The following is a 144,179-nucleotide window of genomic DNA, read 5'->3' on the forward strand; positions in this document are numbered from 1 at the left end:
TTGAATTTAAATCGATATTGTATTTCATTGATTTTCTGTGATTCCGTCACGAAATAATTACAAAACTTTATTTTATTATTGGCAAACATCAAAGTAAATAACTACACATTATCTTAATATTTAAAATTTTGAATAAATTGTAGGAATATTGGATATATTGTTTATGCGAATAAATGTTTAATGTTGCGTGACGGAATCACACAATATCGTGACGGAATCACGCAATATCGTGACGGAATCACACACTTTTAATTTCAATTTTACATGCTTAATTTGTACGGAGTTTTCTAATATTTTACCTTTATATTATTTGCCAATAAATATATCTACTATTAGGATTGTTCTTTACAACTATGCTGCATCAATTTTCTATTGTAGATATAATTTATTAATTATTAATTAAAACATTATGCCACCAAAGAGTGCTGTCGAAAGACAGCGAATACACCGTGCAAAAGTTAAAGAAAACTCTGCTATGTTTGAAGCCGCTAGAGCAAAGGATTGTTTACGAAAGAAGAGACGGCGCTCAGAAATGGACGATGAAAAGGCAGCTGATTTTAAAAAGCGAGCAAAGCTGGCCACTCGTAAATGGCGTATTAATAAATCTCGTTCCTTAGCTACACCTTTTACTGCAATCGAAAATGAACTTCCTTACAAGTTGTTATCGTCCTTTGGAAAAGCAAGAAGGAGAGTGGAAAACGCTCTTCCCAAAAGTCCTCGAAAAAAAGCAGCCGTAGTTCGAAAATTGGCCAGTGATATTTTGAATATTGAAGTAAAGGGTCCTTCATTAGTGACAACAGCAGATTACTCATGCGTTACTAACTTTTTAATAATGATAGTATATCACGAGTCATGCCCGGAAAGGCAGACGTCGTTACAGTTTATTCAAATAGCGGCAAAATCAAAATGCAAAAACGTCATCTTGTAATGACTGTTGCTGAAGCATACCAGACTTTTAAGTCTGAATTTCCAAATTACATTATCAAAAAATCCAAGTTTGCCTCGATGCGTCCAAAGAACGTACTTTTAACCAGTGATATGCCACAAAACGTATGCGGATGCAAATACCATAGCAACATTATTTTGTTACTGGACTGTTTACATCGTCAATATCCACAAATATTTCCGACGTATTCAAATGAATTTGTATCAAATTGTGTATGTAATTCACAGCAAGAAGCTTGCATGTTTAACAAATTTCACCAGTAAACTTGAGAATACTGATGATTCAGTTACCTGGTATCAGTGGAATCAGGACAATGATAGTTATTTAGTAAAAGAGTTGCAGGAAGGTAGTGTTCAAGATGCAATTGATTTGATCTCATCTCAGCTTATTGCCTTTCTACAACATGTTTACATAAAACGTCAACAAGCGATATCTTACGAATCACAGAAAGCTGACGCACAGTTGCCTGACAGTACATCTTGTATCTTGCAGATGGATTTCGCAGAAAACTATACTGCGACTTTTCAGGACGAGATCCAGTCAGTACACTGGAAACAAAAACAAATAACTGTATACACGATTATGATTTGGCATCGCTCTGAAATAATTTCAAAAATATTTGTCTCAGACTGTCGTGATCATGAAAAACATTCCATCGCCGCATATACTGCGAAAATTCTCGAGTTTATCAAGCTGTCTTTACCCACAGTTGATACTGTGCAGATATGGACCGATGGACCAAGTAGTCAGTACAAAAGTAAATTTGTATTAATTCTGTCTATAAAATTGAAGGAAGTTTCTGATCTACAGCTACAGTGGAATTACTTTGCAACCAGTCATGGCAAAGGGCCAAATGATGCGCTAGGTGGCAATGCGAAGCGAATTGCCCATCGTCAAGTGTTATCCAGAAAGCTCGTAATACGAGATGCTTTATCATTTTCTGCTGCTGTTAACTCTGTACAGAGCAATATAAATGTTACTGTCATTTCACCTAATGAAATTGAAACCAAATGCAATGAGCTGAATGCTGATATTTTGTGGAGTGATGTACCGGCTGTTCCAGGTACACAAACTGTTCATTGTGTTATTCCGCAACAGAACAGCGTTAAGTGTAAGATGTACACAAATGCTGTGAATGTAAAACAGCATGTTATGATTAAAACTACAACAGAAACTATCACTCCAGCTTTAACTTCTATAACACCTAGCATGGATTCTATTTCTACGCCACCGACTGTGGATGCTGGTTCTACGCCACCGACTGTGGATGCTGTCAGTATTATTCCTAAAGCTTAAATAGTTAATAAATAAAATAGTTAATTAATTAATTGAATGAATGCTAATTGTCTAATTTGATTAAGAATGGTTATCTGTTCTGTAGTCATCCCAGTCGGCAAACAGCGTTGAAATAACGTTGAATTAACGTTGAAACCTAACGTTGAATTTACGTTTATGCAACGATTAGAATGAAAGTTTTTTTCAACGTTGTTTTATCAACGTTAAATCAACGTTCGGTTCAAACGTTAAATCAACGTTCAATCGACGCAAAATACGTTATAAGAACGTTGAATTTACGTTGAAACAACGTTTAGAATGACAGTTTTTTTCAACGTTGATTTATCAACGTAAAATCAACGTTAGATCCAAACGTTAAATCAATCTTCAATTGACTCAATTAATTGTGTCTATTGGACTATCAATGTATATTAAGCATATAAAATATACTCATAGTCTACAGTTAGACTATTTTTAGTTAAGTTTAGTTAGACATATATTAGTAAAGAAAAAGATAACATTTGTTTATGATATATATATTTAAATATTACATATATTTACATATATTTGAATAAAATCTACACAAATTTCTTTTCTTTACCGCCACCTTTTCGAAATGGAGCGTATTTTAGGAAGTCAGACAATAATCCATTAATCAAAGTTTCTTTCGCTCCCTCGTATTTAATAGTAGAAGATGTAAAAAAAAGAAAATATAAAGTAAAAATCAAAAAAGGAAGAATTGAAATAATATAATGAATGGAAAAGTTTCACATAACTTTTAAAGATATACCTTTAACAAGGCTATATAAATTAGTGTTCTTAAAACATATTTTTCCACCTTTGCCTTTCATATTCATGGAAGCCATAAAATTGTTTAAAAATATTCTAAATTTTTAAAAGATAATGTAACTGTGAAGTGATTATAAATAAATAATAATTTTTCAAATATTTAAATTGAATTCATTATGAAATAACTTTTTTCTAAAATTATTAAACAAATATTTTTTGCAAAAAGTAATTATTAATGAGATAAGAGCTATCAGTTAATTACCTCAGCATAATTTTGTGTATTCTATCTTTTGAAGATATTCCACCAATTAATTGTAGCTGATTTACCTACAAAAAACATAAAGTAAATCTAACATTATGGTTTGGGTAAAATATGATATCAAAAAATTGAATTATTTCAGATCTCCAAGACAAATTTTAATAAAGTGATCCAGGATTTTTCTAGGATAAATTCCAAATTCTAAGAATTTTCCAGGACAATTTTTTATTTATAAAATTCCAGAATTTTTTAATGTTTCAAGGACCGTTGTCCACCTTAATAATGTTTTTGTAACTAAAGGGTAATGTTCAATAACTAAATAATTATTTAATAAAATACTTATTATTACTCACCTGCAATGAGTGGACTTTTTCATCAAATAATGCTTTATCCACTTCAGTGAAGTCCACTTCTGATGAATTAACCCTTATTTGGCTTACAAATTCACTATTAGAAGCAGGCTCAGTCACTCTGTTTTGATTTCGCATCTCATTTCTTATATCGGTAAGTAGATACAACACTCTCTTTTGAAACTCTGCAAACTTTATTAAGTTTTACAAAAGAATTTTAGTACTTGAATAGTAAGGAAATTCCTCAGTTTTTAAAACTTTTAAATCTTATATAAATTTTAAATTTCTACAAAAAAAAAATAAATTTAAATAAAATTTTATTTTAAAATATAAAATATCATACATTTAGACATTTCATCTTATCAACGTTATCTAATTTCTGTAGTTTATTTCCATTTTTCTTAACTTCATTGTGTGCTAAATTGTTTTTAAGTAATTTCTTTATACAAATTGAACTTAAAACACATAGATTAAAAAAGCTCTTTGTCAACACTTTGTATCACTATCAGTTGAATATTACACTTTATATTATAATTGTATTATTTTTTTTTAAATAACACAATCTTATTTTAAATAAATTAAATAAATTTCATGAGACAATAACCAATATCTTGAGAAAACAAAAAAGAACTGATATCTTCTTGGGAAAACTTTTGGCAAGGTGAGTTTAGGTTCTTTCCATACACATTAACTTTTGGCTCTAAAATTATAAATTGAAAGTAAAATTAAGTTATGCAAACCATTAAAATATATATTTCATAAAAACAATGATATAATAACATGTCATTGTATTTATGAAATATATATTTTAACAATGTATGTATGTATGTATGTATGTATGTATGTATGTATGTATGTATGTATGTATGTATGTATGTATGTATGTATGTATGTATGTATGTATGTATGTATGTATGTATGTATGTATGTATGTATGTATGTATGTATGTATGTATGTATGTATGTATGTATGTATGTATGTATGTATGTATGTATGTATGTAAGTATGTATGTATGTATGTATGTATGTATGTATGTATGTATGTATGTATGTATGTATGTATGCATGCATGCATGCATGCATGCATGCATGCATGCATGCATGCATGCATGAATGTATGTATGTATGTATGTATGTATGTATGTATGTATGTATGTATGTATGTATGTATGTATGTATGTATGTATGTATGTATGTATGTATGCATGCATGCATGCATGCATGCATGAATGTATGTATGTATGTATGTATGTATGTATGTATGTATGTATGTATGTATGTATGTATGTATGTATGTATGTATGTATGTATGTATGTATGTATGTATGTATGTATGTATGTATGTATGTATGTATGTATGTATGTATGTATGTATGTATGTATGTATGTATGCATGCATGCATGCATGCATGCATGCATGCATGCATGCATGTATGTATGTATGTATGTATGTATGTATGTATGTATGTATGTATGTATGTATGTATGTATGTATGTATGTATGTATGTATGTATGTATGTATGTATGTATGTATGTATGTATGTATGTATGTATGTATGTATGTATGCATGTATGTATGCATATATTTATGTATGTATATATATAAATGTATATACATTTACCTCTAGTTTTAATCAATGAACTACTGGAAGTCAGGTGCATTGACACTTCATCCAAATCTTTAATAACTGAACCTGTAAAATACAGTTACTGTTTTGTAGTATAAATTATGATAGCTCATTTCAAAACTTTTTGAACCAAAGTTTGGACTTGCAAGAACAAAATGTGAGGCTATTATTCTTAATGTTATTCTACCAATGATTTCTGAAGAAATTAAGGAGGAGTTGAAGAAAGCTAATTTCATCACCCATTGCAACTGATACATCTAACCGAAATGAACTGAAACTTTTTCCTGTCCTTGTTAGATATTTTGTGCCTGATCAAGGAGTAAAAGTTAAATTACTGAAATTTCAAAATGTACCTGGTGAAACATCAGAAATTTTGTGCAATGCTCTGCAATCTGCCATCAATAGCCATGATTTATCAAGGAAAGTGATTGGATTCTGTGGTGACAACTGCAACACAAACTTTGGTGGAGTGAAAAGACGAGGACAAAGCAATGTTTACAGTCGGTTGAAAAAGTTTCTTAGTCGAGAGATTGTTGGGATTGGCTGTGGAGCTCACATAGTTCACAACTGCATTCAAACAGCTGTCGATGTTTTACCGATTGATGTTGAAGCTCTTGTGGTGAAAATTTACAAATATTTTCACATCTACACTCTCAGAGTTACTCAACTGCAAGAATTCTGCGAGTTTGCTGATGTTCACTACAAGAGAGTTTTGCAGAATGGAAGCACAAGATTCACTTCTTTACTACCTGCAATTCAGAGAATTTTGGAAATCTTTGCAGGACTAAAATCTTTCTTCTGTTCTAAAGAGCAATCTCCAGTGATAATTAGTAAGTTCTTTAGCGATGAACGTGGTGAAATGTATCTTTGGCTTGTTCATGGTCAGCTTCAGACATTCAACAAAACAATTCTGAGAATTGAAAAAACAAGAGCAAATGCATGTGATATTGTTAATGAGATAAAAGTATTGCAGAATAATCTGAAGGAGAGATTTGAGAATAAGTTGTCGAAATTGCTGTCAAAAAAGAATTTACTGGTTTTTACGAGAGATTTCTTTCTTATATTGACCTTTGGAAAGATAGCTTTGCTGATGCTGAAAAGTTCATGTGGATTCAAAACAGTGCAATAACATTTCTAGAGTTGAAAGAAGCTGCAGAAAGAATTAACCGAAAAATTGGACGTACAGCAATAAATACTGATGAACTATTTGAAGTTGTTTTGGTCAAGGCATACTTGTCAACTAATTCTGAAACTTGGAAATCTGATGATATGAGTTGTGAAGAAAAATGGGTCCTGATGATGAAAAATTTTGGAGAAAAGGCCATTTCAGTAGGAAATTATTCACTGGTGTTGGAATACATTTTCAGTCTTCCTGGAACTTCAGCTGCTGTGGAAAGGGTGCTTTCAATGATGAACAATATTTGGTCTCCTGAAAGAGGTTCTTTTCTAGTTTCTTCTGTGAAAAGTTTGCTTTTTTGTAAGTTAAATATTGATCTCAATTGCTCACAGTTTTATGAAAAGATAAAAAATGACCAGTTGTTCCTGAAAAAAGTACACTCCAGTGAAAAATATGACTGGTTTAAAAGCAAAGAAAAGAAATCATTCTTGTAGTCATTACAAAAATGTAAAATAAAGCTGGTTTTTAATGTTGTATTTTTTGTCATTTTCACTTTTAGTGTGACGAGCTTTTGTCCTGATTTAGACTTTCTGCTTATTTATATTTGTCCTGATTTGACAGGTTAAAAAAGACATGATGTCCTGATTTTTCCAAAATTTCATATGGTAGCCCTAAGTATTACTATTGTTAAATTTATGTTCTTCTTTAAAAGTTTTTTTTAAAAAGGTACATGTCTTATTAAATATTATGATCATAACTCATATCGTTATATTAATAGCTTTTTAAAAGTTTAGTGAAAATAGATATTCCAAATATTCTAGCTGCACATGATCAAGATCAACTTTGGCATGAGACTCAGCGAATTGCTTTTACCGATTACTCTGATGTGGAATGTTTTCAAAAGTTTTGTTTACCAAAAAGTAATATAAGAGATATTGTCAACACTTTACACAATCATCTGTCACTAATCACATTGAGAAGCAACCCAATTTCTTCAGAAGCAAGAGTACTGATAGTGCTAAGGCTTTTACCAACTTGGAGTTTTCAAGCAGTAATTAGTAAGAATTATTAGTCAATGCAAAAAAGATTAGCTATAATCTTATCATTCTTTACAATACTTGTGATTTACAACTATTGTAATTCTGTAATACAATAACAATAAATGTTGTATTGCAATTAAACAATAACAATATCTGAAAAAAACTGTATTGTAATGACCCACTACAATAACAATAAATATTGCATTGTAATTCGTCTTTGTAATACAATAGCAATGTACAGTATTGTGAAAAATTTAAGAACCACCAAAAAAACAAAATAATTTTTTTTTTAATTTTTATTTAACCGAATATATTTTTCTGGTAAAAAAATAATAATAATAAATTTTAGAAAATAGACAAATTAGATAAAAAAACAATAATAATGATAAAAACTTTTAAACAAATAAAAAAAAAATTGTATTTAAAGTTTTATAAGTAATTTTTATTTTAAAAAAATTATGAAAAAGTTAAGACCCAGCCGTTTCAACGTTAATATTTAGTTGAAGCGTTGCTTCAACGTTAGCTAACCAAATCGCAACGTTAAATTAACGCTGCTATTTAAACGTTGTTCAATAAACATTTTTTCAACGTTATTTCAACGTTGACAAAAAAATTCAGTTTTAAAATAACTTTGCGTTAATAGATGTTTAAAGTAAAATAAATAAAGGCCAGAAAGTATGTGAAATAATCTTTTAGTATGACACGGAATAGAAAAAGTTTCTATTAATAAAAGTTCAATTCTCTTAAGATATTTCATTTATTTCTTAAAGCTATTTTTTTTTAAATAATGGGCTAAGAAGAAAAGCTATTATAACTTTTTCATTTCCACATTTTGAGTTCACAACCACAGAATAAAAATGTGACATTGAGAATGTTGATTTTCTTCGAAAAGGAAAATATAACCAAAGAGAATTCAATGATTATTTTCCAAGTAGGCATTGGTTTATATGCTAGAATTATATAAATTTCAGTTTTTATACCTGAAAATAAATATATCTGAATTATCATGATTTCTGCTATAAAACACTGATTGTATTTTACAGGTTCAAAGATTCAGATGAAGTGTCAATGCACCTGACTTCCAGTAGTTCATTGATTAAAACTAGAGGTAAATGTATATACATTTATATATATACATACATAAATATATGCATACATACATGCATACATACATGCATACATACATACATACATACATACATACATACATACATACATACATACATACATACATACATACATACATACATACATACATACATACATACATACATACATACATACATACATACATACATACATACATACATACATACATACATACATACATACATACATACATACATACATACATACATACATACATACATACATACAAACATACATACATACATACATACATACATACATACATACATACATACATACATACATACATACATACATACATACATACATACATACATACATACATACATACATACATACATACATACATACATACATACATACATACATACATACATACATACATACATACATACATACTTACATAGATACATACATACATGCAAATCACATACATCACACATCTTTATAAACTTTATATATATATATATATTCAGTTTATAAAGAAATCATATATACATTTTATATATGATTTTATTTGTACAATGACATATTATCATGTTATTGTATTTATGAAATATATATTTTTATGGTTTGTGTTACTTATTTTACTTTCAATTTAAAATTTTAGAGCCAAAAGTTGATGTGTATGGAAAGAACATAAACTCACCTTGCCAAAAGTTTTTCCAAGAAGATATCAATTCTTCTTTGTTTTCTCAAGATATAGGTTATTGTCTCATGAAATTTGTTTAATTATTTTAAAATAACATTGTGTTATTTTTAAAAAAAGATACAATTGTAATATAAAGTGTAATATTCAGCTGATAGTGATACAAAGTGTTGACAAAGAGCTTTTTTAATCTATGTTTTAAGTTCATTTTGTATAAACAAATTACTTAAAAACAATTTAGCACACAATGAAGTTAAGAAAAATGGAAATAAACTACTGAAATTAGATAATGTTGATAAATTTCCAATTTCTGAAGGCACTATTATATTTTATATTTTAAAGTAAAGTTTTATTTAAATTTATTTTTTTTGGAGTAATGTAAATAGAATATAAATATAAAAATAAATAGAAATATAAATATAAGGTTTAAAAGTTTTAAAAACTGAGGAATTTCCTTACTATGCAATTACTAAAATTATTTTGTAAAACTTAATACAATTTGTAGAGTTTCAAAAGAGATTATTGTATCTACTTACCGATATAAGAAATGAGATGCGAAGTCAAAACAGAGTGACTGAGTCTGCTTCTAATAGTGAATTTTTAAGCCAAATAAGGGTTATTTTATCAGAAGTGGAGTTCACTGAAATGGATAAAGCATTAGATGACGAAAAAGTGTGCTCATTGTTTGTGAGTTATAATAAGTATTTTATTAAATAGTTATTTAGTTACTGAGCATTATCCTTTAGTTAAAAAAACATTATTAAGATGGACAACGGTCCTTGAAAATATTAAAAAATTCTGGAATTTTATAGGAAAAATATTGTTGTGGAAAATTCTGAATCACTATTAAAATTTGTCTTGGAGATCTGAAATAGTTCAATGTTTTGATATCGTATTTGACCAAAACCATAATGTTAGATTTACTTTATGTTTTTTTGTAAATAAATCAGCTACAATGAATTGGTGGAACATCTTCAAAAGATAGAATACACAAAATTATGCTGAGGTTGTTAACTGATAGCTTTTATCTTATTCATAATTACTTTTTACAAAAAATACTTGTTTAATAATTTTAGAAAAAAGTTATTTCATAATGAATTCAATTTAAATATTTAAAAAATTATTATTCATTTATAATCATTTCACAGTTACATTATCTTTTAAAAGTTTAGAATATTTTCAAACAATTTTATGGCCTCTATGAATATGAAAGGCAAAAGTGGAAAAATATGTTTAAAGAACACTAATTTATATAGCCTTGTTAAAGGTATATCTTTATAAGTCATGTGAAACTTTTCCATTCATTATATTATTTCAATTTTTCTTTTTTTGATTTTTACTTTATATATAAATTTTTTTTTTACAGCTTCTACTATTAAATACGATGGAGCAACAGAAACTTTGATTAATGAAATATTGTCTGACTTCCTAAAATACGCTCCATTTTGAAAAGGTGGTAAAGAAAAGAAATTTGTGTAGATTTTATTCAAATATATGTAAATATATGTAGTATTTAAATATACATATCATAAACAAATGTAATCTTTTTCTTTACTAATATATGTCTAACTAAACTTAACTAAAAATAGGCTAACTGTAGACAATGAGTATATTTTATACGCGTAATATATATTGATAGTCCAATAGACACAATTGAGTCAATTAAAGGTTGATTTAGCGTTTGGATCTAACGTTGATTTAACGTTAATAAATCAACGTTGAAAAAAACTGTCATTCTAAACGTTGTTTCAACGTAAATTCAACGTTCTTATAACGTATTTTGCGTCGATTGAACGTTGATTTAACGTTTGAACCGAACGTTGATTTAACGTTGATAAAACAACGTTGAAAAAAACTTTCATTCTAAACGTTGCATAAACGTAAATTCAACGTTAGGTTTCAACGTTAATTCAACGTTATTTCAACGCTGTTTGCCGACTGGGGAACCACAGAACAAAAAACCGTAATTTTTACCTAATACCTTGTGATTCTACCAAGAATTTTTAAGTATTCAATAATACGAGTTGGCATTGAGTCTGTTAAATTCTCTAAAATATGTTTGGGAATATTTCCAAGTATTGCTGGTAAAATATTGTGCAACTCCTCAAGGCTCCTTGGTGCTTTCTTGGCAATCTCTTTATCAAGCCAACTCCAAAAATTTTCAATGCGATATAGATCTGGGCTATTTGGTGGCCAAGTTAGATGCTCAATATTTTTGCTTTCCAACCATTCAGAGATAATTTTAGCCCAGTGACATGGTGCATTACCTTGCTGAAAAATAAACGGAACGCTTTGCTCAAATGCATTAATTGACGGTAACAAGTTGTTATTTAAAGTATCGACGTAATAAGTAGAGTTGAGTTGACCATCAAATAATTTAAACATACCGAGACCATAATATGTCATGCACACCATATTCTAACCAACCCGGTACCTTGTTTTGTTCTTTGAACTATACAATCGAGATTATATTTTTCTGAAGGCTGCCTGCGAATCAAAGTTCGGTTTTTTCGGTTATCAAACTCAATATTCATCTCATCAATGAATATTACTTTCCTCCATTTTTGTTTAGACCATTCTTTGACGCTTTGGCAAAATACTTTTCGCTCTTTTAAATGTTGTTTGGTAAGTCGGGGTTTTAGAACAGCTTTTTTCCATAACATATTGTTTGCTAATAGTTTCCAACGCACAAGTGATACCAATGCTTGACGTCCATTTGAAAGCTTCCATTCCCTTCTTAATTCATGCGACGGCATGGTTCGATGTTTTTTTGCCAACCTGATTAAAAGGCGATCATCATTGGGTGTCGTCAAACGCGGTCTTCCAGAGCGATGGCGATCAAGGTAAGATTTCGTCTCTTTGAATCTTTTGATGATTGTTAACACCGAACTATGTGATCGCTTTATTATTTTTCCAATTTCACGAGCGGATTTACCTTCATGGTGAAAACGCACCACTTTTACACGATCTTCATTGGTAATAGCTTTTCTACTCATTTTTTCAAAAGAAAAGAATTTTTTTTTGTTTGAAATTAAATTAAAAGTATTTTAAAAAAACTAATTTTTTTCAAACACTTTTATTGGTTTTTTAGTAATGACTCAGGTGATTAATAGAATATTTAAACAAAAAAGGTAAAAAATAAATTAAAAAAGACGTTTCTCCCGCATTTAGCACCAAAATTTCTTTGTGGTTCTTAACTTTTTCACAAAAAAAATGTTAAAAAAAAATTAACACATAATATTTAATCCTTATTTTTATAGGTTCTATCAACTATTTTCAAAAAAAAAAATTATTCTTTTTATCATGTTCTATTTAATGTTTAAAAAAAAAAACTATTTTATTATCTTTAGAATAAAAATTTGTTATTGTAATAAAAAAAATTATTTTATTGTCAAAATTTAATAAATGTTTTAATAGTCCAGTTGCCGACTATATACCCTTGTACCCTTGAAGTAGGGTATAACTAATATTTAATGATTGATTCTATTTTACTGAAACATAATGGGAGGGGGAAGGGGTGCCAGAATGGTAAATTGGGCAACTTGAAATAGTAAGGCTATCATCAGACAGGCAATATTTTGCGGCCATTTAGAACTTAGAAATACATAACAAAATAGGTGATGCGAAATCTAAATATGTAAAAAAAAAAATTTGCAATATATTTCAAATCTGTAAATAAAAAATAGCAAAAATAATAGTAAGTTCGTCGGAGATGAATATAAATAGTTTAAAATACGTTATTATTAGCTTTTCTACTTCAATGTAATGTAATACACTACAATAGTTATTGTAATTGTTTTCATCAAAACAATACAATAGTTATTGTAATTTTAATTCATTAAAACAAAACAATACAATAGTTCTCGAATTTTATTGCATTATTAGAAAAAAAAAAACAATACAATTCTTATTGTAATTGTTTTTCATCACAGCAATACAATACCAAAATAAAATTTTGTTATTGTTTCTGTAATATTACAATACAATATTATTGTATTGTAATGTGTAATTGTATTTAATTTTTACATTTACAATTACAATAGTCTTAACCCTATCCTTGATTAATAAGGTAACATTTAGTCCTTAACAAACTATAATTAAAAAAACGCAATTAAAACAGTCACAGTGTTTTGGTGTTTTAAGTCATTAAAAAATACTTTAGTACCTTTTTTTTTTCTTGAGGAACGTCATTTTTTATCGTTTCTATCTTGAGCTTTGCAAAATTGACAAAATAATATTAGTCTTCCAATAAGCTTGAATTATATTATAATACAAGCAATAAAAAACAAAGGATTCCATTTAATGTCACTTTTTTTGAAATGGAATATAAGAGAAAACCCAAGTTCTAAATCTTGTCTTAAAAACGTGCAAAAAAATAATTAACTTTTGTTATGAAATAACACAGGCAAACAAAAAATTTATTGCATTAATTTTGACACTTGTTCTTACCTGATTTTGATACGCTGAATTCAAATCTGACATTAGATTTTTTGATTAAAACTTTTTAATTTTTGCAAATTTTAGGTAATTTTTTTAGCTTGCAAAATTTAGGTTTTTTTTCGAAGTATTTCTGAAATGAAACTCATTTGGAACTTCCAGGGTATATTTTGAAAGATTTTATTTTTTACAAAATTAAAAGATGAAAAAAAGGGCCATAACACGTTTAAAATAAGCAATTCATAGCATAAACATCATCCTTTCAAAGCTAAACTTTTTACAAATTTATAAAAAAGTAACGTAAATTTTAATTTTGAAAAGGATTTCGAAAAAATTGTTTCCTCATAAATATTCAATCGGGAAGAAACTTTTGCTTTTAGCTCTTTTTTTTGTCAACTTGCTTGATGCTCCAACAGTTGTCTGCCATCATGTAATTTTCCAAACGTCCTTGATAACGATTATCAGTTTTCTTAAGATATTGGTGGAACCGCTCTCCTTTAAATGTTAAAGATGCCTATTTATAAAACGAAGTTTTATACTCATTTTGCATGGAAGAGCACAAACGACTTTCAACTTTTTAACAATTAAACAGCAGAGTTTTCTGCTTTCTCAATTTTAAGAGAGTTTTTTACGGTAGCCATAAACGACAACCAAGCTGTTTTTTCCTTGCTATCATTTGTTTCCTTGCTGTCAAATTCTTTTTCACTTTTAAAATAGTTTATGAGCAATCAAAAATTCCTGCTTCTTTTCCTCTATTGACAAACATTGCAACACCATTTGCTTTCATTTCTTTTGGCGGCGGGAGACTAAAATACCAACTTCAGTATGGTTTTTGTTGATAGTTAGGAGCCAGAAGACTATGGAGGCGGTCTCCAAACCATCATGCCTCCAAAACATCTTCTGACGGTGATCCGCCTCCCGATTGGCGGCGGCCTCAAAACATTTTGCCTCCGAAAATAAATTCTGGCAACTGCTACCCATTGGGAGGCGAAAGCCATTAAAGGTGGTCTCTAAATCAACTTGCCTCCAAAATATCTATTGACGGCGGAAGCCACTGTTACTCTACCGGCAGGAGGCGTAATCAACTTTGATTATTACATCAAAATTTGATTCTGTAAACTACTTAAAATTGATAGCAGGGCTAAAATGTACCATTTAGAATGTTTACTCTTCTTTATTACTTTGTGTATAAATATATGTATGTATATTAGGGGTAATCATTTTGAGGGAATTTTTGAAAACGAAGTACATACCCAGCTAAAGTTGGAGCAAATATGCTAAAACTTAGTCAAAACTTTTTTTAGGTCAATCGGGTAACTTTAAGTCCCCCTCAAGACTAAAGTTGTTAAGAAATTGTACTTCAAAAAAGGAAAAATAGGGTATGTTCAGAGTGTTTGAGGGGGATTTAACTGAAAAAGTTATTTCCATTTTTTTTTTCTTTTTCTATCTGTTATCTATATTTTCATTTTAAAAAGGTACGTTATCATATTTTTTACATATTCTTGGTTAAAACGATATTTACGAAAGGAAAAAATGAAAATTTTATGTTATGCAAGAGGTTATGAAATCAGCAAATTATGCATTTTCATACTTAAAGTTCATTCAGATCGACAGCCGGAAAAATTCCAGCTTAAATCAAGCAAAATAACAAACTACTTTGAACTAAACAAGTAATTTACCATTTAATAAAAATCTTTGCAACTACTATCAAGACAAAAATTATGCATAAATTGAATTAAGTATTTTTAAATGAACAACAATTTCCTAAGTCTACAATTTCCTTTTATTTAGTTTAGAGAGTGACATGAGGCTTTCTGATAGCTTTTTTTTGTAATATTACTTTTTCCCACACCAAAAACCTTGAAAGTTGACCTTACTTTGTCGACAGTTAAAAGTCTGTTCTGGTTGTCATCTTCATTTTCGTATCTTTGCGCAAACTGCTGCATCATTCCGATTGCTCGTTCAGAATGATCATTGACAACATTTAACATTTTGGAAAAGTTTTCAAAATTCATAAACGAGGACTGGGTGTGCCAATATTAGGGTGGAAGTGACAACCAGTCTCTCACATTCTGATTATCCAACCCTATCATTGAAAAACTTAAATATGAAAACTCATTAACCAAAAGAGAGAGGGTTGGTACCTTCATATTACTTATAATATTAATCTCGTCTATTCGATCTTTGCTTCTAGGTTTAAAAAAGTCTGGATCCGGCATTTGGAAGGAAAGCAAAGCATCTGCAATGGCTGTTTTTTTATCCATAGAAATATTTTTATTCAAAAGAGCCAAGGGAATAATCGTTGAATCAAGATACCATGTATGCTTATAAAGGGATGCTAACACAGCGTCTACTGCCTCCGGATTGGAGAAAACTTTCTTATACTCATTCATTTGAAAGATTGCATCAATATCAGACGCAGGAGATAGAATCGCTTCATGTACTTAAAGGTACTACCTTGTGGAAAAACAGACTATGAACTTGCAGATGAGTTTCAAATCTTCGCGTAGATTATCATTTTCGTGCACAAATGTCAGTTGCTTGCACAAAAGCTGAAGTTTAAGGTGGTATAAACTCTTGCCTAAAAACCTAATATGATGAACAGCTGCAGTTTTCTTTAATTTGAAATGTGCAGAAGGGGATAAATACTGCATGGCTAGTTCAGCCAACTCTCTTCAGTCATTCCTCATATTGCGTTTTTTAATAATATAGGTCTCACAGTAATCTAAAGTTTTTCTTGCAGTTTCCTTCATACCTGTTCCTTCAACGGTTTTCCAATCAAAAAAGGTCAGGTTATTTTTGTCGTATTTGAATTTAGGGTTCTCAAACATGTTTGAACTTTACGAATAAGGGATTTTCAGGCCCTACGCTATTCTCTTTTATCACTACTTCACAGAAATGAATCATTCTAAGCTCAATTATATGATGCCTACATGCTAGCAGAAGAAGGTATTTGTCTACCTCTCTTGCAATCCTTATAAGTGATCTTTTCTTAGAACCAATATTACTTGAAGTTGTATCAAAGCATACTGCGTATACTTTTGAAATGAGATCATATTCTTCTAGTATTTTCATGATTCCTATATACATATCTTCACCTGAAGAAGACGGCAAGGCAGGTACTCCAAGAAGATGCGACACCCCCTCAATATTAACGAGCACAGCTAATCTTTCATTCTTTAGTCTTTTTCCATGATTCATTTCAAACATAGTCTTTCCTTCAAAATGAATTATACAAGGATAAAAGCTTTTTTCCACGGCCTTCTTTATATCTAATTTAGCAATTTCTGCAGTATCCTTGGGAGTTTTTTCATCTTCCTAAATGCTGTTGAAGCACTGGCTTTGCATTTTGCATTATCAACTCCACAATCTTGAAGAATTGCTCCAGTTACTTTTTCTAAGACATTGGGGGAGATATCGTTTGCTATAGCTATGATAGATACATTTCCATCAAAAATATTCTTAGGGACTTTGGCAGTAATGTTACAATAATCTGCTCTTCTATGATTCCAAACTTCGGGTTCAAATTCTGAATCAGAATCAGCGCTAGTGTAAGTGAATCTCAAGTCTAATTCTGAGGTAGCGTCAATCTTAGTAGATTCGTCTTTTAGCCTTGTCCTCTTCCTCACACCTTCAGAAGCCTAAAATTTGTTTTAACATAGTGTATATGTATTAACAAATAATGTATGTTGAATTAGCAGATAAAAAAAGGTCAAATTAACCCACTAAAAACACCATAAAACTTTTTTGCTAAATTTTCTATCTTCTGATTCCAAACTAAAATGTCTCGGTCCTTCCTGATCTTCCACAAAAGTTAGATCCTGGTGCATATCTTTATCTGAGCGTTTTTTATCTTTCCTAATTTGGTTCTTTAAATCTGTAGAACCAATCCAAAACAGCTTTTTCAAAAATGAAATGAACTCCCCTTGATTAACCTTGTCTCTAGCTGTTCCTCTGTATTTATTTCTACTAAAATCTGAATACTCCTTGTCCATCTTCATTAGGTTCTTCATAATATTTTTATCTGACATTACTTGAAATCCCGCTTTCAGCCTTGGTCTTTTATTGATCTGAGAAACTTCCTCTTCCAAATATCTGTTACAATTTTTTTTTTCCATTTTTGTTATAATCTAAATAGATTTAATGGTTTGTACTTAGCTAGTTCAATTAATAGCAATCAAATAAATACGAAAGTTATTTACAAAAATAAAATAATGTCACGCAATTTCAGGTATAATTTGTTTATAAAAACTCTTAGTGACTTAAAAATACTGTGCAGGATCTTCAGCACATTTTCTTTTGCATTATTTTATAAGAATTTTTTTATCGTTGCTGATTTTCAAAAATTCCCTCAAAATGACTACCCCTAATGTATGTATGTATGTATGTATGTATGTATGTATGTATGTATGTATGTATGTATGTATGTATGTATGTATGTATGTATGTATGTATGTATGTATGTATGTATGTATGTATGTATGTATGTATGTATGTATGTATGTATGTATGTATGTATGTATGTATGTATGTATGTATGTATGTATGTATGTATGTATGTATGTATGTATGTATGTATGTATGTATGTATGTATGTATGTATGTATGTATGTATGTATGTATGTATGTATGTATGTATGTATGTATGTATGTATGTATGTATGTATGTATGTATGTATGTATGTATGTATGTATGTATGTATGTATGTATGTATGTATGTATGTATGTATGTATGTATGTATGTATGTATGTATGTATGTATGTATGTATGTATGTATGTATGTATGTATGTATGTATGTATGTATGTATGTATACATATACTTCCTGGGGAAGTTTTCTTAACGGGCCCTCATTGTGATTGATTATATACCCAGGACCACTAGAAGCTGGCTCTGGTCATTGAAATTTAAAAAAAAGAAAATTAATTAAATCTTTTAAAAGTCAAAACTATTTGAATCTTTTAATTGTTATTTTATAAAATTATTTGTACACGCACGGGGCCCCGGGAATCTTCCCCGTCTCTCCCCCCTCTCGGCGGCCACGTATATATATATATATATATATATATATATATATATATATATATATATATATATATATATATATATATATATTCTCTTGAGTTTCTATATGATATTAGAATCTAAATTTATCAGAGTCTATCAAAAACTAAAAGCTTTACTTGTAGGTCAAGTTTATTAGTTATGCAGTAGCAGCAAATATGATATAAGTGGTAAATCTTTAAGTGTTAATATTTTCCATCCATCGAGTAGCTAATGCTCTTGCTTTAAACTAGTAACACAATCAATAAGATCTGTTAAAAGAATATAATTTCTTCAAAGAAAACATTCAGACATGTCTTATATCAGTAAATGTCAAACAACAAATGAGTATCAGTTTGTAGATCTACCACTTTGAGTTTGAAACTTGAAACAATGTTTTTCATCTTGAAAAAACTACCGTTTTTCTTTGCGCAATAAGAGAATCATTCCAAACCGATTCTCCGGCTCATACGTTTTTCATCAATATACCTACAGGTTACACCATATTCTAAATATACCAGTTTTAGCATATTAGAGTTAAGCCTTTCGTTTTTTTTATCCGATTACAAGAGTACCATTTGATAAAAAGCCATCTAGTTTCAGCCAAGAACGATCGGCAATTTGTTCGTTATAACATTTATTGGGCCTAGCATATCTTCTCCGGCAGTAAAGTCGTCTATTCTAGAAGTATGGTCATGAATTACAATCTAAATCCGCAGATGGAAACATATATTGACACCTAAACCTTATCAGATTGAACTTAAAGAGAAAAAAAATACAAAAGAAATTTTTCGAATAGTCTTTCTTTGTTTTTAGTGAAAAAATTATACTACATAAAGTGCTCACATGAAAAAAATGCATTAAAAAAATATCGTTTAACAATTTACGATAAAACGGTGAAGTTTTATTACTTCGAGCGATTGAAGAAGAAATTCTTAAGCAAATTTAGTTCAAGATAAATGGTGCAAGAGTTATTATTTGGAACGAAACATGACAGTGTATTGCTGTAACGTGTTAGTTTCGAAAGCAATCAGTTTTCTTATAAGTGTTAGCAAAGAATTGATCGTTTCAATTTTAATGGTTGTTGGTGTTGCTGTGGTGGTCGGAGCTTGAATTCTTGATTGTGTCTTTGAGTTTGTCGTGGCTTGAGTGTCCTCCTGAAAAATAAATAATCTAGTTTATAACGAATAATAGAAAAAAACAATCAGCAAGCATAAGAAAATTATTTCAAAAAGCAGAACAACTGTTAATTTGGATCAAGTTGGGGTTTAAAGACTCTCACCTCGACATTTTAGGACACCATCACATCCTACTGTACAAGTTGAAGCTGAAATACGAAACAACAGATACTTAAAACAATGCGATGTACATTATCAAATGAAGTTTCAGCAGGAGAGTACCTCGGTATCTTTTACTTAAAAGATAAACAAAACACTCAAATTAGAAATTCAAAAACTCCAGACGACTCATTACAATCTTAAAGCTTCCTGTTTTTTAAGTATTTCAAGGTTAAGCAAAAAAGTTTATGTTTAAAAAATAAAATTCCATTTAATAAAATCTTTTTTTTTTCGTTGAATAGAGCATAAAACTTAAGATCTTGTAATGATCTGGTAACTGATTTTTTAAAAAAGCATTTTTTGAAATGGCAACCGCTCGTATAAGTTGACTTCGATCGCTCTTCTGAAATATAAACAAGCTCTTAGTCTTAAATAATTTAAATATTGTATGCGCTAGTAAAAAATATCTCAAAGATGTTAAAAAGGACGTACCTAAGCATCCATACATTATGCTAAGTTCCAACTTATCAGTATTGCTCAACGTAGGAGTTGCCGATTTTTTCTTCTTCGGCTTTTTTCAACTTTAAGAAATTCTTCCGCACTTTTATAGTTTTTGATTCCTCGTCCATGGTTTTCTTCGAGCTAAAAGCCCACAAGTCGTACTGCATGATTGACCATATATCGTATTTCTAAAGATTATGGTACCGAGTTTTTTAGTTCTTAACAATAGTAGTTCGCAAAGGGCTCATACATTTTAAAATTTTAAAGAAATTATTTTGAAGCATGCAATCATAATGAAACTTTTAGCAAATACGCTTTTAAAAAAACTTTTAGAATAATTTAATTTAATTTAATAAATTAATTTAATAAATAAAAAATTTAAATCAGAAAAGAAATACATATAATTGTTTATTTTTTGCATCAATTTTTATTATTTATTTCATTCTTTATTTGATTAAGAGTGCATTGATCAATAATATCTTTTTCATTTTTACAAATGACAAATTTTGGTTGAAAATCAAACATCAGTACAAATGTTACTGAACTTAATAACAATCATTAAAAATATATCGCAGACTTACCGAAGGATAGCTTTTCCTAGTCGAATCAATATCAAAATTATGCTCTTTCCCTTAAATTGATGAAAAATGACTTTAGCTTTACATTTGTATTGGGTTTTTATAAATACCAGTTGTATATATGTATAGTTGTTAATTTTAACAAAGTTGGTAAATTCATTAAATATAAATTAGCTTGCAAAATTAAAACAAAAAGTTGGAACAATAGCATAACCAGTATTAAAGTCAATTCAATTTTGTACTCTAACTTCTTATTACAACTTACTTATTCTTGATCATTTTACTCCAGCTAATATTTCATTCTAACAATTATCAGCAGAAGTACAATGCCAAGATGCATATGTTTACAAACTTCAACTCCCTCTATTATTTTTTAAAGCAACCAATAAATCTTTTGCCTACCTTTTCTAATGTTCTTATATACAATTTCTACTGCCTTGTCACGATCACATCGACTTTGCTCATGAATTAAACCCATCGCATGAAGCATTTCATGCAATACAGTATATGTGAGTTAATAAAATGAAAAAAATATAATTAAATAGAAAAGTATTAAAAAGCGTTTGTTCAAAAACTGGGAATTATAAATGTTTATAACTTGAAAACTATAACAACTAATACACTGGAAGAGCATAACCCATTATAGTATTCGCTTGCTCAAATATACGGAGCAGTAAGAAGATATAGGGAAAATGAAAATAAATTATCATGATAAACCTTTTGCTATTATCAATTTTTCCATTATTTTGTGCTGTAAATGATTTTAACAAAAGTTGTGTTTTTTTTTTTTTTTTTTGTTTTTTTGTTTTAAGGTAAATTGTATTGAATTTTCTATTTTTTGATGAGAAATAAAAAATTAAGGTCTTCTGATCAACTCCATTAAAATTAACCTAGACTACAAGAAAGACACAAAATTATACATAATGATAATACACCTTTATGATTGCAACCTTCCCCAAGATTTAGCTCTTGACGCCCACCAATTTTTCCCAAATCGCTCCAGCATCTATTAAGATAGTATTAGAATTGAAAAGAATTCACTAGAATGTTGAATGTTGAATGTCTTAAATTACTTAAACATTAGAATCTATAAAAAAATATTCAAACCTATAAAAACAACACTGGCATCTACTAACAGAATGTAAGAAAATATATAAAATTGACTCTCATACAATTATTGCCTAAAAAAAGCATTCTTAGCTCATTTAGAGAAGCTGATTAAGTGAATGTTTATTTGAAGCAAACTAATGTAAAAAATAATAGGAGCATGTTAGAGTGAGCATAAACTGGTGTAAGCGCACTGAACAGTTATATAAAAATTTCCTGCAAATATAAATCTGCAAGTGGGAAACATGATACACATACCAAGCAAGAAATGGGGAATAAACCAAGGTATTTAATCCTGGTAACACTCTTTGTTTTGCTACATACCTGTTAGTGATAGATTACAAATCAGCTAACAGTAGAGTACATAGTATGGCATTGATTGACAATTTTAAGTACTTTTCTATCTGAAAGTAAACTTTTTTCTAAATTAATTAGCACATCCTCATTAACTCTGCAATAATCTTACAACTTTAGGCTTAAAATAATTTAAATATTGGTTACTTATTACCTTTATTGATTACACACTTTTGACAATAGTGCAATGAGAGATCTCACACAAAAACTAAACTCTTTGTCTATAAATTGACTTTTGTCTACAAAACTAAAACTTTGTCTACAAAAACTAACTCTTTGGGTATATATTGTATATATGAAGTGTATATAGAAGTTCCGATGTGTTTAAGAATAATTCTCAAAATCTTTCATTCATAACAGTGACAATGATGAAGTTCACATAGCAGTTGAGAAAAATCAAGTGAATATAGTCATTCCAAATCAAATAAACCATTCATGAACCTGTGATTAGAGAATAACAGGCAGATTTTTGCATCTCTGATGACATCCAAAAAAGTAACTTGAGTTAAAAAACTTGAATTAGTAATTCCCTAAGGTTACAAAACTACAACAAAAGCCTTGTTTACACACCTAAGTCTGCAATTGTTTGAAAATGATTAACACAAATACAATCTGATTTTCTAGCAAGGTCATCCTAGAAAACTGGTTTCAAAATAAATAGTTGATGAACAATTGCTAAAAAAAACTGTAAAAAATTTCATAGAATCTCTTGATCACAGTTTAGGATCAGTGGCAACACAACTAATCCCAAACCATGATAGTTCCACTAGTTGTAAATTAAGCAATCATCAATCTTTGAGTTTTTTCATAGAATAATCACTGCTTCTATAGAAACTCGCAATCTAATTGTGCTTTTTAGTTTATCAGTCATTGCGCATAAGAATATTTGCTACTTCTATGTTTGGTTCAGGTTAACAAGAGCTGTGTTAAATCTCTAATCTCTAGTACTTAGAGCTTTATATGTAAAATAAAAGAATTTCAAAATAAAAAATTTTAGGGAAATTACGCAAATTATAACCTACCCATTTTCATCAGACTTAAAGGCAACATAATCTTCCTCATCAGTGCGAGGTACCCAAACAGGAGGATACGATGCACACGAGTAGCTTTTCATTATAGAGTTTAATTCTGTAATAGCTTCTTCAACAGTATCAATATAAACTGATAAAGAAAAAGAAGACTTTACAATCTTGTTAAAAATTAATCAATGCTTTTTTTGAAATGTCAAAAATATTTATGGTGGCATTTTAAACATGCTTTCAAGTTTAACCTAAATACCTAGAGTACAAAAACAGTCCCTATATGTATTACATTGTAGCAAATGATAAAAACATGCATCATGTAACATAATTCATCAAATATAAATACAAATAAAAGTTCCTTCGTTTTAAGTTTGTTCTTAGATAGAAATAAACTTTTAAGTATTAAGCTAAAACAATAGATGAACAAACTTATGTAGAATTTAAAGACATTTCATTTTGTAAGTTTTTTTGATACCAACAGGTTACTATTTGGTTCTCTTTTTCTTTTTACTAAAGAAAACTACACAAACCATTATGATTTAATTACTCAAATTGTTACAATCATGATTGCATTATAAAAAAATTGTTTGTACCTTCATCTAACATCTCTAAATCATAAGGAACAAGTGGATGTTTATTAGGTTCTATCCAAAGATCAGGCATTTTGTTCTTGTCACCTACAAAGTAACACAAATTGTTAAGTTTAGACATAATTTGTCAAGTTCTAGGAAACAAAATTCCACGATTCTCAAACATAAAGACATTAGCAGCAATACTGAATGTCTAAAACTACCATGGCTTCCTATATTATCTGGTCTGCATCCTATATTCATGCAATAATGGTTAATATATTGGTTATAATTAGTTCTGATTATGTCAAGACAGTGAACACATAAATCTGTAGAAAAAAAGTTTAACAGCTCAAAACACACAAAAAAGTATTTATATACCTAAAATTTATTTGAAAGAAAAAAATATTTATTTACAAGCAAAGAATATCTTAGATGCCTGCTTTAACTTTACATCTTACTTTAGTTATTGTAAAAGAACTTATTTTTAAAGCATATCTACTTTAGTCAGGAGCTTTGATCATTTTAGAACTTCAAATCTGTTATGAGTTCTAATTTCTTAATCCTTTCAATTACGGTAGCATCTATTGAAGTATTTAAGAACATACTTAAAAACATCTTAAATTTCTGTTGCCATTTCATGGTTTTTATTCAAAAACTTTTTTGAGTCATACTGTTCTAGCTTAGGATCATTCAAAACTAATTCCTGAAAAAACAATCATCATTTCTTACTTAAAAAGCTAGATGCTTTAAATTAAGAGTCTTATAAATTGACTGAAAATACTGGATTTAAGGTATTGTCAATGAAAGATCATTACAACCAGAAGATTGATGAAGATTTGATTATCTTTACAAACAACTGCTGTTGAAGAACTTACGTTAAAACATATTTAAAATTAATGGTTAAAAAGAAATAAAAACTTCCTAAATAAAATGATATGCTTTTCCCATTAAATGCACATACTGAACACTGCATGCATTACATTTTCCATAAATGCCTTGTATTACACAAACCGCATTTCTTAAATAATTCAAATATTAGCTAATAAAACTTAGACAGATTTTTACATTTAAATTATGACACTCCTAGCTCAACTATTTTTTATTCTAATGGATCTGCTCTGATGGGTGAAAGGCCACAGCTTATTATTATTCATTTCTGAAAGGTTTTAGATTTTGGATCAGGATGAGTATCTTAGCTAGATTGGCAACTGTTGTGAACTTGTTGTTTTGTTTAAAGTATGTAAATAAAATTAATGTCTGGTCAAAAAATTTCTTGTAAACTAATGCCATTCCATTATCAAATAAATTTCTTAAAAATACGCTTAAATGTGCAGACCAACTAGTATAGGAGACCATGAAGCATCGCTAAGAATTAGATTCGTTTTTCAGATCTAATACCTGTGGTAATTTCTCCTCTTTCCTCACACTAATATTACAAAATTAGAAGTGATCAGCCTAAAGAATGCTTTCTTACCATCTTTAAACTTCATATCAGAAAATATTCCTAATAAAAAAAAAACAAGACTTTTCATTCTGAAGGAAAATAGTTTAGTAATGAAAAAAAACATTTGAAACAATATAAAAACAGGACTACTTCTTCATATTTACTAAAAAGAATCAACAAAAAAATTAACATTCTTTAAACAAAATTGTTTCTTACCATGTCTCATATTTATGCTGCTTATAGATTCCCTCTTATCTGAAAGAATAAGAGTATATTTCTATATATTTGTGTGATAAATGTATTTGCCCCTTTGATTAATTTTAAAAAATTAAAGGGGCAAATACATTTATAACATAAATATATAGAAAACCTAATAATGCTTACATATTATTACATAACTTATATAAGGTGTATATTTAGAGACCTAAATCAGTTTAGAATGGATCAAATACACCAAGAAGACAAGAATATTTCTGCGGAATATACACCTTAACTGAAACATCCTTTACAAATCATTAGGCTTCTCTGATCAGTTGAGAACAGAAGGACATTGAACAGTAATGAGAAAACTTACTTCCAAATAGAGAAATAAAACATTCTAAAACAATAATCCCTTTCAATATTAACAACTACATTTGTGGAATAACCAAGGATTAAAATGGAATGTCTTAATTAAGAAATTCTTAAAGTCCGAAAAACATATAGCTGCTGTAACTTAAAAAAATTCATTACTTTATTTTTAAAAAAAAAAAATAAGGATATGGCTTTTAAAATGATTAATTCCATGTATGACAAGAATGCAAAGTTAACTTGTTTTTTATTAAACAAAAACATAAAGGAGAAACTGGCCCATAGAAATCTATCTGTTTTTTTTCTTATCTTTCTTTTTTCCTTTTTTACATTATTAGGTTTTCTTTGACTCATCACTTTAACAAGGACTTAACATAAATGAACATACAAGCTACTCAACTTATTTGTGCATTGCTATTTTTTAACTGTTATTTTGAAAATATTAGATAATGGTTAGCTGAAAAACATCGTTGCACAACTAAAAACATCAAGTGTAAGAATAATTTTTACTCACTTAATCTTTCTGGAGGAGAATTACCAGCAACTGATGGTTTGTCTAAAAACAAGACAGCTTAAAGTAGATTGCAAATAGTCACAGTAAACTCTCAAGAAATACTTCTTTTTTTAACCATTTGCTGGAATGTATGTGCATTTATAAACCGTTTGCGGATCTGCAACATGAACTAGCATCGCAGAAACGATTACTTTTAATCAACAAATGAAATCACCCAGAATGCTACTCATTAACTAACAAAAACTCTTACTTAATGATTGCATCAATCAGATTGCTTTCGAAGGGTGTTATTTAACGTTCAACCTGCGATTTCTTTGGACAGAGGCTAGAGTTCATGCAGTACGTTTTTCAACTTTTCATGTTAAATTACCGTAAGTTGTTTAAAAGAAATCAAACAGTGTTTATCTTTTTTCAAAAACTAATCATTTACACTATTTAATCTTCTCAAAGAAAACGGAAATATTCTTAAACTTTATTTTTTTTTTAAATTAAAATTATATTTTTTAACAAGTAGTGAACATATGTATACTTACAAGCAATTTAATTTACATTTTTCTGCTAGAATGTTTTACTCACGTTTTCATAATTATTTACCTAAGGGTATGAAGGTGTTATTTTCTTTTTGATGTTAGTTTTTATTAAAATATGAAGACTCCACGGGAAGAAACAGTAGGGTTTACATTTTTTCATTTTGAGATAAGTCATTATTAAACTTTTAAACCTATATAAGTTTCGAATCTTTAGGAAAATTTAGAAAGACTTTAAATATGTATAAAATCTTTTATTTGGTTTGAATTCAAATACAAAGTATGCTCTTATGGTTAGTTAAGCTAGAAAGTGTAAAAAGTCAAAATTTTCAAAATGTTACCCAGCCGTTTCATCCCGTGGAGTCTTCATATGCTTTCTTTATTTTGATTGCTACATTTTAGCTGTTTTATAACAACATTTGATTGATGTTCAGTTTTAATAGATTTTCAGCTTTAACTTATAAACTTGAGCTCTAAACAAAAAACGTCTCCTAAAATATTTTATGGATTCAATTTTTAAATTATATTTTTACGTTTTTCAATAGTTAAAAAAGTTGCAAGTTGTACAATAATAATTACCGTGTGCAGCTTGAGCTCAATTTTGTTAACTCTCTTTATAACGAAAAGAAATGAAAAAATGTTTTGGCCTGCAGAATATATGAATTGTTTTTCTTATTTTTTAAACTTGCTTTATTTTCTCCTTTTGATTAAATTTAGTGTGCGGCCTAACGTGAGCTTATCGTTTTATAAATCTATGTTTAATGAATTTCAAATCTTGTGAACCTTTTTTTAAAACAGCTTTAATTATTTTGTCTGGAATTTAAAAAAAAAAAAATGGTGGTATTTAATTACAAAAATGGTAGTAAAAAAGCTAACTTTACAAAATATTATTATAAAAGTTTATGGCACACATACCAATAAAGATATTCATTTAAATCCGAATCGAAAATAATTCTTTAAATACTTCGTTTTGAATTATGTAACATCGCCGTAGAACTTGATTTTGAGATATCATTGAAGGGATTGATCAGTTTTGAGTAAGCAAAGGTTGTAGGATAATAGCAATAACTTGCTGAAGTTTCATGTTCAAAAATTGTTTTCTCAAGGAAGAAGTGGGAGGGGCAAAAGGAGAGATTTGCATTGAAAAAGCGAAATTATTGCCAAATGGAAAAATTAATCAAATTACGTTGATAGTATTTTAGCATTAACAAAAGTTTTTGTAATTGCCAGATGTTGTCAAAGCGGACAATTCAAGATAATTCCAGATAACCTTATAGAAAATCCTCTTAAATTGCAACATTTCTCTCCGTATTAAATTGACTTTGAGTTCTTTATACTATATAGTTCTTTATAGAGTTATATATAGTCACGTTTTTTGATTTACATGTTTTACAGCTCTTTACTTTAAACTAATGTCGACAGCTTTTTATAATGTTTTAAACTTGTAGTTTATATGAATACTTAGAAAGAGTCAAAATATTTTTAAAAGTTAGTTTGATAAAAAATATTGACGTCGATCAGGGCTTTGCATCGCGCTTGAAAAATAGCCCAATTCTAAGGTATAAACAGCTATTCTATGAAGTTAAAAACCATTTTGTTTTGTGATTTAAAACAACAGGTATGAAAATCAACAGACATTAAACTAACTAACAAAAGACACTTAAATTTACAGATATAAAAAGCCACAGGGTTTAAATTAATAGAGTCATTTAAAACAACTGATACTATACATTGAACTGATAAAAATTACAAAACATTTTTAGGTCAACTAATTCGCTTAATTCCGAAAAGTTACTCACTGCATAGGGGTAAAGTAAAGAACAAACCAATAAAATCCAACCTGGATCGGCAAGGGGGTTTTAAAGTTTCCGTTTCTAAACGTACTTTTGAATGGCCCTGGAGACTTTTTTTCCACTTATTTTTTCAAACAGATTTTATGTTAAGCAGGGTTCAAATAGGTTTTATAGCAGGGTTCAAATGAATAGCAGGGTTAAAATGAGTTTTCAAAAAAGAATCTTAATACCGTTGTGTGACCTAACAAAGTCCTATGCTTGAAGAAAGTTCTGATTTAAGAAATGACAAAATTCGCATATATAAAATAAACATTTGGGGAAAATAACTTAGTCATTTTAACTAAATATCTAGTTAGTTAAAATAACTAAATTTTTTTTCTAGATTTTTTATTTTACATATACGAAGTTTGTCATTTTTTAAATTAGGACTTTCTTAAAGCATAGGAATTTGTTTGGTCACACCACGGTATTAAGATTAAGCAAAATTATGCACCCAGGACTCGATCAAAATTTCAGACAAGAATTATCGCCAATGCCTCCTTGAAATGCGTGTTTTTCATAAGCCTTTTGATTATTTTAAATGTTTCTTTTAAAAAGTCCTTATTTAGTTGCTAAGGTAGATTTTCTTATCTTCATTTTCGAACTACATTTATCTGAAGAGTTAATAGAAAAAAAAAAATCCTCGAGAGAAGAAATGTAACCTTTATCATTGAGTTTACTGTTCGGCTTCTTCGGAACACCACGTCCATAGACGCAACCAAACACTATCATTATTATTACAAATAGCTTCATTTCAACCTAAAAACGAAATCTTTAAATGAAAAAGTATTTAATTTAAAGTTGATTACAACATCTTTATAATAATTATAATAATCTCTTTGACAATAATTATAATAATATTTTTGATAATAATGTGGTGATGAATGTTTGTTTCGTGAAGAAAGAAATATATTTATACAGTGAATATACAAAATCAGTTCATTCAAGATAATTAAATAAATGACTTGATCACTTTAGTAGATAAATTTAACAAACTTTTCATAACGAATAATACCCCTGCTTTGAATACTTCGAAGTTGCAAAACTTGCTATCAATTTTTGTAAATGTACCACACATTTTTGCCAAAATTCATGTTAACGGACTTAAAGTTGATTTAATGATGATTGCAACTTACACCAAAGTATTCTTTACATGGGCATCAATTCTACAGACTTCTACAAATCAATTAATATAGTAAAAACTGCATGTAACAATACATAGTACACGTGTTTGGGCGTGGTTGCGTTAGTGTAGCTTCTTTCTGTCCCTCAGCTTGTTCAACTTTGAAAACGATTACCTTTTGCATTTTGAAGACGGACATTATATATAAAAAAATCAGAAAAAAAACTTAAAAGTCGCACGATTATATGATCCATGATAGTTTGCATTTCGCTCTAAAGCAAAATTTAGCTCAAACGTCTCAAAAGGTAAAGATAATGCTGCTTCAATTAGTTAACAAGTGCGCTTGAAAGTATTTAAGCTCTTTTTAGAATTCAGGAATGCATTATCTTTCAACAATATCTGGATTAATTCTATTTTTATCAAGATTCCTTTGTAAATGGCATTAACAACGTTTACGAAATAGGGTGGACGATCAAAGTTAATTTCTGGCACCGTTTACGGTTAAACAATTTACTTTTTAAGAATTCTACATTTAAGGATACGAGACAATAATTAAACTTTATCATCACTTCATGTATATTACAAGGCTAGCGATGCTGTTTTTTACATAAAGTGCTAATGATGCAGTTTTAAATGCTTTCGCTATGAATACCAAAAGTTTCAAAAAAAGTCTTCCAACTTAATAAAGATCTTCTGATTGTGCAAGAGCTTAGCGCAATGGATCAAGGACGTTGCACACTGGGTTTCATAAAAGAGATTACAAGGTGGATATTATAAATAATCACCAGTGTGCTAAATCATCAACGATGTTGTTTCTTTTCCCATTTCTATTCCGCAGAACCTAAGTTCGCCGTTTCTCGTTTTATCTTCCAATACATATTTGCTTAATAAATAATTGTTTTGTGATTTCTCGTTATACCGTGGCGTTTTTGGCAATATTACACTAAAGGTGATTATTTGGTTCTTTTGTGACCATTCGTTTACTTGGGTTTTGAAAGATGATCAGTTTGTCATATTTTGTTGTCATTGGTTATTTAAAATGTCTTTATGAACTTTCTATAAGTTTATTTAGTCGGGAATTCCTACTCCTTCTTTGGGAGTAGTCACGCTTCGTTGGTCATTTGTTTTAACAGCAATCGTTATTGAATACAATCTACTTTTACTTAATAAGCTGAACCATTTTAATCTTTCCAGCCAAAGTAACGATGTCATTTACATTTTTGAAAAAAAAACACAAAAAAAAAATGCATAAAATTAATGCATAAAACTTCTTTCTAAGAGAATTGATCTTAGTTTAACAAAAAGTATTTTTCTAATTTCAGGGTACGAGCAACCATGGGCATTACAGCGCTCATTTGGTATGCAACTGATATAGTTTTTCAAGCAAACGGAAAATGAAAATATAAAAGAAGTGTAACTATGTTCAAAAGACAAAAAAATAAATCAAGAATAATTCACAAATCTGAAAAAGGTTGATTTGAGCTATGAACTTTGCTGAATAAAAACTTAACTTTGTTTAAACTTTGATGTCTTAAATTAGGCTTTTGCAAAAAGGCTATGTATGGTTTACCAGAATGGATAGAGTAAAGTAAAACAAATTTTCTTTGTTAAGTTAAAATTGCTATGATTTAATTTAAAGGTCGAATAAGAGATTTTCAGTGTTCTCTTCACCCCACTCTCAGATTATGCTTCTCACTTTAAGGCTCAACTCAAAGAGTATTTCTTTTTTTTTGTTGGAAATGTCAAACTTATTTGCTTCGCTTTTTTTCTTGAATTTGTGATTTTTTTTCGCGAACAACCTTGTTACAAATTTTCTTATTTTCAATACCGAAGTTGCATTTTGTCAAAAGGTATTAAAACTAAAAGCATCTTAAAGTTCATAAAAAGCTATTGATTTCAGAAGTTGGAAAGAAATATGAAGTATGTATTTTTAATGAGCATTTTTGATAAAACATATTTTTAAAGTCAGTCATGTAAAGCTACTTTAACTAATAATGATCCTATTATTTTTATCAATATTGTTGTTACTAATTGGAACAACATATGATAATAAAAATAAAAAAACCAACCTTAAGTTAGATATTCTTGAGCCTTCTACAATAGATGTACAATCTTATTTTTAACCTTTTCTAGACATATCAAAAGAAGTAATCTTATATTCCTATCTATTATCTCATTACTGGATAAATAATGAGTCTTTTTAAGGAATATTTAAAACATTTATGTAGAAAGTGTGGCTGTTTAATAAAACAGGAAAGACACGGATAAAACCTGTCGTTAACTTTAAACAAGCAACTCTTAGTTTTAACAACCAGGATATAACCTCAGACAATCAAAACGTTCATCCTGTATATTTATGCAAACCTTATGCAGGTTAGATTTAAAATTAAAAAAAGGCTTTGAAGTAGAGAGGAGTGATAAATTCTTTACTTTCTCTGAACACCCAGAAACCTGTTATGTATGTAACACACTCACAAGATTTGGAAGAAAAAAAAAAGTACTTGTGATAAGTATTCATAAACAGTTAAAAGTAATTGCATCAAAACATGGTTTTGACTGTTACAATGAAAATAACAAAAATTAATTTGTATTAGTTAAATCAATAGATATCGCCAATCAAATGGTATGTGGAGACTAACTATTTTAAATCTTGAAGTGCCATTATCCATTAATATTAAAAAACTCTTCCAGATCAGTTATCTTCAATCTTAAATCTGTTTACATTATATTCTCCAACATTTCATGCATAAACATCTATAAAGGTAATAATGACTTTCATTATATTTTTTTCTAATCAGGGGCCAATTCTATAAACATAAAAAACGAAGTTTTTTCCGTAAAAAACGAAGTTTTTATGGTAAAAAGCGAAGAAAAAAAAACTTCAGATAGATTTTTGATCTCTATTTTAGATATTTTCTACGTGGTTTTTAGCGACCATTCTTGGAACAACGTTAGCGCTTCAAAACCATTGAACATTCTCTGTTTGTGTTTTTATGTAGATAATTTATAGATAAAACTGAAAAGGATTTTGGTGAATCCGTAATAAACTAATTACTTAAAATCTGCATTTATTCAGTTTTTTTAGTTCCTTGTTGTGTTTCGTTAACAGTGCATGCATGTATTACACATTCCATGCTTATTTATGTAGGTTTTAGATAGTAATTTTGATTAAAAAAATTTTTCATAATGTTTGACTAAAGAAAAGTATAAATAGTTGACAAATATGCCATATAATACATAAATACACAACAAAATTAAATGTTGTCTAGAGAACTTAAAATGTTACTTGCAACAAAGATCAGAAAAAACAAAGGTTCTTCTTGGGAAGCTTAGTATGTTTTAATTAGCAAAACTATTTAAATAAAAATATGTATAATTACATTATATTTTATAGATATATATGTATATATGTATTTATGTATGTATCATACATACATAAATATACATAATGTATGTGTGTCTGTGTATATATATATATATATATATATATATATATATATATATATATATATATATATATATATATATATATTTACATATGTTATATGTAATATGTATTTATGTTATATATATATACAGTGCTTCCAGAAAGTATTAGCGCACTCGTAATTTTTTATCATGGACAACTTCAAATCAATATAAATTGTAAAGTAATTTAAATTTTGAACTAATTTTTTTTTTAAATGAAAGGTAAAAGCAATGAAATTTAATTATAATGTCAAATATTGTCAACCTGCTTGTTTTTTTTATGAGTTAATTAGAAGTTTAATGACTACTCGGAAAAATGTCTGAAATTAAGCGTGCAAAAGTATTAGCGCACTCATTTAAAATGTATTAGCACACTTTTTTAATTCCTTTGAGAAAAACTTTTTTGGTTAATTTTTGTTAAAAACTCTCTGCTGATTAATAATAGTCAATAAAAAATATAAGAGGAATAAATTGAAGTGGCGGAAAATCATTTGAAATACAGTTAGTTAAAACTTTAAAATTGCAAGAACAAAAGTATGGGTTTAAGAAGCATATCAATTGAAACAAAGTGGCAAGTTGTTGGCCTGAACAAAAGTGGTCTCAGCAATCGAGAAATCGGACGTCAACTTGAAATCAGTGAATGCAGCGTTAGAACAACGCTCAAAAATTATAATGAGTTTGGAACAGTCAAAGACAAAAGTCGCTCTGGTCGTCCCAAAAAAAATGTCAGAAAGGGACAAAAATAAAGCAGTTATGCTCGCTAGACGCAACCCAAACATGAGCATAGCCGAAATCGCCTCAGACCTGAATACAGCGTTGGGTGCACATCAAGTTAGCCAATCAACAATTAGCAAGCTTATGAAGAAAAAACACATCAATTCATACCTTGCAACAAAGAAGCCACTATTAAGTATCAAAGACCGTCTCAAGCGTAGAAAATGGTGCAAAGAGAGAGCTGCATGGGCTGTAGAGCAATGGAGAAAAGTAATTTTCTCGGACGAGTCAAATTTTGAAATTATTAATCGCAAAAAAAGGGTTGTCGTGAGGAGATACAAAAACGAAAAATATAATCCTCGTTTTATCATGTCAAAAGTTCAAGGAGGAGGAGGTTCAATTGGCATTTGGGGCTGCATTGCTGGATCTAGCAATGGACTGGCGCATCTTTACACTGATCGCCTTAATCAACATCGATATAGAGAGATTTTAGAAGATTATTTAAAGCCATCAATGGACGTTTTCAAGGCTGACTCCACCTGGCAATTTCAACAAGATGACGCTCATTGCCACACAGCACGCTCAATAAAGCAATACATGGAAGAAAAACGGTTGAATCTAATGCCTTGACCCGCTCGCTTACCTGATTTAAATCCTATTGAAAATCTTTGGAGTTGGATGGACTGCAAATTACAAAAAAGCAAGCCCACTAACACCGTGCCACAAGAACTAATCAGAAAACTTATAGATTCTATGCCGCGTAGAGTCTTGGCATGCCTTAAAAACAAAGGTGGTCACATAAAATATTAAACTTCCTTAGAATCTTTGAAAAACTGTAAGTGCGCTAATACTTTTGCACGCTTAATTTCAGACATTTTTCCGAGTAGTCATTAAACTTCTAAGTAACTCATAAAAAAAACAACCAGGTTGACAATATTTGACATTATAATTAAATTTCATTGATTTTACCTTTCAAAATTTAAATTACTTTACAATTTATATTGATTTTAAGTAGTCCATAATAAAAAAAATTACGAGTGCGCTAATACTTTCTGGAAGCGTTGTATGTATTTACATATGTTATAGTAAAAGCATGTAATATATAGTATATATTAACATAATATAAGCATGTAATCAATCAATCATATATTTCGTAATAAAGATTTTACATTCAAGTTTATATACAAATAGTTATAAACTAATGTGAAGTAAACTACTAATAGTGCCAATCATATATGACAAGGGTAATAATAATGGCAATTTAATCATTATATTCAAAAACAGTAGCAGCAGCAGAGATATGTTACAATATATAAAATTAACAATGATAACATGATGTAATGTATAGTATATATCAATTTATTAAGAAGGCCTACTTAATAAAAATATTAAAAAAATTGTTGTTATCAATAACGCATAACGGATAAAAAAAAGTGCGCGAATTTTAGTGATGTATTAGCCAAATTCATATAACGCGGTTTGTAGGGAAAAAAATAAAAATGGTAGCGTTTTAAATAACAAAAAAATCGTGTGAAGTCTATTTTTGTATATAGATAGTTTTGTTTATATAAATTTCAAATCTTTTTCAATAAAAATAGCGACTTTAGTTTAAAGTCGTATTATGTCGAAAAGTATAGATTGATTCAAAAGTGAAGAAATGAATTTTCAAAAGTAAACGGTTTTTTTTATATTAATTGTGAAATCTACTTATGGTATTTTACTAAAAATGTTGTTTTCTGAAGCACATGTCCATCTCACCATTTTGAAATCTAGGATAGCTAAAGCTATTAATTTAAACTTTTTTTCTGAATAAAAAACACGAATAGAACAGCTTTAAAATGTGCTAAAAAAGTTTAAACAAAGCTATCATTTTTATTTTTTTCCCTACAAATAGACCCAGGCCTCTGACGTGATTTTGGCTTATACGTTTTATGCTTTATAGCAATGGCCGAAAAGAAAACAAACAGCGATTAATTCTTCGAGTTTACGCATTTTTTTTAATGTAAAAATAATTCACTTAAAAAATTGCGTTTTTATGAAAGATTTTTTTTCTCGATAGAAACTTCGAATTGTTTTTAGCATTGGCCCCAGACGCAATTTTTTTGATTTTAAAAATGTCCGAAGTAAATCAAATGAGAATGTTGGAATAGTTATATAGTTGGAATAATTAAATAGTTGGAATAAAGAAAGCAATACAGTTGAAAAATTTAAGCTATTAGACATAAAGATAGTTCATTAATATGTTCAGAAGTCTGGGGCTAATGCTATTAACAATGCGAAGTTTTTTTCGAGAAAAAAAATCTTTCGTTAAAACGCAATTTTTTATGTAAATTATTAAAAAAAATATGTAAACTCGAAGAATATATCGCTGTTTGTATTTTTTTCGGCCATTGCTGTAAAGCATAAAACGCATACGTCAATAAAATTCACGGACTTTTTTTTATCCATTATACGTCATTTATAACAAGAATTTTTTTAAAATTTTTATTAAATAGGCCTACTTAACAAATTTTATTAGTTATTAAGTAGGTTGTGCTGTCTATTATATTTTTATAAATAATTTTACATTCCAGTATTTGGTGTTTAAAAAAACTGTGTAAAATTAAAATAGGAACATGGATAGAATTTTTTCGGATGAAGACTTCGATTTCGAAGTTGCAGAAAAATGAGCTTCGCCACCGATTGCCTCGAGAGGTTGGTGTTTAAAACATTACTTAAAGTTACTAAATTTTGATGTTTTTTTAATGATTTTTTATTGAACAAAATCAGAAATCATACTAAATAGGCGCAGAAATTTTATTTTTGCTTTGTTTTTCAATTTCATTTTAGTTTAATGGTCGGTTTTTTAACAAAGATGATTCTGACAACGTTTTTCGAGAGCAGTATTGAGTCACAAGAGCTGTATTAGATTTTTTAGAAACAAGGCTTAAAGATGATTTACAACATACTAAGCGAAATAAAAGCATTTCAGTACGTTTTCAGATATTGGTATTTCTTCATTTTATTGGCACAAATGTTTTTTCATCTTCTCAGAGATTGTCATGGAATCTCTACCAACACAATTTATCGTATTATACACAGTGTAGGAGAAGCTATTTTCAATGTTAGTGTATTAAGTTAATAAAACAATTGAAAGTATATATACATACATACATACATATTAGGGTGTTCCAAAAAAATGACTTTTTTGAATTTCAACTAACATTGCTTTTCATAAGGTGCCCCAACCTTGATATTACTAATAAATTTTTTTTTTTTTTCATGATTAGATCACTCCATGACTTCTCTCAATGGGTCCAAAGGTCGTTTTTTGCACACACCCTTTTTATTACCAGTATTTACAGAAGTTGTATCAAAAGCACATCCTTGTAATTTATCAAAGATATCAAATTGATGAAGAAGTTTTATGATTGTATTCTTCTGTGTTTCTCCTGTACAAGAGTTCAGATGAGGAATCCCAAGAAGCTCACTCTGTCCATCTATTCTGATGGGAACGGCCAGTCTGTCAAGTTGATGTTCTATTCCGTTTGTAAACTCTTTAATTAGTTTTCCATCAAAATGGAGAATAATTGGTAATGATGAAGATTTAACAAGTTCAGTAATGTGTTTCTTAATCTTTTCTCCTTCTTTAGTTACAACTTCCTCTGCAACTCTAAACGCAGTTGAAGAAGATATTGCAAAATTAGTAACATCACCTGAATTTGCAATAACACTTGCCACTATTGCAGTGTGTTGTCTAACTGAAAGTCCCTCGCCTATTGCTGTGAGAGCTGTTTTTTTTTTAAATACTTTTTGGTAACAAAACAACAGAGGTAGATTGTTCTTTTTTTATATCTGCTACATATTCACAGTCAGAATTATTATCACTACTTGAAGAGTTTTCTAAAATATATGGATCGTTACCATTGTTTAGTTTAATTTCCATGTTTAACATGGAACACAATTTTTTGTAGGATCTCTTAATAGTGTACGTAAACCTTTTATCATTTGTTCCTATTCTTCCCACCCTATTTCCAAGTTGGTCCAAGATAAACGCAATATCTTGATTTTTGGCTTTGGATGTCCTTCTCCTGTCTTTCATAATATCTTCAATTAGTTCTTCCTTTTTTTTACTAATCCAAAGCATTTTAATATTTCTTCAAAAAACTCCTCATTCCTTTTTGTATCTGTTGGGTTGTTCCTTTTGCTATTCTTCTTTAACTTGTAATAGTTGTTCCCCATTTTATCAACCTTCTTTAAAATGCAAAATTTATTCAATGCTTAAAATAAAGATAAAAATAAATTTGTTGATAAATTTTGAATTCATAATTTACCTGATATTTTCTAAGGTTATGATAGGGAATCCTGCAAGATTCCATGGCCTTACCAACTTAGACATTACACAACAGTCAGCTTGTGGAGGGCATGTAAGCTCAAATGAATTAATTTCGAAATAACACCTAGTTAAAACCGTTTCTTTACTTTGGGATTCAAGTTTCTTAGATATAGGAAGTATTGCAAAACCTCTATGCCAGTAGGAAGTTTACAACATGAAAGATTTTATCTAAATTTCTTTACGAGAAATACTTCAGACTTATTTCGAGTAAGCTTCAACTTCTTTTTTGGAGGCATTTTACTATTAAGTAACTTTTTTTAAGTTAATTAGTTATTGAAAAAATAAATGATGACCAAAATATAAAATAAGTTAAAAATCAAATTACATACACAAGGTAAAATGGAATTGCTCAAAAAATGAAGCAAATATATGTGTATTTAAAATTTAACAAAAAACACATTAAAATGGTACATAGGACAAAGATAGTGAAATATTGTAAAATAAGTCAATATTTTTGAATTTTTTGTTCTTCATTGTTCAATTAAAAAAAAAAAAAATTAAGCTTAACATTATATTTTGATTTCTTTCAAAAAGATAAAACAAAAAAAAAAAGAAAGAAAAATCAATTTGGTTATTGTTAACACTCCCTTCAGTTAGTCAGAAATATGGGCAAAAAAAGGGCAAAAAATGACCTTTGGACCCATTTAGGGAAGTCATGGAGTGTCTAATCATGAAAAAAAAAAAAATTATTAGTAATATCAAGGTTGAGGCACCTTATAAAAAGCAATGTTAGTTGAAATTCAAAAAAGTCATTTTTTTTAAAACATTAATATATATATATATATATATATATATATATATATATATATATATATATATATACATATATTTATACATTTATATATAATATATATATTTTGTCCAATGCTATATATATATATATATATATATATATATATATATATATATATATATATATATATATATATATATATATATATATATATATATAGCATTGGACAAAACATTTTCAACCAACATCGAACAATGCTAAGAAGTGTTCCTAATTTAACATGTCTTAAAAACGAAACGAACTATACTACCACAGCAAACAATTCAGGAGTCTGGAGTCATAGCATGCAATGACATGAGCAATCAGTTGACAGCACACAGGCAGAATTTCGTTGACAAGTGCCATTTTGCAGCGGACAAAGCAAGTGCAACTTATTTGGTTTGTTTCATTTTCTTAAGTCTGGTCCGTGTCAACGTCACGGAAGTTTTTTAATAATTAAAGGAAGTGTTCAGAAGTTTCCAGAAGTTTCCAGAAGAAGCATCTGGAAGCATCCAGCATCATCCAGAAATATCCTCCAGAAATATCTATAAAAATTGCTCCCGACAGTCTTGGATTGGAATTAAGAAAGAAAGTTATTGGCGATTACGTAAATTGAATGTCATAAAGAAGTATTTGTGATAAATATCGCGTGAAAAAATGGACCGTATCAAGACTATATTCCAAATATTGTTCTACGGGGAACTTGGCAGCAGATAACAAAGGTGGAAGACCGCGTTCCACCACTTCTAGAGAGGATTCTATGATCGTCAGATCCTTCAAGAAGGATCCCTGGATATCATCAGTCAAAATATAAAAGCAGTTAAAGCTGCCTGTATCGGACGGAACAATCAGACAACGTGCTGTTGAAGCCGGATTGTTTTCTCGACGCCCTGCAAAGAAACTGCTGATTTCACTAAAAAACCAGAAGAAAAGACTCCTGTTTGCTACATCTCATATTGACTGGAATGTGCAGATAAGGGCGAACTGTCCTGTTCAGTGATGAATCGAAGTTCAACATCATTGGGAGCAATGGGATTTGCCGTGTACGTCTACCGGCAGGAAAACGCCTCAATTTACGTTACTGCCATAAGACCGTTAAGTATGGTGGAGGCAATTTAATGGTCTGGGGGTGTTTTTCTGCTAACGGTCTAGGTCCAATACATCGAAACAATGGAATAATGGACCGTTTCATGTATAAAAATATCCTGAAAGATGTTATGTCACCTCATGCTAAATGGATATATATATATAGCATTGCTATATATAGCTCATGCTAAATGCTATATATATATATATATATATATATATATATATATATAGCATTGGACAAAATATATATATTATATATAAATGTATATATTATATATAAATATGCCAATATAATGGGTTTTTCAGTAAGACAACGATCCGAAACACACTACGAAAGTAGTCAAGCAGTAGTTTCAAGACAACCACCTATCGGTGATGGATTGGCCGCCTCACTCTCCGGATCTCAACCCTATCGAGAACCTGTGGGAGATCGTGAACCGCAGAATTAATCGTGAAGGTGTTTGTTATAAGGATCATCTGTTTGAACAAATCCAAAAGGCCTGGGCAGCGATTCCAAAAAGTTTCGTTGATTACCTGATCGAATCTATGCCTCGAGATGCAAGGCTGTGGTCGACAACAAAGAATTCGCCACGAAATATTAATAGCGAAATACAGCTTGGTCAATATTTTGTCGAGTTGCACTTGTTTTGTCCAGAAGGAAATCAACTTTTTTTAATACTTTTGATTAATTTAACTACTATAAAAGGAGAGTTCTGGGACAAAACCATTTTTGATGCCCGTTTTGAGTTTTTTTGCTGATTGAGGGGTGTGAAAATGTTTTGATGCCCGTTTTGAGTTTTTTGCTGATTGAGGGGTGTGAAAATGTTTTGGTGCCCGTTTTGATTTTTTTTTGCGAATTGAGGGGTGTGAAAATGTTTTTCGTGTGTGAGTGTCTGTAAAAGGTTTTTTCATGAGAAAAGGATCCATGAAAAAAAATTAATGGGTGTAAAGGTGTTGAAATCGTTCGCGAAAAATTAATTTTTCTTTTTGTCTTTGTTCTTGTTCGTGTTTTTCTTCGAGAATGGACTTGAACAGTTCAATTTCGCGATGATCTAAACCTTTGTCCCTTAAGTATTCAATGAATTTAATGCTTCTGATTTTTCCGTCGTCGTTTCGCAAGATTCTCATTTTATTTGGCCAAGAAAAAATTTTTTCACAAAATTAAATTTAAAAAAGGGATGCTTGAGAATGGGGAGTTTGGTCCGAGAAGCAATCCGGATCCGATGGATTCGTAACCTTTTCCGCTTTTGATGTAAAGACCGTCTCTGACGGAGCTTCCTTTGATCCAGGGTGTTAAAAATAATCCGTTTCCTCTGTGAGTGCCCATTTTCATTCCGTGTCCATTTTTTTTGACGTAAACGACACCCCTTCCTGAAATTTTGTCGATCACAGTGGACCCAAGCGAAGAGGCAGCTCCGCCTAATAAATCAGTGGCAACAAAGGGAGCGGCTCGAGCAGCAAGCATTCCCAATAAAGGTAAAAGAGCTCCGATAAATCCTCCTTTGACATTTGCGTTGTGTTCCACTTGAGTCTTGCTCATTTTAATGGTGACTCCAACTCCTCGATGGAGAGCGTCCAAAATTTGTTGGTGTTGTGTGTGTGTCACAAGCAAAACGTCGTTTCCGTGGAAATCCTTTCTTGAAATCCGGATGCTAACGGGTTTTCCTTCCATCATGGATTTTTTTATTTTTTCGATCTGTCCCTGGGACACGTTTAATTTGACACTGATATATTTGCTCATTTTTTTAAACGAGGGAAAAAAATATTTATTTCACTTCTCGAATGTGATATCGGATGGTGATGTCCTCTCCGCGAAAGTCGATTAAATTTCCGTTTTGATCGACAACGCGTGTGATCATCGTGGAAATTTCAGGGACCTTGACAGGGAGGTAGACCAAATGGGTGGGTCTTTCGATGATTTTGAATCCAGGACCGACCGATGGGTAAAAGGAGTAAATGCAATTGAGTTGCGAGCCGTTGATGTAGGCTGATCCGATGACGTTGTTGACGATTCTGATCGTGTTGACGCTTGAAATCCTGACATTGTCGTCGGACTCGTACTCTGAATTGGAGTCCAATTGTCTTTTTGTGAATCCCAAAAGAGAGGCGATGCTGTTTTCGACGTTCAGGTCCATCAAATAATTTACTCCGAGTTTGACGGTTGATTTTAATGTGTTTGAGTTGGATCCGATTTTGATGTTTTCAGGTGAGTAGCTGATCTTATTCGCAGCGACGTAACTTGCGCTTTGTGACGCGTAATTTTTGATTGTGTTTGAGACGGTTTTTTGCAAATAATTGTTGATGTCGATGATGTCGTAGCTTCCGTCTGGGATGACGACGTTTTCCCAATTGGCTCCGTTGTTCATGCTGTACCGGAAAGAATTGTTTTTGCTTGTGATGTTTGGAAAGCTGTTGTACGTCTCCAGGCCGAGAAAAGCCATCTCGTAGGTTTTTTCTTTTTCAAAGACGATTTTGTCCAAAAATTCTGTTATGATTACGTTGGAATTTCCATCCACGTCGATGATGATGCCAGACATTTTTATTAATGGACAAAAATTTTTTTAAAAGGATTCTTTCGGAAAATAAAAATCGTCGAATCCGCTTCGATATTCTCCCTCGTATTTTTTTGAGGTTAAATCGATGACGGCAAATCCGTGGTGTTGAGACCAACAACGCTTGCAAAATTTTTTGAATTCTTCTTTTCCCATGTCGCTCGAAACGTGGTCTCGAAAAATGTGGTCCATATTTTTTGAATCTTGAGGAAACAGACAAATGAAATTGGTGTTTTCTCGGATGGTTTGTCGTGGGAGCATGAAGTAATTTTGAGCGAGGTAGAAGCAGTCGACGTTGGAGTGTCTTCCGCGGATGTAATATTTTTCGCACTTGTTTTGCTTGGTTAATTGAAGGTCGTCAAAGATCATCAAATTGTTTTTTGTTGAATCGAGGTCTTCAGCTTCAGGAACATCGTCAGCCGTTTCGAAAAATTGGCAATTCATGTCCTCGGTTTCGGAAAAATTTTTTGAAAGGTCGTTAATGACGCATTCTGGGTTTAAATTCAATTTTTCCATTTCGTTTTGCACCTTGAACAAATCGAGAATGATCTTTTTTGGCAAATTTTTTTCGAACGAGCTTTTGAGTATTTTGTACTCGGGCTGGAATAGAGATTTCCCAAAGACCTGCAAGTGGTTATAATCCAGCCATCCAGGCTTGAGCAGCAAATTGAGAAGCAGCGTTGTTTTTCCGCAACCGGACTTTCCAACGATGATTCCTCGAATGCTTCTCGGCAAAAGCGGGTTGTTGTCTCTTTTGCTTTTCCCAATATTCCATGACAAATCGGTTACTTCCATTTTTTAATTTAAAAATATTTTTTTTTAATAAAATGTACTGCGTCAAATGCAAAAGAGAAACCGAAACCATTCATTTGAGAAACGAGGTATCAAAAAACAACAGAAAAATGCTCAAAGGGACTTGCGACTCTTGCGGAACGACCAAATGCATGTTTGTTTCTTCGCATGTGCACACAAAAGGGGGTGACTTGGTTGAATCGATCAACAATTTTTCAAAAAAAAATAAAGGTTCCGTGGGCAAAATTTCCAGGAGAGATGCACATTCCAGGAATGAATTTTGCAGGACCTGGAACAAACCTGGAAAAAAGGCTGACATCCACAGACATGTACCAAGAGTGGAGCAAACCGGTGGATCGAGTGGACAATGCAGCATACCACCACAATTTGACTTATAAATATTTGACCGACGTTCAAAGCAGAAATTTGGCGGATCGAATGATGCTTGAAGAGATGAACTCCATTCCAAACCCCACTCAAAAAGAAATAAACGAAAGAAAGATCATCGAGCCCATTATCAAATCCAAAGCCAAATTCGGATTAGGCGTCTCTGCGAATCCAAAGGGCTCTAAAAAAAAAAATTTTTTTCAAGTTTGAAATGGACGGATCAGCTTGCAGAGGAGCTTCACAAACCGGTCATTCGTCATTTTAAAAAAAGAAAAGTGTTTGTGAACGACATCGACGAAATATGGGCTGCTGATTTGGTTGACATGCAATCGTTTTCAAAGTTCAACAATGGTGTCAAATATTTGCTCATGGTGATCGACGTGTTTTCAAAGTATGGGTGGATCGTTCCGTTGAAAAGTAAAACTGGACTTGAAGTGGCTGAAGCGTTTAAAAAGATTTTTGGTGAGAGAAAATGTGTCAAAATGTGGGTGGACAAAGGAAAAGAATTTCACAACAAGCACGTGAGATCGCTGGGTGTTCGATTATATTCCACTGAAAACAAGGAAAAAAGCTGTGTCGTCGAGCGATGGAACAGAACGATGAAAGAAAAAATGTTTAAATATTTTTCAGCCAACAGCACCAACCGATACATTGACGTTTTGGACGAAATGGTGAAAAATTACAACAGCACAAAGCACTCGTCAATCAAAATGACACCAATTGAAGCTAGCGAGGAAAAGAACAAAAATATTGTCTGGATGAACCTGAATGGAAAGATGTCAAAAGAAAGACCAGAGCCGAAATTTTCAATAGGAGATCAAGTGAGGATCACAAAAAAGAAGACTCATTTTGAAAAAGGATACACGCCGAGATGGACCGAGGAGGTTTTCACAGTGTCCAAAGTTCAGCGAACGGATCCACCCACATACAAAATCACTGACGCCAACGGTGAAGACATTCAAGGAACTTTTTACGAGCAGGAGATGCAAAAGACGTATCAAGAAATATTCAGGATTGAAAAAGTCATTCGCAGAACAAAAAGCAAATCACTGGTCAAATGGAAAGGATATCCAGACTCGTTCAACTCATGGGTGAGCAATGATGAACTGATCCGTTTGAAAAAAACGAGTTAAAAAAATTTTCTTTTCTTATTAAAAAGATGAATTTCGTGACGGTTGGAAATTTTGACGAGAGCAAATTGTCGGTTGGAGAGGTTTATTCCGCAACCAAGCCCATTCAGTTCCAAAAGATTCCGCTCTTTTATGAGTATTCCTCTGGGAAAGGTCCTTTTATTTTGAGGACACCCGTTTTGTTTTCTCTGGGTGTGTTTGAGAACTGCAACTTTGGAACGAAAGAACTGGAGGGTTATTCCATGTCCTTTCTTGGTTTCGACGAGAAAAAAGGGATGAGCGAAAAAGAGAAAAAGTTCATCGAGGTGGCTGAAAAGGTATCAAAATTTCTTCGCGAAAAAGTCAAAGAAACGACGCCATTGTTGAAGAAAGGAGGGAGAACAAAGAAAATAATTGCAGAGAACTTGTCCATTTTGAAAAAGAAATCCGAAAATCCGAATGCCTCGTCCATTTTTTTCGGAAAATTGTTCACAAAGAAAGACGAGAAAGGCATTGAAGTCTCTTCGTTGTTTTTCAAAAAGAAAGCGAAAGAGCTGTTGAAGATGTCTCCTTTGGAATATGTTAGACAAAAGTGCAACGTCGTTACCTCTTTGAGAATTGAAGGTGTTTTTGTTGGAACTCAGATCGAGTCCATTCAGGTTAGAGTTCCAGAAGTGATCATTGCGAAAAAGGTGTCTTCAGTTCAAAGCATCATGGGTGACGATTTGGATTTGGGTGAAATGGAGTCTGACGAAGAAATGTGAAAAACACGAAGAAAAACACGAAGAAAAAAATAAAATGAGTTAAAAAAAATTTTCTTTTCATATAAAAAAGATGACGACTGAAAACAAATGTACGTTTTTGCGAGGGAGTCAGGAATTTGATGGGGTTAACGTTGTCAAATATTTGTTGCGAAACGGAGTTGATGTAAATGCTCCAAGCGTTGCACAATGGATGGTGTTGCACACAACCTCTTGTAATGGTAAAACAAAAGCAGTCGAATTGTTGTTGCAAAACGGAGCAAATGTTAACGCTCAAAATGATGACAGAATGACGCCTCTTCATCTGGCGAGTCGGGAGGGTCATTTTAAAGTTGTTCAATTGCTCTTGCTAAACGGAGCCGATGTCAACGCGCGAGATAAAGACAACCGGACGCCGTTGTATTTAGCATCTCAAAACGGTCTCGCCAAATGGGTGGCTAAATTGCTTTTGCGACACGGAGCCAGCGAGTGAAAACACGAAAAAAAAAGAAAATAAAATGAGTTAAAACATTTTCTTTTCATATTAAAAATGCATGCCCCTCACAAGATGTACAAGAATGTCGCCTCAGCAGAAAAGCACGTTGACTCGAACCTAGACATCTCGAAAATGTATTTGGAGCACATGGATGGTAGAATCAAAGAGTTGGAAAAATTCAAAGAGTCGGATCGGACCAAAAATTTGGAAAATTTGGTGGAAAGGATCAAAGAGCTTGAAAACCTGGTGGAGACAATCAAAAACCTGCAAAAAAAGACATCGCAAAATATCATCGTCTCGAGAAAAGAGTTGGATCATCCCAACTGTTTTAACATAAACGGCCACCATGAGATTTTTGCTCAGAAGGACATTAAATTTGTTGCTCTTTCTCAAACTCCGATATCATTGTCCGTTGGACTGCAATTTGAAAAAGGGATTGCTGTCGTCACTCTGATGAACAAAATCAGCATCCGATTGAACTTTTACAAAAACGATGTCATTTTTTCAGAGTCTGTTGATGACGTCACTTTGGATGTGACCAACAACAGCATCAATGACGTCATTGTCAAAAAAGGAGAAATGCTTAGCAAAATAAATCACATCGATTCGAATTAAAAAAATATGCCTTTGTTAAAAAGATGGAGATAATCAAAAACACTGAAAAAATATATCCGACTCTTCCAACAGCTCCGACGGATGGAGGTCACATTTACCGTCTTCAAAAAATAAGCGAGATCCAAAAAGAAATGGAGGATGAAAAAGTGAAGAGAATGGCTTTGATTAAAAAGTACCATCGAGTGTCGAAAATTATTCGTTTTGCTTTGCTTTGGGGATTACAAGGATTGCCCTTTTGTCAACCGCCGTTGCCACCCCAGTTTCGATTGCGTGCGAGGGGATTGCGGTTGGAATGGGTGCACTGTCCATTTTCGGAAACCATCAAAACAAAAAAATGATGTTAAAGGCTGAAAAGCACGAAAAATTAAAGGTTCTTTCCGAGTCAAAATTGAACACGATTGGCGATCACATTTCAAAATCGCTCATGGACGGGTTTGTGAGCGATTCCGAATATGAATTAGTTCTCAGCGAGCTTCAAAAATTTAAGGTCATGGCTGAAGAAATCCGGACAAATGCAAAAAGCACCATTGACGAATTGATCAAAGAGTCGTTGATCCAAAAAGGAAGAGAAGAGGCCATTCAAGCGTTTAACAACATTTTCAAAAAGGGAAAATGAACGCAAACACGAACGAATTTTCGATTTTGTTTAATTTTTTTTTTCTCCGTATTTTAAAAAATGTCCTTCTTTAAAATACATGACCCGAAAAAGAGAGATGAGATTGTCAAAGAATACATGACCAACCGGGAAAAGCTTTACAATGAGAGCCTCAACGCGAACATTTCAGATGCAAATTATAAGACTGATTTGTCAAAGTTTTTCAAGCCTCTGATCGAGAGCAACGAAAAGGTGCAAAACGAGATAAAGAGCATTGCATTCAAAGAGGCGAACAACACTCCACTGGCTTTGACTTATCCAGAAAGTCCATCTGAAAGCTTAAAAGGTGCTGAAAAAACGTTTGGAAAAATGAACGTGGGAAACATTGCTTTGGATTATTTGTCGAAATATGCTACAAAAAAATTTTCTGCAGACAGAGTGTTTGGAATTCACGCAAAAGAACGAGGAAAAATATTCATCGGAAACAAAGAAGTTTTTATCGATGAAAACAACATCGTTATTGATGGAGAAAAGTTCAATGGGACATATGGTTTTTGGGAGCTGATCACAAGGTCCAGACCTGACATGACAAAGGTGACCAACGAGGACTTGGAGAATTACGAAAAAATACTGGTCGAAACGCATGCGATGGAGAGAGAAGGGAGACCCACCGCTCCAAAAGCTTCGAGAAGCGAAAAGTGGGACAAGATTGTTTCAAAAATTTGGGAGAAAAATTACACAAAAACGAGGGGAATAAAAGGTCGTGGAGTGATCATTCTTCCGAGCGATCCAAATGCTCTGGTGCAGCGACTCAGTTTGAGCATCGCCGCTGGTCATGCTGGAAATATTGCATCGAGAAACGAAGCTGTTGCCATTTGTGACGAGCTTTTGAGGCAGGGGGAAATCAACAAAGAGGAATATCGATCGATTCAAAAATACATCGAGTCGTGAAACACGAATTAAAAAAATATTTTCTCATTTTAAAATGCTCATTGTGAACAACAGATTGGAAGAGAGGCCATCACCGCAGCCAAATCTGCAGGAAAAGAATTGGCCACTTCAGCCATTTTGACCGCCAAAGACGTTGCCATCGACAAAGGAAAAAAAGCGATCGAAAAAGTTTACGCCAAGACAGGGACAGTGAATCCGAACCAATTGGTCAACACGATTGCAAAAGAAGTGGCAAAGGTTGATCCATACACATATATCAATCCAATGGAAGAGTTGCACAAAAAAATGTTTGGTTCGTCCATTCGTCCAAAAAGAAAAATGACGAAAAAGAATGCGACCAGAATTCAGGATCTCGTCAAAATGGGGAGCGGGCTTTTGATTGCGTGATTTTTTTTTGACGCAGGATTCGCAAACGAATTAAATTTTTTTTCCTCATTTAAAAAAATGATAAACACCGACAGATTGAGAGTTGACGAAATGCCCGAGAACGAGACCGGCATTGAAAAAGTTGATTTTTTCGAGTACCTTCCAACAAACCTCGACTTGAATTCTTCAGGATCAATTGTCTTTGAGATTGATTGTCAGTCTGTTCTGACAGTTCCATCTGATGCTTACATCCTCGTTGAAGGGGTTCTGAAAAAGCAGACGGAACCGCTTACGCAGCAGCAGACCAGATTGCTCTGGTGAACAACGCCATCATGTATTTGTTCAGCGACATCACTTACGACTTGTCAGGACAGCAAGTGGAAAGAGTCATGTATCCAGGTCAGGGAACAACCATGCTTGGATTGCTGAAATATCCTTTCGGTTTTCAGCTTGCCGATGGTTTGAAGCAAATGTGGTACAAAGACACTTCAAACGCCACCGGAAACTCTGGATTCATAGTCAGGCGAGACCACTTGTTTGCAGACACCACCTCCATTGGCGCATTTTCTTTCAGGATCCCTTTAAAGCACATTTTTGGTTTTTGCGAGACATACAACAAAGTCGTTTATGGATTCAGGCACACCATAACCTTCACAAAAAAAGAATACGAAGACGCCATTTACAGAGCTGGGACTGTTGGCGCAGGAGCGATCGACATCAAAAAGTTCAGGCTTTTCATGCCAAGGCTTGAGCTTGATGTTTTGAAAAAATCCGAGTTTTTGAATTTTATGACAAAGAAAATTTCCGTTCCAGCGGCATATAAGGCAAACAAAGTCGAAAGACAAGCCATTCCAGGTGGTCTCACAGAATTCACCTGGACCCTTGGAAGGATCACGGACAAAAGCGTTCCGAGATATATCGTGTTTGGTCTTCAAACAAACAGAGGGTCAAGTCAAACCGCAAATCCAGCCGTGTTCGATCATTGCGACATCAGCAATTTTTTCGTGACCGTCAATGGGATCAAATATCCGAATTACAATTACGACCTGAATTTTGGAGAAAAGAAAATTGTCATGGCCCATTCCGACGCGTTCTTGTTTGATGAAAAATATTATGGCACAAACGAGCTTGTTTGCCAATCCGGTTTGACTCTGCTTGAATATAAAAATTTGTTCCCGTTGTTTTTTGTCGACATCAGCAAGCAAAAGGAAAGAGTTGTTTCCGAAACGGCTGAATTGGTTGTCAACCTAAAGTTCAGAACGCCAGTGCAAGACAGCACCGTCATTTTCGCAGTGATCGTTTCCGACAAATTGACGCAATTTGTTTCAGACGGAACCAACATGAGCGCTGTTTATTAGATCAAAAAGACCGTCATGAGATTCTTGACAAAAAAAATTGATTTAAAAAATTTTTTCTTTTTAAAAATAAAACATGAGGATCACAAAAAATTATCTGAAAAATTTGCTGAGAGAAAATGGCGTCACGAAAGCCTCGAACAATTTGTTGACTTTGCTGATGATTGCGGTTGAGAACAATCTTGTGAGCAAAGATTTTCTTTTGGAAGGCGTTAAAGAGTACAGACCGGTGGGTCGACCAAAAAAATAAAATGCGACAACGGAGAGTGCGGAAAATGCGACAACGGAAAATGCGAAAAAACCGGTCGATCCAAAATACTAGAGGCTTGGTTCAATTCGGAAAAAACCTGTGTCTGTGAAAGCGACCAACATCGAAACCGGGGAGGTGGTTGAGTACGGATCCCTTTACAAAGCGATGAAAATGACAGGTCATGGTTGGAGGTATTTGGAGAGAAGAGATGGAAAAGTGGAGGATGGGATCAAGATTGAGATTTTAAATTCGGAAAAACTCGAAAACAGAAAAAAAACTCCAAGTCCTAAAAAATGAAGTCTGAAAAAAAAAAAATTTTCAATTCTCGGAAAAAAGAATTAAAAAAATTCATTTTTGAAAAATTTTTTTCTTGGCGTAATAAAAATGGAAAACAAAATGCGAAAAACCAGCAAGTCCGAAAAAACCGGAAACGACAAATCATAAAAAACCGGCACTGAAAAAACCGGAAAAAAATTTCTTGACATAATAAAAATGGAAAAGCTCAAAAATGGAAAAGCTCAAAAAATTGATTTTGAGTTAAATAATTTTCTTGGCAAAGAAAAAATGGAAAACAAAACTGTCAAAGAATTGCGAGAAATTGCCAAAGCACAAAAATTGAAGAATTATTCAAAGATGCGAAAGGATGATCTCGTTGAAGCAATAAAAAACGCGAGGCCGGTTCCTGCTCCTCGTCCTGATCTTAGTTTGATTGCACCTCGTCAAACTGCAAAAAAGCCTGTCATCGCTCCGAAACCAACAACAATCCCACCGAGACCTCTCGTTTGGAAACCAGCTCTTCCTCAAAAACCAGCCCATTTGCAAAAGCCTGTCGTTGCAACTGTTCCAGAGCCATTACGTTACCTCATTGACGATCCTGTTCCAGATTCAACTCCTGCGATGACTCTAGGAATTTTTTCAAGTTTTTTGACAGCTGTGAAAAATGCTGCCGTCAACAGTTTCAACAGCCTGCTTGTGTTCATTGATCCTTACGTTCCAGAGGCGGTGAAGAAAACAGTGAGCAATGTGGGGAGCGAAGTGAAGAGAAAAATCGAGTCTATCAAAATAAGAGCCCTCAAAGCAATTGTTCAAGGAACAGTTTACAAGCCCGTCAAACCACTCATCGATTTTCATTTGACAAATCACGCACTGAGGCATGTGGTAAAACAGTTTTCGCATCAAGTCAAAGGAAAGCAAAAGGATGCTTCAGCCTTTTTGGATTTGGCGAAAGACGAAGCGATAAAAATTCTTCAAGAGAACAGAAACAAAAAAGCGAGCCTTGTTTTGACCGTCGATATGGAGAGCGTCAGCCTTACAACGGGAGAGGAGGTCCATCGAATTGTGCCTTTTTTGTCGAAATCGTCAATCATTTTGGAGTCGACGGACTTGGGAGAGCTTTACGACAAGGCGAAAGAGGAGATTTTGGAGAACATGGTCAAATACAACAAAATGGGCTCGAATTGCACCGTGTCCGCAATCTTGAAAATGGACATCAACTTTATTGAGTACAGACCCATCGGTGGTCGGTCGTACATTCCTCTCGACAACTTTCTGGCGAGCAAAAAAGCAATCATCAACATGGAGAACGAAGACAACGAATGTTTTAAGTGGTGCGTCACCAGAGCGTTGAACATGAAAGAAAAACACCATGAACGGATTGACAAAGACTTGATTGAAAAATCGAAAGCGTTGAATTGGGAAGGGATCGATTTTCCGGTCAAGCTCGACCAAATCAAAAAATTTGAAAAAAACAATCCAGAAATTAGCGTCAACGTTTTCGGTTGCGAAGAAAAAAACATCTACCCTTTGCGAATATCGAAGTACTTGAACAGAAAGCATGAAATCAGAAAATCGAAGACATGATTCGAATGGTGCAAAAAGGAACCCGTGGAGGAATCAGCATGATCTCAAACCGACATGGAAAATCAAACAACAAATACACGGGAGACTCGCACGATCCAAACCAGCCATCCAAATTTATTCAATACTTGGACGCCAACAACCTGTACGGATGGGCTATGTGCAAACCTCTTCCAACTCATGGCTTTGAATGGATGACAGAAGACGAACTGTCAGATTGGAGATCGACCCCGTGCATTTTGGAGGTTGATTTGGATTATCCGGAGAGCCTTCACGACGAACACAACGATTACCCTCTGGCTCCTGAGAGAATGAAAATTGAAAAAGTGGACAAGCTCGTTCCGAATTTGAACGACAAAAAAAATTACGTCCTCCACTGCGAAAACATGAAACTGTACGAACGATTGGGAATGAAAATTTCAAAGGTGCACAGAGGCATCAAATTTGAGCAACGGGATTGGATGAAACCGTACATTGACCTCTACACCGAATTGAGAACAAAAGCCACCAGCGAATTTGAGAAGGAATTTTTCAAGCTGATGAACAAATCGGTGTTTGGAAAAACCATGGAAAACATTGAAAAGCGAGTGGACGTGAGATTAGCCAAAAAAAGGGAAAAAGCCGTGAAATTGTCCTCCAAACCAAATTACGACAGACACACGATTTTCGACGAAAACTTGATCGCCGTTCACATGAAAAGAACAAAGCTTTTTTTCAACAAACCGGTTTATTTGGGGATGTCGATTTTGGATTTGAGCAAAACTTTGATGTTTGAGTTCCATTACGATTACATCAGAAAAAAATATCCCGGAAAAGCAAAGCTGTTAATGACGGACACGGACTCGCTTGTTTACGAAATCGAAACAGACGATTTTTACAAGGACATTGCTGACGATGTGAAAGGTAAATTCGACACGAGCGATTTTGACAAAAACCATCCTGCCATTCAAAACGCAGGGTTTCCTGTTGGATTAAACAAGAAGGTCATTGGGATGTTTAAAGACGAAACCGGGGGAAAACAGATTGAAGAGTTTGTCGGTCTCCGGCCAAAAGTTTACTTTTACAAAATCCATCAAGAAAAACAAGAAAAAAAACACAAAAAATGCAAAGGTGTCAAAACAAATGTCGTCGAAAAATACATCACCCACGACGATTACAAAAAATGTCTCGAAACCAAAAAAGAACAGTTGAACAAAATGAACGTCATCCGATCACGTTTGCATGATATTTACACGGAGGAAATCAACAAAGTCTCTCTCAGCGCTGCCGACGACAAAAGGATCATTTTGGAAGATGGAATCCACACGTTGGCTAATGGTCACCACAAATTAAAAGAAAAGGAACAAAAGGTAAGTGACAAAAATGGGGAAGCAAATTAAAAAAAGAAAAAAATGAACAAAATAAAAAAATGAACAACAAAATGATCAATGTGGAAGGAGTCACTTTGCCGAACGAGGCCTTGACCAATTTTCAATTGATGGAAGCAGCAAAAAAACTCAAAATAAAAAACTTTCGGGGAGTTTTTGTCAGAGACACATTGCCGAAAAAACCAAGAAAAAAAGAATGCGGCATTGTCAACACTGGGGATTCAAGCACAGAAGGGTTTCATTGGGTGTGCTGGTACAAAGACGGAGACGAAAAGTTCAGCTTTGACTCTTACGCTCAGCCCCCTCTCGTCGAGCTCGTCGACTATTTGAAAAGTCCAGTCTTTTACAATAGCGAAAGGGTTCAATTTGGAAACACTTCTTTTTGCTGTCACTTGTGTCTTTACGTCTTGAAAAAATGTGAAGAGGGAAACAGCTTTCAAGACGTTGTCATCACCCTTTGGTGAAGGCAATTTAAAAAAAAATTTCGCCCGATTAAAAAATGATTGACAAATTCAACAGAAACGAGTTCAGCGTTTATCTCCACAATCTCACATCAGACTCAGCAAGCAACGTTTACATCAAAACTGATGGATCCAGCACCATCACTGCAGATTTGGATTTCAATTCGAACAAAATCATCAACCTGGCAGAACCGACCAACTCACACGATGCCGCCAGGGTTGAGATTGTCGAGATAAACGCTGAACTCGTTTCTGTTGAATTTGTCAATCATTTTTTAATCGGGCGAAATTTTTTTTTAAATTGCCTTCACCAAAGGGTGTTGACGACGTCTTGAAAGCTGTCGACACGCATGCTGGTGGAGGAACTAGCACGGTGATTGGAATTGCAGACTTGGATTTGAATTTTCACAAGGCGATCAATTTGAACGAACCAACAGCTCTTCATGACGCCGCGACAAAAAATTACGTCGACGTCAGCTCAGTCATGAACGTCAAAACAGACGGATCGAGCACCATCACTGGAGCCTTGGATTTAAATTCCCACAAGTTAATCAACGTCTCTGATCCAACCGCTTTAAAAGACGCAGCGACAAAAAGCTACGTCGACACCAAAGTGTCATACAACAATATTTCATATGTCGACATCAATATGACGCAACACAAACTGACCAATTTAGACGAGCCTGTTTCCGCTTCCGATTCAGGCACCAAAAATTACGTCGACACGCATGCTTCGGCTGGGACTACTGTGGGAACGGCAGACTTGGATTTGAATTCTCACAAATTGATCAATGTGCTCGACCCGTCACGCGCACAAGACGGAGCGACCAAAAAGCTACGTGGACTTGTTGTTGCAAAAATCGAGTTTGACCAGCGTCGTTCCAGGATCCGGATTCACCAGTTTGGGGTTCAAGTCACAGACGGTGGCGGCATTAACCACTTCTCCCGTGTTTGCGTTTTCCGGAAAGTCAGGAGTGCTGAGAAGGCTGTGGCTGGCTTTATACAGCACCTCTGGCACAAATATTCCCGGTCAAGTTTTTATTCGAATCTTTACTGACGGCGAAATCAATGTTGGGAATTATGCAGAAACCACTGAAGGAATCGGCGTGGACGCAACAGGACTTGCTACCGATTTGCTTTTTTCACCATTGGGAGGAGCTTTTTACGTCAATTCTTTGCAAGGATGCAACTTGTTTAACACCACTTCCTTGGGAGGATATTTCACGTTGGACATGCCTTTCAGAAACGACGTCTCCATCCAACAAGTGAACAAAAATGCCACAGCCACCACATATTGGATCCAGCCGTTCATCTCCACACTTGCTTCCATTCCTGCCACCATTCCTCTTTTCAAGCTGTACTGCAAGTCGTTCCGATATTTGAACACCACTTACGGAAGCGAATACGTTTTGATGAACACCAACGGGAAAGGAAATGGCGTGTCATTAAAATACATCAGGGTGCACATCATTGGAGCTTCTGGAAACTGGTGGGAATCCAGTCAGAATGTATGACGGAAATTTGCCTCCTGGAAACGGAACCGTTCTCACTCCTTGGACTCCATACAACACCAACAATTACACATACATTCCCGGTTACGACGGTGACAGCACATGCTTCTTTTCCTCTTCAGGATTGGAAGATTTTTATTTTTCGTCATGGAACGGATCAAATTTGACTTCGTTCAACAACAAATCCACAGGCCTTCTTTACCAATCCACCGCATCCATCGGCTCCACCACCACCATCTCCTTTTACAGAAATTTCGGAGAAGCTGATTCCATGCCCAGCGTCGCACCCGGAAGAAGGCTTGTCGTCACTCTCAACTCCGGTGACGCGCAAGTCAGTCAATCCGGAAGCTTCTACCTTCTTCTCGGTCAAGTGTTTTATTACGCTTAATTTTTCGCGAACGATTTCAACACCTTTACACCCATTAATTTTTTTTCATGGATCCTTTTCTCATGAAAAAACCTTTTACAGACACTCACACACCAAAAACATTTTCACACCCCTCAATTCGCAAAAAAAAATCAAAACGGGCACTAAAACATTTTCACACCCCTCAATCAGCAAAAAAACTCAAAACGGGCATCAAAAATGGTTTAATCCCAGAACTCTCCTTTTATAGTAGTAATTTATTAATTTTCGTGTACAAATAATGAACTTTGTGATGAATAAAACTTGAAGAACTTTGTCTCTAAACAGTTACATAGTTATTTCTTTAAATTGAAAAAATGCAGCACTTTTATATAAAGAAACTAAATTAGCATTATTTGGTTGCAAATGATTTGTCCAGTACTATATATATATATATATATATATATATATATATATATATATATATATATATATATATATATATGTTTTTGAATATAATGATTAAATTGCCATTATTATTACCCTTTTTACATATCATTAACTCTATCTTTAGTTTACTTCACATAAGTTTCAAAATAATTGTGTGTAAACTTGAATGCAAAATTTTTATTTAAAATTATATGATTGATTTATTACATACTTATATTATGTTAATATATACTATATATTACGTACTTATATTATAACATTTGTAAATATATATATATATATATATATATATATATATAATTTTGAATAATGTGAGGAAGCTAAATCTAATTAACCAAGATGCTATTCATAACAATCAAAACACCCAAATCAACCATTAATATTTTAGACGCTATCTAACGAAAATGAAAAGACGCCAACGCCCAAAATCAAAGCAACAAATATAAAAACGAGAAACCCGAAAAGAGGGGAGTTGGCAAAGAGTTGCAAGGAAGTTGGCAAAGAGTGGGAAGAGAATTGGCAAGCGAAAGGGAAGAAGTGGAGAGAAGAGGAGAAAGAACCTAAGAGATAGGTTACGAGAAGGCTTTGAGAAAGTTACGAAAATTGTTTAAATTGGGGAAGACAAGTTATAGACATAAGGGATATACGGGTGGGCATTTAGGGTAGGGAGATTTATAGTTGGTTACATGATAAACGACCAAAGAAGGAACAGAAGAATTAGTAAGAAACATTTTTTTTATATATAGTTTAAAGTGGAGAATATATTATTTGTTAATAACAAAAAAAGATTTGTTATTCATAAAGAAAATAGGGAAGAAATATATCACGCGCCAAGAAAAATAAGCGCGCATTATAACACAAGTCAGAGTGCTACCATTACACAGAACCAAAGAGGCATCCCTACATCTATACAACCTATCCTCCTAAAATACAAACCATTAAACCCCAATCCATTCCTCGTAAAGAAACCCCGACTCACAATATTTACAATAAAATATAAATATACTTAAAAAAGACCCGCCTCACATTGGATGTCCTACCGAGATTAAATTCGTCTCTCTTCTTCTGCATAATTAGAGAGAACTTTGCTGCATTCAGGTGTGCACACAAAAAAAATATTTTTAAGAAGAAATTTATAGAAGTAATTTATAAGAAGAAGTTTATAAGAAGGAAATTTATAAGAAGAAATTTAAACGAGGAAGTTTATAAGAAGAAATTTAAACGATAAAATTTATAAGAAGAAATTTAAACGAGGAAGTTTATAAGAAGAAATTTAAACGATAAAATTTATAAGAAGAAATTTAAACGAGGAAGTTTATAAGAAGGAATTTAAACAATACAATTTATAAGAGGAAATTTAAACGAGGAAATTTTTATGAATAAAATTTAAACGAGAAATTTAAACGAGGAAGTTTATAAGGAAAAATTTAAACGAGGAAATTTATAAGAAGGAATTTAAACGATACAATTTATAAGAAGAAATTTAAACGAGGAAATTTTTATGAATAAAATTTAAACGAGAAATTTTACAAGAAATAATTAAGGTGAAATTGAAACGAGAAAATTTATAAGAAGGAAATTATAAAAGAAACAAGAGAAGATATTTATTAGAAATTCAAAAGAAGAAATTTATAAGAAGAGGTTTAAATACAATTAAAATGAATCACCACAATCCCAGCTCCGTGCCAATATCTTTCTCTACCGCACCGGCTGCTATAAATGTTAATACCCCCGAAGTACAAATACCCTCACAAGACAACTACGAGACTCTATAGGAAGTGACGATTTAAACAACAGACGGTTAGAAAGAATTTTAGAAAGGCTTACGGAAACAATTGACAGACAAGTAATAAATAATACCCCAGAGAAACGCAATGATGATATTCTTTTGACAACTCTGCTTGAAAAGTTGACACTCTCCGTGAGACCCTCAGTAGATAGATCCAACCTCCCGAAATTTAATGGAAGCCCCGAAGAAGACGTCAAAGAATTCCTTCTTCAGTTTAAAAGAGTAGCCACCTTTAATAACTGGAATAGCCACGATCAACTTTGCGCATTTCCCCTGTGCCTGAACCAGTCCGCTTCCACATACTACGAGTCCCTACCAGAAAAAAACAAACAGCACATTGACTCACTCATACAGGCTTTTCAAAATGAGTATGAACCCCCAGAGCGTGTGTGGATAAAGAAGACGCAGCTATACAGCCTTAAAGAAGGACATAGCGGTCTAGAGAAGTTCATAGCCAATCTCGAGAAATTGTGCCAAGAATTAAACGTTAGTGAAGAGACTAAATTAGACCTATTTATACAAGGCGTGAATCCTAACCTTAAACAGAGACTCCTTCTAAGTCAACCAGCAACTTACACGAAAGCAGTTAGGATAGCACGAGTCAACAATTCAGCTATCAGCGACGATGATGAAAGAATAGTTGCAACTATAGTGAAAGCGATGAACAAACTACAAACTAAACCCTCGAAAACAAACACAGTAACTTTTGCGGAAAATGATACACCCTCACTAAACTTATACAATACGACACCCGCAAACTTAGCGACCCCTGAAGGTGCAACCAGAGAAGTCGCTAGATTAAGACAAGAACTAAAAAAATTAAAATTACGGCTCTCAAAACAACAAACTGAAAACCTGGCAATGCCACAAAACCACTACTCACAACCACAAAATCAACCCACCTGCTACAAGTGTCACAATGTAGGTCATATAGCCAGATACTACGACCAAGTTTTCCGTGATCCCCGAATTCCTCTATCCAATAACCCACTGCGTGAATTTTTTAACCATGGGCCTTCTTGGAGAAACAGCGAAAATAACTATAATACCAAATGGTCCACACCTCAACAAAACTACGATAGAAACCCACGGAACCACCTAGCGGAAAATAGTGGGCAGTATGATGAAAGACGATATAATGATAGAAGACATGACCAGAACCCAAATAACAACATAGACAGATCCCAACAAAACCCCAGCAATTTAACGAAAATCCCAGAGACCACCCACCCTTAAACGTCTTAGAATCAAAGCTCAACCAAAACGCTTCAGGTGATGAAAATTTAAATGGTCAAAACATCATAAGTCCCAACAAACCTATGAATTTCAGCTGCCCTGATAGCACATATACCTTGAGAGAAAAGAATACTAACCCAATAACAAACTCACAAGTCGTTTCTATAACTGTCCACGATAACGATTGCAAGTTAACTAACGATATTCCGGTAAAAATTTCAAACCCAATCCAAGGACTTCTAGAGAATAAAACTAACCAAACTAGCCTCCCTGGAAATGATCAAAAAGATTCACAAATGGTTACAAACAGACACCCATTAGATCCTTAAAAGAATAATGTCTTAAATTGCAATAATAGTGAGCCTTCACCAACTACTATACAAATAGAAGGAAATGTTCAATTAAACCAAACTTATGAATCCCCATCTATTCCTATTCCAGTCAAGAGTATGATAGATAAACCCCTGGTTCCCATAGAATTGCCTCAAGCTCCAGCATCGAAGCAAATTATCAATCAGATACAAGACAACCAAGACATATCACAGCCATCTAATTTAAGTATATGGGGAAAAGTAGACGATCAGTGGAAGAAGTTACTAGTGGACACTGGCGCTGCAATAACGGCCACAAGCTACAACTTTTATTCCACACTACTCACTTCAAACAAGAAGAAACGTCGCACGTTACACCCAAGTGACCTACAACAAGTCACATCCGCGAACGGAGATGCACTATTAATACGAGGAATGCTGACGCTTAATTTTGAGATACGACAGATAGTTTACCCATTTAAAACATATGTTATAGACAACTTAAACTATGATGTAATCTTAGGCAAAGATTTTCTCACCGAATATAACGGGGTGATTGATTTTAAAAACAAAAATTTAACACTGGAACTAAACATAAGCTTGAATAAAGCAGATCAGATTCGTAATGAGGAAGAAATAGACAATAATGACACATTCTTATTTCCACTAAGCTATCATAATTCGGCGAAGAAAGAGCTGGATGTCAATCCCATATCACATAATAAACTCTCTAATGACGTCAGACTAATGGAATCTATAATTAAAGAAGACGTAATCGGAGGAACAAAACAATTTATAATAAAAAATGAAATAACATCAGAAAAAGAGGAAGTTAAACGCCAACAAAGATTAGACCTCGAATTATTGCACAAGATAAATTACTTAAAACAAAAGATTATCCCTGACAACAAAAAAGAAGCGCCGCGACTATTAGTTGACATCAACCAATATTTAATCGACGAACATGATATACTATATCACATATATGAACCAAGCAAGAAATCTACTGAAGGGATTTATAAACAGTTAGTAATACCACCGAAATTCAGAAACGACATTCTGTTCTGGGCTCATGATCACGCAATATCAGGACATTTTGGTTTAGTCAAAACGATTGACAAACTGAGGAAAAGGTATTTTTGGCCACTAATGTATTCAGAGACAGAAAAATGGATTCAAAGCTGTACAGAATGCTCTAAAAGGAAAGGAAGAACTCCTCAATATAAAGCCCCTCTGCAACCCATACCAGCAGGAGAACCTTGGGATCAAGTCGCTTGTGATGTTATAGGACCATTTCCAGTTACTATTTCCGGAAATAAGTATATAGTTGTTTTCCAAGATAGATTGACAGCCTGGCCAGAAGCTTTCGCAACAGCTACTACTGACGCTGTTATTATAGCGCAATTGTTACTAGATAATATTTTCCTGAGATATGGAGCTCCACGAACATTCTTAACGGATAGAGGTACCAACTTCCTCTCAAAATTGATTAGTGAACTATGCAGTATGATAAATACTAAGAAAATAAACACAGCTCCGTACCACCCCGAATGTGACGGAATGGTGGAAAGATTCAATGGAGCCTTAGTAAAAACACTTTCCATGTACGTTAGCGACCACCAAAAAGACTGTGACCTACACATCAATGCCGCTTTATTCGCATATAGAACTTCTATTAACAGCTCGCGTGCAGAATCGCCCTACTTTCTGCAATTCGGGAGAGAACCTAGATTACCAACCGATATAACATAATATACTAAAAAAGACCTTCCCCGCACGATAACAGAATTTAGAAACCTTTTAACAACCAGAATTCAATTAGCCCACGAAACTGCACGAAGAAATCTACAAAAAGCACAATTACAAAATAAGTCTTATTATGATAGATCGACAAAAGAAACCACATTCCAAAAAGGTGATAAGGTATGGGTTCACAATAAAGAAAGAAAAATGCGACTATCTCCTAAATTACAGAAACAGTGGCAAGGAGCATTTAAAATCTTAGAAAAACTTTCTCCAGTTAACTTTAGAATCCAAAAAATTGATGGTAGCAAGGGTCCAACCGTTATTCACTCAAATAGACTTAAAAAATTTCACGAATCGGCTAAGAAAAATACAGCAGACCAAAACCTTTCAGAACAGGAAAGTGTTCAAAAACCACAAACGGCTATCCAAAAATCGAACGAAGAACCTAGAAACACAGAAATATATGAAAATCAAAACAGCCAAAACGGTGAAGAAACAGACAAAACACTAACTCCCATTACAAAAGGAAAGAAGGATTCACCAGAACCAAATGAAGATAACATATTTCAAGTGGACGGAATACGAAACCACAGAAAACGAAGAGGGAAGAGAGAATTCCTCATAAAGTGGAAAGATTATGACGAAACAAACAATACTTGGGAGCCAGAATACAACCTCAGTCCAGAACTGGTACGAATTTATTCTGAACAGCTCCAGGTATCTCATAAAGACATTGGAACCTCAGCAGGCAGTTTACCTCGAAATTGTTTGTTAACAACTTTCAACCAAATCTCTCATAGACGAAGAAAATACAGTGTTAATCATTTACTAACGCAAATATTCCTGTTTTTCACATTAATAGCTCCACATATTCTAAGTATTGACATTGGGCCGGTATATGACTGCGCTAAAACCACGCATATGGGAATTTACGAATACCCCACAATAAAAAACTGCAAACATCAAATGAATAAAGAAGATTACGAATTAAAAACTTATACAGCAGAGGTGTTTCGTCGTTCCCCAACCGTTTCTGAGTTCCCTATCTACCTTTGTACCCATTATAAAGTAACTTTAACATGTAATCATGAAAATTAATTCGTTTCTAGTGTGAGATCTCGAAAAGATGATGAAATACGAGTCCCACATGAACTTTGCCTAGCCATGGTGTATAACGAAATTCTTAAAACTTCATTAATAAAGATAAGAGAACATTCGCCGATCGAAAGTGTAAGACACATTTTTCACGCATTGTACAACAGCAACAACAAAATAAAAGACGATCTACCCACTCCAACCGAAATCGTAAATATTGAACAACCGTTAATTTTTGAAATTGAAGAAGGTCAATGGAAAAATAACATTTCTGAGGAATACAATTGCCAAATATTTAAGACAAATATACTAACCCAAGATCTGTTTGAAATTCGCGGATTTCTCGCCCAATTAGTAGGTAATTCAAGCCACATTGAACAACATGTCACTGACACAGAATGCCCCTCCACCATAGATCAAACTTTCAAAGCAGGAATTTGCTACATCAAGAACTCCTTAAAAGTTATTGTGTGGGAAGACCCTCACCATGAATACAAAGAAATGCATTCCCTCGGAATGCATACCATACAACAAGCAGGCGAATACGTTTTAGTTTCAATTTTACAAGCTGGTGGGGCGATCCAACAATCACTTGATAGCCAAGATAAAACTATCCAACTAGATAACGGCCTTATCCTTCACAACAACAACGAAAATTCACAAGACCCTCTACAGTTCTTGAACGACGCAGCTAGAGAATACGCCAGGTCCGTCGCGGACACAGTTGTTGCTCCTCTTCTAGAGGCACACATAGCGCAGACAATTATTCATTAAAAACAAATCATGGTTAGGGAATGGGAAAGAATTTGCTTCTTACAAAAAGAAATATCTAAACTTCAACACTGGATGATCATTACATTCCCAAACACCGCGTCAAGGTGGATCCAACCAGAGGCTGGAGTTCTGGTACATACAGTAGGAGATGCCCTACAACTCGAGGAGTACCATAGAATATACAAATATAAACTGCATCTTGATCGAAAAATTAATGAAACTTGCTATGCTGATTTTCCTATATCGATAACTCATGACAACACCACTCGGTTTTTACGGGTAATCGACCGTCACGCGGTTAAATTCAGTCCGAATATACCATGTTAAAGTAGGCCTTCAATTACATACCTAAAAGATGTAAACAATAAATACCATGTCGTTACCGCAGACGGAACGGTTTCTGCTGTAACATTAAACTCAAACACTATCAATGAAACGAAAGAAATCCACTTAAAGAAAATTAAGGGATTTAACGAAAAGATGTTAACCAAATCGCCGCATGTGTTAGAACCATATACCATGCTAAACATTTTCACTTATGTTCATGATGCTATTCAAGAAATCAAAGGACTCCATGTAGAACAAGGTGATGGAAACGTTTTAGTTGGTATCGGAAGAGTATTAGGCTCTACAATTGAGTCTCTTGCAAAAGGGAGCAGTTCAATAATAAAGACTATAGGTTCTTCACTACACGATGTATTAAATGGAGTAGGAGATTTAGATGAGAAAATTGTTGGAAGTTTTAGTTCAGCAGCAACTAACATTATTCAAGCGTCTGGTATTGCCGTAAAAGATTCTACAACTGGCCTAGGCAATTTCTTTCATAACATATTGGGAGGAATAGGGGGTACAATAAAGTGGACATTGCTGTTAAGTTTAATATGTTTTATCATTTATACGAACAAAGCTAGTCTTATTAGACTTTGTATTCCCAAACCAGAATCGGACCCCATTCAGTCTTCACTTAATAACTCAGTAAATCAACATACACCCCAAACAGTTAATTCAATCAACCCAATTTCAATATCCCCCAAAGAAGAAACAGCCTTAAAGGAAACACGTAAAGTATGTTACGTGGACGTGGAACAAAAGGATGTAAAAGGTGGTAGATTAATGGCAATCTCAGAAATAAGTTTGAAGGATGGCAATCGCAATGACGCCTTACAGACGATTGTAACCATCCACATGACATCAACATCAGATAAAAGCCCTAATTGATACCGGCTCCATAGTGTCAGTTATTAATGCAGACCTATATTTGAAAATAAAGAATCAAGATTACCCTTTAAATTCTAAAAGTGACAACAGAACCCACCTCAAATCAGCATCTAACCACAAAATACCAATCACAAGAGAAGATAATATCACAGTTCAAATTGCTGATCAAGTATTCAATACGAAAGTTGTTATAGCACCAAATGTATTACATGATCTAATATTAGGACTACCAACACTGATACAAACGAAGGTAAAACTCGATTTAGGAGAAACTACTCTAACCATTCAAAACCAATCATGCGAATTGGAGGGTTTACCAAATACAATGCGATTTCCAAAACTCGCCACACTACAACAAAAATGGTTTGGTATCACAATAACAAAACGAAGGATCACATTGGCCCTAATCCTTATAGCTTTTGCTATTTTACTTCTAATATCTAGCTTTATACTATTCCACCACATGACAAAAGTGTCGCGACAATTTCAATTAGAAACACAAGTGCATTTGGACGGTAAAACGCACTATAAACTGAATACGAACTTATACATACATTTGCATGAAGAACACAACCATACAAAGGTGGTGACCCTTTTCCTGGAAATACCTACGTTGCTGCGCATGAAATCTGGACTACCAGCAAGATTGGTGTTGGGATATATTCCAAACAATATAACATACTTATCTTTTTCTGAAGAAAATATTCATGACGCCATACGACCGTGGCATTATGTAAAATGTTAATTGCTGCACAATACAACTATATGGAATTAAAAAAAAAAAAAAAAAACTTCAACTTCATGAACAACGTTTTTCGTTACACATCTGGAAAAAACAGCCATCTTGTTAACACTTTCAAATAGCATACCTACCAAGTAAACCAAAAGAAAGTATCCTTAACAAGTCCCTTTCCCAAACCGAGAAAACATTATGTAAAACAAAGACAATCGATAATTACTTTTCAACGTACTCCCATTTCCAAAATAACCCACTACCATCCCACTGTCCTACACAATCGTCAACTCACCACTAATGTGTCTTTAAGAAAGAGCACACAATACTATTACCCCAAACTCCCCTTCTTCCACCGAACTAAAAGAAAAATCAAGGAACGATTTTTGTCGAATAACGAAGCTATGTGAGGAAGCTAAATCTAATTAACCAAGATGCTATTCATAACAATCAAAACACCCAAAATCAACCATTAATATTTTAGACGCTATCTAACGAAAATGAAAAGACGCCAACGCCCAAAATCAAAGCAACAAATATAAAAACGAGGAACCCGAAAAGAGGGGAGTTGGCAAAGAGTTGCAAGGAAGTTGGCAAAGAGTGGGAAGAGAATTGGCAAGCGAAAGGGAAGAAGTGGAGAGAAGAGGAGAAAGAACCTAAGAGATAGGTTACGAGAAGGCTTTGAGAAAGTTACGAAAATTGTTTAAATTGGGGAAGACAAGTTATAGACATAAGGGATATACGGGTGGGCATTTAGGGTAGGGAGATTTATAGTTGGTTACATGATAAACGACCAAAGAAGGAACAGAAGAATTAGTAAGAAACATTTTTTTTATATATAGTTTAAAGTGGAGAATATATTATTTGTTAATAACAAAAAAAGATTTGTTATTCATAAAGAAAATAGGGAAGAAATATATCACGCGCCAAGAAAAATAAGCGCGCATTATAACACAAGTCAGAGTGCTACCATTACACAGAACCAAAGAGGCATCCCTACATCTATACAACCTATCCTCCTAAAATACAAACCATTAAACCCCAATCCATTCCTCGTAAAGAAACCCCGACTCACAATATTTACAATAAAATATAAATATACTCAAAAAAGACCCGCCTCACAATAATTTCTAAAATCAAAATTAAGAATTATTACAATATTTTCATAATCTGGGAGTATTTGAAAAATATAAAATAGCACTAGCTTAGACATTAAGTTCCACAACATAAGAGTATAAACACACCTTTAGTACCTATGTAATATTTCTTTTCATGCTTTTTAAAATTCGATTCTCTTAGATATTCATTGTGGCATTTCGGACAGGTAGATTTAGTTATTAAGCGTTCTTCTGATTTTTTCAGCTTTTTTTGTTTCTTCTTCTGCAATCGACTTCTCAGAAGAATTTGCTGATGGTATGAACTCTAATTCGAAATCCTCTGATAACAAGTCCGATAACCCTTCAAGATCTAGATCAATAAAATCATCCACAACTATTTCAATTTCGTTATCAACATTTTCTAGCAAAAAGTAGTCTTCTTGATTAATATTAAAGTTTTCTATCATACTCATTTTTTGTATCGCTGCTCAGAAAAATATTTTGAAATACTTTTATCGGTTAGTTGACATCATCTTTTTCCGACTTCGAATCAAATAAAAATACTCCTACGTTTTGCAATTATCACCTATTGTTTTGCAATGGTTATCTAAATGCGTTGAACATCTGTCTAAAAATACGTCCTTGGTTCAACCATGGACCTATAAGAAATGGATGTACAACCTATTTCTTTTTTTGCGAACCATGCTCGTTGCGTATTGTTACAAATCTTTTCTTTTAAACAATAGAAATTAAATTATATTAAAGTCTGTTGGATTCGTCGAAAATTTTTGGTCTCGTCTAACCAGCAACATCAATTTTCCTTTAGTTATTCAAGATAACAGCATTAGAATCAGGTTTTAAGCTTAATTTTATATAGCTAGATATTCTTAATATTTTAAGAAATAATGGTGCCCAGTGGGCACACGGGACGTCTTTAATTTGTTTGATTTGGAAATACAGAAAGACGTCCTGCGTGGAACGTCTTAAAGACATCCTTTGAGAAACGTAAAAAAGACGTCCCGATCGGACGTACAAAATTGGTTCAGTTTGGAAATACAGAAAAACCTTATAGATGGAACGCCGAAAAGACGTCTTATTCGTTTTTTTTTTAATTTAATTTTTAGTTTAAATATTAATTCTAAATTATTTTTTCTAAAAATATTTTTTCTTAATTATATAAATTAAACAAATTTAACTAAACTACCATATTCATTTTGAATAGAAGCAGAAAAATTCGAATTCAACACACAAATTAGTAAAGTAAAATTTATTTACAGACAACTATTTACAAAAAATGGTTTGATGCTACGAATGCTGTGAATCATCACTTCCACAAAAATCATTTACATCATCCTTGTTAGCAGACAAAACGGAAGAACAATTTCTTCCGCCACTATTTTTTCGATCTAGAGCACGTTTTAGAATGTTTCCAACAATCGAATGAACTTCATTCTCTGTTAAAGCATTTGGGGCACAGCCTAAGAAATGAGTTATATTAGTAAAATTGAATTTATGCAAAAAACTCTTTTTAATCTGTTAATGCATAACTCAGATGATTTTTGTGCGTATGTAGTATAAATAGAAAGAACAATCTGTATAAAGCACTTCAGAAATTATAAGCATAAAAAAATTTTATATAATAATAAAAATATTTTATATTAATGTAAAAATATATTATTATATAAAAATATATAATAACAAAAAAATATAATATATTAACAAAAAATACCTATAATTATCTTCATTAAATTTGTTTTTCGAAAACTCTCTTTTTTGGTACCAGCCAAGTTAAATAAACTCATCAGTTTATTTGACATCAATCTAAATAAATAAATGATAAAATAAAAACCAAACCCAATCATAAGCAGTTTAAAAATTATGGACACCACTTTTAAAATTACGTTCTACTAACATGCATGAAACATGCAATGATCTTAGAGATTAGGAATAGTTAGTGTATCTGATAGGGTGAGTCAGGGAGGGTGGTTTAGGGATGTAGAGCATAAAGATGCAGATAATTGGTAATCAGCATGTAGAGATTTAGCAGATTTAGGCGGTATAGAAGTGAAAACATGAAAAAAAAATGGAGAGATAATTCCAGCTATGCCATCGCTTTCACAGTGGCATAGCTGGAATTACCACCAACATTTGATAATTGACACTTCAAAAAATAATGAACAGTGCAAATAATTAACATTTTGTTCATAACTTATACATGATTTAATCATCATTTCTTGTTTAAGGCTTTTAATTTATTTTTTAGAAAAGTACTACTTCTTACTATATTCTTTTCTACTTCTTTATCTGATAAAGAGGAGTCAAATTTTTTGAACTCTTCTAGCGTATCAATCTGTGATACATCTAATGATGAACTCTGCTCTTAATATATTTTTAATGCCCTCCATTTCATCACGAATGTCTGTTAGTAGATAGAGTACTTTGTATTGAATTTCTAAAAATTAAATAAAAGTGGTTATGAAAAACTTTAAAAGTATAATAAAGACAATATACTTTGAAGATTTACATATTTACATACTTCCTTCTTCTAAAGGGAATTTTGCGTTATTCGACTTTTTTTTGAATTTTCTGTATGAGAACTATCTGATTTTAAACTAACATCAGTTGGACTTAATTTCCTCATGGGTGCTTTTTGGGATACTGAAAAAGTAAAGCAAATTGTGTGAATATAGCTATGATAAATTATAAAAGATGATTCTTCTCATAGTCAAAAAAAAAAAAAAAAAGAAAAAAAAGAAGCTGCATAAAACATATCAAGAAATTACAGTACAAAACAGATAAATTTGTAGATTATAAACAAGAGTTAAAAATATGAACATGTGTATGTTTACAAATGGTTATTAAATGACAACTATAACATAATTTATGACAAATATAGAATATGAACTTACTTATTTTAGCTAATGAAGACTTTAAAGGAACATTCATGTTTTCTAGTATTGTTTTTTTTGATGATAATTTTGAGGGTCTGTCTGGGGTCATTAACAGCCTTTTAACAGCATGTGACTTGGAGAAATTTGATAAGCATCTGAAGTTTGTTATGTCCTGACATATGTTACTAAAACAGAATTTAATCCAACAAAAATGCTAGTTTTAAAAGTTGACACAAAAATAACAATCAAGCTTCACATATATATATATATATATATATATATATATATATATATATATATATATATATATATATATATATATATATATATATATATATATATATATAATAACTTTGCAAACATATAATTTTTTTAACAATATACAGTTTAGATCAGGTCTTGGTATTAACATTTCCTTTTTTTTAGTCTTTTTTTGTTGGTATCTTTTTTTTCAAGCACCTCATTTTCAATTTCATTTGAAGTGGTAAACTCAAAATTTTCGCATAACTCTCTTTCATCTTTTAATAAAATTTTAAAAAGTATTAACACACCAAACAGAAGATGCCTATCAAAAAACTTTTAATTTAACTATACAAACACATACTACTTACCACCTCTAACTTTCTCTTTTAATTTAACAAACTTGTGCCACGGTGGATCAGGTGGTGTCAGTTCTTTGTATGCTCTGAGGACATTTCCTCCTGACGACCAATATATATAATCTTCATCTACCCAGACTGACGGTATAACACCTTACTCTTCCAAATTTTCTTCCACCCAAACTGCTCTGCACCAAGCCATTTTTATTAAATTTTTCAAGGTGTTTTCTAAAAAATATATTTTTGTGAAATAAACAAATGAAAAGAGCAAGACTATTTCTTTGAAATCGATAAAACAAATATCATAACATAGAATTTAGAAATATTATTATTTGACATTTATAATCAAATGAAACATTTAAAATGGGCTAAGTTCATTCATTGCTAATGACACCCTTGAATTAAAAAACAACACAGTAAAGACTTATTTGAGGAAAAATACCCTCTTTCTATTTCATGCAAAACAGGAAATATTGCTAATCCACGTTGTTCAGGTAGGCATACACCTTTCCTAATAAAACAAGCTCTATAAAGGATCTTACTCTTCAATTTTACATTGCTTCGATGTGGAAGTAACACTATGTTTAGATATGAAGACTGAATTGGCATATTTTACACATCTTCCAAGTGCCTAATTTTTACTACATCACATAAAAAAGAATCATCTGATATGATTTCTTTAACAAATGCAATGCTGTTGTTTTTAAGAAGAAAGCAATTATCTTTTCCTCCACTAGATATCGTGGTTGAGAGGTTTTTTTTTTGTTAGAAACCCAAATGAACTTTCCCATTGAGTTTGTCTTTTTACAATTTGTGCAATTGGATTAGAAAAACCTTTTACAGCTTTCTTTACACGCTGAAGAAAATTTTCATAAGGAAAACATGATACTGTATTTAATGAACTATTATAGTTCAAACAATCATCAGGCAGATTAATAGATTATGAATATTGTACACTGTAAATGTATTTCCATAGATATATTTGCAATTATAAACGAACTGTGTTATTAAACTCCTTGCATAACCAATATACTGCATGCGAAAGTTATCATCAGATTGTAACATAATACTTATTGCAATGCTTAATGCCAAGAAATGTTTGTATGAATCTTTAGATAAAATACATCGTAGAACAACTGGACTGGTATACAAAAGAAATTGACGAAACTCAGTTGCCTTCCATCGATCTAATTGAGACTCCATGGCTGACGTACAAATTCCCTTGGCATGTGACCATTTAATGATAGGAGACAGCTTGAAATTTCTTCAAATTGATGAGCAGCTATTTTACCACCAGGACCTATTTTCCAATAATTCAATAACCTACAAACAACACCTAAACATACAAGATGCATGTAGTCCAAAGGGAAATTGTTGATCATATCTAAATTAATCAAAACTAAAGGAGATATAGATGTTTGATGGTGATAATATCCAAAATTTTTAAATGTTATGTTCTCCCTTAGAGGATAATCAATCTCATCGTTAAAAACAACACGACCTTCATGCGTTCCATGAATACAACATCTTTCACAAGAGTCATAACCAGTGTGGGATATGATACATTTCAAAAACTCTCTGGCAGGGGCATCACACAAGAAACACTTAACCTTTACATCATATTGGTTACCATTGATTGATCACTATGTTCCAACAACTCTACTAACTCTGCAACAAAGTCCTCTAAATAATCATTAATTGAATCAGATTTTTTGTTTCCACAATACAATGCAACAAGAAATATATCAAAGTCACCAAAAGAAGCTAAAGTTGGCCACAACTGTGTACTGCTTGACTTATACAATGGCAAACCATCAATGCTAAAACACCATGCAATGCATCTTTCAGTGAAATTGTAATGCAAAAATATTGTTTTTAAACCTATTTTAATACCTAAATAGGTATATGTACCTCCACATTTTTGTATAATATTCACTTTCCTTGGAGTTTGCAAAAGTGTTCTGGCATCTTTTGGAAGTTCAAGCCCCTCTTCACGAAGTATATTAGGAAGCTCATTGACAGAAGCTCTAGTCCATCTGTTACGAATGGAGCAAGCAGTAAGTTTTTGGCTATAATTAGAATCATCAAATTTAGTATCATCATCATTATCAATGTGGCTCAAGACAGGTACATCAGGTTCATATGATTCATCAGCATCTGAAAGAGTACATGAATCATTATTACTGCTGCTATCAGATTCACGAAGAATGCAACTGCTATTTGAGATTTAATTCAGCACAGACTAGATTTTCATGTTTTTCAATCTCAAAAGTTTCATCATAATTAAAATCTAGTAATCCAAGCACTTTTTTATTTGTAGTTTTCCGTTTTTTTACATAAGCTGCCATTATCATAATATTAGTTGTGCTTTTTAAAAAAATGACTGACACTTTTGTAAAATAAATACTTTTATTAACTAAAAAACGCATAATACTTAATATATATTAATCAGTTACAGTCTTATTATTTACTATCCAAGATAGTTTTAGTTAATTCACTGTTCCATGTCGATCAAAGTAAATCAAATTAAATCAAATTATATTAGTTATTAAAATTAGTTATAGTAACTAATCTTGAGCTTGTTTTATAATATAAATAATATAAAAAACTTTACATGTAATTAAAAACTAAAATAAGAATCATATTGATATTAATAGTAATAACAATAACCATAATATAGTTCCAGTGTATAGGTTATACACTATTATTTTTTACAGTAAATAAAATTTAAGTGGTATGTTTTTTTATAATGTTATCTTTTTATGTTACCAAATAGTTACCTAAATAGTAATTGAAAAATTTTCGACGAGTTCACAATTACTATTTAGGTAACCGTTAGGAAACATAAAAAGACAGCATATAAATAAATAAAAAAATACTCGAATCCAAGTGTAAGAATCGCCATTTTTGAAATCCATGCTTTTTCGCGCTTACAGGCGTTTTATAAACGGCTTTTTCGCACCTGCAAGCGCAAAAAAGACGTTTATAAAACGCCTGCAAGCGCGAAAAGGCAAGTTCAAAGAAGGTCAAGAAAGGTAATAGCGATCAATTTATTTATTTCGTTACATTTTCGGGACAGACAAGAAAAAGACGTTCATAAGACGATTTGTTATGGTTCAGATTGTCTTTAAATCGAGAGGACGTGAAGTGAACGTACATAAGACGTCTTTATTCCGCCGTGTGCCCACTGGGTGATGATAATATAGAAATTGAGATCATTTACTTAACTACTTTAGTACATGTATAACTAGAGATATAATAAATAAAACAAAATATCAACTAGTTTTGTAGCTACCTAAAGCACAATGGTTTCATGTCCAGGGAACTATTCCATCTATCATATTGCTCTAGACTTCTAGTCTATGAAGATTATAGAATTTCATATTTTTATGTTTAACAACAGAAATGTATACAGTTAAGGATAAATAACTTATAATAATAATAATAATAATAATAATAATAATAATAATAATAATAATAATAATAATAATAATAATAATAATAATAATAATAATAATAATAATAATAATAATAATAATAATAATAATAATAATAATAATAATAATAATAATAATAATAATAATAATAATAATAATAATAATAATAATAATAATAATAATAATAATAATAATAATAATAATAATAATAATAATAATAATAATAATAATAATAATAATAATAATAATAATAATAATAATAATAATAATAATAATAATAAAAATATATATCAATGCTGAAGCAGAGATAGTGTATCCCTGCAAAACCTATCACTAGGTTATTGCAGCCATTACTATAAACATAACCATACAATAAACATTACTATACACACATGGGCGCCGGCAGGATTTTTTTCAAGGGGGGGCAAAATAAAGTTCAAAAGTGATATTTCAAAAACTACAAAAATTCATCAATTAATCAAGTCATTTTATTAGACCAGTGACAACAGAAAATTAAAGAAAATGTAAAACTAAAAACACAAGAGTTAAATCATTGTTATTCAGTAAATAGAAATTGTAGTCGTTTGCGTTCACTGCCAAACTTATTTACAATTAGTTCCATAAACTCAGATTTTCTGGCGCGTATTTTTTCACGATGCACGCTCGGCATCCAAACCCCAGACAAACGCTCATAACGCTAATAATGCTAAATTATGCCAAATAATGCTAAATTATATAATAATATAATGATTAGTTAAAAAACATTGATTTATTAAATACAAATTAGACATATTCCAAAAAACAAAACAAAAATTAAAATGCAGCAGGTTAATTCAAGTTAATCAAATTAAATATATATAATTATAATAATCAACATTTAGCTAGCAAAAAACACAAGGTAATAATATTATTAAAATGAATATAACACAATAAATAGGAAAAAAATAAATAGAAATACAATACAAATAAGAAACATTTTGCCAATAAACAAAAAAACAACAGCATAAAAAAGTAAATGAAACTGACTCATTAAAAAATAATTTTAAAAATTTGATCAGTGCATCCAATTCTTTCTTCGTTAGTTCGAAGTTTATTTGTTTGCGTAAGAACCTTGTCATTGTAATTAGATTTCTTTTTTATTATCATTATTTCCTTTATTTTCCTTTTTTTTCTTCCTCTCTTCCTTTTGTTTTCTATACTTCTCCTTTATCTATTGTTTTTTTCTATTTATTCCTTTTTCATTTTTCTATGATCTATTTCTATCATACTTTTTTAAAAACTTTTATTCTAACATCTTTTTTTAAAAATATAAAATATGCCTTTATAAAAAAGCTTCCGCCATTGTGGAAGTCATTGCATTCGATAGTAATATTTCATTTAAACTGTTGTCATTTACATTACGGTGAGTAAACTATAAATGAGTTAAATTGATAAGATATCGAAATAAACAGTTAAAAGAAATTTTGTGAGTATCAAAATTTGTTATTTTGCTTTTCCAGGGGGGGGCAACTGCCCCACCTTGCCCTTGCCTGCCGGCGCCCATGTATACACATAAACATATAAGAATTTAATTGTTAACATCACTAGCTATCATACGATTGCGAATGTAATTGTTAGTAATTATATTTGGACGATAAAATAGCCTTAAATGAGTTTAATGATATTGCATTATACATAAAATAAATGTAAATAGGGGAGACTTGTACTGAATGGACCAAAATATTAGACTTTTTTATAGATGCGATTAATATTTATTTTGTAAATAACTATGGCGAGTTTTTTAGTTCAGAAGACAAAATTCAGATCTTAACTAACTATCCTTGAAAGGTTTAAAACATTGAGCAAGTACAACATCGTTAAAAAATGCGATAAACATGACCAGCACTAAATTGTTAAATGGTCCATTCAGTACAGTTGCTTGTACTAAACGGACCGATCTTGTACTGAATGGACAAGCACAGCAATCAGGGTATATTGATGTTCGAATATTGAATGATAATATTGTTATCCTAGTGAAAATTAACCTAAAATGAATCATGATAAACCATGATTTAAATCTATTCTTCATAAGGGTGACAAATGGGAGCTTAAAAAAAAGAAAAGAGTATGTTGAGACAACCAAGATTTTTCTGACTACGAAAATAATATAAGTTGAAATAATTATTACAGCTTCAGACGAAATTCTCAATCAGGTAGTGAAATTACAATAATCACAAACATATAGGTTTGCATTATCTGCACTTGACACTCTCCTCTTTCAGCTAAAACATGCTCTGGCACTTGAACAGTAGTGATGCCAGTTTAATCAACATTCCAAATGTCCTTGGGTGAAAACTTGTACTTAGTCAAAACACTATGCAAATTATTATAAAATAGATCCAGATTATGTTTATTGAATGCTGACATTCGACCAATTGATGCTGCCTCTGGTTTTCTTATAGCAAGTTCTGGATGGAGTTTTAAACAAGCTCTAAATCAATCAGCCGCAGCACGTTTATCTATTTTCCAAGGTTTTGTGCCATCTGGATGTGAATGTGGAAATTTTTTCTCAAGTTTTAGAGCATATTCAAACGTTAGTGCCACTGATCTCAAAATATAACTGGATAGCGTATACGAAAAAAATTTTTGAAGCCAGTTTTGGCCTCCCAAGATGGCGGTGCAATTAAGGGATGGTGATGAAAATTAAGAAAATTAAGAAACTGATGATAATCAAGTTTTATATCTTAAGCTCAAATATTGATAAATATATAATTTTCTAATAAAAATCTAGTTTTTTTGTTTAACATAAGATTTTTTTCATAAAAATAACGGAATATTACATATTTACATAAATTTCAAATATAAATAATTTTTTATTTAACAAAACATATTCTTACAATAAGTTGCTCTATATTAACTTTCTGTTTTTCGTTTTTTTGGAATAGATATAATAAAATAAAAATTCTCAGTAAAACTAAGTAAAAATTTTAATTTTAATTTGCTTAAATTTAGTTTGTTTAATAAAAGTAAAGAAAAAGTATTTGTTTGCTTGTTCAGAAATCTCAAGTTTCAAATAGTTAGCATTTGTTATATAATTTATGTAACTTTTAGTTCTTAACTATCCACTACAAAATTATAATTATAAATGCTGTAAGAACTATTAGCTGAGCGCTGTGATTACACACAACTCAGAGGTTCCTTCTAGAGTTATTATATATATATATATATTATATCATATCATATCATATCATATCATATCATATCATATCATATCATATCATATCATATCATATCATATCATATCATATCATATCATATCATATCATATCATATCATATTATATCATAAAAATATTTTTGATTGGTTTTTGAATAGGATAAGTTTCTTTTTTCCAGTTATTTTGGCAGTTTGTTTTTTACCCAGGTGATAAAGATGTATTTTTGCATAGTTTTCTGAAATAAGTTTAATCAGTGCAAATAAATGGTTATCAGTTATAGCTGAGTCAAACATATGAGAAGTTTGTTCATTAAATATTTTTGAGTAATCAACTGATCTCAAAACAGCACTAGAAATGGCATTTGAATTCCTATTTAATTTGGAAGGTGACCATTTATTGAGGCAAGCAACCTTTGGAAACATCTTTCAGTTTCTTCCCATATTATAACAACACTTTTGTTGGTTTAATTAAACCTGCTCTGTCTTTGAACTTTAAAAAACTTCTTTGTTCGAAATGATAAGAAAGTACTAATGCATTCTGACATTAAATGCAGATAGTTTATTGTAAATTTATGTATCATACATTTGAAAAGACACATAATGTTGATAGTGTTTGATAACATACAAAATATATGTTATCAAAAAATTCCTTTAATAAGTTGTTTTGAATAACAAGTCAAAAACAATTGACTCAATCATTGAGAGCTGGAATATTTCAAAGAATAATATATAAGTAAAATAATATATATAAAAAAATAATATTTTTTATTTAATATTCTTATCAAATACTATATCCATTAATTACATATATGTATTAAATAATCCTAGAAGGAACCGCTGAGATGTGTGTACTAACAGCACTCAGCTAATAGTTCATGCAGCATGTTCATATCTGGTATCTTGCTACAAAAATTGAAAATATAAAATTTGTTAAAATTGTAAGTAGACACCACTGTTGCTTACCATACAGTCATGTTATCAACCTTCTAGCACACTGCATTGGGTAACTAAGAACTAAAAGGTACATAGATTATGCATAAATATTATTTAATCGTAAATTGCACTTAAAAAGTATATCGAATATTTTGTACCTTAGTATCAAAATAATTACTTTAATTGTCTGACTTTTTTAGAAACCATTTCATTTCTTTAAAGTCATTAAAACTTTATTTCATAGTCTAGTTTTTCTTTCAAAACTCTATTTATTTTCTTTAATATTTCTGTAAAAAGCCTTATAAAATGTACATCGATCACCGCTAAGAGCTCCGATCGCCGCCATCTTGGGAGGCCAATTTTGGCTTCAATTTTTTTTGAAAAAGGCAATTGAATACGCTATCCAGTTATATTTTGAGATCAGTGGTTAGTGCTCTTAGTTTAAGAGGACTTAACCAATATTCCATTTTTGAAGAAACTAAGCAATAATGAACCAGTTTTTTTCTTCTGATACTGAAAACACTGTCATAGAATTATTACTTTATGGAATACATTGTAATTTATTTAATCCATTTGGTAATTGCTGAGCTTCTTTAATTCTCCTTTTAAGAGTTGAATATTTGACTTTAAATATCTTAGCAGCTTTTCTTTCAAATAAAGTTTTTGTCAAAACGTTCTCAACTGCTTGGATCATATTATATGGATTCCAACCACCCTTTACTGCTGTTGCTTTCCTATGTCTCATAATGTTTCTGAAACAAAAAAAAAGAATAAAAATTGCATATAATTTTATCATAAAAATTAATTTTCCGTATTGTTTTTTATATATAACATATATAAAAGCTTAAATGTACAATAATATAAATTAAGTTGAGTGATATTCGTAATTTTTTATATTACGAATAAAGTATCAAATTATTGAAATTATAAAATTACTTCTAGCTACAAAATACACTGGAAAACAATTTAACTACAAAAAATTTAATAACTTTACGTTATATGTCACTTTGTATGAAATATAATATTCTAAAAAGGAATATGTTAAAACAAAACTTAATGCCTTTCTCAGTAACTTGTATCCTAAATTTAGCTGCCTTCCAATGCTGACGTTTATGGTTTGTTTTTTTTTTAGTACAATTTACTAGTCACACATTCACAACTTGTTAATATTAAAAAAACACCAGTATTTTGTTTTAGTAAGTAACAAACTGAAACGCTCATTCAGTACATTTATCAATATCCACATGTTACCAATGTAATTGAAACAATCTGTACCTCAGATAACTTTCCTTCTACTATTATCCAAAGTCCAAAATATAAATCTATAATATTATTAATATTAAGAGCTAACTTCTCCTTGAAAAAACTTTGTAAATTGAAAACTCAGAAAAGTAAAAAAATTACATTTGCCTTGAGAAAACAGAAAACATTCATAACTACTTCTTTTCTTCGAATAAATTTAACCCAGACATACTGATGAGACATTGTGTAAAGGTGAATTATTTGTGACCACAAAATTACATCTGACTGGTCTCTAAGTCCTTTTTTTTGAAAAGGTCCATTCAGTACAAGTCTTCCCTACTTCGAGTTGTATATCACACTGTTAATATTTCCACAGCGTGTTTAATCTAAGGCTGACGCACCTGCTGACCAGAATACACAGCATCCCTTCCTTTTAAAAGATCCCTATAAAACCACTCATCTGTAAGTTTTCTGTTTCTTTACGTACATATAGAATGGTTTAGATAACAAAGTGCTTGAGAACCATGGTGAGTACTTTATTTTGCTCTTTTGTAATTTTTGAGGCATTAAGGCGTATCATTTAATAGTTTAAGAAAAGTAGTAAGTGCTCAGAGAAATGTTGAAGAGTTATGTCTTTAAAGTAACAAAAATAATTAGTTATACTTTCTCCTTTTTAATTAAGCACCTTCACTGTCAAAAGTTTATCTGTTTTCAAGGGTCATAGGTTGGTTGGGGGGGGGGGGTTGTTGCTTTTAAAACAAGAGCTTCCGTTTCAGAAAGTAAAACTATATTGAGTTTTAATAATTCATCATAATCAGGTTGGAAGATAGGTAAATAACAGGTCGGAAGAAGGAATTTGAGGAAATATTTTTAATTAGGAAAAGCAGCAAAAAAGAGATTTTAAGGAAATCAAACCGAATGTTGAGTTAAACTGTTGATACCGTTTTTTCCATTTTCTTAACTTTTCTTTTCTATGTTTTCTTTTTGTTTTTGTGTGAGAGTTTTTTACGCCTTACAGAAAAAAGTTACAGAAGATAAAGTTAATTTTTCTGAATACAGAAAAAAAGTGTAAGCTTTCTGGACATGGATGAAAAGTTTTTTCTACATTTGACTTTCCCAAATTGGCTATCGTAGGAAAGTAAGAGCCTTGGAACTCAAATGATAATGGTGTGCTGACTGGTGCAGTCTTCATGACACAAGTTTAATATATCTACTTGAAGTTGGTTCATCATCGGCTTCTCTGACAATGAAGTATTCTTTTAGCTGATTCACTAATCTTTTTTCAACACTTTTGATAATGCAATGAACAGATTTCAGATTTCTTTGATGAAGGTAAACAGATTGCTGAACACCTGTTGCTCTGTTGTTGCTCTGTTGTAGCATGCTTAGCATTAACTGTTAAAAGTGACTGCAAAAAATTAATTATTGTGAAGGAGCATGTTGAGAGTGATATTTATTATTGAACTATTGTGAGTGGGTGTTGTTAAATGTGGTATTTGTAACTTAATTATTACTATAATTGTTAATGATCAATTTGTTGGTGCGTACTCTCCACAGACCTCTTTTTTATTATATATTCTGTTGGTGGAGCAGCATAGACACTCTTGCACTTGTAATAGTTTAAATGTATTGTTTCTTTAAACGTTCAGTTTTTAATCCTTGAGATTTTACATTAACATTTTCAAATACTGGCATTTTAGGCTGCACAAATATGAATATATCTTCAGTATTATTTTGTTTAGAAATATCAATATTCTTTTCTTTGAGAAAGTTATGATTATCTAGGTTTAATAAAACCACATCTAAAACAAAAAAGTTATCTTAGTCAGTAGTATATATTTGCGGGTTCTGGGACATTGGCACTTTTCCATACTTAAGGATGTCATCATCATCGTTGTCATCATCATCATCAAGCGGGCTCTGGGACATGGATACCGTAATATATTGGGGGTTCAATGTTTTTTTCCAAGATGGCGGCTGTTTATAAAAGAGTATTAAAATATTCTTGTAGTTTTTAAAGGTTTTTTTTCTTTAAAAAAATTCCAAGGTTTGTTAAAATAAAAAGTTGACTTACCTTTGAATCAAAAAACCGCAGTGATTTAAAACTTACCGTCTTGTTTTGCAGTGTCCAATGGCCAAGGTGGTGTGATCATTCAATAGGATCCTTTTATCGTCGTTAGCGCTGAGTGCGACTTTGTTGATTTCTTCGGTGTAATTTTCATGAAGATGAGATCAGATAACGTTCATGGTTGCAAGTTTTACTTTCTTATCCATTAAGCAGTCTTTATAATGTTGATGTTTGATGTGATTTTCGACGACTTTCTTCTTGACGCCTTTGCATTTTTTGTGTTCTTTATTTTCTTTGGGTATGTAGTAAGAGTAGAGCTTAGGTCGAAGTCCAACAAACTCTTTAATTTGTTTACCAGCAGCCTCATCTTTGAACTTGCCGATAATCTTTTTATTTTCACCTACCTTAAATCCAACGTTTTGAATGGCAGGATGGTTGTTAGGAAAGTCGCTCGTGTCGAATTTTTCAAGTACATCATCAGCAATGTCTTCATAGAAATCTTTGGATTTCATAAAAGAGCGAGTCTGTGTCAGTCATGAGTAATTTTAAGCGATCACCTTATTTAGGTTTCATGTAGTCGTAGTGGTGCTGAAACATTAAAATTTTGCTGATGTCTAGAATGCACATTCCTAAGTAAACAGGTTTGTTGTAAACCAGCTTTTTTCTCTTCATGTGAACCGCGATTAAGTTTTCATCAAAAATGGTGAAGCTTTCAAATTGAGTTTTTTTGGATAATTTTAAGGCTTCTTTTCTTGTGGTGACAAGTCTAACGTCAACATGATTTTCAATGTTTTCCATGGTTTTTCCAAAGACAGAGTTGTTCATGAGATTGAATAATTCCTTATCTGATTCGAAGGGAGCGTCTTTTCTTTTTTTGGTATTGAAACCGATGTATGTTTCCATCCAAGGTTCTTCTCTAAAAGTGAAACCTCGATGAATTTTGGTGATGACTAATCCCATTCGTTCATAGAGTTTTAGGTTTTCATGATGAACGACGTATTTTTCTTTATTATTTAAATTGGGAACCAGTTTTTCTACTTTTCCAATGGTTAATCTTTCAGGAGCCAAAGGGTAATCGTTGTGTAATTCGTGAAGGTGATCGGGGTAATCTAAATCGACTTCAAGGATGCATGGCATAGATTTCCAAATTTTTAGCTCTTCTTCAGTCATCCATCTGAATTCTCCAACGGGAAGAGGTTTACTCATGGCCCATCCATATAAATTGTTGGCGTCTAAATTTCGATGGTTGTGAAGGATCATAGTCTTGCATGTATTTGTTATTGGCAGTTCCATATCGGTTTGAGATCATGCTGATTCCACCGCGTATTCCTTTTTGAGTCATGCGAAGCATATCAGGATCGCTAAAAAGTTCTATTTTAGCTTCAGTATTTTTATAACAAGCTTGCATACCTAGTCCAGGGCAGGTGTAATACCAGGCGGGATCTTGTTCGTAACTTTCTATGCACACGTTTCTAAAATTTTCAATAACGTCTGTTTGAATGAGCACGTCTGAGATGTTGTACAGCTCGTGGTAATCTTTAAACGTTTTGCATCCAAATACATTCCAAACGTTTTGCGCATGCGCGTATTCTTCATCAGTGATGTGTTTATCGTTTAGTCTGGAATAAAAAGCTTCTTTGGGTGGCAATTGCGTTTCGGAAAACTTTTCAATGGAGTCTACCCAATCATAGGGGTAAATGCCTTTTTTTCTTATCAAATTGAACTGTTCCTTTTTAGGATAATATTCAGCCACGTTTTTGCATTGTTCATCGGTTAGATTTTTAGTAAGTTTGTCTAAACCGAAAGGCAAGAACCTGTAGCTGTCAAGAAACCTCATTTCTTTCATTACTTTTTTTGGTTTTTCCCTCATCAATATAGTCTCTTACTTTGATTTTTTTCGAGAAGCTGATGTAATTTTCTTCATTTTTGGGTATGCAAGTTAGCTTTCCGTCTTTTCCAGCTAATTTCTTGATAAACAAGTGGCTGTCGTAACCGGACAAATTGTGTAAAAAAATGAGTATGAAACTTGGGATTTGGTAATCAATGTTGCATTGTTTGTGAGCAGCACCACGGTACTTTCCAGTCAAATGACAGTGATCCCACACTTTGTCACCGTTAAGATCCTATATGCAAATGTGACATTCGGTTGCATCTTAAAACTTGTTTTTGTCGTAAATCGCAATCGTTCCAAATCTCTGTAAGGTCTGCTTGAAGCCTGGTGATAAACTTTTGAGCCACGTCATCCTCTTCGCTTTCTGCTGTGTACATGACTGGCTTTCCCTTGTAAATGGTTTCGTCGAAGCATTTGATGAAGTAGCTGAACGAGCTTGGAACATGCTTTTGATATTTTTTTGTGTATGACTGTTTTGAGTCAGGGGTGCAAGTGTTGACAGGTTTGGTGAAACATTCAAAGTCTGCATTGACTACAAACGGAACTCTCATGGACATGTTGTAGTTTTTAAACTGAACGGTTGTCCCTTCTTTAGGAAGTTCAATTCGAACCGAGATGTGTTTATAGCAGTCTTCTTGATTTTTTTGAAGCTTTTCTTCTTAGTCATATGCTTGCATGCAATTTCTGCAAATGTGTTGTTTTCTTTTTCCTTTTGTTACTGAAGAACCAACCAATCGACCTAAGTTTTTAATGAGACAGTAATGGTTAGTGTTTTTGTTTGAAATGAGCAGCAAATCGATATTATGCTTTCGATCTAAAATTTTGGATATTCGTAAAGGATGGATTATTTTTTCTTCGTATCCAAAGACGTTGATGCTAATATCTGGATTGTTCGCTTCAAACTTGTTGATACCTTGAGTAAGAGAGACAGGAAATTCCATTCCATTCCAATTGAGCTCTTCCGATTTTAGAATCAAGTCTTCATCAATTCTTTCGTCATGCGTGTTTTTTAGATTCAACGCTCTGGTGACACTCCACATAAAGCATTTATTATCATCGTTTTTCATGTTGATGATCGTCTTTTTACTTTTTAAGCTAGGAGATAGCTCTATGTAAGAAGAACCGCTGAAAGGTATCCAGTCAATCATGTTAACTTCTACTTTTAAAATTTTGTTGACTCACCAATTGGATCCTTCCTTGTTGTAATTGGACATGTTTTCAAGAATTCTTTCTTTCCATGTTTCAAAGCTTTCTCTTTTGTCAGTTGATTCGAGAATAATTTCATATATAGACGGGAAGACCACAGTGCGAAGATTTTCTTCTCCTGTAGCAATATTCACACGCGTCATTTCGCAGATTAAAGCAAGGTTCGTTTTTGTGTTTTTTTTTAATGACTTTGATGGCAGCCTCTTTGACCATGTATAAAAAGGCGCCAGGGACTTCATATCGAACAGAGGGGGTGTATGGAAACTGCTCAGTGACGTGTTTTATCGCATGATTAGTCAACTCAAACTTTATTTGTGGCTTGTAAACTGCTGATCGCGCGATTGCTTTTAGAGCCATTGATTTGAGAGAGTCCACTTTTTTCTTCACTTCGTTCCCCACATTGCTCACTGCATTCTTCACCGATTCGGGAACGTATGGATCAATGGCAGTAAGCACTTGGTTAAAACCGTTGGAGACAGATGCCACAATTCTTGAAAGCCAACCAGGTCTTGGTGCTGGTTTCGGTTTAGGGACAATGACGTTTGTTGAATCCGTAACAGGTGTGTCAAGGATGGAAGGTTCATTTCTTGTTACCCTATTTTGCAAGCGAACAGACCCAAACGAAATCAAGTCATTGGAAACGGGACGAGGAGCAGGTTTTGTAGCAATAGGAGGTTTTTGCACAACAGGACTTTGAACAATCGATCGAGTTGGAGCAGGTAATGACCTTGCCTCAGTCGTTCGTCTACGAGGTTCATGCCCAATGATCGGTCCTGTATTTTGTATAGCTGCAATGAGCTCGGCTTTTCTAAGCCTTGAGACGCCTTTGAGCCTAAGTTCTAGGGCCATCTCTTTTAATTCTTTCATGTTCATTCTGTCCATTTTATAAAGGGAGAAAAATTCTTTAACGCACTTTCAATTTTTTTTGCCGTGATCAAAAAATTTTAATTTTCAGCAAATTAAAATTTATAAGGTCCTAATCACTTCTATTTGATAGCCGTGTTTATTGTCAAAGTATTTCCAGTAGTGACCCGTTTCTTTTCTTAATTGGTAATGAGACTTGTATTCAGTCATCTCACCCGTTTTCACATGGGTAATTTTATAAGTGAAAGGATGGTTTCTAATTTCAACAAGTATTTGCCATTTAGGATCGATCGGCTTTTTCTCTTTTGGAGGCTTTCTCGGTCTCCCCACAGGTTTCCTTTCTTTTACCTTTGCCAGTAATTCGTCTTTATTGAGCAAATTGTTTTCAAACGCGATTAGTGTCAAAGCCAGCAAATTTTTTGCTGTTTTGTTAACGCCATTTTCCCTCAGCAACTCTTTCAAAGCATTTTTTGTGTAATACATTTTTATTACTGAAAGATTTTATTTATCTTAATTTAATTTTTTTTCAATTCTTCAAAAAGAATTAAAAATTCGAAGAGATCTGAAAAATCACTTGTGATTTCCATGGATCTTAAAAAATCTACAATTTTCCACGGTTCTCTTCATACAGCCTTCTAATCTCTTCATCCAATCGTCTTCTCATCGATTCATAAGGTCTTCCTCTTGTCTCTTCATCACGTCTTAATCTCTTTTCAATCTCCCTTTTTGCACTTTCCAGTGTCTCATTAATCAATATTCTCATTTCTTCTTCCATTTCTTCTCGCATTCTTTTTCTTTCTTCTCGCATTCTTTTTCTTTCATTACTCAAACGCTCAACGATGATTCGAGAACCAATAACGGGTCTTGTCGTACTTATAGCTTCAACGAGCTGCTCCCTTGTCATTTTGGTGTAACCTTTTATCGCTCTTTCGTTAGCCTGTCTTTTTAATGAGGTCATCGATTCACACATTTTTTTTAATCGTCGTAAATTATTTAATTCGAATTCAATTTTTTTTATCATGTTCATTTTTCAATTCTTAAAAAAGAATTAAAAAAAGGATCTGAACAGATCTCCATTTTTTAAGCAGCAAGGGGCACAAAACCTTCCCATTCTCCAAGAAGATGAAGAGAATTTTTCCCACTCATCAGCGATGATATCAGACTCTTCCAACTCTATTTCCAACACCACTTCTTCATTTATTACATCATCGTTTTCAAAGTCAATGTCAGGATGAGCCCTTCTTCTAACCATTGCATTTATTCTATCATTGAAGTCATCAGTGGGTTCATATTCATTTCTAAAACTTTCATAAATTTCATTCATACTATCAATTAATTCATCCATTATTTCATTTCCATAGACTTCATTCTCATCTTGAAAATCTTGAATGTCTATGTCAATGTCAATCAGACCTTCCAACGTTGGGTTTTCTATTATTGTAATCATTCTCTCTCTGAATTCCATCTGTCTTTCTTGTAATCTTAGTTGCTCCTCATCATCGATTTCCTCCTCATCATCGATTTCCTCCTCATCACCTTCTTCGCCTCCAACCGGATAAGCCATTTCATATATCACATTCAATCTATTATGAAAATCAAGAAGGGATTCATTTTCATTTCTAAAACTCCTTCTCACTTCACATATACTATTAATTAATTCATTAATTATTTCATTTCCAGCGACTTCATTCTTTTTTTTAAATTTAGACATGTCTTTTTCAAGGGCAATCAGACCTTCCCACGTTGGGTTTTCTCTTATTGCATTCATTCGCTCTCTGAATTCACTTTTTGTCTCTTGTAATGTCATGTTCTCCATCTTTTTTAATCGTCGTAAATTATTTAACTCGAATTAAATTTTTTTTATTTTCAGCAACTTTTTCAATTCTTAGAAAAGAATTAAAAATCACAAGTGATCTTAAAGCATCATGATATCAATTTGATACTTCATCCCTTGTAGAGCGTGTTTGTCACTCATAAGCATGTCTTTTTCCTCATCATATTCTTCAAAAATTTTGTTGACATGTTTATTAAATAATCATTTAGATAATGCAGACCACCACCAAGAAGTCTTTTAATCTTGTACTCGTCTTTTTTGCATATTTGATCATCAGGAATGTCTGATAATTTCATGATCGACTGACTTCTGTAAAGGGAAAGGTTTTGAATCATTTCGTGAACTGGCATGTATTTATTTTTAAACTCATCTTTCATCAACGGTCTATGCAAATTTTTACGAACCTTGCATTTGAGATTGAGAATCTTTTCAAGCATTTTGTTTTGCTGCCTGATTTCTTCAATGAGTTTATCCACTTTATTTTCTCCTTCCTTTTTCAACTCTCTCATTTTTTCCACCAACTCTTTTCTTCTCTCTGCCAAATTTTTTCTTTCCTCTGCCAACTCTTTTTTCATTTTAACCAACTTTCTTCTTTCAGCTCTTTCCTCACATGTTTCACTTCTTCCCTCATATTCCAACTTTTTCATTCTTTCCTCTTCCAACTCCTTTTTCAACTCTTTAATTTCTTCTTCATCATATGCATATGGATCATATAATATCGTTTCTAGTTCTTCTATTTTTTCGAACAACTCTCTTTTTGGTCTTCCTTTCCACGGGAATAATCTTTCCCTCGTCTCTGTCAACTCTTTTCTTCTCTCTGACAAATTTTCTTTCCTCAGTCAACTCTTTTTTTCTCTCAATGAGTTTGGAAAAATCATCTACAAATTTGCTTTGCATATTACCCATCTTTTTTAATCGTCGTAAATTATTTAACTCGAATTCAATTTTTTTTGTTTTCAGCAAAAGGAAAGCATGCGAATTTTTGAAGCATCGTGTCCATTTTCATTTTTGCTGACCTTTTTCTCTTTTCTTCCCAATCGCAGTCCATTTCAAGAACGCATCTGTCAATCGCTCTCAGCTTTTCTTGCTTTTTCAAATGGATCCATTCCTTGTTGCGCTCTTTGATTTCTTTTTCCATCCTCGAAAAGTCATCCTCTTTTTCTTCCCACAACATCGCGTAAAGCTCGTCTCTTTTTTCATCGCTGTACGTTTCTGGAATTTTGAACAAGCCACTCTCATCCTTGAACGCAAGAGCCTCGAGCTGCCTTTTCTTTTTTACATCAGACTCTCTTTTGCTGCACTGCAGAAAAAACGGGTTAAACGTCATTTTATTTAATAATCTCAATCTTAATTCCGTTTTCATCCACTTTGCCGTTTCGCTTCTCCAAATAATTGTTGCCATGTTCCGTCTCTTTCATCGCTTTGTAAAGAGAGCCGTAATCGATCACCTCGCCTGTTTCAGCGTGCGTCATTTTTACAGTCACGGGATTGTTTCGGATCGAACGGAGCCTTTCATATTTGGAGTCTATCGGCTTGACGTCCTCCATCATTGCATTTTTATCGATCAGATGATTCTCCAGCGCAATCATCGCCAAACCCATTTTGCTCTTCGACGTTTTGGAAACGCCGTTTTCGATAAGTAAACTTTTCAAATCCTTTTTCGTATATTTCATCCTTTTATTAAGGATTTATTTTTTTATCTTGAGCTTAGTAGATGACGTTCATCTTGTTGCCGTCCGATTTGATGGCGAGTAGTTTGTCAGAAATGACGATCGCAAAGGCCTGAGTGTCACACAGGAACGTTTGCGTTAAAGATAGCCTTAATTTGCACGTCCAACACGGTTGATTTTAACCTCTCAGCCTGCTTGCCTACGTCAAAACAGAAAAGAGGACAAATGTACCTGTAATTTTGAGATGTCAAATTGGGTTGAGCGAGTATTTTGGGTGCTCCAAAAATCTTGTGGAAAATCTTGCACGAGTCCCTGTAGATCCTTGAAAATTTGTTGTTGTTAAAGTCAATGTCGTAGTCGACGGCGGGATACCTTTCGCTGTTTAAGGTGACATACATGTTTTTCAAATTGCAGTGGTCGAAAACGGATGGATTTAAATCTTGACTGCCGTCTTTATTGGTCTGGAATCCAACAATGATGTATCTCGGTCGTTCGCTAGCCGATCTTGCACTCAACCTCCAACTGAACGTATTGGACACTGGAACAGCAATGGTGTTGCACTGTCGAGACCTAAACACTAATGGAGCCTCCACTTTGGACTCGATAAGCTTGTAAAGGTTGTTGCTTGCCATAACGGATGGGTTGACATGAGGCATGAACAAAGACCGGTTTGCTCAAGGTTACTTTTCCTGCGGCTGTTTCTGCGCTCTTAAAAATGCCATCAGTGTCGCTTTTTCTTACAAGGGTTATGGTGTGCTTGAACCCGTAAAGAACTTTTTCGTAATCATCTCAAAAGCCAAAGATGTGATTCAAAGGAATGCAAAATGAAAAGGTGCCTTTATCCGTTGGTTTCTTAATGATGTAGTCTTGTCTTGCGCTAAAACCGCTGTTGTTTACAAGATTGGCAAGGGATGTGGTATCTCTTTGCCACTGCTGATTCATTCCTTCCGACGCTTGAAACTCTGCAGGATATTTCACGAAACCCAGCATGGTGGTAGCCTGACCTGGACTGTATACGGTTTCCATCTCTTGATTCGACAACTGATAAGAAATCTGACTGAACAGGTGCATAATACCGTTGTTGGCAAGAGCAACTACATCCGCATCTGCATAGGATGTGCCGTCCGCTTTGGCCAATCTTCCTTCGATCAAAAGGTAAGCCTCATAAGGATGCGTGAACAAATCCTGCTGCTCAATGTTGATTCTTATCTCACCGGGAGTGTTTAAATTGATGCTGACCGGCTCATATTCGTGAAATTCATTTCTCTCAATGGTTTCATCAACGATGACTTCTTCTGTAATGTTTAAAATATCTGCCATTTTTCTATACCAAAGAAAAAAACTTTTTACTAATGGATAGCTCATGCGATTTTAAGACCTCTTCCCATTTTCACCAGGTCTTGGATTCGGATGGCGTTTTTCTTGGACAGAGACCCTCCAAGAGAGTAATAATCGCTGTTCACCCTTGGAGCTGATGCAACCATTCCTGAAATAATGTCTTTGCTTTTTTGAGTAAGCGGAGCAACCTTTTGAGGATTCGGAGTTCCAGTCTTGGCATACACCTTTTCTAGCGCCTTTTTTCCTTGATCAATAGCCACATCCTTCGCAGTCACAATCGCCGAAGAAGCCAATTCTTTACCAGCAGATTTTGCAGCTGTAATCGCTTCTCTTCCCAACTCGCTTTTTGCCATTTTCTGAGCCAAAGTAGACGCTGTTCTTGATGCGCTAGACGTTGCTGCTCTTTTTAAAAAGTTTCGAAACGTATCCATGATTCCGCTTCCTCCAACAACGTGTTTCTTAACATACTTGTTACTGTGAATGATCATTTTTTAAATAGACAAAAAAAAAATTATTTGGCTTCGATGACCTTCATCATTGATTTGTACTGGTTTTTGCTAATCACCTTTTGCCTCAACAACTCATCGCAAATGCTCACAGCTTCATTTCTCGATCCCGTATTCCCAGCACGACAAGCAGCCACGCTCAATTCAAGCTTTTCCACCAACGCATTTGGATCGCTAGGAAGAACAATGACTCCTAAACCTTTTTTCTTCCTATCATAAGCTTTTTTCATGCGATCCATATACTCATTATATTTTTCAATGCTCATCGTATCTTTCTCTTTTTCAATCCGTGCTAAGCCTGCAAGGTACTCCTTTTTCAACTCTTTCTTCCTTCTCCTCTTTTCATCTTCAGCAAGCTTTTGATCAAGCATTTGAAGATCATAACTAGTAGGAGCTAAAACAGGATCTTCTTCAGTCTTACGAGATTTCAGCTCAATTTCAATAGGGATGATGAATTGATTGAATTTTTCAATCTCTGAAGCTTTGGGTTTGTTGTGTCTCGCATCAGGCTTTACGGCTTCACTCTCCACTAAAATTTTTGAGTAATTAGCCACATCTTCTGTTGTCAAGTTCTTTGAAACGTTTGGATTTGTCATGAGATCCCAAAGACCTTTTGTGCCTTCATACTTTTCGCCTCCAACAATCATATCGTTGCCTTCAAACATCACTCCCATTTTTCCAATCGTATATTGACCATCGCTTTTGCTCAATTCAAACTTGTTCTTAAAGCTTCTTTTAAATTTTGCTCTTGTGTCCAGATCAAACAAACTTTTTATGAACTGATAGTCCTCAGGAAAAATAGATGATTCTAAAAAAGCTTCAGGCTTGATGATCTCCTGCTCGTTTTTAACCTCGTTTTTAACCTCGTTTTTAACCTCGGATTTTATCTTTTTGAGCGTCTTTTCGTTGCTTTGGATGAGCGGTTTAAACAACTTGCTCACATCCGTCTGGAAATTTGCATCTGAAATGTTTTCGTTGATGCTGTTCTGATAAATCCTCTTTCTTCTGTCATTCACTTCTTTCACAATATTATCTCTTTTATTCGGGTCTTGTATTTTAAAAAAAGACATGGTTTTTAAAATACGATAGAAATTATTTTTCTAAACCTTTGGATTCGCCCTTCTTGTAAAAATTGCTAAACGCTTGAATGACATCTTCTTGTACTTTTTGGACCATTTTCTCTTTTGCCAAGTAATCTATTCCGTTTTTGGTTTTGGATCGTATCTCCACCATCATTTCTTTAAACTTTTGAAGCTCACCAAGAATCAACAGAAACTCTGAATTGCTTATTTTATTATCCATCAACGCTTTCGAAATGTGCTCGCTGATCGTGTTCAACTTTGACTCTGCCAACACTTTGACCTTTTCGTGCTTTTCCGCTTTCAAAGCCATCCTTTTGTTCACTTGACCTCCAATAATCGATATAAAACCCAATCCAATAGCTACCCCTTCACACGCAATCGCTACTGGACTGGCAATAATCGTGGACGAAAGTCCTATTCCAGTCGCACCCAATGTTATGCACAATCCCTGCATCGCATTGTCCACATTCGAAATGATCCTGAAAACGCGATGGTACTTTTTGCTGAAATGAACTCTCTTTTTTCTCTCGTTGTCTATCTCTTTTTGTATTTCGCTAATTTTTTGAAGACGGTAAATGTGCCCTCCATCATCCATTGGAGCCGATGGAAGAGTGGGGTATAACTTTTTATAACTGTTTAAATCAATTTTTTTATTAAGGAGAAATAAAAAAATTTATTACTCCCTAAAAAATCGTGGATTTTCCATTGTTTCAAAGAAACTAAAAGAAATTCACAATACAAAGGCTCTCTCCCTTTTTAATCACGACGTCTTTGTCGCTTCTGTTATAAATTTCCATAAAGACGTTCTCTACAGACTCTGAAAAAAGCATAAAGTGATTGAAATAATTCAGCTTTAAATTGAGCTCATGTCTCAAATTCACCAAAGCAACACCTCTATCCACTTTAATCCCGAACATAAAAACAATCGTCTGCTTGGATAAACGGTTCAACTTAATGTCTCTTTGAGCAAATATTTTACATCTGGAACGTCGACAAAGCCGTCTAGGAGGATGATCCAAATGATTGTTATAATAAACGGTGCCTTTCAACTTATTCTCGTCAACACAAATAATTCTTCTCATCTTTTTAACAGTAAAGGAAACTTTTTTCTTAATCTTTCTCTTCTCTCTTTTGCATCCTCGTCTTCTTTTTCAAGTAACCATCGAACCCTTTCTTTAGTTTCCGCAATGAGCAAAAGTCTATCGCAGATTTTAATATATTCAGACATTTTATTTGTGCTTAAATTTATTTATTTTATTTTGCATATTATTTTTCATGGTTCAGATAAACCTAAGAATTAGGCGTAATAAAACACCTGCCCGAGCAAAAGGTAAAAGCTTCCGGATTGACCGACTTGCGCATCACCCGAGTTGAGCGTGACGACGAGCCTTCTTCCGGATGCGACGCTGGCCATGGAATCAGCTTCTCCGAAATTTCTGTAAAAGGAGATGGTGGTGAGGGAACCTATAGATGCGGTGGATTGGTAGAGAAGGCCTGTGGATTTGTTTTTGAAGGAGGCCACATTTGATCCATTCCATGACGACAAATAAAAATCTTCTAATCCGGAGGAGGAAAAGAAGCATGTGCTGTCTCCGTCGTAACCGGGAAAGTATGTGTAATTGTTGGTGTTGTATGGAGTCCAAGGAGTGAGAACGGTTCCGTTTCCTGGAAGCACATTTCCGTCATACATTCTGACTGGATTCCCACCAGTTTCCAGAAGCTCCGATGATGTGCATTTTGATGTATTTCAACGACACGCCATTTTCTTTTCCGTTGGTGTTCATCAAAACGTATTCGCTTCCGTAAGTGGTGTTTAAATATCGGAACGTATGGCAGTAAAGTTTGAAAAGAGGGATGGTGGCAGGAATGGAAGCAAGAGTGGAAATAAAAGGTTGAATCCAATACGTGATGGCTGTGGCATTTTTGTTCACCAGTTGAATGGAGACATCGTTTCTGAAAGGCATGTCCAACGTGAAATATCCTCCCAAGGAAGTGGTGTTAAACATGTTGCATCCTTGCAAAGAATTGGCGTAAAAAGCTCCTCCCAATGGTGAAAAAAGCAAATCGGTGGCGAGACCGGTTGCGTCCACGCCGATTCCTTCAGTGGTTTCTGCATAATTCCCCACATTGATTTCACCGTCTGTAAAGATTCGAATAAAAACTTGACCGGGAATATTTGTGCCAGAGGTGCTGTATAATGCCAGCCACAGCCTTCTCAGCACTCCAGATTTTCCGGAAAACGCAAACACAGGAGAAGTGGTTAGCGCTGCCACGGTCTGAGACTTAAGCCCCAAACTGGTGAAGCTCGAGCTTGGAACGACACTGGTCAAGCTCGATTTTTGCAACAACAAGTCAACGTAGCTTTTTGTCGCTCCGTCTTGCGCGCTTGACGGGTCGAGCACATTGATCAATTTATGAGAATTCAAATCCACGTCAGCTGTTCCCACTGTTGTTCCGCCTGACGCATGCATGTCGACGTAATTTTTGGTGGCTGAATGTGAAGCGGAAACGGGCTCTGCCATATTGGTCAATTTGTGTTGTGTCATGTTGACGTCTGTGTATAAAATATTGGAATAGGCCACTTTGGTGTCGACATACCCTTTTGTTGCCGCGTCGTGAGAAGTGGTTGGATCAAGAACATTGAGTAATTTGTGGTTATTTAAATCCAAGGCTCCTGTGATGGTGCTTGATCCGTCCACTTTCACATTCATGCTCGAGCTGACGTCAACGTAATTTTTTGTGGCAGCGTCATGAAGAGCCGTCGGTTCATTCAAATTGATCGCCTTGTGAAAATTCAAATCCAAGTCTGCGGTACCAATCACCGTGCCAGTTCCTCCACCAGCATGCGTGTCCACGTAAGTTTTAGTGGCGGCATCGTGCGAAGTGGTTGGTTCTGGCAGATTGATTATTTTATGAGAGTTAAAATCCAAATCTGCAGTGATGGTGCTGTTTCCATCTGTCCTTACATACAGATCGCTTGAAAGAGAGGTTGAATAAGGGTTGTATAAATAACGACCCAATTCTGATCTACCAAATTTGTCAATCATTTTTTATATGCCTCAGATTTTATTTTTTGCCTGAGCGCGGGTCTAGATTCTTTGAATCCATGGAAAATCTTTGATTTTTTACCACAAGGTATTAATAACGTCCTGAAAGTCAAAGCCTTCATCTAGTTTTTTCAAGACGTAAAGGCACAAGTGACCACAATAAGAGGTATTACCAAACTGAACTTGCTCGCTGTTGTAATTAACAGGACTCTACAGATATTGGATCAGTTCAGCAAAAGGAGGTTGAGCGTAAGAGTCAAAGCTGTATTTTTTATCGCCGTCTTTGAACCAGCACACCCAATGAAATCCTCCAGTTCCCGAGTCTCCCGTGTTGACAATACCGCATTCTTTTCTTCTCGGTTTTTTCGGCAATGTATCTCTTTCAAAAACTCCTCGAAAGTTTCTTATGTTTAGCTTCTTTGCTGCTTCAAGCAATTGAAAGTTGTTCAAAGCCTCGTTAGGTATAACAATTCTTTCGACGTTGATCATTTTTAAATTCGTGCAAAATTTAAAAATCGTAGATTTCCATGGATTCCAAGAATCTAAAAATCACTTGTGATTTCCACGGATCCTACATCTCTTCATCAGATTCCATTTCATCTAAATCCAAATCACTCATAATGCTTTGAACCAAAACAGGAGCATTTTTAGTGATGAGCACTTCTGGAAGCTTGACTTGAATGGACTCTACCTGCGATCCAATAAAAACACCTTCAATTTTTAAAGTCGCAATAGCAAAGCACCTTTGACGAATATACTCCAATGGATCTGCCTTTACCATCTTTTTGTTCTCCCTTTTACTAAACAAGGAAGTAATGTTCTTTTCTTTTCTATACAGCTTTCCGAAAAAAATGGAAGATGAACTTTCTGACTTTTTCTTAAAAATGGACAAACCCTCTGCCATGATCTTTTTCGTTCTTCCTCCTTTTTTCAACAAGGCTGTCTTAAGAATGACTTGCTCGCGAAGAAATTTTGTTATTTTTTCAGTCACCTCCATGAACTTTTCTTCTTCTGATCCCTTTTTATCATCATGAGTAACAAAAGACATGGAATATCCCGTCAGCTCTTTTGTCTTTGGATCTAAACTCTCAAACACACCCGAAGAATACAAAACAGGGGTTCTTAAAATAAAAGGACCTTTTCCATTGGCAAACTCGTAATACAGCGGAATCTTCTGGTACTGAATAAGTCTTGTGGCTGGGTAAATCTCCCCAGCCAATAATTTGCTCTCACCAAAACTCTCAATCGTCACGAAGTTCATCTTTTTTTTAATAGGGAAGAAATTTTTTTATATCATTTCAAAATTCAACGCTTTTACTTTATTCTGCTCCTTCACTTTTTTTATTTTTCTTCGAACATACTCAAACAAATTCTCTTTAGACAAACCACTTTTTGAAAAACGAATACCGTTATAGCTTATTGTCAACTCATATTCATCCATTCGGCAAATAACAGTAAAACTCAAATCGTTCTCAAAGCTGTAGATCTTGTAATGGTACTTTTCTTCATAAGGCGAATAATAGTACGACTACTCGTAATCCTCCGTCTTAAGGTACTCATTTATAAAGGGCTCAAACAAAACCATCATCTTGCTCATTTTTTAATGGATCTGAAAATTTTTTTCGGTAAGGAAAGGACCAATGTCGCTCGAAAGCAAACTGATCAACTCTTTATTGTCCACCCACGAATTAAGCGAGTCTGGATACCCCAACCATTTGACCAATGACCTGCTCTTGGTTTTGCGAACGATTTTTTCTATTCTGAATATGCTCTGGTGTGTCTTTTGCATCTCATGCTCGTAAAAAGTTCCTTGAATTTCCTCACCGTTAGCAACAGCGATTTTATACGTAGGAGGATCCGTGTACTGAACTTTTGACACGGTAAAAACCTCTTCAGTCCATCTCGGCGTATACCCCTTTTCAAAATGAGGCTTCTTTTTGGTAATCCGAACTTGATCACCCATAGAAAATTTCGGTTTTGTTCTTTCTCTCTGTTTACCGTTCAGGTTCATCCATACCTTATTTTTATTCTTTTCATCGCTGGCCTCCACTGGAGTCATTTTGATGGAAGAATGCTTTGTGTTGTTGTAATTTTTCACCATCTCATCTAATACGTCAATATATTTATTGGTATTGTTGGCTGAAAAATATTTAAACATTCTCTCTTTCATCGTTCTGTTCCATCGCTCAACGACACAGCTTTTTTTCTTGTTTTCAGTAGAGTACAATTGCACACCCAACGCTCTCACGTGCTTGTTGTAAAACTCTTTTCCTTTGTCTACCCATATTTTGACGCACTTTCTTTCTTGAGATCCTTTGGATCCGTTGAAATTCTTTGATTTTTCAAAGATTTTTTTCAACGATTCAGCCACTTCAAGACCCATTTTGCTTTTTAACGGAACGATCCATCCATACTTTGAAAACACGTCAATCACCATGAGCAAATATTTTACGCCCTTGTTGAATTTTGAAAACGATTGCATGTCCACCAAATCTGCTGCCCATATCTCATCAATGTCGTTCACAATCACCATTCTTCTTTTAAAATGGCGAATGACCGGTATATGAAGCTCCTCTGCAAGCTGATCCGTCCATTTCAGGGGCATTTTTTTTTTTTTTTAGATCTTTCAGATCCGTGGAAATTCTTTGAATTTTTAGATCCAACACCCAAACCAAATTTAGCTTTGGCTTTGATGATGGGTGCGATAAGCTTTCTTTCGTTAATCTCCCTTTGAGTAGGGTTAGGGATCGAATTCATTTCTTCAAGCATCATTTGATCCGCCACATTTCTGCTTTTAACATCGTTTAAATATTTATAAGCCAAATCATGGTGATACGCCGCATTGTCCACTCTGTGTACCGGTTTGCTCCACTCTTGATACATGTCCGTAGAAGTCAGTCTCTTATCCAAATTGGTTCCCGGTCTTGCAAAGTTCATCCCCGGAATGTGCATTTCTCCTGGATATTTTGCCCATGGAAGCTTCACTTTTTTTGAGAAATTGTTAATCGATTCCACCAAGTCGCCTCCTTTTGTTGCATGCGAAGATAACCCTTGAGCGCATGCGAAGAAACAAACTTGCATTTGGTTGTTCCGCAAGAGTCACAGGTTTCTTTGAGCATAGGTCTGTTGTTTTTTGTCATCTCATTTTTCAAGTGAATGGTTTCTGTTTTCCTTTTGCATTTAACGCAGTACATTTTAAGTACAAAGAAAATTTTTTTTACTCAATACAAAATGGAAGTCATTGATTGGTCATGGAATATCGGAAAAACCAAAAGATACAACAACAAGCTTTTACCGAGAAGCAATCGAGGAATCATCGTCGGGAAATCCGGTTGCGGAAAAACAACCTTGCTTCTCAATTTACTGCTTAGACTAGGATGGCTCGATTGTAACCACTTGCAAGTCTTTGGCAAATCTCTTTTCCAACCCGAATACCAAATACTCAAAAAAGCATTTGAGAAGAAACTGCCAAAAAAAAAAAATTCTCAAATTATTCAACATTCAAGACGAAATTGAAAAGCTAAACTCCAGTCCTGAAGACGTCATTGAAGAAGCCTCTAAAAATTCGAAGAATTTCCATGGATTCAAAGAATCTAAAGAATGGAACGGAGAAACAGACATTGAATGTCAATAGTTCGAAAATGAAGAAGACGTTCCTGAACCTAATTCCTTAGACTCATCCATAAACAACTTGATGATCTTTGATGACTTGCAACTCACCAAACAAAACAAATGCGAATAATATTTCATCCGAGGAAGACACTCTAACGTTGACTGCTTTTACCTCGCTCAAAATTATTTCCTGCTCCCTAGACAAACCATCCGAGAAAATGCCAACTTTATTTGCCTCTTTCCTCAAGACGATAAAAACATCAACCACATTTATCAAGATCACGTTTCAAGCGACTTGAAAAAAGAAGAATTTAAAAAGTTTTGCAAATACTGCTGGTCTCAACCCCATGGATTTGCCGTCATTGATTTATCCTCCAAAAAAGATCATGGAAAATACAGAAGCGGGTTGGACGATTTTTATTTTCCAAACGTATAAAAAACATGTCTGGATTCTATTTGCTTACCAAATCTAAAAAAGATCTCCCCACCGTATCAAACAGCTCCATCAAAACATACTTTGAAAAACCCATCGAGCTGGATTTAAACAAACAGTATGAAATGGCGCTCGTCAGACTCGAAACCTATCGAAGCTATCCCAACGTCACCTCTAAAAATAACGTTTTTAGATACAGCCCAAAACGCTGGACCATCTACATTCAAGAAGGATCTTACGAAATTAACCAACTCAACGATTACCTTCAAGCTGAAATGCAAAAACAAACAGGAAGCTTGTACAGAGTAGACGGAGTCGTCATTACAGCAAACGAGTCTTCGCTAAAAGCCGTATTGACTTTTGGAAAACCTACAGCAACGACAAGATACTGGGTTGATTTTAACGTCAATAACAGCATAGGTTCTCTCCTCGGATTCAACAAAAACGAATACACCTATGTCGAAAAAAAAGAAGACCCTGTTGACCCTAACAAAGTCACAAGCGTCATCAGCACTTACGAGTCTGAAAACATCGTAAGAATTGAAGAAACTGTAGTGATCCGAGTCACTAACGACATCATCGGCTCGTCTTATTTAGACGGAAAATCAACAAACGACATTTACTCCTTTTATCCACAAGTTGAACCCGGAACCAAAATTGTTGAAAAACCTTTTCACCTCATCTACCTTCCCATCGTTGTCAGCAAAATTTCAAGAATGGAAACACAAATCGTTGATCAAGATGATCACTTGATCGATTTTAGAGGAGAAGACATCATTGTCAGATACCACATCAGAGAAAGAATCTCATCCACTCTACACGATCTTTTCTCCGGAAGCGCTTTTAGTCGATAACACATGAAAAAAAATTTTCCTTTTCTATTAAAAATGTATCAAAAGATCAGTCTCAACATTTCGAAAGAACAAGCAGACAAAATTAAAAAAGCCATTCAAAACGAAACCGAAGTCAGCATAAAACTCACTCATCAAGACTTGAACGGTGAACATGTTCTTGCTGTCACTCAAACCCAACTCAACAAAATTGCAAAAGCATATAAAGCTGGAAAAGGTGTCACCCTCAAACTCAGCAAAAAACAACTTATGCACAACGCAAAAGTAGAAGGAGGATTCATCGGTGCTCTTTTACCTTTACTAGGAATGATCGGAAGCACCATCGCTACAAAAGTAGTCCCTGCTCTTGCCACTGGTCTGCTCTCTGGTGTTGGAGCCTCTGCCGGTTCTGCCATGGTCGACAAAATCGCTGGACGTGGTATCGTTTACTTAAGAAAAGACGGAAAAGGACTAAAAATATCCAGATTAGGATCAGGTATATACCTAAACCATTGGGATGGAAACACTCAAGGCGATGGGCTTTACATCAAAAATAAAAAAGTATACGATCGTAACACTCAAGGCGATGGGCTTTACATTAAAAATAAAAAAGTATTGGCTCTGGAGAAGAACAAGAATTCTCCGGTCTTGGCTTACTGCTCGGTCCCAATTCACCCTTCAATAACATACCCATTTTAGGCTCCATTTTGTAAAAAATCACTTGTGATTTCCATGGATCAAAAAGATCTAATTTAATTTTTTTATCCAACAAGAATAAGAAATCGCAGGTTTTCCAGGGATTCTAAGAATCTAAAAAATCATAGAAAATACACTTTTATCATCCCTATCTCGACGAAATCATTAACGTCTCTCCCACATACACATCCAACAAGCTCGAAAAAGAAACGATTTTTGAAACTCGATACAGCTGATCAGACTTACGCACCAAATCAAATTTCTTGTCATCGCTTTCTTCTCCAAACTTAAAGCTCTCCCAAATAATACCGCTTGTCTCCATTGAAAATATCAACACCCCTTTCTCTAAACACACTCTAAATTCCGATGTCGGCTTTATCATCTTACACATTTCGCTAAACATTGAAGCCGAAACTCTTCTCTTTGACCAAAAAGAATAACGCTCACTCAAACTCACATTTTGAACGCTTTCCGTCGCCACCTTAATATTATACGCAAATTGGTCTAAAGTTCTCACGGCGATTTCCAAACTTCCCGCACTCAAAATCGACAAAGTCAACTCGCTACCATTTTTGACCGTTTTAAACACCTTTCTCACATAACTCTCGACACCCACATGCAAAGGTTCCTCAAAATCAAACACGTACTCATCAAAACAATCTGATAAAAGATCCACTTCGAACGTTCTTCTCTAATTTAAGAAATTTTGAAGATTTTTCATAACAAAAACCTAAATCTTCACCACTAAGAATCTCAAAAATACTAAAATCATTTATTTCATCCATTTTTTTAATTCAATAAGAAATTTATTTTGCTTTAATTCAATTTTTTTTTCTATAACACCATTGGACACTATAAAACAAGACGGTAAGTTTTAAATCACTGCGGTTTTTTGATTCAAAGGTAAGTCAACTTGTTATTTTAACAAACCTTGGAATTTTTTTAAAGAGAAAAAACCTTTAAAAACTAATAAGAATATTTTAATACTCCTTTATAAACAGCCGCCATCTTGAAAAAAAACATTGAACCCCCAATATATTACGGTATCCATGTCCCAGAGCTCGCTTAATGATGATGATGACAACGATGATGATGACATCCTTAAGTATGGAAAAGTGCCAATGTCCCAGAACCCGCAAATATATACTACTTTAGTCATAAATATTTTTGAGTTTACAGGTTTCTATTGAAATATATTGCAATATAAATATAAAATATTGTGCGGACTTTGATTTTTCGAAATTAAAAAATATATAAAACCAGAATGAGAATTTATGAGGACAAACAATGAGTTAAAACTCTATTTTAATATCTTGTAGCTCAAATACATACTAAGAAGCACATGTCTGTTTGTGTCATTCATTAGTTATAGCCCAACAAGCAATTATCTTCCTAGAACTTTTCTATTCCTAACATGCGATCTTCAAAGTTTTAGTAAGATAAAATCCTATGACAAAACTCATGTTGCAGTATGGTTTGTTGTACCTCCGAATACACTAAAATAACATTATGGTAGCTTGGTTTCTTGAAAACGAAGATGTGAATTAAATATCGCACTCCTGTTTTTTGCCTATACTACTTTGCTCCCATAAATCCTATGAATGAAGCTAATAAGTCAACTATCTACAGGCAAGCTCCAGCAAAACAGGATCCTATCTTTTTTCTAAACATGATATTAGTTCCAAAATGCCTTTTAGTGTTTGAGGCAATTGTGTCAAAACATAATCCCTTTACATCATCACACATTCCATAGTATTCCTATACCTAAGCTAAAACATCGTGCTGAGTAGCTTCAGTTCTATGTTAATTGGTTGGAATACTAAGAAGCTTGATGTCTCTATCATTATTAGCTAAGACAGCAAACCTATATCTTTTTTACCATCTTCCCATTAATGATAACTTCAGTAATCTTTTCGTCATCTCTTTCAACCACTCCTTCTGTTGTATAGCTTTACATAAATGGTCTTCTTATTTGCTCGCCAAGTGACTGAATGAGAAAGTGAAAAATATTTAACATAAAACATTTCCTCCTTTACTAATAATGAAACCTTTACGTGCATGCATTAAATCTCTGGATGAAATATTTTTGAAAACTGCTGTCATGACATTTTCTTGAATGATAACCTCGGCTAATTGTGGTTTTACATCACTTGCACATGGCTAGAAAATATCAGATAAATGGTATGAGTCTTTTTTAGTATTTATACCATTGGTTTCTAAGGAAAGTTTTAGCTCTGTAGTCAAGTAATCTCTCTCAGTAAGGTGTTCATTACTTTGAGCTAACTGTCCATGTTTCAATCTCCTCTCTTGTCTTTTCTTCGTTCTCTGTGTATATTAGGGCACGTCATACGAAAAAGTTTTTGAAAATGAGGATGCATTTGAGGAGTGATTTTATTATGGGTTGGGGTAAGTTAAGCAATAGTCAACCACAAAAAGAATTTTTTTAATTTTTTTTTTGTGTAAAAATCAACTTGAAAAATTTTAAAAAGCGATAAAAACTACATCTTTACAACAAAAAGCTAACAAAGCTAAACAGTGTTTTGACTTTTAAATTATCTGACTAAGCCAAATGGAGAGATGAAAATTCTCGATGTAAGGAGGTTAAAATTTGTTCTGCAGGAGTTCACATTTTATGCTTTTGTTCTAAAAATATTAAGGTGCTATAACTTGATTTTTTATAGCTCAGATCTCAAAGAAGTAAGGTTGGTGAAAAGTTAGGCTACCAAATGAATTAAATAGACAAGGTAGAAGCAGAAAGACAGATTAAAGATCCTACTCTAGTTTAGGTTAAAGATTCTATTACTAAAGCGTTTTGTTGAAGAATAGAAAAGCAAGATAGCATAAGTTTTACTTCTGAACTAGATGGAAGCTAATTGACCCATTACACACCTTCAAAGGGTCTAAACAAACAAGTTAAAAAAGCTGCAATTGGGTTTAATAATTGGATGGTTCCTTGAGGATCAGGTTCCTAAAATTCAATGACTGGGTCTGGTAAAGATGGCGGACTTTTAACTCATCTGAAGAAGCTTATCGGAAGAAAATGATTTTGGTCAGTTTGCATGTTGCATGCAAATGAGCTACCTTTAGGACACTTGAATGCAAATCTTGATGGGCTTACAAACTCCAAGGATGGATTTTAAGGGCCTATAGGCAAACTATAATCAAAAGTAAATTAGTTAAAACGACTAATAAAGTTTAAACCGATAAGGCAGATTGAACCTCTGATTAAAATTCCGGATTACATTTTAAAGTCTATGTCAACAGACGCTTTACTAAGCTACAAGTAAGTTTCTCGTCTTGAATCAGGTACCTAGAATCCTTTTGTCAACAAAAAGTTTGGAACTTTTTGCCATAGCAGGTGGCTCACAACAGGTCAGACAATCCTTTGGCTTTACAAAAGTGAACATGGTTTGGAAAGTGATATTTTAAAAAATCTAAAAGTTCTTTCTCAGTTTGTGCCTCAAGTATACTTTCATGTGTGGTTTAGAATCAAGGTGAAATGTTCTATTGTTGATGGGCCCCTTCATCTAATCAAACTTCTTTATTTATTAAGAGGTCAAATAGTCGAAGTTACGGAAGCTGTTGCAAAGTCAATTCAAAATGGTCAAGTTAAAGATGATGTTACAAAGTCAATTCAAAACTCTCCTTGAACTCGTTGACTAGAGTAATGAACAAGTCTTGGAGCCAATTTTACATGCCAAACGACAAGAAAAGATTTATAAAAAGTAATAGATTTTCTTATGAAAAAACCTTACTATCCTATCTACACCCAGTCATGTGATAGAGTTGCAAAGCAAATGAATGAAACAGCAGCAGCTGTTTATATTTTTCAGAAAGGCAATGTTTTTTTCACACCAAAATAGAGCACAGACATGTTGTTCCAAATTTGAAATCAAAGAAAGATTTAATCAAACTATTTAGAGTTTAATGTTCAAGCTTGATTTTTGTAAAAATTTTATTTTCCATCAAAACTTTCTCGGACAAATCCGTGTGCGTCCACAAAACATTTTGATGTTTCACATAAAACAATATCAGGCAGTTTATCTGCAGGTTTTAAATTTCATATAAAACGGGGTAGATAAGAATAAGGGTAGAAGTTTACAACTCATTTTAGAAAGGGTAGAAGATTACAACTTCTACCCTTTCTAAAATGAGGGTTGAAAATATTCAAGGTTATAACTTTCGAACGCCAATAGTTTATCAGATAAAACCTGTTGATGATTATATATTGAGTATAAGATAGTAAAACTGTATATTTTATTTGTTCATCAGCCTCATGCATGTGGGTAAATGATTTAACACGCGTGAGCAAACTTTTTAAGTGTATTTGTTTTCAGACTTTAATTGGTGCTATTTTTTGCAAAACGTTCTCATTTGAAATAAGCATAAACATTCTTAAATTTGAAGTTGCAAATGGCTGAAGATGTTATATGAAGCATAAAAAAATTATGTATTTCCCCATGGATAAATCTAATTCAAACTTTACCTAATTTGCTTGGTTTTTTAGTACTGTAAAAAGTATTTTTTCAAATAGTGAGTAACTCATATACATATTTAAACAAATTATGTCTGTTAGAATGTTTTAACAACCACGTGTTATAAAGATGTAACATAATTTTATCGATTGTTTTCATTTTAACGGTACTTACTTTAAATATTGCAATTTTCATGTTCATTTTTACCCAAAATAAAAAAAATAAAAATGAAAAAATTTATTTCAATGTTGCTTAGAAATACTTATCACATAAAAAAATCACTCCCCAAATTGTTATTTTTGAAAGTTTTAAAGTTTTTAAAAATATCACATACCCTACTGCATATTGTTTGTCTTTTTACCCAACGTTCATTTATGACTTGTCCTTTGGTCTCTAGAATATTATATGTCTGTATAATTGTGAGCCCATATTAGGGCTAGTCTTCTTTAGAATATCTTGAATAATTTTTATTGTAGTCCAGAAATCATTCTCTGCTTTCATTCTAAAATCTTATCTATTTTTTTCAGCTGCTTTTGAGTTCTTATTTTTGCTTTTCTTTAAGCTTTGCGAGCTCTTGATTAGTTAAGTGATATGTTTCATGTGATACAATATAAAGAACATAAAGAAATTATAGTAGTCGTGCATACCTTTCACACTGCCTTGTATAATAATTCTTTAACAAATAAATGTAGCTTTTTAATGTGTAAATAAAAAAGAACTTTTTAACATGTTAGCAAAAAAAAAATTTTAAATGCAACTGAAGTTGCACTTGAAATACTTTTTACATAAAATAACAAGTTATGCAAAAAAAGCACTTTTCTCCCCCACCCAAGTCTAAAATCTTTTATCCTCATATTATCTCGTCTTTGTAAACCTCCTTTTATCCAAAGTTTCTTATTTCCGAATAGAATGCATTTTTCTGGACAGTTAGAAAGATTGATTTTCGAAGCGAGTGTGGTACAAGTAATAAAACAATGAGCTCAAATCATTTTGTTCCTAGATCTTCTAAATCGAAGGTGAAGAATAATATCTTTATTTGTAGAAAACATTATTTCTAGTAGACTCTCGTCAATTGCTTTTTCTTCAAAAAGATAAGCCCTTGTCTTAATCCTAGTTTCTGAAAATGGTTTCTGAAAATGGTTTCTGAAAATGGTTTCTGAAAATGGTTTCTGAAAATGGTTTCTGAAAATGGTTTCTGAAAATGGTTTCTGAAAATGATTTCTGAAAATGGCTTATGAAAATGGTTTCTGAAAATGGTTTCTGAAAATGGTTTCTGAAAATGGTTTCTGAAAATGATTTCTGAAAATGGTTTCTGAAAATGGTTTCTGAAAATGGTTTCTGAAAATGGTTTCTGAAAATGGTTTCTGAAAATGGTTTCTGAAAATGGTTTCTGAAAATGGTTTCTGAAAATGTTTTCTGAAAATGGTTTCTGAAAATGGTTTCTGAAAATGGTTTCTGAAAATGGTTTCTGAAAATGGTTTCTGAAAATGGTTTCTGAAAATGGTTTCTGAAAATGGTTTCTGAAAATGGTTTCTGAAAATGGTTTCTGAAAATGGTTTCTGAAAATGGTTTCTGAAAATGGTTTCTGAAAATGGTTTCTGAAAATGATTTCTGAAAATGATTTCTGAAAATGGTTTCTGAAAATGGTTTCTGAAAATGGTTTCTGAAAATGGTTTCTGAAAATGGTTTCTGAAAATGATTTCTGAAAATGGTTTCTGAAAATGGTTTCTGAAAATGGTTTCTGAAAATGGTTTCTGAAAATGGTTTCTGAAAATGTTTTCTGAAAATGGTTTCTGAAAATGGTTTCTGAAAATGTTTTCTGAAAATGGTTTCTGAAAATGGTTTCTGAAAATGGTTTCTGAAAATGGTTTCTGAAAATGATTTCTGAAAATGGTTTCTGAAAATGGTTTCTGAAAATGGTTTCTGAAAATGGTTTCTGAAAATGGTTTCTGAAAATGTTTTCTGAAAATGGTTTCTGAAAATGGTTTCTGAAAATGTTTTCTGAAAATGGTTTCTGAAAATGGTTTCTGAAAATGGTTTCTGAAAATGGTTTCTAAAAGTGGTTTCTGAAAATGGTTTCTGAAAATGGTTTAAAAATATTTTGGTTTAAATTAAAAAGTGCAAAAAAAATTATTGTCTTCAAAAAAAAAAAAAATAAATAACAGTTTGTTTTTATAATATTTTCAAAAATCATGAGAAATTATTCTCCCCTTCTAACAATGGCAGGATGAGCCAGAAAAAAAATTAACATAAAGACGGTAAAGTCTTATAATTCTAACGTCATAAAGACGGTAAAGTCTTATAATTCAGACACTTTAAAGCAAACTTAATTCAAGTTTAATAGCGCAAGAGTGATTATTTGCAACGAAACATAAAATTCTATCGCTGTGAAGTATTAGTTTTGAAAGCAATCAGTCTTTTAATTAGTGTTTTCAAACTATTGATCGTTTCAATTTGAATGCTTGTTGGTTTTGAAGTAGTGGTCGAAGCTTGAGTACTTGATGGTGTGTTTGTTCTTATGAAAAATAAATAATCCATTATGTTACGTGCAATAGAAAAACAATCCGGTTGCATAAGTAAATTGAATCATAAAGCAGAACACCTGTTAACATTGGCCTTTAAAAAATTATACCTTTACATATTTCAACACCATCAAATCTTACTTTACATCACACCTCTAAAATACGAAACAACAGGGACTTAAAACAATGCAACGTACATAGTCAAATGATACTTATACACGAAAGTTATCGTGTAATGTTTCACATAAAAGATAAGCAACAAACTTAATTTGAAAATTTAGATTTTAATGGAATAAAGTGAACTTTAGAAGCAAACAAGTCTTCCCATAAAATGAGAGAAAATCATTAAAGAAATTTGATAAAAATATGACGTTGGCACTCATTGCTTTAAACATTACGGTTAAGTAAATAAGTAAAAAGCTGTGGAATGAGTATAAACTGAAATAAACTAGAAAATAATCGTTATAATCGAATCGACATATTTCAATCGGAAAAGTTTTTTTTGTTCTAAATTCAGCTCAAGTTTTTCAAGATTGAAGGCTTTTTATGGATTTTGAGAAGAATAAATTGTACAGGAAAATGAAGTGGAGGAGAAGAGAAAATGTAGAATTACAACGTTTTGTTCGCTTCGAGAATGCTACACTTTGTTGTATGTAAATGAAGAATTTGCAATAATTTTGATAACTAGGTTTTTAAAAAGGAATTTTTAATCTCAGCTGATAATTTTAATCGCTTTTAAAAGTTAACTTCTGTCGCTCTAATAAAACAGAAGGAAGGTCTTTGTTTTAAATCATTTAAAAATTCATATACATGTATCGGCATACACGAGAAAGAAATGTTTCAAGGATATTAAAACTACATGCCTAAGCATCCATATATTATATTAAGTTTTAAATATAACTTTCGCTCATAGTAGTAGAGAAATGCGGGTTCTGGTGCATTGGCATTTCTCCATACTTAAGCGTGATAACATTGATGCGTTTTTTTGTTGACTTACCTTTTTTTCAAAAAATCTGTAATGATATTTATTTTGTTTTCTTCCCGTGATGATGTAATAAAATGTTTCTTTCCGTAATATTTTCTTCTCACAATATTTCTTGTCGTAATATTTCTTTTCTTCCCGCAATGATATAATAAAATTTTCTTGTCGCAATGATATAAATTTATTTTCTTTTTTAAATCACATCTGGACCGAAAAACTTATCATAATCGATCAAGTTAAAACAAGGCTTATCAATCAAATTAAGGAAAGGTCTTTTTTTATAATGTCCAATAGTCAACGTGCTAATACCGTCTTCCAAAATGATTCTTTTATCATCGTTGACGCTGAGTGCAACTTTGTTGATTTCTTCAGCGTAAATATCGTGAAGATGAGATCGGATAATTTTCATTTTTGCAAACTTTTCTTTTTTATCATTAAGCATTCTTTGTAATGTTCATGTTTGATTTTTTTATCAACAACGCTTTTCTTGACACCTTTGCATTTTTTGTGTTCTTTTTCTTCAAGGACCTTGTAAGAGTAGAGCTTAGGTCGAAGTCCGACAAATTCTTCAATCTGTTTTCCATTGCTTTCGTCTTTGAAAATTTCGATGACCTTTTTGTTAGCGTCAACCTTGAACCCAACGTTCTGAATAGCAGGATAGTTTTTGTCAAATTCACTCGTGTCGTATCTGTTTTCTATGTCATCAGCAATGTCTTTATAAAAATTTTCCGTTTCGATTTCGTAAATGAGTGAGTCTGTGTCTGTCATCAACAATTTTGCGCGGTCGCTGTATTTTGGTTTGATGTAGCCGTAATGGAACTCAGCCATTAAAACTTTGCTTATGTCAAGGATGCACATTCCTAAATAAATGGGTTTGTTGTAAACCAACTTTGTTTTCTTCATGTGCACAGCAATCAAGTTTTCATCAAAAAAGGTGCGACTTTCGAAATTAGGTCTTTTAGATAATTTTAGAGCTTCTTTTTCTGTAGTGATGAGTCTGAAGTCTACATGGTTTTCAATGTTTTCCATGGTTTTTCCAAAGACAGAGTTGTTCATAAGTTTGAAGAATTCCTTTTCAAAAGGGTTTTTAGCTTCTGCTCTTAAATTGGTGTTGCGACCGATGTATGGTTTCATCCAAGGTTCTTCTTTAAACGTGAATCCTCGATGAATTTTTGTAATAACCAACCCCATTCGTTCATACAGTTTTAGGTTTTCGTGATAGACAACGTATTCTTTGTTAGGGTTTAAATTCGGAACGAGTTTTTTTACTTTTCCAAGGAGCATTTTGTCAGGTGCTAAAGGGTAATTGTTGTGATCGTCGTGAAAGTGATCAGGGTAATGTAAGTCGACTTCTAAAATGCATGGCATGGATTTCCAATTGGAGAGCTCATCTTCAGTCATCCATCTAAATCTTCCAACGGGAAGAGGTCTGCTCATTGCCCATCCGTATAAATTATTAGCGTCTAAGTACTGGATGAATTTAGATGGTTTGTTAGGATCATAGGAGTCGCCCATGTATTTGTTGTTCGAAGTTCCATGTCTGTTTGAAATCATGCTGATTCCACCTCGTATTCCTTTTTGAATCATGAGAAACATGTCAGGCTCGATTAGAGCATCTAATTCAACTCCAGTCATTTTATAACAAGCGTCCATGGCTAGTCCTGGAGAGGTGTAATACAAGGAGGGTCAAGACCATAATATTCACGGCACACCTCTCTGAAATTTTCAAATACATCTGCTACTATTAACACATCAGAGACGTTGTATATTTCATGATAGCCTTTAAACGTTATGCATCCAAATTCGTTAGAGACGTTTTGAGCATGTGCATAGTCTTCATCGCTTATTTTAGCGTCGTTGAGTTTGGAATAAAACTCTTCTATTGGAGGTAATTTTGTTTCTGAGAACTTTTCAATCGAGTCTACCCAATCGTAGAGGTAAACACCTTTTTTTCTTAATAAATTAAACTTTTCTCCAGTGTAATATTCTGCAACGTTTTTGATTTGGTCGTTGGTTAGATTTTTAGCTAAACTGTCTAAACTGGAGGACATGAATCTAAAGCTGTCAATAAATCCCAACTTTTTATCAATAAATTCTCTTACTTTGATTACTTTTGAGAAGCTGATATATTTTTCTTCGTTGTTGGGAATGCATTTTAATTTTCCACCCGTTAATTTCTTGATGAATAAATCGCTATCGTAACCGGAAAAATTGTGTAAAATGATGGGTATGAATTTTGGAATTTGATATTTTAAATTGCAACTGTTGTGAGCAGCTCCTCGATACTTTCCATTCAAATGATCACGTACTTTGTCATCTTCTAGATCTTTACCGCAAGTGTGACATTGTGTTACATCTTCAAAATTCTTTTTATCCTCATCAGTCACAACCATCTCTTTTTTAAAATCAATCTTGTTAAAAATCTTTGTTAGGTCTTTTTCGAGACTGTTTATAAATTTTTGGGCAACGTCGTAATCATCACTTTCTGCTGTGTATGTGACAGGCTTTCCTTTACAAACGGAAAATTATGGATCAAGAAGCGCATTCAATTGGTTAAAACCATGATTAACCCCATTTATAGTAGTCTTCTTAAACCTTGAAAACAGGCTAGGAGCAATGACAGTTGTTGAGTCTTGAACAGGTCTGTCAAGGATATGATTTGAAGCGACGACAGGTCTTTGAACATCAGGATTTTGCAAATGACCTGGTTTTGGAGGAAGAGGAGGTTTTAACACACTCACAACAACAGGTCTTGGTGGAATGATGGATGGTTTCGGAGCAATAGGAGGCTTAGTATTAGGTCTAATAACAAAAGACCTTTTTGCGGGTTAAGCAACAACTGGTCTAACAACTGTTGGTTTTGGATTAGTAGGTCTTGGAACAATTGGATGCGATGAGATGACAGGAGCAGGAGCCGGTCTTGAATCAGTCCTTCGACATGTTACAGAGCCAATAATAGGTCTCGTGTTTTTTATAGCTTCAACGAATTCCTCCCTGCTCATTCTTGTATAACGTTTTATCGCCCTTTCTTTAGCATCCCTTCGCAATAATGTCATTGAGACTTTTTTATCTTTCTTTGCTTTATCACTCATTTTTATATATAAAATATAATATTTTAACTCATTTTCAATTTTTAAAAAAATAATTTAAATTTTCAGCAAATTTAAATTTCATGGTTTAATCACTTCTATTTTATATCCATGTTTATTGTCAAAGTATTTCCAATAGTGTCCAGTCTCTTTTCCTAATTTACAAGCAGATTTATATTCAGTTACTTCGCCTGTTTTAACATGGGTTATTTTTAAAGTGAAATATATAAGGAAAAGCGGGTTCTGGAGCATTGACCCCTTTCCTATACTTAAGGATGCTAACGTTGATGCATTGGTTAACATTTCTCATGTCTGTTTCTAGCGCATTGACCCCTTTCCTATACTTAAGGATTCTAACGTTGATGCATTGGTTAACATTTCTCATGTCTGTTTCTAGCGCATTGACCCCTTTCCATACTTAAGGTGATGACTTTGATGCTTATGACATACCTTTTCTTCAAAAAAATCTAATGGTTCCAAGATGATAAGGTACTTCTTCAAATCCAAGATGGCGGCTTCCTATACCTAAGTTTTATCAGATCCAGCAACGAAGTAAATCCAAGATGGCGTCTTATTCTTAATCAAAGACCATGAAGCTAAAGCATGGCTCAGACCTTGTTTTGTAGTGTCCAATTGCCAAGGTGGTGTGAGTGTCATCATTCAACAGAACCTTTTTGTCATCGTTCGTCATCAATCATCCATTTGAATCCTCTAACGGGAGGATGTTTGCTCATGGCCCACCCGTACAAATTGTTAGCGTCTAAGTACTGAATGAATTTAGAAGGTTGTGAAGGATCATAGTTTTTCATAGGTTTGAGATCATGCATGTTCCGCCGCGTATTCCTTTTTAGATCATGTTGAGCATATCAATATCGGTTATCAAATCCAAGTAATTTTAGTTTTCTTTAGCATAGCGTCCCAAGCAAATCCAGGAGAGGTGTAATACCAAAGAGGGTGAAGAACGTAATGTTTTATACACACGTCTCTGAAATTTTCAAAGACATCAGCTAAAATGAGGACGTCAGACTTGTTGTACAGCTCGTGGTAATCTTTAAACGTTTTGCATCCAAATTCGTCCTAAACGTTTTGAGCATGCGCATAGTCTTCATCGCTGATGTCTTTATCGTCTAGTTTGGAGTAAAAGGATTTTTTTGGTGGTAATTGCGTTTCGGAAAACTTTTTAATGGAGTCTACCCATTCGTAAGGGTAAATGCCTTTTCCTAATAGCAAATCTCGTTTTGTTCCGCTGAAGAATGAATTTAGATTCTTACACATGATATCTCCTTTTTTAGATCTTCTATAAGCGCAATCTTCACAATTGTCTTTGCATTTGTATTTTTTACCTTTCTTAACCAGACAGTCCTTTTTGGATGTTTTTGGATCTAATTTCGAGCACTCCTCACACAAATCTTTAACAAGGTTGTCAGTTAAATCTTTTAAAGGGCTTTGCATGAACCAGTAGCTGTCAACGAACCGTAAATCTCTATACACTTTTTTTGGTTCACCTTTCTTATCATTAGAATCTCTCACTTTGATGCTTTTTGAGAAGCTGATGTATTTTTCTTCATTGTTAGGTATGCAAGTGATCTTTCCTTTTTTTCCACCTAATCTCTTGATGAACAAATGGCTGTCATAGCCAGAAAAGTTATGAAAGACAACGGGAATAAATTTTGGAATTCGATATTTTTTATTGCAAGCATCGTGAGCAGCACCACGGTATTTTCCAGTCAAATGACAGCGATCCCATACTTTATCACCGTTAAGATCCTTTTTGCAAATGTGACATTCGGTTGCAGCTTCAAACTTCCTCTTATCCTCATGAGTCTCGTGTTTCTTTTTTTCCCATTGTTGTTTGCGTGAATAACTATCGTCACAAATCTTTATAAAGTCAGCTTCAAGCATAGTAACAAACTTTTTAGCCACGTCATCGTCATCGCCTTCTGCCGTATACGTGACAGGTTTACTTTTAAAGCCATCAGGTCCTATGATATAATAGACGATTGAGCTTGGAACATGCTTTTGACATTTTTTGGTATACGACTCTTTATTATTATACTCAGTTTTGTCATCAATGGGTTTGATGAAACTTTCAAAGTCAGCATAGACGCAGTACAGAACTCTCATACTCTTGTTGTAGTTTTTAAACTCAAGGGTCGATCCTTCTTTCGGAAGATCGATTCTCATAGGCGCGTTATCATAGCAGTACTCTCGATGTTTTTGAAGCTTTTCTTCTTGGTCATAGCCGTGCATGCACCTTCTGCAAAAATGTAGTTTTCTTTTACCTTTTGATGTTGAGGAACTTGCAAACCGACTGAAATTTTTAATGAGACATTAATGGCTATTGTCTTTGTTTGAAATATACAACAAATCAACACAGTGCTTTCGATCATGAAATTTAGATATTTGCATAGGTTGAGGTTTATTCATTTCGTAGTGAAAGATGTTCACGCTGATGTCAGGATTATTTTTCTCAAACTTTTCGACTTGAGTCACCTTTACAGGAAACTCCATTCCTTCCCAATTGAGCTCTTTAGATTTTAAAACCAAGTCTTCATCAATTCTTTCATTGTCTCTATTTTTCAGATTCAGCGCTCTTGTGACGCACCACTTGAAGCATTCATTGTCGTCGTTTTCCATGTTGATGATCGCCTTTTTATTTTTCAACTTGGGAGGTAGCTCCATGTAGGAAGAACCCTTGAAAGTTTCATAATCAATAAAGCTGATATCCATTCTTAAAATCTTAGACAAGACTCAATTGGATCCCATCTTGCTGTAATTAGCGCTGCGCTCCAAGATTTTTTCTTCCATTTGACTCATGACCGTTCTTACATCTGTATCCTCTAATATAAGTTCCAAGTTGCATGAAAAGTTAGCTATCTGAGTAGTCTCTTCACCTGTTAAGATGCTTACGCGAATCATTTCACAGATTATATTAATCCTTACCTTTGTGTTTCTTTCTCCTTCCATGGTTTGAATAGCAGACTCTCTCACCAAGTTTAAAAAAGGAACAATTTCTTGGTATCGAGAAGAAGTTGTGTAAGAAAATAGTCTAGCACCACGCTCTGCAGAATGCTTAGTCAAATCAAACTTTATAGTAAAAGGTCTTTCACTATCTGCAGGTCTTGAAGCGGAAACCGGACTCGGAGCGCCAAATACAAGACCTTTGAGTGACTTGATCGCTTCTTCCACTCCATTTCTTACGCTGCTCACTGCATTCTTCACCGTAGTTGGAACGTATGAACCAATGATATCATTTACTTGGTTATAGCCATCTAAAACAGCTGTCATCAATCTTGAAAACCAACCAGCTTTTGGAGCAGGCAACGATTTTTGCAAATGAGCAGGTTTTGGAGCAATGACAGGCTTTACAATAACAGGTCTCGGTGGAATGATGGAGGGTTTCGGAGCAGTAGGAGGTTTTTAAGCAATCGAACGAGGAGCAGGCAACGGTCTAGCCTCAGTTGTTCGTCTACGAGGAGCAGGCACCGGCATAGAACTCACCCGAGGAGCAGGACCACTTCCAACGGTGGGATTTTTTATAGCTGCAATGAGCTCGGCTTTTCTAAGCCTTGAGTTGCCCTTGAGACCTCTAGCTATCTCTTTCAACACTTTCACAGTCATTTCGACATAGTTATCTTCCATTTTTATTACGCCGTGATTTTTATTTAAGTCATTTTCATTTTTTCGCTCTTTGGCAGATTTTTGAATAATGGGTCTTGTTGTTCTTATAGCTTCAACGAGCTGTTCTCTGGTCATTTTGGTATAACCTTTTATAGCCCTTTCTTTAGCATCACTTTTTAACGATGCCATTGAGAATTTTTGATCTTTTCGATCTTTAACAGTGCTTTCAACATTTCGCTTTTTAGCAACAGTTCTATCTTCCATTTTTATTAGGGGAAGAAAAAAATTTTTGGTGCTTTCAACATTTTGCTCTTTGGATATAAATTTTTCTGAAGATTGGCGACTCATTTTATTTCTGCCGCGATTTTCTTTAAGTCAATTCAATTTTTTTCAATCTTGGCACACTGTCGCTTCTTTGAACCGTTTTTTCAATTCTCCCGTGAAAAGAATTTAAAAAATTAATACGATGGTAACCATGACAACCGTTAGTTTCAAACAAATGATTAGGCAGCAGGAGCGCAAAATCTTCCCATTCTCCAACAATAGTCCCATTCTTCAGCGATGTCTGACTTGTTTTCTTCTGCAATGTCTTCTGGCAAATCGTCAGGTGAACCATCTTCTATTGCACCCATATCTCTCAATCTTTCGCTAATCCTTTCATTCAAATCTCTCATTCTTTCTTCTCTCACTTCTATGTCCTCTATTTCTTCCAACCGTCTAATGTCTTCTAGTAGTCTTTGCCTTTCTTCCAACCGACTATCGGCTGCTTCTTCTCGCATTCTTGCACTTTCATTCACCTCTCTTTCTCTTTCATCAAACCATCTATCGACTTCTTCTAGCATACTAGCCCTTTCATCAAACCATCTACTGTCTTCTCGCGTTCTACCCATTTCTTGCATCCATCTACTGTATTCAAGCCATCTACTTTCTTCTCGTATTCTAGCCCTTTCATCAGCCAATATAATCCGCGTAGAACGAATTTCTCCTTCCAATTCTCTACGGTATTCCAACCATCTACTTTCATCTCGTATTCTTGCCCTTTCTTCCATCTCTAGCATTACTACGTTAAACCTTCCTCTTTCATCAAACCGTCTATCGGCTGCTTCTTCTCTTTCTTCCAACCGACTATCGGCTGCTTCTTCTCTTTCTTCCAACCGACTGTCAGCTGCTTCTCGCATTCTTACCCCTTCATCCATTTCTCTTTCTCTTTCATCAAACCATCTATTGACTGCTTCTTCTCGCATTCTTGCCCTTTCCTCCATCTCTCTTTCTCTTTCATCAAACCATCTCCTGTCTTCATCACTCGAATAATCAGAAACAGGTAGTCGTCTACGAAAAACAAGTCGTCTGCGAGAAACAAGTCGTCTGCGAGCTACAGGATGAGAACCAATTACGGGCCTTGTCGTTCTTATGGCTTCAACGAGCTGCTCCCTAGTCATTTTGGTATAGCCTTTTATCGCCCTTTCTTTAGCCTGTCTTTTCAACGTTCTCATCAATACTTTTTTATCAGCACCCATCTTTTTTAAATGCCGTGATTTTCTTTAGGCCATTTCAATTTTTTTAATCTTGGTACACTCTCACGTGAAAAGAGCAGGATAATTGGCAAATATTTCGCTTATTGAATCGTATACATGCGCACGACCAAAGTCATCAAATTTAATCGTGTATTCCCTTCCCCAGTCATCACGTGCAGTAAATTCACATCCAGCCACATGAATTTCTTTACCTTCGTCAAACACATGCGCACGACCCATGGTATCAAATTCAATCACATACTTCCTTTCCATCTTTTTATTTACGCCAAGATTTTTTAACAAAGCAAAAGATAAAAAATCAATTTTCAAGCTTTCCTAAAAATTCAATCTTGACTCCATTATCCACCTTTCCATTTCGGAGCTCAAAATATTTACATTTATGACCAGTTCCCTTCATCGCTTTGTAAAGAGAGCCGTTTTCAGTCACAACTCCTGTTTCAACGTTGGTCATTCTCACAGAGATTGGATTTTTTCTAACTGAACGTAGCCAGTCCCATTTTGGATCATCATTTTTTTCTCTTGGCTCATTTATTCTTGGTCGACCTACTGGCTTGTATTCTTTCACACTTTCTAAAATCTCTTCTTTACTGATCAAATTATTTTCAACAGCAAGCATCATCAGACCTATTATTTGGTTTGAGGTTTTGGTGGCTCCATTTTCCCTCAGCAACTTTTTCAAATACGATGTTGTATATCTCATTTTATTAAGGGAAGAAAATTTTTTTCGACCTTCATTCATGTTTTTCAATCTTTCCTAAAAATTCAATCTTGACTCCGTTATCCACCTTTCCATCTCGACGCTTTAAATATCTCCATCCATGACCAGTTCCTTTCTCCGATTTGTAAAGAGACTTGTATTCAGTCACCTCTCCTGTTTCAAAGTTGGTCATTCTAACAGTGATTGGATTTTTCTTAACAAAACGAAGCCTTTCAAATTTTGGATCGGTTGGTTTCTTTTCCTTTATTTCACGTATTTTCTTGTCTTTTGCTCTTTCTAAAATCTTATCTTTACTGATCAAATTATTTTCAACCCCAAGCATCATTAACGTTAATAAATCGTCTGCTGTATTGGTGACTCCATTTTCACTCAGCAAATTTTTCAAATACGATGTTGTATATCTAATTTTTATTACGCCGTGATTTTTTTTTAAACCAATTCAATTTTTTTTTGCTTTCCCGAAAGCGTTGCAGTTAATAAGCAAAAGTTATGTTGGTTCCATCTGAAACAAAATTAAGAACCTTTTCGGAAATGATCACTGCAAAAATAACGGTATTTGCAACATTCGAAACTCGAAATTAAAGGTTGAGCACCAAATCAGGTGTTTCTGACACCGCTCTTTCTTTTTGCTAGCAGATATCTACAACGAACAAGGGATACAATTTTATATAGTAAAACAAGCTCAACCCCGATTGACAAACAAGTTCATTGGTTCCATATTATTTATCATCAAAAGAGAACGCATCTGCATAAACCATAACCACTTTCTTTTCATCAAAATTCAAGTCGTAATTATAATTTGGATACTTTACTCCATTGACAGTCACGTAAAAATTGCTAACACCACAGTGGTCAAAGAGTGACGGATTAACAGTTTGACTAGAAGGTCTGTTCGCCTGAAGTCCAAACAATATAAATTGCGGAACGCTTTTGTCAGTGATTCTTCCAAGCGACCAGGTAAATTCTGTTTGACCGGATGGAATAAGCTGTCTTTCGCACTTGATTGACTTATACTCCACTGGAATGGGAATCTTGTTAGCCAAATCATTCATGAATTCAATCTTTCTCGAAACACTCAATTCAACGCGAGGCATATAAAGCCTGAATTTTTTAAGATCGATCATTCCTGCAGTAACACTCTCCGCTCAATAAATCGCATCATCGCATTCTTTCTTTGTAAAGGTGATAGTGTGTCTAAACCCATAAACAACCTTTTCATAAGTTTTGCAAAAACCAAAAATGTATCTCAAAGGTAACCTGAACGAAAAAGCGCCAACGGATGTAGTGCCTTCAAATAAGTGATCTCGTCTAACATTGAATCCTGTATTTCCAACAAGATTGGATGTGTCCATAAACCACATTTGCTTCAAACCATCTGTAATCTGAAATCCGTAAGGATATGATAACATTCCAAGAATGGTGGATGCTTGACCTGGATGAATAACTCTTTCCAATTGCTCTCCCGACAATTCATAAGTCACGTCGTTAAACAAATACATTAAAGCATTATTCACTAAAGCAATCTTGTCTGTAGCTTCGTAAAAGGTTCCATAGTTCTTTTTTAACACACCTTCAATGAGAAGAAAAGCCTCTGAGGGTACTGTATGAATCGATTGACAGTCAATCTCAAAAGTGATCGTACCTGAAGAATTTAAATCAAGATTGGTTGGAAGGTACTCAAAAAAATCCACTTTTTCAATACCAACATCATGTTCTGCTCTCTCAGTCACTCTTAATCGGTCAGTATTAATCATTTTATAGAAAAGAAATTTTTTTTAATTCACTTCACATACATGATGTTCATCAGGCTATCTTCATACCCCTTCCCATTTTAACCAAATCTTGGATTCGCATCGCATTCTGTTTAGACATTTTTGGACGAATAGATGAACCCGTTTTTAATTTCTCAATTTTCTTTTTACCTTTATCAATAGCCGCTTCTTTAGCAGTGGAAATGGCAGAAAAGGCTAACTCTGTACCAGCAGATTTTGCAGCTGTAATCGCTTCTTGCCCGATTTTGCTTACTGCAGCATTTTTAAGCAAATTCACTGCTGCTTTTGACATGCTCGATATAGCCGCTCTTTTGATGAAATTTTTAATCAAGTCTACAATACCAACTCCTCCAACAACGTTCTTTTTCACATATCTTTTGTTGTTAACAATGAACATTTTCTTTTTAGCTAAAGCAAATTCTTTTTAGTTCCTTTGACGTATGAAATCAAGCCATTTTATCAATCGTCTTCATCAATGATTTATACTCCTCTTTACTAATCTCTCCTTGTCTCAACAGCTTATCGCAAATGGCAACAGCCTCATTTCTCGATCCTGTTTCACCAGCACGACAAGCATTCACTTTCAATTCAAGCATTTCCACCAACGCATTTGGATCGCTCGGAAGAATGATCACTCCACGACTTTTTTTCCCCTTTTCAATACGCACCATTTTCTTCCAAATAGGAGCAATAAGCTGCTGATACTTTGGTCTCCTTGAAGCTTTTGGTTTGTGTGGTTGCGTATCAGATCTTATAGCATCACTGTCCATTAAAATTTTTTCATAATTCTCCAAGATATATAAGGAAAAGCGGGTTCTGGCGCAAAAACCATTTTCCATACTTAAGGTTGTCATCATCATCATCATGATCATCGTTGTCATCATAATCATCAAGCGGGTTCTGACGTCTTTCCATTCTTAAGGGTGATGACTTTGATGTGTTTGTTTACCTTTTCTTCAAAAAATTCTTAAAGTCCAAGATGGCGACCGCGATGAGGTTCTTCTTAAAATCTAGAATGACGTCATATCATTTAAGATCTAAGATGGCGGCTTCCTATACCTAAGTTTTGTCAGCAACGAAGTAAATCCAAGACTTACCTTGTTCTGGAGTGACCAATGGCCAAGGTGTTGTGAGTGCCATCATTCAATAGAACCCTTTTTTCATCGTTAGCGCTGAGTGCGACTTTGTCAATTTCTTCGGTGTATATATCGTGATGATGGGATCGGAAGACGTTCATGGTTGCATGGTGTTCTTGTTTATTATTCAAGCAGTTGTAGTAGTCTTGATGAGTGAGGTGATTTTTAACAATGCACTTCTTAACCCCTTTGCATTTTTTGTGTTCTTTATCATCAATATCTTCAGGAATACTGTAAGAGTAAAGCTTAGGTCTAAGGCCAACAAATTGTGCGATTTGCTTCCCACCGGTTTCATCTTTGAACATGCCGATAATTTTTTATTTTCACCCACTTTGAATCCAACGTTTTCAATGGCAGGATGATCTTTAGGAAAATCGCTCGTGTCAAATTTGGTTTTAACATCATCGGCAATGTCTTCATAGAAACCAGGCGTTTCGATTTCATAAATGAGTGAGTCGGTATCGGTCATGAGTAGTTTTGCGCGATCACCGTATTTAGGTTTCATGTAGTCGTAGTGATGTTCAAACATGAGAGTTTTGCTAATGTCTAGGATGCTCATTCCCAAGTAAACGGGTTTATCGTAAAAGACTTGTGTTTTCTTCATGTGAATAGCGATGAGTTCTTCATCAAAAATGGTGTTTCGATCATAACGATGACTTTTGAATAATTTTAGAGCTTCTTGTTTTGTGGTGACGAGTTTAATGTCGACATGCTTTAGAATGTTTTCCATGGTCTTCCCAAAGACAGAGTTGTTCATGAGTTTAAAGAATTCTTTTTCAAAGTCGTTTTTAGCGTCTTTTCTTTTTTTGGTGTTGAGATCAATGTATATTTTCATGAATGGTTCTTCTTCAAAGGTGATTCCTCGATGAATTTTGGTGATGACCAATCCCATTCTTTCATAGAGTTTAAGGTTGTCATGGTGAACGACGTATTTTACTTTATTGTTTAAATTGAGGACCAGCTTATCCACGTTTCCAATGGTTAATTTTTCAGGGGCTAAAGGGTAATCGTTGTGTTTGTCGTGAAGAAGATCAGGATAGATCAAGTCCACCTCAAGAATGCACGGCATAGATTTCCAATTTTCAAGCTCTTTATCATTCATCCATCTAAATGCTCTAACGGGAAGAGGTTTGCACATGGCCCATCCGTATAAATTGTTTGCGTCCAAGTACTGAATGAATTTAGAAGGTTGTGAAGGATCATAGTTTTTCATGTATTTGTTATTTGCGTTTCCAAGCCGGTTGGAGATCATGCATATTCCACCGCGTATTCCTCTTTGGATCATGTTGAGCATGTCAATATCGGTTGTTAAGTCCAACTCAATTTTAGTTTCCTTTAGCATAGCGTCCCAAGCCAAACCAGGAGAGGTATAATACCAAAGAGGGTCTAGACCGTAACTTTCTATGCAAGTGTCTCTGAAATTTTCAAAGACATCTGCAAGAATCAGCACATCAGACTTGTTGTATAGCTCGTGGTAATCTTTAAACGTTTTGCATCCAAATTCTTTATAAACGTTTTGAGCATGCGCGTAGTCTTCATCGCTGATGCCTTTATCTTCTAGTTTCGAATAAAAGGCTTCTTTAGGTGGTAATTGCGTTTCTGAGAATTTTTTAATTGAGTCCACCCATTCATAGGGATAAACACCTTTTCTTATTAGCAAATCTCGTTTTGTCCCGCTGAAGAGTGAATTTAAGTTTTTGCACAAGATGTCTCCTTTTTAGATCTTCTAGAAGAGCAATCTTCACAATTGTCTTTGCCTTTGCATTTTTTACCTTTCTTAACCATGCAGCTATTCTTTCATGTTTTAGGATCTAAGTTTGAGCACTCTTCACACAAATCTTTAACAAGGTTGTCAGTCAAATCTTTTAACGAGCTTGACATGAACCTGTAGCTGTCAACGAACCTTAATTCTCTATACACTTTTTTGGGTTTTCCTTTCTTATCAATAGAATCTTTCACTTTGATGCTTTTTGAGAAGCTGATATATTTTTCTTCATTGCATGGGATGCATTTGAGCTTTCCACCTAATTTTTTGATGAACAAATGACAGTCGTAACTGGATAGGTTATGAAAGACAACGGGAATAAATTTTGGAATTCGATATTTTTTATTGCAAGCATCATGAGCAGCACCACGGTATTTTCCAGTCAAATGACAGCGATCCCATACTTTATCACCGTTAAGATCCTTTTTGCAAATGTGACATTCGGTTGCAGCTTCAAACTTCCTCTTATCCTCATGAGTCTCGTGTTTCTTTTTTTCCCATTGTTGTTGGCGTGAATAACTATCGTCACAAATCTTTATAAAGTCAGCTTCAAGCTTGGTGACAAACTTTTTATCTACGTCATCGTCATCGCTTTCAGCTGTGTATGTGACAGGTTCACTTTTAAAACCATCAGGTCCTATGATATAATAGACGATGGAGCTTGGAACATGCTTTTGACATTTTTTGGTGTACGACTCTTTATTATTATACTCGGTGTTGTCATCGATGGGTTGGATGAAACTTTCAAAGTCAGCATAGACGCAGTATGGAACTCTCATACCATTTTGATGACTGAACGGTTGTACCTTCTTTTGGAAGATCGATTCTCATTGGAGCGTTATCATAGCAGTATTCACGATGAACTTGGAGCTTTTCTTCTTGGTCATAGCCGTGCAAACATTTTCTGCAAAAATGTAGTTTTCTTTTACCTTTTGATGTTGAGGAACCGGCAAACCTACTGAATTAATTAATGAGACAATAATGGCTGTTGTCTTTGTTTGAAATATACAGCAGATCAACACAGTGCTTTCAATCGTGAAATTTGGATATTTGCATAGGTTGAGGTTTTTTAACACCGTAGTGAATGATGTTCACGCTGATGTCAGGATTATTTTTCTCAAACTTTTCGACTTTACAGGAACTTTTCGACTTTACAGAAACTTTTCGACTTTACAGTCACCTTTACAGGAAATTCCATTCCTTCCTAATTGAGCTCTTCTGATTTTTTAATCAAGTGTTTATCAATTCGTTCGTTGTCTCTATTTTTAAGGTTAAGAGCTCTGGTGACGCACCACTTGAAGCATTGATCGTCATTGTTTTCCATGTTGATGATCGCCTTTTTGTTTTCCAATTCTGGAGTTAGCTTCATGTAGGAAGAACCCTTGAAAGGTTCATAATCGATAAAGCTGATATCCATTCTTAAAATCTTAGACAAGACGCAATTGGATCCCATCTTGTTGTAATTAGCGCTTCGCTCCAAGATTTTTTCTTCCATTTCAACCATTAACGTTCTTTCATCCGTACCCTCTAAAATCATTTCCGAGTTGGATGAAAATCTGAGTAGTCTCTTCACCTGTTAAGATGCTTATGCAAATCTTTTCACAGATTATATTAATCCTTACCTTTGTATTTCTTTCTCCTTCCATGGTTTGAATAGCAGACTCTCTCACCAAGTTTAAAAAATGTTCAATGTCTTGGTATCGAGAAGAAGGTGTGTAAGAAAATAGTCTAGCAGCACGCTCTGCAAAATGCTTAGTCATATCAAACTTTATGGTAAAAGGTCTTTCACGCGGTTTAGGAGCAATAGGTGGCTTTTCACTACCTGTCAGACTTGAACCAGGTGTTGTAACAGGAGCGCCAAATGCAACGTCTTTGAGTGACTTGATCGTTTTTTCCACTCTGCTTTTTACGCTGCTCACTGCATTCTTCACCGTAGTTGGAACGTATGAACCAATGATATCATTTACTTGGTTGTAACCATCAGAAACAGCTGTCATCAATCTTGAAAACCAGCCAGCTTTTGGAGCAGGTTTTTGCAAATGAGCCGGTTTTGGAGCAATGACAGGCTTTACAACAACAGGTCTTGGTGGAATGATGGAGGGTTTTGGAGCAATAGGAGGTTTTTGTGGACTTTGAGCAATTGAACGAGGAGCAGGCAACGGTCTAGCCTCAGTCGTTCGTCTACGTGGACCACTTCCAATGATCGGTTTTGTGTTTTTAATGGCTTCAATGAGCTCGGCTTTTCTTAGCCTTGAGATGCCTTTGAGCTCAAGTTTTTTAGCCATCTCTTTTAATTCTTTCACATTCATTTCGGCATAGTCATCTTCCATTTTTATTATGCCTTGATTTTTATTTAATCCATTTTCATTTTTTCGCTCTTCGGCAGACGCATGAGAACCAATGGCAGGTCCTATGGCTTCAATGACCTGCTCCCTAGTCATTTTGGTGTAGCCTTTGATTGACCTTTCTTTAGCATCTCTTCGTAATGATGTCATTGTGACTTTTCGATCTTTTCGATCTGTAACAGTTTTAGCAACAGTTCTATCTTCCATTTCTATTAGGGGAGGAAAAAAATTTTCGATGCTTTCAACATTTTGCTCTTTGGAGATATATTTTTCTGAAGATTGGCGACTCATTTTATTTCTGCCGTGACTTCCTTTAAGTCATTTCAATTTTTTAATCTCGGCACACTGTTTCAATTCTTTAAAATGAATCAAAACAGGATCTTAATAAGTGTGAAATCTTAGAGATGCTGGTTTCATCATGTCGAGATAAAATTGTAGTACGTCCTTTTTATAGGCGACTCTTTCGCAACAACTATTATATTCCATACATCTTTTTACAACGAAATTTAATTCTTCAGTCGACATGTCTTTAGCTATTTCTTTTAAATGGATTTGAACTGGCTTTGGAAGTTTTCTCACGTTTCTTTGAAATTTAAGAAAAGCAGGATCTGAAGAAGAGTTATCATCAAAAGCTGCTAAAATATATTCTTTTGTAAAGCGCTCTTCCACTTTTAAAAATTTGCTTTGCATATTACCCATCTTTTTTAATCGTTGTAAAAATATTTAGCTCGATTCAATTTTTTTTCAGCAAGAGCCATCAACTTTTCAATTCTTCAAAAAGAATCAAAAAAGGATCTTAAAACTAAGCAGCAGGAGCGCAAAATCTTCCCATTCTCCAACAATATTCCCATTCTTCCGCGATGCTTGCTTCTTCTGCTTCCTGTAAATTGTTAGATATCATTTCTCCCAACTGCCATCTCGCTTCTTCATTATCCCATCTCGCTTGTTCATACTGCCATCTCTCTTCTTCAAACTCTCGCATTCTTTCTTCTCGCATTCTTATCCTTTCTTCCAACTCTCTCAATCTTTCTTCTCGCATTCTAGCCCTTTCTTCATTCAATCTTCTCCTTTCTTCCAACTCTCTCAATCTTTCTTCTCGCATTCTTACCCTTTCGTCCATCTCTCTTTCCATTTCATCAAGCCATCTATTGACTGCTGCTTCTTCTCGCATTCTTATCCTTTCATCCATCTCTCTTTCCCTTTCATCAAACCATCTCCTGTCTTCATCACTCGAATAATCAGGTCGTCTGCGAGAAACAGGCAACCGTCTGCGAGAACCAATAACAGGTCTTGTCGTTCTTATGGCTTCAACGAGCTGCTCCCTAGTCGTTTTGGTGTAGCCTTTTATCGCCCTTTCTTTAGCCTGTCTTTTCAACGTTCTCATCGAGACTTTTTTTATTAGCACCCATCTTTTTTTAAATGCCGTGATTTTCTCTAAACCATTTCAATTTTTTTAATCTTGACACACTCTCACGTGAAAAGAGCGCTTATTTAATCGTATACATGCGCACGACCAAAGTCATCAAATCTAATCGTGTATCTCCTTCCCATCTTTTTTATTTTACGCTAAGATTTTTTAACAGGATGAAGCTAAAAAATCATTTGTCAAGCCTTCCTAAAAATTCAATCTTGACTCCATTATCCACCTTTCCATTTCGGAGCTCAAAATATTTACATTTGTGACCAGTTCCCTTCATCGCTTTGTAAAGAGACTTGTATTCAATCACCTCACCCGTTTCAACGTTAGTCATTCTCACAGTGATTGGATTTTTTCTAACTGAACGTAGCCAGTCCCATTTTGGATCATCATTTTTTTCTCTTGGCTCATTTATTCTTGGTCGACCTACTGGCTTGTATTCTTTCACACTTTCTAAAATCTCTTCTTTACTGATCAAATTATTTTCAACCGCAAGCATCATCAGACCTATTATTTGGTTTGAGGTTTTGGTGACTCCATTTTCCCTCAGCAACTTTTTCAAATACGATGTTGTATATCTCATTTTATTAAGGGAAGAAATTTTTTTCATTCATGTTTTTCAATCTTTTCTAAATATTCAATCTTGACTCCATTGTCCACCTTTCCATCTCGGCGCTTTAAATATCTCCATCCATGACCAGTTCCTTTCTCCGCTTTGTAAAGAGATTTGTATTCAGTCACCTCACCCATTTCAACGTTGGTCATTCTCACAGTGATTGTATTTTTCTTAACAAGACGAAGCCTTTCGTATTTTAGATCAGTGGGTTTCTTTTCTCTTGGCTTATGTATTTTCTTTTCTTTTGGTTCTCGTATTTTCTTGTCTTTTGCTCTTTCTAAAAACTTATCTTTACTAATCAAATTATTCTCATTCGCAAGAACCATTAACGTTAATAAATAGTCTGCTGTTTTGGAGACACCGCTTTCATTCAACAACTTTTTCGAATACGATCTTGTATATCTCATTTTATTTCTGCCGAGATTTTATTTAAGCCAATTCAATTTTTTATCATTAGGACGCTCACCAATAACAGGCTTTAACAAGCTCATCCTTTTTCATTTCTGCTTTATCACATGGCTTTTACCTAATTCCCGCAATTCGTTCAACATTTTGTTTTCCATTTTTAGATAAAAAAAACTAATAAGCGACAGTCATGTTGGTTCCATCTGTATGAAAATTGAGCACCCTGTCTGAAATAATCACTGCAAATATAACGGTGTTTGCAACAGTCGAAGTTCGAAATTTAAGGTTGAGCACCAATTCAGGTGTTTCTCTTGACAACCTTTCCTTTTGCTTGCAGATATCTACAACAAACAAGGGATATAATTTTATATAGTCAAACAAGGACAACCCTGATTGGCAAACAAGTTCATTGGTTCCATTAAATTTATCAACAAAAGAGAACGCATCTTCATATGCCATAACCACTTTCTTCTCTCCAAAATTCAAGTCGTAATTATAGTTCGGATATTTCACTCCATTGACAGTCACGTAAAAATTGCTAATATCGCAGTGGTCAAAGATGGACGGATTAACAGTTTGACTAGAAGGTCTGTTCGCCTGAAGTCCAAACAATATAAATTGCGGAACGCTTTTGTCAGTGATTCTTCCAAGCGACCAGGTAAATTCTGTTTGACCGGATGGAATAAGCTGTCTTTCGCACTTGATTGACTTATACTCCACTGGAATGGGAATCTTGTTAGCCAAATCATTCATGAATTCAATCTTTCTCGAAACACTCAATTCAACGCGAGGCATATAAAGCCTGAATTTTTTAAGATCGATCATTCCTGCAGTAACACTCTCCGCTCAATAAATCGCATCATCGCATTCTTTCTTTGTAAAGGTGATAGTGTGTCTAAACCCATAAAAAACTTTTTCATAAGTTTTGCAAAAACCAAAAATGTGTCTCAAAGGTAACCTGAACGAAAAAGCCCCAACGGATGTTGTGTCTACAAACAAATGGTCTCGTCTAACTTTAAACCCTGAATTTTCAACAAGATTTGATGTGTCCATAAACCAACTTTGCTTCAAACCATCTGTAATCTGAAATCCGTAAGGATATGATAACATTCCAAGAATGGTGGATGCTTGACCTGGATGAATAACTCTTTCCAATTGCTCTCCCGACAAGTCATAAGTCACGTCGTTAAACAAATACATCAAAGCATTATTCACCAAGGCAATCTTGTCTGTTGATTCGTAAAAGGTTCCATCGTTCTTTTTTAACACACCTTCAATGAGAAGAAAAGCCTCTGAGGGTACTGTATGAATCGATTGACATTCAATCTCAAAAGTGATCGTACCTGAAGAATTTAAATCAAGATTGGTTGGAAGGTACTCAAAAAAATCTACTTTTTCAATACCAACATCATGTTCTGCTCTCTCAGTCACTCTTAATCGGTCAGTATTTATCATTTTTATAGGAAAGAAATTTTTTTTTAGATCACTTCACATACATGAGGTTCATCAGGTTATCTTCCTACCTCTTCCCATATTTACCAGGTCTTGGATTCGGATCGCATTCTGTTTTGACATTTTCCTAGTTTGAATGGATGAACCTGTCTTTAATTTCTCAATTTTCTTTTTACCTTTATCAATAGCCGCTTCTTTTGCAGCGGAAATGGCAGAAAAGGCTAACTCTGTACCAGCAGATTTTGCAGCTGTAATCGCCTTTCTTCCCAACTCGCTTTTTACAGCATTTTTAAGCAAACTCACTGCTGGTTTTGACATGCTTGAAGTAGCCGCACTTTTGATGAGATTTTTAATCAAGTCTACAATACCACCTCCTCCGACAAAGTTCTTTCTCACATATCTTCTGTTGTTAACAATGAGCATTTTAAACTAAAGCAAATTCTTTTTAGATCCTTTAGATCAAGCCATTTTATCAATCGTCTTCATCAACGATTTATATTCATCCCTATTAATCCCTCTTTGTCTCAGCAGCTCATCGCAAATAGCAACAGCCTCATTTCTTGAACCTGTGTTTCCAACATGCCAGGAAGCAATACTCAAATCAAGCTTTTCCACCAACGCATTCGGATCGCTCGGAAGAATGATCACTCCACGGCCTTTTTTAACTTTTTCAATACGCATCGTTTTTTTCCCAAATCGGAGCAATAAGTTGCTGATATTTCGCTCTCCTTGAAGGTTTCGGTTTGTGTGGTTGCGTATCAGATCTTATAGCATCACTGTCCATTAAAATTTTTTCATAATTCTCCAAGTCCAAATCTGTATACTTGTTTGGTATTTCAAATTTTGTCATCTGCTCCCAAAGACCTTTTGTTCTTTCATACGTTTCATCACCTACAATAATGTCATCTCCATCCATTTCAACTTCCATTTTACCAATTAACATTTTATCTCCAACTTTATTCACTTCAAAAGGCATTTTTGACACAAACTTTTTATAGCTTTTGATGATCTTTTTGTTGCTTTCTATGAGCGGTTTAAACAGCTTGCTCATATCAGCCTGAAAATTTGACTCTGAGATGTTGCCGTTGATGCTGTTCTGATAAATCCTTTTTCTTCTGTCATTCACTTCTTTCACAATTTCATCTCTTTTATCCGGGTCTTGTATTTTAAAGAAGAAAATCTTTTTAAAATACGTGGAAAAAAAACATAAGTTGGTTTCCTCATTAATGTTATCCCTTCTTAAACAAATTGTTGAACGTTTTAATCGCGTCTTCTCGACCTTTTTGGATCAAGTTTTCTTTAGTCACTTCATCCATTCCGTTTTTAGCTTTAGTTCGTAACTCATCCATCATTTCTTTAAATTTTTGAAGCTCATTAAGTATTAACTGAAACTCTGAATCGCTTATTTTATTATCCATCAATGCTTTTGAAATGTGCTCGCTGATCGTGTTCAATTTGGACTCGGCCAAAACTTTTATCTTTTCATGCTTTTCCGTTTTTAAATCCATTCTTTTGTTTACTTGACCTCCAACAATCGATAAAAAACCCATTCCAATAGCTATCCCTTCACACGCAATCGCTACTGGACTGGCAATAATCGTCGACAAAAGACCTATTCCAGTTGCACCCAATACTATGCATAAATCTTGCATCGTATTGTCCACATTCGAAATGATCCTAAAAGCGCGATGGTACTTTTTGCTGAGATGAACTCTCTTTGCTTTTTGACTTTCTATCTCTTTCTGAATCTCACCGATCTTCTGAAGACGATAAACATGTCCTTCTTCTACAGGAGCTGTTGGAAGAGTTGGATAAAGTTTTTCATTTAATATTTCCATTTTTAATTAAGAAAGATTATTTTAAATCGATGTAAGTAATCGTACAGAGCTTTCCTCCCTTTTTAACAATCACGTCTTCTATGCTGTTACTATTCACATCCATAATAACGTTGTCCACAGACTCTGAAATAATGACTTTATTTTTTTTATATTTCCATTGCTCAGTGATTGCGTTCATTAACGTCACCAAAGCAACACTTTTCTCAAAATTCAGTCCAATGGATAAAGCTATCGTTGTATGAGAGCAGCAAATTTAATATCTTTCTGAGCAAAACTCTCATACTGTCCGTTCGTGTTATAATAGGGCAGATGATCCAACGTTTTCGTAGACACAATAACATTACTCGGTCTTCTTTCGTCCAACTCTCTTATCCTCTCTTCTAAAAATCTTAATTGCAATTCCAAACTGTGAACTTCTGCTGAGGCAACATTTCTAAAAAACTTGTGAGGAGCATGCATTTTCAAGATGAAGAAAATAATTTTAGATCATTTCATGATCCGTGGAAATCTCAAGCTTGCAAACTTATCAATTCTTTATTGTCCACCCACGAATTAAACGAGTCTGGATACTCTAACCATTTAACCAATGATTTGCTCTTGGTTTTGCGAACGATTTTTTCTATTCTGTATACGTCCTGATACGTCTTTTGCATCTCCTGCTCGTAAAAAGTTCCTTGAATTTCCTCACCGTTAGCATCAGCGATTTTATACGTAGGAGGATTCGTATACTGAACTTTTGACACGGTAAAAACCCATTCAGTCCATCTCGGCGTATACCCCTTTTCAAAATGAGACTTCTTTTTGGTAATCCGAACTTGATCACCCATAGAAAATTTCGGTTTTGCTGGTAATGTTTGATCCTTTCCATATAGATTCCACCATACCCTACCTTTATTCTTTTCATCGCTGGCTTCCACTGGAGTCATTTTGATGGAAGAGTGTCTTGTACTGTTGTAATTTTTCACCATCTCATCCAAAACGTAAATGAATTTATTGGTGTTGTCGGCTGAAAAATATTTAAACATTCATCATTCATCGTTCTGTTCCATCGCTCAACGACACAGCTTTTTTCCTCGTTTTCAGTGGAATACAGTTGCACACCCAGCGCTCTCACATGTCTGTTGTAAAACTCTTTTCCTTTATCTACCCACAATTTGATGCATTTTTTTTCACCAAAAATCTTTTTCAACGCTTCAGCCACTTCAAGACCCGTTTTGCTTTTTAACGGAACGATCCATCCATACTTTGTAAACACGTCGATCACCATGAGCAAATATTTTACGCCCTTGTTGAACCTTGAAAACGATTGCATGTCTACTAAATCAGCAGCCCATATCTCATCAATGTCGTTCACAATCACCATTCTTCTTTTAAAATGATGAATGACCGGTTTATGAAGCTCCTCTGCAAGCTGATCCGTCCATTTCAAATCACTTACAACTAATCCAAATTTAGCTTTGGCTTTAATGATTGGAACTATAAGTTTTCTCTCGTTGATTTCTCTTTGAGTGGGGTTGGGAGTCGAATTCATTTCCTCAAGCATCATTTGATCCGCCAAATTCATGCTTTGAACGTCGTTTAAATATTTATAAGCCAAATCATGGTGATACGCTGCATTGTCCACTCTGTCTACCGGCTTGCTCCACTCTTGATAGATGTCGGTGGATGTGAGCCTTTTGTCCAAATTGGTTCCAGGTCCTGCAACGTTCATCCCTGGAATATGCATTTCTCCTGGAAATTTTGCCCACGGAAGCTTGATTTTACTAGACAGCTTGTTAATCGATTCCACCAAATCACCTCCTTTTGTTGCCGAAGATGATCCATTGAGCGAAGAAACAAACTTGCATTTGGTCGTTCCGCAAGAGTCGCAAGTTCCTATGAGCATAGGTCTGTTGTTTTTTGTCATCTCATTTTTCAAGTGAATGGTTTCTGTTTTACTTTTGCATTTAACGCAGTACATTTTAACATATGTATAAAAAGTTTTAACATAAAAATGGACATTGTTGATTTGTCATATGATAAAGAAAGTACTAGAAATCATAACAAGCTTTTACCAAGAAGCATTCGAGGAATCATCGTCGGGATTTCTGGCTGCGGAAAAACAACCTTGCTTCTCAATTTACTTCTTAGACCAGGATGGCTCGATTATAACCACTTGCAAGTCTTTGGCAAATCCCTTTTCCAACCCGAATACAAAATACTCAAAAAAGTCTTTGAAAAGAAACTGCCAAAAGAACTCATTTTCAAATTGTTTATCGCTCTAAAAAAATCTGAAAAGGTGGATCCTGAAGACGTCATTGAAGAAATATCTAAAAATTCGAAGAATTTCCAAGGATTCAAAGAATCTAAAGAATGGAACGGAGAAACAGACATGGAATGTCAATTTTTCGAAAATGAAGAAGACGTGCCTGAACCTCAAAATCTTAACCGTACCAAAAACAACTTGATGATCTTTGACGATTTAAGAGGAGAAAAACAAGGAGTGTGCGAAAAATACTACCCGCAAGGTAGACACTCTAATGCAGACTGCTTTTACCTCGCTCAAAATTATTTCGATCTTGACAGGCATGCTATTAGAACAAATGCCAACTTTATTTGTCTCTTTCCTCAAGACGATAATAATGTTTGTCAAATTTATAAAAGACACGCCTCATGTGATATGATGATAGAAGAGTTTAGAGATTTTTGCAGAAAGTGCTGCGCTAAGAAACATGGATTTGCTGTCATCGACCTATCCTCTGAAAAAGATAATGGAAAATACCGAAGAGGGTTTGACGATTTTGCATTCTTCTAAAAGCAACTTAAAAAATTTCGTCTATTTAAAAAAAAAAATGTCAGGCATAATCATCGATGTAGATGGTAAATCAAGTGTTATCATGACTGAATTTTTAGACAAAATCGTCTTTGAAAAAAGAAAAAGTCACGAAATGGCTTTTCTCGAGCTTGAGACCTATAACATTATCTCAAACATAAACAGCAAAAACAACTCGCTCAAATATAGTATGGACAATGGTGCTCATTGGGAAACCGTTGTCATTCCCGACGGAAGCTATGAAATCAAAGATATCAATGAGTTCACGCAAGGTCAATTTCATCCACCACACAAAAAGGTGGAAGCTATATTATTGCGAACAAAATCAGCTACTCACCAAACAACCTTCGAATTGCAGTGAATGTCAATACCTTAAAATCAATCCTTAAACTTGGAGCGAATTATGTAGTCGACTTTAACGTGGAAAACAGTATTGCTTCAGTTTTAGGGTTTGCTAAAAGAAAATTAAATTCCAATTCAGAACACGAGTCAGATCACGTCGCTAAAATTTTAAGCATCAACACCATCAGAATTGTTAATAACGTCATCGGATCGTCCTACATTAATGGAACCCAGTTAAACTGCATCTACTCCTTCTACCCACAAGTCAATCCTGGCTATAAAATCATTGAAAGACCAATGCATTTGATTTATCTTCCTATTAAAGTGTTTGAAATTTCAACAATGGTTACTCGCATCATTGATAACAATGGAGATTTGGTTGATTTTCGTGGAGAAGACATCACGATACGTTATCACATTCGAGAAGTGAAATAAATAACATTCTTAACTCTTTAAAATGTACCAAAAGATCAGTCTCAACATATCACAAGGACAGGTCGACAAAATGAAAAGAGCGATGCATGATAAAACTACAGCTAGCATAAAACTCACTCATCAAGACTTGAACGGTGAACATGTTCTTGCTGTCTCTATCACCCAATTAAACCAAATTAAAAAAGCATATGAAGCTGGGAAAAGTGTCATCCTCAAACTCAGCAAAAAACAACTCATGCACAATGCAAAAGTAGAAGGAGGTTTCCTCGGCGCTCTTTTACCTTTACTAGGATCACTTGCATCTCGTGCAGCTCCAGTGCTTGCAAAAGGTGTATTGGGTGGACTTGCTTCATCTGCTGGTTCAGCTATGGTTGATTCAATCGCTGGACGAGATGTGGCTTGTTCAAGTAAAGATGAACCTGAAACAATTTACTTGAGCAAAGACGGAAAAGGAATAAAAATATCTAGATTTGGTTCTGGAGTATTCCTAAAACCTTGGACTGGAAACACTCAAGGTGATGGACTCTTTGTTAGAACTGCAAAAGGGCTCTTTGTTAAAACTGGAAAAGGACAAATAAAAGAAGGTTTCATCGGCGCTCTACTCCCTTTGGTCGGTATGCTTGGAAACACTCTTATTTCCGTATCTGGTTTACTCCTCGGTCCCAATTCACCCTTCTATAGCATACCCATTTTAGGCTCAATTCTATAACTTAAATTTTAAAACAGACTAAAAAAATGATCAACGTCGAAGGAATTGTTTTACCCAACGAGGCTTTGACCAACTTTCAATTGATAGATGCTGCTAAACAGTTAAAACTAAAAAACTTTCGAGGTGTCCTTGTGAGAGACGAGTTGCCTGAAAAACCAAGAATCAAAGAATGCGGTATTGTTAACACTGGTGATTCAAGCACTGGAGGGTTTCATTGGGTATGCTGGTACATAGACGGTGATAAGAAATTCAGTTTTGATTCTTACGCTCAGCCTCCTCTTGTCGAACTGGTTCACTATTTAAAAAGCCCTGTTTACTACAGCAGAGAAAGGGTTCAATTTGGAAACACCTCTTATTGCGGTCACTTGTGCCTTTACGTCTTGAAAAAATTAAATGAAGGTTCTCAATTTCAAGATGTTGTCAATACCTTGTGGTGAAAACTTTTAAAAAATAAAGTTTTTAAGAATAACAAACCAACAAACTAACAAAAAATTCCTACTCTCACTCAGGTAAAAAAAATGGATAGACCGGTAGGCAGTCAGGCAGGTAGGTAGTCAGGCAGATAGGTAAAGGGGTTAAGAAGTGCATTGTTAAAAATCACCTCACTCATCAAGACTACTACAACTGCTTGAATAATAAACAAGAACACCATGCAACCATGAACGTCTTCCGATCCCATCATCACGATATATACACCGAAGAAATTGACAAAGTCGCACTCAGCGCTAACGATGAAAAAAGGGTTCTATTGAATGATGGCACTCACAACACCTTGGCCATTGGTCACTCCAGAACAAGGTAAGTCTTGGATTTACTTCGTTGCTGACAAAACTTAGGTATAGGAAGCCGCCATCTTAGATCTTAAATGATATGACGTCATTCTAGATTTTAAGAAGAACCTCATCGCGGTCGCCATCTTGGACTTTAAGAATTTTTTGAAGAAAAGGTAAACAAACACATCAAAGTCATCACCCTTAAGTATGGAAAGACGTCAGAACCCGCTTGATGATGATGATGACAACGATAATCATGATGATGATGATGACAACCTTAAGTATGGAGAATGGTTTTTGCGCCAGAACCCCGCTTTTCCTTATATATTCCAAGTCTTCATACGTACAATCGCTTGGTACTTCAAATTTTGTCATCAGCTCCCAAAGACCTTTTGTTCTTTCATACCTTTATTCACCTACAATAATGTCATCTCCATCCATTTCAACTTCCATTTTACCAATGAACATTTTATCTCCAACTTTATTCACTTCAAAAGGCATTTTAGACACAAACTTTTTATAGCTTTTGATGATCTTTTCGTTGCTTTCAATGAACGGTTTAAACAGCTTGCTCATATCAGCCTGAAAATTTGACTCTGAGATGTTGTTGATGCTGTTCTGATAAATTCTTTTTCTTCTATCATTCACTTCTTTCACAGTTTCATCTCTTTTATCCGGGTCTTGTATTTTAAAGAAGAACATCTTTTTAAAATACTTGGAAAAAAACATAAGTTGGTTTCTACATTATTGTTATCCCTTCTTAGATCCTTAGGATTCGTGGAAAATCTACGATTTTTTAAACAAATTGTTGAACGCTTGAATGGCTTCTTCTAGACCTTTTTGGATTAGTGTCTCTTTAGCCAATTCATCGATACCGTTTTTGATTTTGGATCGTATTTCCTCTACCATGGCTTTAAATTTTTGAGGCTCATCAAGAATCAACTGAGACTCAGAATTGCTTATTCTTCCATCCATCAACGCTTTCGAAATGCGCTCGCTGATCTTGTTCAACTTTGACTCGGCCAACACTTTTATCTTCTCGTGCTTTTCCGCTTTCAAAGCCATCTTTTTGTTCACTTGACTACCGACAATCAATAAAAAACTCATTCCAATAGCTACCCCTTCACACGCAATCGCTACTGGACTGGCAATAATCGTCGACAAAAGACCTATTCCAGTTGCACCCAATGCTATGCATAAACCTTGCATCGTATTGTCCACATTCGAAATGATCCAGAAAACGCGATGGTACTTTTTGCTGAGATGAACTCTCTTTGCTTTTTCACTCTCTATCTCTTTTTGGACTTTGCTTATTTCTTGAAGACGGAAAACATCATCTACTGGAGCAGAAGGGTAAAGTTTTTCATTCAATATTTCCATTTTTTTACTAAGAAGAATTATTTTAGATCAATGTAAGTAATCTTTCAAAGCTTCTCTCCTTTTTTAACAATCACGTCATCTTTGCTGTTGCTATTCACGTCCATAATAACGTTATCTACACAATCTGAAATAATGACTTCAATTTTTCTATAATTCACTTGCTCAGTGATTGCGTTCATTAACGTCACCACTGCAACACCTTTCTCAAAATTCAGTCCAATGGATAAAGCTATCGTTGTATGAGAGAGAGCAGCAAATTTAATATCTTTCTAAGCAAATATCTCATACTGTTCGTTGAAGTTATAATAGGGAGGATGATCCAACGTTTTCTTATACATAATAATGTTACTCGGTCTTCTTTCCTCCAACTCTCTTATCCTCTCTTCTAAAAATCTTAGTTGCAATTCCAAATTGTGAACTTCTGCTGAGGCAACATTTCTAAAAAACTTGTGAGGAGCATGCATTTTTAAGATGAAGAAAATAATTTTAAATCATCTCATGGTCCGTGGAAATCTCAAGCTTTTAAACTGATCAATTCTTTATTGTCCACCCACGAATTAAACGAGTCTGGGAAACCTAACCATTTCACCCATGATCTGCTCTTTGTATTGCGAACGATTTTTTCTAATCTGAATATGCTCTGATGCGTCTTTTGCATCTCCTGCTCGTAAAAAGTTCCTTGAATTTCCTCACCGTTAGCATCAGCGATTTTATACGTTGGAGAATCCGTGTACTGAACTTTTGACACGGTAAAAACCTCTTCAGTCCATCTCGGCGTATACCCCTTTTCAAAATGAGACTTCTTTTTTACGATCCTCACTTGATCACCCATAGAAAATTTCGGTTTTGCTGGTAATGTTTGATCCTTTCCATATAGATTCCACCATACCTTACTTTTATTCTTTTCATCGCTGGCTTCCACTGGAGTCATTTTGATGGAAGAATGCTTTGTGCTGTTGTAATTTTTCACCATCTCATCTAATACGTTAATATATTTATTGGTATTGTTGGCTGAGAAATATTTAAACATTCTCTCATTCATCGTTCTGTTCCATCGCTCAACGACACAGCTTTTTTCCTCGTTTTAAGTAGAGTACAATTGCACACCCAACGCTCTCACATGCCTGTTGTAAAACTCTTTTCATTTTTCTACCCACAATTTAGCGCACTTTCTTTCTTCGAAGACTTTTTTCAACGCTTCAGCCACTTCAAGACCCGTTTTGCTTTTTAATGGAACGATCCATCCATACTTTGAAAACACGTCAATTACAATGAGCAAATATTTTACTCCCTTGTTGAACTTTGAAAACGATTGCATGTCCACCAAATCAGCTACCCATATCTCATCAATGTCGTTCACAATCACCATTCTTCTTTTAAAATGATGAATGACCGGTTTATGAAGCTCCTCTGCAAGCTGATCCGTCCATTTCAAATCACGCACACCCAGACCAAATTTAGCTTTGGCTTTAATGATGGGTGTGATAAGCTTTCTTTCGTTAATTTCCCTTTGAGTAGGGTTTGGAATCGAATTCATTTCTTCAAGCATCATTTGATCCGCCACATTCCTGTTTTGCCGGTCATTGAAATATTTATAAGCCAAACCGTGGTGATACGCCGCATTGTCCACTCTGTCTACCGGCTTGCTCCAATCTTGATACATGTCCGTGGAAGTCAGTCTCTTATCCAAATTGGTTCCCGGTCCTGCAAAGTTCATCCCTGGAATGTGCATTTCTCCTGGAAATTTTGCCCACGGAAGCTTCACTTTGCTAGACAGCTTGTTAATCGATTCCACCAAATCACTTCCTTTTGTTGTCAAAGATGAACCCGCATGTGAAGCAACAAACTTGCATTTGGTCGTTCCGCACGAGTCGCAGGTTCCTTTGAGCATAGGTCTGTTGTTTTTTGTCATCTTATTTTTCAAGTGAATGGTCTCTGTGTTCCTTTTGCATTTAACGGAATGTCAATTCTTTGAAACGGATGAAGACGTGCCTGACCCTTCTAAACTCGATTTAACCAAAAACAATTTGAATATCTTTGACGACTTGCTAGATGCTAAGCAAAACAAATGTGAAACATATTATATGCGAGGAAGACATTCTAATGCTGACTGCTTTTACTTTGCTCAAAACTGTTTCATGCTGCCTAGAAAAACCATACGAAGAAATTCCAACTTTATTTGCCTCTTTAAACAAGACGAATATGATGTCAATCTCATTTATCGAGACCGCCATCGATTTCTCCTCTGAAAAAGATAATGGAAAATACAGAAGAGGGTTTGACGATTTTGCATTCTTCTAAAAGCAACTTAAAAAATTTCGTCCATTTTAAAAAATTTCAGGCGTAATCATCGGTGTGGATGATAAATCAAATGTTATCATGACTGAATTTTTAGACAAAATCGTCTTTGAAAAAGGAAAAAGTTATGAAATGGCTTTTCTTGGACTTGAGACCTATATCAGCATCTCAAACATAAACAGCAAAAATAATTCACTCAAATATAGTATGGACAATGGTGCTCATTGGGAAACCGTTATCATCCCCTACGGAAGCTATGAAATTAAAGACATCAATGAGTTCATGCAAAGGTCAATTTCATCCACCACACAAAAAGGTGGAAGCTATATTATTGCGAACAAAATCAGCTACTCACCAAACAACCTTCAAATTGCAGTGAATGTCAATATCTTAAAATCAATCCTTAAACTTGGAGCGAATTATGTAGTCGACTTTAACGTGGAAAACAGTATTGCTTCAGTTTTAGGGTTTGCTAAAAGAAAATTAAATTCCAATTCAGAACACGAGTCAGATCACGTCGCTAAAATTTTAAGCATCAACACCATCAGAATTGTTAATAACGTCATCGGATCGTCCTACATTAATGGAACCCAGTTAAACTGCATCTACTCCTTTTACCCACAAGTTAATCCTGGCTATAAAATCATCGAAAGACCCATGCATTTGATTTATCTTCCTATTAAAGTGTTTGAAATTTCAACAATGGTTACTTGCATCATTGATAACAATGGAGATTTGGTTGATTTTCGTGGAGAAGACATCACGATACTTTATCACATTCGAGAAGTGAAATAAATAAATTTCTTAACTCTTTAAAATGTACCAAAAGATCAGTCTCAACATTTCGAAAGGACAAGCTGACAAAATTAAAAAAGCGATGCATGATAAAACTACCGCTAGCATAAAACTCGCTCATCAAGACTTGAACGGTGAACATGTTCTCGCTGTCTCTATCACCCAATTTAACCAAATTAAAAAAGCATATGAAGCTGGGAAAGGTGTCACTCTCAAACTCAGCAAAAAACAACTCATGCACAATGCAAAAGTAGAAGGAGGATTCATTGGTGCTCTTTTACCTTTACTAGGAACGCTTGCATCTCGTGCAGCTCCAGTGCTTGCAAAAGGTGTATTGGGTGGACTTGCTTCATCTGCCGGTTCAGCTATGGTTGATTCAATCGCTGGACGAGGTGTGGCTTGTTCAAGTAAAGATGAACCTGAAACAATTTACTTGAGCAAAGACGGAAAAGGAGTAAAAATATCCAGATTTGGTTCTGGAGTATTCTTAAAACCTTGGACTCGAAGTACTCAAGGTGATGGGCTCTTTGTTATAACTGGAAAAAGACTCTTTGTTAAAACTGGAAAAGGACAAATAAAAGGGGGTTTCATAGGCGCTCTTTTACCTTTGCTCGGTATGCTTATTGCACTCATATTGCTGGCTCTGGTTTACTCCTCGGACCAAATTCACCCTTCAATAGCATACCCATTTTAGGCTCCATTCTATAACTTAAATTTTAAAACAGACTAAAAAAATGATCAACGTGGAAGGAATTGTTTTACCCAACGAAGCTTTAACCAACTTTCAATTGATAGATGCTGCTAAACAGTTAAAATTGAAAAACTTTCGAGGTGTCCTTGTGAGAGACGAGTTGCCGAAAAAACCAAGAATCAAAGAATGCGGTATCGTTAACACTGGTGATTCAAGCACTGGAGGGTTTCACTGGGTGTGCTGGTATAAAGACGGTGATAAGAAATTCAGCTTTGATTCTTATGCTCAACCTCCTCTTGTTGAGCTTGTAAACTATTTAAAAAGCCCTGTTTATTACGACAGCGAAAGAGTTCAGTTTGGTAATACCTTGTGGTCATTTATGCCTTTACGTCTTGAAAAAATTAACTGAAGGTCTTGACTTTCAAAGCATTATTAACACCTTGTGGTGACTGCTTGAAGGATAAACAAGAAAAACTTACAACCATGAACGTCTTCCGATCCCGTCATCACGATGTGTACACAGAAGAAATCAACAAAGTCGCACTCAGCGCTAACGATGACAAAAGGGTTCTATTGAATGATGACACTCACACCACCTTGGCCATATGACACTACAAAACAAGGTCTGAGCCATACTTTAGCTTCATGGTCTTTGGTTAAGAATAAGACGCCATCTTGGATTTACTTCGTTGCTGGATCTGATAAAACTTAGGTATAGGAAGCCGCCATCTTGGATTTTAAGAAGAACCTCATCATCTTGGAACCGTAAGATTTTTTTGAAGAAAAGGTTTGTCATAAGCATCAAAGTCATCACCTTAAGTATGGAAAGGGGTCAATGCGCTAGAAACAGACATGAGAAATGTTAACCAATGCGTCAACGTTAGAATCCTTAAGTATAGGAAAGGAGTCAATGCGCTTGAAACAGACATGAGAAATGTTAACCAATGCATCAACGTTAGCATCCTTAAGTATAGGAAAGGGGTCAATGCGCCAGAACCCGCTTTTCCTTATATATAGTGAAAGGATGAGTTCTGATGTCTCCAAGTGTTTTCCATTTAGGATCGACGGGCTTTTTTTCTTTTTTTTCATGTATTCTCGGTCTTCCCATAGGTTTCATATCTTTCGTATTTTCCATTAAACAGCTTTTATCGACCAGATTGTTTTCAATTTGCGATCATTATCAAAGTCTTTTTATCTTCTGAATTTTTTGAAACACCGTTTTTATTCAGCAAATCTTTCAAAGCCTTTCTTGTGTAAATCATCTTTTTATTGCTGAAATATTTTATTTATCTAAATTTCATTTTTTTCAATTCTTTTATAAGAATTAAAAAATATTTTAAAAATCAGTGCATTCGTTAACATATCCCTCCAAATCTATGTCCGAATCTTCATAAAAGTCTTTTTTATCTATATAGTCATCTCTAAATAAACCAGCAAGGTCACAGGCATCATCTCTTATTTTTTGTTCTTCAATATCTAATTCTTTATCTTTTCCATCATAATTAAAAATTATATTATGAAACACACTCGATGTTTAACAATTCACTGCGTTGCTTATTCATGAGCATTTCATTAAAGGTTTCTCTATATTTGCTTGGAAGTTTTTCAATGTTTTTAAATATTTCACACAAACTTTTCAAGTTGGTTTGTGATTTAAGCTCATAGGTCTTATTAATAGCTTTTAAAAGATCAGCTTTTCTCATCTTTTAGTAATTTTTAACTTTTCTGTTTTTAGCGATTTTTCGCAATTCTTTTACCGTAAGAATCGTAAAGAAAATGTCAAATGACTCTCGCACGTTGTAAATCTTTTCTGCCATCTTTTCAACCATCTTTTTAAGAGTCTTTTTATCCATCTTATTACTTAATGAAAATGTCGACTCTATCATATCTACCATCTTTTTATCCATCTTATTAATTGAAAATGTTGACTCTATAATATCTCCCATCTTTTTATTCATCATATTACTGATTAAAAATGTTGACTCTATCATATCTCCCATCTTTTTAAATATTTTATTTATCTCAAATTCAATTTTCAGCAAATCTTCATCAAAACCATGACAACATCATTGAACAGCAGAATCCCATCAAATTCAATATCAACCATATCATCATCCATCTTTTAAGTTTCATCTTAATTTCAGCAATATCAAGTACCTCAATCCTTCGAAAAGTCATTTTAGATTCTTCGATTCCGTGGAATATCTGAGATTTTTTACGAGATTTCAAAGTTTTAGGTCTTTTAGGCATTTTACGAGATTTTAGAGAATTAGGCATTTTTATAACTTTTCAATTCTTTTATAAAAGAATTTAAAAAGGTTTAAGCAGCAGAAACGCACTGTCTCTCTTCTTCCAATAATGGTCTTTGTTCCTTCCATTTTTCAATATGTTGATCGTATTCCCATTCTTCAAAACCAGAATCAAAATCAACCAAAAGATGATTTCCATCTCTATCAGAACCGAGTGTATAAGAAGCGCCAGATTCATTAATCACTTCAGAACTTGCTCATGCATCAAACACATATCGATTTCCATGAACATCAACCACATACCGTTGACCAGATTCATCAATCAGTTGCTCATAGCCAAATCAATCAATATATACCGAATATCGTTTTCTACTATAATCAATCACACCGATTGCCTGATTCATCAAGACAAACTAAATACTGATCGTTCTCAAAAGAAATAATATCCTTATCATTTACTAAAAGCAAACAAATAACGATCCATCTTTTTAATATGGAAAGATTTTTATTTAAGCCAATTAAATTTTTTTAATTTTCAGAAACTTTTTAATTCTTTAAAAATAGAATTGAAAAATTTCCAGGATTCAAAGAATCTAAAAGAAACTACTTAAATCATTATTCAATCTTTCCCTTATTCTTTTCAATGTTTCCTCTTCTCCTTTTTCCTCTTTCAACTCGTATTCTTTTAACAAATCTTCTTCATTCTTCACTTCAAGTATTCCCAACTCTCTTCTTCTTACGTTAATAAATCTTACCCTATTATCTCTTAGGACCGATGCTAAAAGACTATCTTCATCTAAACTTAGTTCTGATTCACTAACTTCTTCATCATCGTCATTAAATACATACGTTTGTCCAAATTCATCAAATCTAATCACGTGTCCAGTCGATTCTTCTTTTGACGAATTATCTTCTTCTGATGAATATTCTTCTTCTTCTGACAAATCGTCTCTTTCCAAAAACATCGTTTCTTCTTTCAATCTTATACTTATTTCCAACTCACTCGATTTTTCTTCAAGCAATCTTGATTTTTCTTCCAACTCTCTCAATTTTTCTTCAAGCAATCTCTGCGATTCTTCAAATCTTATCAATTCATCCAATTCTTTCAATCTTTCTTCACTCAATCTTATCGATTCATCCAACTCTCTCGTTCTTTCTTCACTCAATCTTATACTTTCTCCCAACTCTATCAATCTTTCTTCTGTCATATCAATCACATTCATATCCATCTTTTTTAGGATATGATTTAATTTATTTAACTCAAATTCAATTTTTTAATTTTCAGCAAATTTTAACACATTTTCTCAATTTCGGCAACGTCGAGCACATTGAACAACATGTCCATTTTCAGTTTTCCAGAAGTTCTTTTCTTCTCCTCTAAACTACAGTCCAAACGAAACACGTGTCTGTCGATCGCTCTCAGCTTTTCTCCCTTTTTCAAATTGCTCCATTCTCTGTTGTACTCTTCGATTTCTTTTTCCATTCGCGAATATTCATCTCTTTTACCTCCCCACTAAAGTGCGTAAAGCTTGTCTCTTTCCTTATCGCTGTAAGTTTCGGGAATTTTAAATGGACCGATTACGCAAACAGAATCTCCAAACGCAAGAACCTCGAGCTGTCTTTTCTTGTTTACATCAGACTCTCTCTTACTGCACTGCAGAAAAAACGGATGAAACAACATTTTTATTTAAGAATTTCTATCTTAAATCTAACAATAATGTACCTCGGTCTTTCACTGACAGATCTGGCGCTCAACTTAATGTGTTGGACACAGGCAAGGCAATGGTGTCGCACTGTCTGGATTTAAACAACAACGGCACATCCACTTTGGACTCGATGAGTTTGTAAAGATTGCTGTTTGCCATAAAAGAGGGGTTGACATGAGGCATAAACAAAGACCGTTTGTTCAA

The 144,179-nt window shown here is 33.8% G+C and overlaps 5 protein-coding genes and 4 pseudogenes across 6 annotated transcripts in view; 1 reads left to right on the plus strand and 8 right to left on the minus strand.

The window, feature by feature from the left end:
* Positions 1–2,765: 2,765 nt before the first annotated feature.
* LOC149894405 (uncharacterized) lies at positions 2,766–5,307 on the minus strand. The gene is made up of 7 exons (XM_090079490.1): positions 5,244–5,307; positions 4,224–4,319; positions 3,963–4,036; positions 3,623–3,811; positions 3,273–3,337; positions 3,012–3,106; positions 2,766–2,915 (listed from the first exon to the last, which is right to left on the minus strand). The coding sequence occupies exons 1-7, from the start codon at positions 5,281–5,283 to the stop codon at positions 2,800–2,802; spliced, it is 675 nt and encodes a 224-aa protein (XP_089935616.1). The 5' UTR covers positions 5,284–5,307; the 3' UTR covers positions 2,766–2,799.
* Positions 5,308–11,606: 6,299 nt separating this feature from the next.
* On the minus strand, positions 11,607–12,200 carry LOC149894406 (uncharacterized). Its single transcript, XM_090078186.1, has one exon. It carries the CDS (start codon positions 12,198–12,200, stop codon positions 11,607–11,609), a length of 594 nt encoding a protein of 197 aa, XP_089934312.1.
* Positions 12,201–15,348: 3,148 nt separating this feature from the next.
* Positions 15,349–38,666, minus strand: LOC149894407 (uncharacterized; annotated as a pseudogene).
* On the minus strand, positions 19,473–29,760 carry LOC149894408 (hatching enzyme 1.2-like; annotated as a pseudogene). Its single transcript, XR_016446129.1, has 12 exons — positions 29,646–29,760; positions 26,625–26,666; positions 25,757–25,795; positions 25,571–25,600; positions 24,118–24,201; positions 23,525–23,663; positions 21,973–22,047; positions 21,444–21,544; positions 21,045–21,094; positions 20,455–20,651; positions 19,968–20,012; positions 19,473–19,842 (listed from the first exon to the last, which is right to left on the minus strand). The product of XR_016446129.1 is annotated as a hatching enzyme 1.2-like (transcript).
* A 9,225-nt stretch (positions 38,667–47,891) lies between the features above and the next one.
* Positions 47,892–48,761, plus strand: LOC149894409 (uncharacterized). Its single transcript, XM_090078197.1, has one exon. The coding sequence runs from the start codon at positions 47,892–47,894 to the stop codon at positions 48,759–48,761; it is 870 nt and encodes a 289-aa protein (XP_089934323.1).
* Positions 48,762–68,028: 19,267 nt separating this feature from the next.
* LOC149894410 (uncharacterized) lies at positions 68,029–70,440 on the minus strand (annotated as a pseudogene).
* Positions 70,441–70,597: 157 nt separating this feature from the next.
* LOC145185439 (uncharacterized) lies at positions 70,598–72,642 on the minus strand (annotated as a pseudogene).
* Positions 72,643–89,342: 16,700 nt separating this feature from the next.
* Positions 89,343–89,873, minus strand: LOC149894411 (uncharacterized). The gene has a single exon (XM_090078224.1). The coding sequence runs from the start codon at positions 89,871–89,873 to the stop codon at positions 89,343–89,345; it is 531 nt and encodes a 176-aa protein (XP_089934350.1).
* A 54,147-nt stretch (positions 89,874–144,020) lies between these two features.
* The window catches only part of LOC149894412 (uncharacterized), an 801-nt gene continuing 642 nt past the window's right edge, over positions 144,021–144,179 (minus strand). The window contains exon 1 of the mRNA XM_090078234.1: positions 144,021–144,179. This exon is cut by the window's right edge and continues 642 nt beyond it. Within this exon, the coding sequence (XP_089934360.1) occupies positions 144,021–144,179 (159 nt within the window).

This window comes from Hydra viridissima, unplaced genomic scaffold, assembly GCF_058129835.1.
Source record: "Hydra viridissima isolate aposymbiotic clone 2 unplaced genomic scaffold, HvirCarnegie_v1 scaffold_1, whole genome shotgun sequence".
Taxonomy (NCBI): Eukaryota; Metazoa; Cnidaria; class Hydrozoa; order Anthoathecata; family Hydridae; genus Hydra; species Hydra viridissima.

What these genes read in the sequence shown, in the direction of transcription:
- LOC149894406 (XM_090078186.1), bottom strand. Translation starts at nt 12,200, where the DNA reads ATGAGTAGAAAAGCTATTACCAATGAAGATCGTGTAAAAGTGGTGCGT.
- LOC149894409 (XM_090078197.1), top strand. Translation starts at nt 47,892, where the DNA reads ATGTCCTTCTTTAAAATACATGACCCGAAAAAGAGAGATGAGATTGTC.
- LOC149894411 (XM_090078224.1), bottom strand. Translation starts at nt 89,873, where the DNA reads ATGGCAGATATTTTAAACATTACAGAAGAAGTCATCGTTGATGAAACC.
- LOC149894405 (XM_090079490.1), bottom strand. Translation starts at nt 5,283, where the DNA reads ATGCACCTGACTTCCAGTAGTTCATTGATTAAAACTAGAG. An exon ending in ATACACAAAATTATGCTGAG is followed by an intron (nt 3,107 to 3,272) that starts GTAATTAACTGA and finishes TTAAAAATTTAG; the next exon opens with AATATTTTTAAACAATTTTA. An exon ending in TTTATATAGCCTTGTTAAAG is followed by an intron (nt 2,916 to 3,011) that starts GTATATCTTTAA and finishes TTTTTTTTACAT; the next exon opens with CTTCTACTATTAAATACGAG.